This window comes from Callospermophilus lateralis, chromosome 2 (genome assembly GCF_048772815.1).
Source record: "Callospermophilus lateralis isolate mCalLat2 chromosome 2, mCalLat2.hap1, whole genome shotgun sequence".
NCBI classification, from domain to species: domain Eukaryota; kingdom Metazoa; phylum Chordata; class Mammalia; order Rodentia; family Sciuridae; genus Callospermophilus; species Callospermophilus lateralis.
Window position 1 is genome coordinate 149,990,946 of NC_135306.1, and position 144,179 is coordinate 150,135,124.

The following is a 144,179-nucleotide window of genomic DNA, read 5'->3' on the forward strand; positions in this document are numbered from 1 at the left end:
ATGATGACTTCCAAACTTATAGTTTCAATCCAGACCTACAGTTTGAACTAAGAATCAGCATTTCCAGTGTCCTACTTAATACCCTCAAAGGCACTCCAATTCAACATGTTCAAACTCAAAATTTTGCCCCCATTCAAATGCAGCCATTCAAAATAATAATGTAGATATTTTTTAGTATAAATATGTTCACCATAGATAAAGTGAAAAATAGAAGATTAGGCTGGGCATGGTGGCTCATGCCAGTAATCCCAGCCGCTCAGGAGGTGGAGGCAGGAGGATCACGAGTTCAAAGCCAGCCTCAGCAATTTAGCAAGGCGCTAAGCAACTCAGTGAGACCCAGTCTCTAATAAAATACAAAATAAGGACAGGGATGTGGCTCAGTGGTCAAGTGCCCCTGAGTTCCATCCCTGGTAGCCCCCCTCCCAAAAGAAGAAGGTTATAATAATGTTTCCATTATTATAATATACACACAGAATAAGGGAAAAAAATATAATATGTTGTGACAGACAGAAAAAGAGCAAGCAACCTGTTAAGATATTGCCAAGGGGCTGGGCTTGTGGTTCATTGGTAGATCGTTCGCCTAGCACATATTAGGCACTGGGTTCAATTCTCAGCACCACAAAATAATAAGTAAATTAAATAAAGTTATTGTGTCCATCTACAACTAAAAAAGTATTTTTTTAAAAAAGATATATGACAAAATATTACATAATAATCTTCTTTTTTAGTTTCTTCCTGAGTGTGGTGTGGGTGCGGATGTGTTTTCCATATTCACAAAAAGAAATGCTTTTTACTTTCTTTTTTTTTTTTTCATTAATGGCGATTGAACCCAGGTGTGCTTTACCACTGAATGTTATCCCCAGCCCTTTCTACATTTTGAGACAAGGTCTTGCTGAGTTGCTGATTTTGGCCTCAAACTTATGACCCTCCTGCCCCAGCCTCCTGAACAGCTGGAATTACAGTGCCCCCACACCTGGCTGCTTTTTATTTTTTTATTTTTATTTTTTTAATATATTTTTTTAATTTTTTAGTTTTTGGCAGACACAACATCTTTGTATGTGGTGCTGAGGATCGAACCCGGGCCGCATGCATGCCAGGTGAGCACGCTACCTCTTGAGCCACATCCCCAGCCCTGCTTTTTAATTTTATAATCATATATTCTTAGTTTTTAAAAATTCTCCTGATAGGATGCAATATAAAATTCAGAGTATCAGCTATGATGTTTTCTTTCTAAACTGTTGGAACTGAAGCTTTTAGATCTAACTTCCAGTTTGTAGGAAGGGGGCAGAAGAACATGTTATGCCATGCCATGAGAAAATAAATAGACAAATCAGAAGAAAGGATATTCTTTAAGATAAATAGTCAAGTCTCATCAAAAACATCACTGTTGGACTTGGCATGGTGGTACATGCCAATAATTCCAGTGACTCTGCAGGCTGAGGCAAGAGAAAGGCAAATTCAAGGCCAACCTGGGAAATTTAGCAATACCCTGTTCAAAATAAAAGAACTGGGGATGTAGCCCAGTGGTGGACTGCCCATGGGTTCAATCCCCAGAACTGTTTTAAAAAACAAAAAACAAACAAACAAACAAAAAAAACACTGCTGGGCTGGGTGTGTACCTTAGTGATAACCAGAACACCTGTCCATCAGGTGTAAGGCCCAAAATTCAATCCTCAGTATTAAAAAAAAAAAAAGAAAAAAAAAAAAAAATCCGGGCTGGGGATGTGGCTCAAGCGGTAGTGCGCTCTCCTGACATGCGTGTGGCCCAGGTTCGATCCTCAGCACCACATACAAAACAAAGATGTTGTGGTCGCCAATAACTAAAAAATAAATATTAAAAAAAAAAATTTTTTTTTTAATTTTAAAAATCACTATTATCAGAAAAGAAAAGTGGCAGAACTGTTCTAGATTAACAGTGACAAATGGCAAAATGCAAAGTGTGAAATTTCAATCAGAAAAGAAATTTGAAGGATAAATGAGAAAATGGATAGAATGCTAGATGATATTATGGCATTATTATTAACTTTTTTTGAGAGAGATAATGGCATTATGTTTCTTCAACAGAACACAGAGAATGTCCTATGCATGCTGAAACATTTAGGGATGAAATATCATATCTGATAAGGAAGGTTAACATGACAAAATATTGATAGCTAAATCTAAGTGGTGGGTATTGAAGTGCTCACTGTAGTATTCTTGAGAGAAAAAATATTTCTTTTTTTTTTCAATTTTTTTAGATGTTGATGGACCTTTATTTTATTCATTTATTTATATGTGGCACTGAGAATCCAACCCAATGCCTCATACATGCTAGGCAAGCATTCTACCACTGAGCCACAACCCCAGCCCCAAAATTATTTCCTATAAGACTGTAAGCTTCTAAATGGCAAGAAATAACTATATCCTTGTTTTTTATTATTTTTTTTGTTTTATTTTTTTTTTTTTTAGGGGTACTGAGGATCAAATCCAGGGACTTGCACACGCAAGGTAAGTATACTCCAAGTGAGTAACTACCATGCTACACACACATCCCCCCAGACCATATCTTCTTCTTCCTTTTTTTTTTTTTTTGTGTGTGTGTGTGCGTGTGTGTGTATGTGTGTATGGTTCTGGAGGTATTGAACCTATGGGTGCTCTACCACTGAGATACACCTCCAGTTCCATTTTTCTTTTTTAATTTTTTATTTTTGAAACAGGTTCTCACTAAGTTGCTGAGGCTGGTCTCAAACTTGTGATTCTTCTGCCTCAGCTTGCAGAGTCACAGAAGTATAGGGATGCACCACCATGCCCAACCCCAGCCCATATCTTCTTAATTTTGTATCCCTACCACCTAACAAACACCTTGGTACAATATATGTTTACTGAGAGAATGAATAAATAAAACCCGTATTTTGAGATACTGGGTTTTGGGTCCAGTAGCAGTGGTGGTTCCTCACATTTTGTTACTATCCTTTAAAATAATTAACATGGGCTGGGGTTGTGGCTCAGCAGTAGAGCACTCGCCTCACACATGTGAGACCCTGGGTTCGATCCTCAGCATCATATAAAAAAATAAATAAACAAAATAAAGATATTGTGCCCATGAATAACTAAAAAAAATAAAATAATTTACATATGTAAAGCCTCTTACACTGTCTTGCCTAGCAGGCACTGAGTCAGTTAGTTCCCTTCCTCACTTACACATATCTTTATCTCTAATACTATTCAGTCATATGACAGATAGCATTAGACTCTAACAATTGCTTTGACATTTGCCACATGCTACACAGTAAAAATGGAAAGTAATTGGATTGACACAGAGAATGAAATTAGCTGAGCTGGGAGCTGGGAATATGTCTGTGATAGAGTGCTTGCCTGGTATGCATGAGACCCTGAGTTCAATCAACAGCATGGCAAAAAAAAAAAAAAAAAAAAAAAAAAAAAGAAGAAGAAGAAAGAAAGAAAGAAAAGAAAAGAAATTAGTTGAATTGGGCTGGAAATGTAGTTTAAAATGGTAGAGCACTTGCCTAGCATGAGGTCCTGCCCTGGGTTTGATCTCTAGCACCACAAGAAAGACAAAAAAAGAAGTTAGTTGAATCAATCAGATTAAATGGACATTAGTTCTAGATAAAATATTGTAAGAAAAACCTTAGCTTGTGGGCCTCAAAGATAGGTCTGAAACAGTAACATTATTAACAGTAACAACAGAAGCTAACTTTTTTTGAACACTTAAAAAGCATAGCTGCTATTATTATTATGCATTTTATTTCACTGAATCTTCAAATAGTTCACTGCAGTTTTTTCTAGAGTTATCCCCATTTTTTTTTAAATGTGGAAACAAGCTATAGAGAAGTAGCCAAAGATCACAGAATTAGTATGTGGTACAGGTGGAATACAAACTTACTATAGCACACTCACTCTTAACCACTACTTCAGGTTTTCCTTCATGGTTCATTCTATGCAAGGGGTGGGACTTGGTCTCTGCTACTATTCTCAAATATGTGGTAGGCATCCTTCTAGGCAAAATTATTATAGAATGCTAGAATAGAAGGCCACTTAAAGTAGGCAGACCATACAAGGAAATAACCACTTACCTGCAGAATAAGTGGGATTCTCTCCCAAAGCTCTGAATCTAAAGAGAAGGAGAAAGTATGTTTAATTCAATTAGGTATCCACATTTATTTGTAAAGTTACCAAAACTTCTATGCTCCTCAGGATATGCCAATGCTAGATATTTCCTTATTCCCTCCTTCTACAAACATTATTACACTTCTATCATTATATGCCAAAGTGGCAGCTCCTAAGGATGCAAATATAAGTAAGATATCTCTGTGTACGTGGGAATGATGTATGGACATAAATGCAAATATAGTACTGATCCAGAACAGAAACATGGACAAGATTCAGTACAAGGACTAGAGATGTGGCTCACTGGTAGAGTGCTTGCCTAGTATGCACAAGACTCTGGACTCAATCCCTAGCACTGAAAAAAAAAAAAAAAAAAAAAAAAAGATCCAATAGGACACACAAAGCAAAGTATGGTCACTTCTACCAGGGAGGCAGAACTATTTGAATTGAGTTTTTAAAAATGAGGAACTAGGGCTGGGGATGTGGCTCAAGCGGTAGCGCGCTCGCCTGGCATGCGTGCGGCCCGGATTCGATCCTCAGCACCACATGCAAACAAAGATGTTGTGTCCGCCGATAACTAAAAAATAAATATTAAAAAATTCTCTCTCTCTCTCTCTCTCTCTCTCTCTTTAAAAAAAAAAAAAAATGAGGAACTATGTTTAATGGAGTGGCACAGGCCTGTAATCCCAGTGAGTCTAAGGCAGGAAGATCCCAAGTTCAAGGGGCAGCCATAGCAATTTAGCAAGTCTCTATTTCAAAAAAATGAAAGGGCTGGGGATGTAGCTCAGTGGTTAAGCACCCCTGGGTTCAATCCCCACTACCAAAAAGCCAAAATAAAACAAAAATAAGGAACTATGGGCTGGAGGAATAGTAGATCACTTGCCTACCATGCACAAGGCCCTAGATTTAATCCCCAGCACAGAAATAATTAAGTAAATAAAAAGGAACAGTTGTCACCGTGCACAGTGACGCATGCCTATAATCCCAGCAGCTCGGGAGGCTGAGGCAGGAAGATCGAAAGTTCAAAGCCAGCCTCAGCAAAAGGTGAGGCGCTAGCAACTCAGTGAGAACCTGTCTCTAAATAAAATATAAAATAGGGCTGGGGATGTGGCTCAGTGGTTGAGTACACCTGAGTTCAATCTCTGTTACCAACCCCCCCCCCAAAAAAAAAGAACTGTTGTCAATTATTTAGCATTGCAAGAAAAGCATTCTAGGCAAAAATATGAAAGGGTATGTTTGGGGAACAGCAAGCAGCAGGATATGAATGGAATTTAAGCAGTAGGGAAGGAGGCAGGGTGAAAAGATAAAATTGGAGAGGTATTCAGAGGCCAGGTTATGAAGAACTCCATATGCTATGCTAAGGAGTTTGGTCTTTACTCTCTATAGGCAATGGGATGCTCTTGCAGATTTTAAGCACAGGAATGATATCGAGCTTGAATTTGGAATGGGAAGCAGATGAGTGATAGAATAGGAAGAAGTAAGACTGAGTCAAAGAGAACAAGTGAGGTGGTTCTTGCCATAGTCCATTATTAGAACAGGCTCAGGGAGGGTGTGGTTGCATACACCTGTGATCCCAACTACTTGAGAGGCTGAGGCTAGAGGACAGCAAGCTTGAGAGCAGCTCAGGCAATTCAGCAATTTAGGGAAACCCTGTCTCAAAGTAAAAAAGGATGAGTGAGGATGTAGTACAGTGGTAATCCCCAGTACTGCAAAAAAAAAAAAAAAAAAGTAATGACAGCTGAAGCCAGACTATAGGAAAGAAAATAATTTGGCTGTGATTGGCTGACTAGGTAACTGGAGTATTTTAGTTCCGCCACCTCCGAGGAGTTTTTTTGTTTTTGTTTTTGTTTTTTGCTTGTTTGTCTGTCTTGTGGTGCTGGAGATTGAACCCAGGGTCTTGTGCATGGCATGGCAAGCACTCCACCAACTGAGCTATATCCCCAGCATCCCTTCTAGGAGTTTTAAAACTAAATTACGGTATAAATTGAAGAAAAGCAAATCTGTAACTGAATGCTGACTCAACCATTCCCAAACTGAGACCTTAGGAAAGTTGTTTAATATCACTGTAACTCAATTATCTTTTCTCCATAATATAAATAATAATAGTACAATCTCATGGGACTGAAAATTTATCTTAAGCTCTGAGTCAGTTTCCTCTATTGTGAAATGACAATATTTATATCTGTCCTGTTAGTGTTTTTGAGAAAGTTAGATGTAACATGTAAAGTGACCAGCATGGCCTTAGTAAGCGCTTATCAAATAGTAGCTGAATGACTAATGATGAAAAAACAGATTGAAACAGAAAAGAAATAAGAAAAAGGATTCGATAAAATGTGAGGACTCCTAAAAATCATCAAGTCTTGTGAATGTCCAGAAAGACAAGCAATCCATTGTTTTACATCCTGTGCCTACTACTCATAAGACACTTGATAATTATCTGCTGAATAAACTACCAAATGCAGTTCATGAGCATCTAGAGAAAAACAATGGGGAGGATGTACTCTATAAGCAGTTCAGTAAAACAACAATTTGGGTTGAACCCTAATTCTGACTCATATTAGCTATGTCATCTTAGAGCAAGAGATTGACTTCTCTGGACCTCAATTATTTATGTAAAAAATTCAGATACTATCACTCCTTTTACCAGGTGAACATTTAACAATATTTGTTAAATGTTCACTACCAGACTTCATTCCAGGTCTTAAGAATTAGGCAATAACAAAACTAATGAAGACTTTATCCCAATGATGTTTATATTCAGGGGAAGGGTACAGAGAGTTTTTAAAAAATTATATGTGTAGAATACATTAAAGAGTAATATCTGCCATTAAGAAAAATAAAGCAAGGTAAAGGGATAGAGACTGATAGAGGTATTTTACATACAGTGTAACAGAAGACTTCTCTAATGAGATGATGTTCAGGCACAAATCTAAATAAAGTCAGAGGGTGAGTCATATGGATATCAAAAGAAAGAATCTGCAAAAATCTGGGGTGGGAAAGTGCTTAGATCATCCAGGAATAGGAAGGCACCAGTGTGGCAAAGCTGAATAACTAGCATAAAATGAGGGAGCAGATTACATAAGGCCTTATGGGCAATGGTAAGGATTGTAGATTTTATTTTGAGTAAGAGGAGATACCACTGGAAAATTTTGAGCTGAAGAGTGGTAATTAAGCTAACTTGGTTTTGAAAGAATCACTCTGATTTTAGTGTGAAGGAGAGAAGTTAAAAGTAAACACAGGGAGATCAGTTAGAAAAAAGAGTGATGGTAGCAAAAGTGATGTGAAGATAAAGAGCTGCTCCCCAATGGTTTAGCAAAACAGAAAGCATTAGGCTAAAAACTGGAGGTCAGAAATGGCTTGATTTAGCTGGGCACCATGCCATATGCCTGTAAACCTAGGAATCTGAAGGCAGGAAAATTACAAGTCTGAAGCCAGCCTCAGCAATTCAGAAAACAAAACAAAACAAAACATTTTTATAAGTAGAGAGCCCCTGGGTTCAACACCACAAAAAAAAAAAAAAAAAAAAAGTCTTCAACAGGTTTTGTTGAAGAATTAGGTATAAAATAAGAGAAATAACAGTGACAAGGATTAGAATCAGATGACTGGAACTGCCTTTAACTGAGAATGGGGAAGAAGTAAGATGGTAGGGGATTAAAAATGCTTAGTAGTCATAGAAGCAGACATGAAGAAAGAAAAATGCTATGTGAACTATGAATGCTACTGTTAGCTATATTTGTTACTAATATCCTTACCTCAAGTGGGAAAAGCCTTGCTTAAAAATGGTGTTGTTCCGCAGGCACAGCACCTACAGCAAAACAGCCATGTTAGGACAATCAACCTTGCACAGGACTTCCAAGTACCTCTTTGCAAAGAGGCTGGAAACCCCCAGTACACAAACCAAAACATAGTATCCAAAATTTCTTACCTAGCAAAGAAGGTAGCCTACAGTTAATGCCAAACATGCAAGCAACCAAAGTAATCATCTTTCCTAAATGCTGAAAAACAAAAGTCCTCTCCCCTTTGCTTTCCCATCCTGTTTCCCCTCTCCAATTTGATCCATGTTTTTCTAATATCAACCAACACATATTATGCATCTACCATAATAAAGAGGGGCTTTTAAAAATCTTTAATTCTCAAACACTACAAGACAATTTTATAAATGAGGCAATTGAGGTCCAGAAAGATTATATTCCAAAAAAATTATGGTTGATAAAGAGGCTAAGAGGACTCTCATTCCAAAGGCTATGCCTCTATTACAGCACATTGTCTCTTTCAAAAATAATTATAATAATAACAATACTGAGAGGTGACAGTAGTAACAGCTTTCCTCCTTTATTTAAATCTCACTCTGGAGCCTGGAGAAATGGCTCAGTGGTAAAAAGCTTGCCTAGTATGCACAAAGGCCCTGACTTCCATCCCCATCATACACACACACACACACACACACACACACACACACAAAAAAAAAAAAAAAAAAAACCTCATCCTGCCCAGCTAGCACTCATTTGGAAGATCAGAAGTATCCTTTTTTGGTACTGGGGGATTGAACCTGAGACACTCTACCACTGAGCTACATCTCCCCAGCCCTTCCCCAGTTTTGTTTTGTTTTGTTTTATGCCAGTGATTCAACTCAAGGTTGCTTAACCACTAAGCCACATCCCCAGCACTTTTTATTTTATATTTTGAGACAGAGTCTCATTAGATTGTTTAGAGCCTCGCTAAATTGAAGTTGGCTTCAAACCTGCAATCCTCCTGCTCTCAAATTACTGGGATTACAGGCATGAGCCATCATGCCCAGCCCCTAGCCCTTTTTGTTCTTCACTTTGAGAGAGTCTCATTAAGTTGCTGGCCTCAAACTTGTGATCCTCCTGTTTCTTTCTTTCTTTTTTTTTTTTTTTTAAAGAGAGTGAGAGAGGGAGAGAGAGAAAGAGAGAATTTTAATATTTTATTTTTTAGTTTTCGGCGAACACAACATCTTTGTTTGTATGTGGTGCTGAGGATCAAACCCGGGCCGCACACGGGCCGCAGGCATGCCAGGCGAGCGCGCTACTGCTTGAGCCACATCCCCAGCCCATGATCCTCCTGTTTCAACCTCCTGAGCTATTGGGATTACAAGCATGTCCCACCACACCTGGATCAGTAGTATTTTTACTAAAGCAATATTTAACATATAGGAGGTCTCTTTGTGAACTAGATAAGAAATACTAAATGTCTATCCTTAAGGTCCCACTAGAAGAAATAATTCGTTCAACATGTAAGTGTGAAAAGCTCATTTTGCAAAACTGAAAAATCTGAGAAATTTTTTCTAGTCAAGTGGAACCTAAGGAAACATGATGACTACATATAATATTCTAGATGGGATCCTGGACCAGAAAAAGATAATTTTCAACTTAGGAAATCTGAATAAAGCAGACTTTAGTTAATAATAATATATCAATATTGGTTCATTAATCATTAAAAATGTATCCTACTAATGTAAAATATTAATAATAGAGGATATGCGTTATATATGAACTTTACCATTGCTGCAGCTTTTCTGTAATTAAAAACTATTCTAAAATAAAGTTTGTTTTTAAAAGGCTTTTATGTGTCAACTACTGTGCTAAGTTTTTCTTTCTTTCTTTCTTTTTTTTTTTTTTTTTTTTAGTTGTAGATGGACACAATGCCTTTATTTTATTTGTTTATTTTTATGTGGTGCTCAGGATGGAACCAGTGCCTCACATGTGCCAGGCAAGTGCTCTGCCACTGAGCTACAACCCCAACCCTACTGTGCTCAATTTTAAAGAGAATATAAAAACAAAATGTTAACAACATGAATGAACTTTGAAAACATATTAAATGAGAAGTGGGGCATAGTGGCACATGTCTGTAATCCCAGAGGGTAGAGAGACTGAGACAGGAAAAGTGCATGTTTGAGGCCAGCCTCAGCAACTTAGTGAGGCCCTCAGGAATTTAGTGAAACTCTGTCTCAAAATAAAAAATAAAAAGGACTGGGGATGTAGCTCAGTAGTAAAGCATCCCTAGGTTCAATCTCCAGTACCAAAAAGAAGAAAAAAACTAAACGAAAAGAACCAGTCACAAAGGACCAAATATTGTATAACTGCATTTCTATGAAACATCAGATGAGGCAAATTTATAAAGAAAAGTTGTATATAAACAATTGTCTATGGCTAGAGAGTATGGGAGCTGGGATGACAACTAAAGGGTAAAGGGTTTCTTTTTGGAGGGATGAAATGATACCCTTGTTTTAAAGAGTGAAGCAATACCACCTATTTTACGTGCAGTCAAAATAGGTGACATGCCCAGTTATCCCACTCCTCAGTTTATAACCAAAGGACTTAAAATCATACTATAGTGACATGGCCACATCAATGTTTATAACAGCTCAACTCACAATACCTAAACTATGGAACCAATCTAGATGCCCTTCAACAAATGAATGGATGAAGAAAATGTGGTATATATACACAAAGGAATATTACTCAGCTTTAAAGAAGAATGAAATTATGGCATATGCAGGTAAATGGATGGAGTTCGAGAATATCATTCTAAGTGAAATAAGCCAATCCCAAAAAATCGAAGACCAAATGTTTTCTCTGATAAGTGAATGCTGGTCCATATGATGGGCGGGTAGGAAAGAATGAAGGAACTTTGGTTGGGAGAGGGGAGTGAAGGGAGGGGAGTGGGTGTGGGGTGGGAAGGACAGTGGAATGAGATGGACATTATTACCCTATATATGTGTGTGTATGTGTGTGTGACTCTGCACCATGTACAGCTGGAGGAATGAGAAGTTGTGCTCCATTTGTGTACAATGTGTCAAAATGCATTCTACTGTCATCTATAACTAATTAGAACAAATTTTTTAAATTAAGAGGAAAAAAATAGATGTCATGAACAATGAGCACACGTGGCAGAATATCCAGGTGGAGATAGCAGAAGTTCTTAGTTTTTGCAGTGTTATATACATAGCTAAGGATCTGCTCAAAATCATGAACTTTCTTCCTAGACAAATGCCTATAGCATGGTTTTATAAAAAGTTCCCATATTACTTCAAGAAATTCACTGAAACTCTTAACTTCACCCAAGGATCTCTATGCTACACTAAGAGACACCCACAGGCAAGGGTCATCTCTCAGGCAATGGTGCACACTCAATCAAAGTTTGTTTTGGTAAAGAGATAATTAGAAAGTAGCAAATGAATAATAATCATGGCTACTATTTACTAAGCACCAATATCTATTTTGTTCCTGACTTAACTCTATCTCTGAATCATAATAACCTTAAAAGAAATATTACTGTCTCCATTTTCTAGTGGAGGAAAGTGAGATTAAGTAATTTACTCAAGTAATTTCCTATCAAACCTATGTAGGATTATCAGTTTCTCTGACTCCAAAGTCCATAATTTCTCTTCTATTTTATACCATCTCTCAAACAAATGAAGGGGTGATACTTAGGAAATCATAAGGGCAAAAGATCAGACTTAAGAAAAGTCTCTCCGTGAACGTGAGGCCATTAGAATTGGGAAGAACATGAACAGATAGAATGAAACGCAAAAAGCACAGATGATCCAAAAAAGCACAATTAAATGACAGACCAAAGACTTTTCAAGTGGGTGTGCAATATTTTTACCTCCTATTAACAAGCATAACCCCTGGAGAGCCCCTGGAGAGCGCAGGTGGCTGCCCCATTACAGGCCACACTTCAAAGTGACAACAGATAACTCAAAAGTCCCTTCAGGTCCAAAACCATGACAAACAGAATAGAAATCAGAGTGAACTGAATATATATTTTAAATGGGTCATTTTATACTGAAGAGGCACTGTATAGAAAGAGCCAGATGAGTCTGCTTTCTCCTCATTTTAACTGTTCAGATTTCTGAGTCTCTAGCTAAGGATATAATTATCTAAAAGCTAGACTTAAACAGTTGACAACTTTCTGAAAGACATTCAAATTGTGGTGTGAACTCTTCAGCTCTGGGAAATGTGCTTCCTTCCCTCTGCTATGCTGGCATTATTTATTAGGACAAAAGTAATCTATTTTGAGACTGAATCCACAAATACTCCCTCCCCACAATCAGCCGATGAAGAGCAGCTCTGGCTCAGCAAGTGGAAGAAGAGGTTTTGTGATGCCAGTGAATGAATGAACGAGGACACAGCTGCCACAGTGGGTTACAAAAATAGTTGTACCATGAGCTCTGCAGCCAGGAACCAAGAAAGGACTGCACAGCTACCAAAAAACCAAAGTCACAGGACAAAATCTATTGCATGTGGATATCTTCAAACACTAGAGCCTACAGGGTGTCATAAATACAGAGGTTCAGGGGTCCTCTGGGCAAGCAAATGAGAGATGTTTTATGAGTATTAACAGAATATATTTGTGTTTTTTTTTAAATATTTATTTCTTAGTTTTCGGCAGACACAACATCTTTGTTTGTATGTGGTACTGAGGATCGAACCCAGGCCACATGCTCCGATTGAGCCACATCCCCAGCCCCTATATTTGTGTTTTAATATGATTTTAAATGCCATCTATTGACGACATTCTTTGTCTAAGCACTTAATACATACTATTTAAATTAATCTTTATGCCAACCTTCTGATTGAGGTAACTAACAACTGCTTCTATTAAGGAGAAAAAAAATAAAGGTAAGTTGCCCAAAGTCATAGGGTTGGTAAGAGGTGCCAGGACTTTAAAACCAGATCTGCCTAAATCCAAAGTCCATGTCTTTCATTCTGCCACACTGCCTCCCAAAACAGTGACATCAACTCACACTAGTAAAATTCATATTAATAATAATAGCCTCAATAATCCTACCATTTGTTGAGGACCTGATGCCAAACATCCTCTTATTTAATCCTCACAACCATTCGGGGAAGTAGATATTTCTACCCTTATTTATAGAGACGAAATCAAAGCTCAGAAAGGCAAATTAATATACCTAATACACACAGCTGATAAATGATTGTGTTCTAGATGACCCAGCAATTGAGAGTCTTTCCTCTAGCAAGTTCTGGTATTTCATGAAGCTTTTATGTTCTTCCCTGACCTGAACAACATCTTGATCTGCATTCCAGTTTTTGCAATGGCAGCATCTTAGCCATCCTTGAAAACAACAGTCCCTGTCAGGGTTCATCAGAAGCTTCAAGTTGACCTGGGCCCACTGGTGCACACTTGTAATCCCAGCTACTTGGGAGGCTGAGCCAGAAGGATCACAAATTTGAGGTCAGCATGGGCAACTTAGTGAGACCCTGCCTCAAAAAAGAAAAAGGGTTATTGATGTAGCTCAGTGGTAGAGCAACCTCAATTCCCCAGTATGGTTAAAAATACACACACACTGGGCTGGGGATGTGGCTCAAGCTGTAGCTTGCTTGCCTGGCATGCGTGCGGCCCGGGTTCGATCCTCAGCACCACATACAAACAAAGATGTTGTGTCCGCTGAAAACTAAAAAATAAATATTGGAATTCTCTCTCTCTCTCTCTCTCTCTCTCTCTCTCTTTAAAAAAAAAAATACACACACACACACACACACACACACACAGAGAAAAAGCTTCAAGTTGAGCTGAGGTGAACACCTATAGTCCAAGCTACTTAGGAAGCTGAGGAAGGAGAATCACTTGAGACTAGGAGTTTGAGGCCGGCCTGAGTAACATCTCAAAACAAATAAAAAGATGGTACACACCTGTAATCCCAGGGTCTTAAGAGACTGAAGTAGGAGGATTGAAAGTTAGAGGCCAGCCTCATCAACTAAGCAAGGCCCTAAGCAATTTAGCAGGATCCTGTCTCAAAATAAAAAATAAGTAACTCCACATCATGTACAACCACAAAAATGAGAAGTTAGGGGCTGGGGTTGTGGCTCAGTGGTAGAGTGCTCGCCTAGCCTGTGTGAGGCTCTGGGTTTGGTCCTCAGCACCACATAAAAATAAATAAAATAAAGGTCTTGTGTACACCTACAACTAAAAAAATTTTAAAAACAAAGACCAGACTGAGAAGTTATACTCCATGTGAGCATTACAGTCAAAAATGCACTCTGCTATCATATATACCTAAAAAGAACAAAGTTTTAAAAATAGAATTAAATTATAAAATAAAAAGGGCCAGGCACAGTGGCATAAGCCTGTAATCCAAGCAGTTCAGGAGGCTGAGGCAAGAGGACTGCAAGATCAAAGCCAGCATCAGAACTTAGCAAGATCCCAAGCAACTCAGCGTGACCCTGTGTCTAAATAAAATATTTTTTAAAAGGACTGGGGATGTGGCTCAGTGGCTAAGCACTCATGAATTTGATCTCTAGTACCAAAACAACCCAATCACATGCAGAGAAAGAAAGAAATCCAGAAGCTTTAGGTTCTTTTCATAATCATGAGTTTCCACCACTACCTGTCTTACACAGAGGAACAAGGCTAGCCCCTCTGTCCATAATGATCCATCTACTACTGAAACCTATCTGGACCAGAACTGAAACATCTGCAGATGTCACATGTAGAAAACCCAAACCAACTTCCCCAATAACTTCCATAGTTTGAACCTACTTCCCCACTCTGGTATGACACAGAATAAGTTCAAAGCTTATTTTTCACAGGAGCACCTCAAGTATTTAGAGGCAATCATCACTGTTTCCAGCTTCTCTTTTCCTAAGTTCTTTCAAAATGGCTTTTATTTCTTGTTTTTCCTTTGGCTATACTTTTCTTGAACATGTTTATGTCAATGATCTAAGTCTGATGTTTTATATATTTTATTGCTACATAATAATTACACATAGTAGCAGGATTCATTAGGCAATATTCATACATACATATAACAATTTGATCAGTCTCATTCTCTAGCACCTTCTGTTTTCCTTTCCTTGTCCCTCCCTCATCAGTTTGCTCCACTCTATTGATCTCCCGCCTATCATTATTTTAGTGTGTTATAATTATATTATTGTGTTATATGTATGTATATGTGTGTGTGTGTGTGTAACTCATTATAGTATGTTCATACATGGGCATAACATAATTTGGTGGATTTCGTACTCCAATACTTCCCCATGTCCTTTCCTCCTCCCTCCCTCTTGATTCCCTTTCACTACTCTATTGGTCTACCTTCTATTTTTCAGAGATCCTTTGTTTTAGCTATTTATTTCCTTATGTGGTGCTGAGGATTGAACTCAGTGCCTCAAGCATTCGAGGCAAGTGCTCAACCACTGAGTTACAACCCCAACCCTATGAGATCCTTTTTAAGAAATTCTTTTCCCTTCCCACCCTCCCCTCTTCCACAAGAGAAAATATTTGACTCTTGAATTCCTGAGTCTGGCTTATCTCACTTATGATGTTCTCCAGTTCCATCCATATACTATTAAATGACATTTCATTCTTCTTAATAGCTAAATAAAAGTCCACTGTAGGGGCTGAAGTTGTGGCTCAGTGGTAGAGTACTCGCCTAGCATGCACAAGGCACTGGGTTCGATCCTCAGCACCACATAAATGTAAAATGAAGATATTGTGTCCACCTAAATCTAAGAAATAAATATTTTTTTAAAAAGTCCACTGTATATATATATATGCCACATTTTCTTTATCCATTCATCTGCTGATAAGCACCAAAACTAGTTCCATAATTTGACTACTATGAACTGCACTGCTATAAATACTGTTATACAAGTATCGCTACAATATGCTGATTTAGTGTTTTTGGATAAAACAAGGATAGCTAGGTCATATAATGGTTTCACGCTTAGTCTTTAAAGGAATCTTCATACTGCTTTCCAAAGTGGTTGTAATAATTTGCAATCCCACCAAAAAAAAAAAATGTGCCTTTCCCCCATATCCTCACCAGCAATTATTATTTGTATTCTTGATGACCACCATTCCAACTGACATGAGATGAGATGAGTATTCCTTTGGGTGTAGTTTTGATTTGCATTTCCCTGATTGCTAAGGATGTTGAACATTTTTTTCATATATTTGTTAGCTATTTGTATTTCTTCTTTCAAAACATGGAACTTTATTTATTTATAAGCAGTGCTGAGAATCAAACCCAGTGCTCACATATACTAGGCAAGCACTCTACCACTATCCCATTAGCTTTTTAATTTTATGACATCCCATTTATTGATTCCTGGTTTTATTTCTTGAGCTTTAGGTGTTTTATTAAGGAAGTCTACACCTGTGCCATTATGTTGAAGTGTTGACCCTATGTTTTTTTCTAGCATTTGCACAGTTTCTGTTCTAAATCCTAGGTCTTTGATTCATCAAAGCTTGTCTCTGCACAGACCCTTCTGGCAGTTAAGAACACAAGTTTTATAATCACACTGATTTGAGTTTCCTTATCTCTTGTGTCTGCCAGGATTATCTCATAAAATTGTGAAGACGAAATAAGATCATGCAATTGATAGCAGTTTATTAACTACAGAATATCAATATTCTTGCTTATATTATCCTTCACACCTTACAAAGTACCTACTCCTACTAACTTTATCCTCTAAAATTTTGACAACAATTCTATGTGGTAGGTATCATTATCTATATGCAATACATAGAAAACTGAAGCACAGCGAGGTTAAATAACCTGTCCAAGGTCATATAGCTAGCAAAAGATAGAACCCAGGTCAGATGTGAATCTCATGAGATTTTTCCATAAATGTAAAGGATGAACTAATACTTTAAGATAGCCCGAAGTAAGGATGGTCACAATGTTAAGGGACAGTTAGATAAGAATGGCTGTAACATAAGGATAAGAGAATAATTCTATAAAATGGGCCCACTGAGTCAGTCACTGTGGCATATGCCTGTAAACCCAGGGGCTCGGGAGGCTGAGACAGGAGGATCACAAGTTCAAAGGCAGCATCAGCAAAAGCAAGGCTCTAAGCAACTCAATGAGACCCTGTCTCTAAATAAAATACAAAATAGGGCTGGGGATGTGGCTCAGTGGTTGAGTGCCCCTGAGTTCAATTCCTGGTACCACCAATAAATAAATAAATAGGCCCACTGTTCTGACCCCAAAAGCAATCTGCCTGCAGCCCCACTTAATCTAAGTGGACGGGATGTGTCACATTCCTCAATAAACTGAGGCATGGACAAAGGTCAGAAAGTCAGCACAGGTGATAAAAGGATGGGGGGGTGAAAGAAGATGACATCTGTTTGTCAAAGAGAGAACAATGGGTTACTAACAGTTAACCTCAGTGCTCCAGCCTTTGGTCAAGGACATGGGGGAGAAAAAAAAGACAATAATTAAAGAGGGGGTTCTGTGATTTATTAGAAAATAAGTCTCATCCTGTCCCATGGGCTTTTTGTTTTGAAGGCCCCACTTCTTCTCTTCAGAGAAGTCTGTCTCTATCTCCCTTTCTCAAATAAAACTTGCTCTCTATGTTTGCCTTGGGTCTGGGGTGTTTATTCTTTAAAACTGGGGAACAAGAACCTGTACCCAAGATCAGTATCAATAACACCACACACAATCAGGTGTCAAAAGATAATACTAGCTAGGAGTTCAGAAAAAAATGGGCACTTGAGCCAGAATGGTCAGAAAGGTTTTATGGAAAAAAAGAAATGTGAGCTGGGTCTTGAAGAATGGAGATTCCAATAGGTGGTGCCAAGGAGGAGGATACTCAAAGAAAGAAGGAATCACAAGATTAAAAATCAGGAATTCAGGGTTGGGTCTGTAGCTCAGTGGCTGAGTGCTTGCCTAGCATTTGTGAAGCACTGGGTTCCATTCTCAGAACCGCATAAAAATAAACAAACAAAGGCCTTATGTCCATTTACAACTACAAAAACAATTTTTTTAAAAAAATCAGGGATTCAGCATTTGAAAAATAATGAAAACCAGGCAAAATGGTCCTCTCCTATTATCCCAGATACTTGAAAGACTAAGGCATGAGGCTCACTTGCAGCTGGAGCAAACCTTAGCAACACAGTGAAAATCCTTCTCAAGAAAGAAAAATAATTCTAAGAATAGCTGGTCAAGCAGAATGGAAGAGTAAAGTAAGTAACAAAGGAGTCTGGAAGGGATCAATTAGACTTGGAGGAGTCCTTGTATTTCTTAGATTATGGCCTTAAGGGCAGATTTCCTTAGGCTCTTTTGGAGGAAAGAATGGAAGGAAATAGTATTCCTTGAAAAATGATCAGGCAGGCATTCCACAGAATCAAGGCAAACACAGCAGAAGAGTAGTCACCAATGTGACCATCTGTAACAATGGAATTTTCAAACTTTCTGATTACCTTATATTAAAATTACATCAGATCTGGCCAAATTCTCACAAATTGGATGAGGTGAACAAGTGAGTCAGTTCATAAAGAATTGAGTAAGGGAGGGCCTCTAGAGAAACTCAAATCTAGAGACATTCAGGGGCAGCCCCTAGGTAACTACACATAGATCATGAACAGCAATGAGTATGCTGACTTGTGTATTATGGAGATACAGTCTCTACAACTTAATGCCTAAATTTTTAATGCAAATTTCAAAACAAACACATTAATCTAAGCAGCATGATACAACTGAAAGAGCCCACCCAATTGAAACCTTAAATCTGTTAAAAGAATGGGCAAAGCCAAGCCAGTGGTGAATGTGTTATTCCAGTTACTCTACAGCTACTCAGACGGCTGAGATAGGACTGCAAATTCGAAGGCAGGCTCAGCTACTTAGTGAAACCCTTTCTCAAAAATAAAGCAAAACAGGGCTGGGGATGTGGCTCAAGCAGTAGCGCGCTCGCCTAGCATGCGTGAGGCCTGGGTTGATCCTCAGCACCACATACAAAGAAAGATCTTGTGTCTGCCGAAAACTGAAAAATAAATATTGAAATTCTCTCTCAAAAAAAAAAAAAAAAAAAAAAAAAAAAAGCAAAACAGGGCTAGGGATGTAGCTCTGTGTTAAGAGTACCCTAGGTAGAATCCTCAACATGGAGGAAGGGGGAATGGAATGCAATTTTAAGAATGGAGTTTCAAACGATTCTGCAATAGCCACTTAAAGTTTTGAAACAAAAAGTGCAGTTTATCATTACTCTTCCCTTAATCACCAGGTAGCTTCACATCCCAACCAATTCAGCAAGACAAAAAAAAAAAAAAAAAAAAAAAAAAAAAAATTTCAGCAGAAGAATTCTGGAAGTTGACTAAATGCAAAACAAAATAAAATGACCTGCCCAAGATCAGAATATTTTTGGTAACCACATATCGGTGTCGGCTTTCTCTTTGGGGGCTCTTCCCTTCCCAGGCCCGGAGCGGCAAGTGTGGCAAGTGGAAGGGGCGTGGCGTAGGTCTGTGCAGCCCAGGGAGCCCAAGGCCGAGGAAGCAGAACATCCCCTTTGACTGCGAGCCCGCACAGACTGCTGGGAAGGGCCTATTTCTCCTCAGATCTCATACCCGGATGTCTGCAAGCCTCCATCCCCAGCTCTGCTCTCTCTACTCCTTTCCCCAGAGCCCTGCCTGGAAACTGTGTTACCTTCCCCAGGGTTCCGTTCATCTTTTGCTGCTGTGACCTCTAAAAGTGTAGACCGAAGATCCGCAGCCGCGACCCCTTTGCGTCTGAAAACGCTGACGGACCGGCCTTGAACAGGTCCGGTAACAATATCCCACCGAAATCACTCCACTACCGCAGCACCTTGGTTCCGGCAGCTTCCGAGACTCAACGTCGGGAAATGCCCCCAGACTCCACTCCTCGCTACAGCTTGTGTCACCTCCACTGCTGTTTTTCCAGGCAGAATCAGTTGTCATCTCTGTGTTAGCCGGGTGTTTTGCACACAGTTCTGGCATCTCCTCTGCTGAACTATATATTTATTATTTGTTACCATCTCTGCCCCACATTTGATCGAGTTCCTTAAGGACTCAGACCCCATCTGATTAATTCATTCCAGCATCTAGCACAAGTCGGGGAAATCTTGACTTCTGACCTCTATTTCAGAGCTGACTTACCCAATGTGAACCTGACATTCAATTGCCTTATAATTGGCAACTTTTATCGAGTGGCCACCATGTGCAATACTTTACTCAGTATATCACTTTATTCCTTACAACATTCCTATTAGGGAAATATCACTCCATCTTATAAAGATATCGATGCATCAAGAAGTTAAGGGAGCTGGGGCTGGGGTTGGGGTTGTGGCTTAGCGGTAGAGGGCTCGTCAAGCGCGTGCTAGGCCCTGGGTTTGATCCTCAGCACCACATTAAAAAATAAATAAATAAAGGGAGAGAGAGAGAGAGAGAGAGAGAGAGAGAGAGAGAGAGAGAGGTGGTGTTAAGGGACTTGTCTCGGGACAGTTGAGACAGAGCTGAGTTTCAAAATCGGTGTGGTTTTGTAAAGTGTTTTATCTCTGACACACCCCTTCTCACATGAGATAAAAATCACTTCACACGTTCACTTACTTAACCCTCAGTAAATCAACCATTTGTATAACACACTTTATGCCAGCCCTTCGGTAGAATCCTGGGAACACAAAAATGAGTATTAAATGGCCCCTGACCTTGAGTAGCACATAGAAATTAGTGGGGAAGCCAAGTCATAAACAAGCAAATTAATGCGCAATTAGGAATTCAAGTTACAGCAATATACACATAAACTCTGTGTACAAAGGGAGTGCATGACAGGTAAAGTCAGCATTATGTGAAATAACAAATATGCAAATTTGAAATACATTGTTTAACAATGAACGATTGTTGCTTTTGCTTAGCTTTTATTATTGTTATTGGCGAGGAAATGTGTAAAAGCAGATGAATATGAATGAGGTTTCAATGATAGGTTAATTTGGTTTATTGCCAAAATCCCTATCCTAATATTTTATCAATGCTTCCTATGATGAAATTCTAAGGAGCCACAGAAAGAAATTTATATAAATCTACTTCTCCCCAAAGGTAGCTCTTCTCCCCTCTGTGGCAGATCTGCTAGGAGACTATGATTGTTAATTGTATGTGTCAACCTGACTAATGGGGTGTGCCCAGGTAGTTGGTGAAACATCCTTCTGGGTGTTACTGTGATGTTATTTTGAGGTGAGACTAATTTTGGAGGGGTACCAGTGGTTGAACCTAGGGGTGCTTAACCCTTGAGCCAGGTCCCCAGACTTTTTATGTTTTATTTAGAGACAAGGTCTAGCTAAGGGCCTTGCTAAATTGCTGAGGCTGGCTTTGAACTTGAAGTCCTCCTGCCTCAGCCTCTCCATCTGCTGGAGTTTCATGCTTGTGCCACTGCACCCAGCTGAGGTTAACATTTAACTCAGTGGATTTAATAAAGCAGAATGCCCTTGGGGCTGGGATTGTGACTCAGCAGTAGAGCGCTCCCTAACACAGGCGAGACCTGGGTTCGATCCTCAGAACCCCATAAAAAAATAAAGGCATTGTGTTGTGTCCATTTACACCTATAAAATAAATTAAAAAAAAAAAAAACCAGACTGCCCTACCTAATGTGAGTGGGCCTTATCCACTCAGAGATCTAAACAGAATCTCAGCAACTTAGTAAGGTCCTATGCAACTTAGAGAGACCCTGTCTCAAAATAAAAAATAACTTTTTAAAGGCCCTCTGTTCCCCTCTATGATGGGCGGTTTCACATCCTCTGTGTTTTTGCTTTGCTAGCAAAAAAATAAAACTTCTTTTTCCTTTTTCTCAAAAAATAAAATACAAAGGTCTGGGGATGTGACTCAGTGATAAAGCATCCTTGGGTCCAATCCCCAGTACCAATAAAATAAAATTTAATTTAATTTAATTTTTAAAAAAACCTATCAAATGCTGTGTGTGTGATGGGGGGGTCAGATGGAGATCCTTCCAGGTGTGTGGTTTCATTTAATCCCCTCATTTCCTCTGTGGGGCTAAGGATCCTTAAACCCATTGCATAGATGAGAAACAGAGACAAGAAGAAGGTACCTAGTTAAAAAAGGTCATAATATGGAACTGGAGATGTAGCTCAATTGGTAGAGTCCTTGCCTCACATGCACAAGACCCTGGGTTCAAATCCCCAGTACCATCAAAAAAAAAAAAAAAGGTAGGCTATCCCATTTCAACTCCTGTGTTCCCCCTGCTCCATAGGATTGTGACTGTAGGCTTGCAAAAGGGACAGATGGACTAAGACAAAGAGTTGTTGTCCTTGTCCAGTTCAGATAAATACAATCTGAAAAAATACAAATCTATCTTCATGTTGTTCATATATTCTGAAGAGTAGGAAAAGGGAAAGGGAAAAAGAAGGAATAAAGGAAAGGTTCTTTGTATATATGTAAAAGGATTCCCAAGGCAACTAGAATATTTCAAAAGGTCAGAAAAATCTAGAACCCTAAATGGAGGTAAAATCAGAATCTATGGATAAAAAGATATCGTCAGTATCCATGAATCCATCGGAATGAACATTATTGTTGCTGATGTCGTGTTATGAAGGTATGTGAACTTACTCAACTTCTCACATTTTCCCAAATTAAATGTAACCAGAAATCCTTATATATCCATCATTCTTAGGCTACTGACTAATTTTATGTCTAGCCTCTAAAAACTAAGAATTTCTTTTATTTATTTATTTATCTTAGTTTTCAGCGGACACAACATCTTTGTTTGTATGTGGTGCTGAGGATAGAATCTGGGCCGTACACATGCCAGGCGAGCGTGCTAATTCTTGAGCCACATCCCCAGCGCCCCCTTTTTTTAATATATATATATATATATATATATATATATATATATAATTTTTTTAGATAAAAAGCTAAGAATTTCTCTTTTTTTTATATCTATTTATTTTAGTTCTCGGGGGACACAACATCTTTGTTTGTATGTGGTGCTGAGGATCGAACCCCGGCCGCCTGCATGCCAGGTGAGCGCGCTACCGCTTGAGCCACATCCCCAGCCCCAAGAATTTCTTGGGGAAAATAAAGACAGCTTGACAGGTCACTTTCCAGGTACGAGACTTCTGCTTTTTTACTTCATCCTTGAGCTATCAAGGACAAAAAAAATGGTGTGGGAGGACTAGGGTTGTAGCTCAGTGGTAGAATGCTTGCCTAGTACATGTGAAGCACTGAGTTTGATCCTCAGCACCACATAAAAATAGATAAATAAAATAAAGACATTGTGCCCTTCTACAACTAAAAATAAATAAATAAAAATGGTGTGGGATGTAGCTCAGTGGTAAAGTACCCTTGGGTTAAATGTTCAATCTCTAGTGTTAGAGTCTGTAAACAAGTCAGGATGGCGCCTGGCATTTTGCCAGAGAAATGTTAGAGTCTGTAAACAAGTCTGGATGGTGCCTGGCAAAATGCCAGAGGGAGTGGTTTGTAAAGTTACAAAAGGGAGCCAGTAAGTGTGGAGATTCCTTATTGGTTGACTGCTGTATCTAGTTTATGCTAATTAAGATAAGCTGTGTGGAATGTATAAATATCTCTCTGGTCCTACAATAAACGGCTACTACTCCTGCTGTATCAATCTGCACAAGTTGTTCGTCACCCCCGGGGTTATTTTGCTGCAGCCAGCCAGACTGCGGCACTCTAGTACCACAAAAAAAAGAAAAAGAAAGAAAGAAAGAAAGAAGAAAAAGGACAAATCCCTTTCTTTTTCTCCTCCATGCCATTTTTCATGCTGCCATCAGAGTGAAGTTTTGTTTTTGTTGTTTTGCTTTTGGTACCAAGGATTGAATCCAGAGCACTTAACCGCTGAGCCACATGCCTAGCCCTTTGTAAAATTTTTTGAAAATTTGAGACAGGGTTTTAGTAAGTTACTTACAGCCTCTCTAAGTTGGTGGGGCTGGCTTTTAACTTGATATAACTCTTGCCTCAGCCACCTTAGGTGCTGAGATTACAGGCATGTTCCATCATGCCCAGCCAGAATATTGTTTTCTTCTTTGGTACTGGAGTTTGAACCCAGGTCACATTATCACTATGCTATGTTACCAGTCCTTTAGATTTTTTGTTTTAAGACAGAGTCTTACTAAATTACTGAGGGTCTTGCTAAATCGCTGAGGCGAACCTTGAATTTGTGAACCTACTGCCTCAACCTCCTGAGTTGCTGGGATTGCAGATGTCTGCCACTGTGCCAGGCCAGAGTGATAGTTCTAAACACAAATATGATCTTTTTTTTTAATATTTATTTTTTAGTTTTCGGGGGACACAACTTTTGTTTGTATGTGGTGCTGAGAATCGAACCCGGGCCGCACGCATGCCAGGCGAGCGTGCTACCGCTTGAACCACATCCCCAGCCCCACAAATATGATCTTGATACTCATCTGCCTAAGGTTATTTAATGTCCCCACCCATGCCAAGTAGCAGTGCTATTCAACAGAACTTTCTGCAGACATGTAAAAAAATATCTGTTCTGTCCATAGGCAGCTACCAACCACAGTGGCTATTGAGCACTTGAAATTAAACTAATCTGACTTAGAGACTGGATTCTAAGTTAATGTAATTTTAATTAATTTAAGTATAAATCTAATGTGTCTCCCTTTAGTGGCTTATAGGATCAAGTCCAAACTCCTGAATATGCATACCTAGTCCTTTATTTTCTAGGTTCTATTTCATTTCCCACCCTTTCAACAGCCAAATAAAATCCTGTAATTCTGTAATCATAATGTAATCTATCACATCTCCCTGTTTTTGCACTCTCTGCTGAGATAATATTTCTTTACTCATTCATCTGGAAAATTCATATTCTGCTAGCAAGACACAGGTTAATAATACCTTCCTAAGCAACTTTTTCCAACCACTGTACGGGAATGGTGTGTTCTCTTTTCTATACTTCCACAATCTCTTTCTCCTGCCCCCAACACAGACTACTGTAACTATTTGCTTATTTATGTATCTTCTCCATTGGGTTATGAGCATTTTTAGAGAAATATTCTTTAATTTTCTTTGTATCCTCAGCATTTGACATAGATTAAAGGACATAATGAGGCTCTAACAAATGAATGAAATAATGAATATGTACATATTGAAAAGTTGCTAGATAAAACTATGGATTTTAGATTTTTCCCAGATCTTGCAAAAAAAAAAAAAAAAGTATGGAGATACCTGGCATTTCTGGATTTATTTTCACAAGCTAGACTTCTTTTAAAAGCTTTAGGGGTGGGGGGGGGAACCACCCTGCTCCAGTCCTCAGCCTAGCCACATCAAAGAAAACCTTAGGGAACAAAAGAAAAAAAGAGAGGCCCTTTATGTTTGATCTCAGGTTAAACTTCCTTTAAAGTAATCGTTCTATAGTCACCTATAATATAAAGTTTCCCAATGGTGTCAAAAAGCTCTAATTTATGGCTTAAGTGAAAATATATAAATTAAGCTAGCTCAAATTAAAAAGTATTTTATCTTCAGTAGGATTTTTCTGCTTCTATTTTTTTTTTGGGGGGGGGTTAATTTTGGTACAAAGGATATCATACTTAAAAGGAACAACAACATAAAAGGTCAGAGGCAAAAGAGGCTGGCAGCCTAGGAAAAGACAGAAAGATGGTGCTCACTCCCAGCCTCTTCTTAACCTATTTTCTGTTTGTACAGGTCTGGGCTGAGTGAGTAGTGATTACCTAACCCTGGAGAGGCACCTAAAGGATGATGAAAGTGATTGAAAAAAGTAATTCAAGTGGGTAGTGAAGTCATAGAAGCATCAGAATGAGGAGAGAGGGTGCAGTGAACCACTTACCAGGCAATGTATGCAATTCAGATAAGAATTTTTCTAGAAGCCCAAAACCTGTGTTCTGGTTGATCCAGGTCAGCTCAGGTCCAGCACAGTAATACTGGAAGAGTTCCTGCTACATAGAGTTCCTCCAGCATAGAGAAACCAGGATACCTGTAAACCTGAGATTCTATCCTCATCTACCCTCTCATTGTTACCTCATTTTATAATTGTTAACTAGAGACCCATATTCAGGCAAGTTCAACATTATTATAGAGCCCCTGAGCAGTAAGTCTCTCCTTCCTCAGGGCCACATGGAGAGGATCAAAAGGAATTAAGTTATTTCTATACATCAAATAAATAAGTGAATAAACCCACGGAAACTCCTTCCACTGGGCATGTGGTGCATGACTGTAGCCACAGCTACTTAGGAGGCTAAGTCAAGAGGATCCCTTGAGCTTGCAAGTTGAGGTCAGTCTAGGTAACATAGTGAGACCCTGCCTTTAAAAAAAAAAAAAAAAAATGTTGTGGATATATGGAGCTCAGTGATAGAGTACCCCAGGTTCAATACCCAATCCCAATATGACCAAAAACAAATCAAAACAAAACAAAACCTCTGCAGTTGAAGGTGAACCATATTTGGATACCTAGGAAATCTACCTGAGAAGGTTGGGTTAGAATTCTAACTTCTTTATTTTCTTCTTTCCTTCCTTCCTCTCTCTGACTTGGAACATAGCTATGAGGCAACACTCTAAACTTAAGGAATTCAGCTTTGAGAAGGTTCCTATACTTTCGTAATCCTACTTCAAAGAAAGCTTCCTCCTTTCTTCTGAGGTATTTTCTATTCCAAAATGTTATAATTCTTGAGTTTCTCAAGACTGTACTACTCTAGAATCCTAGTATCATAAAGACTAAAATCTTCTAATGCCTGTGGAACAACTTTCAAAGGGATGGTGAAGTTGTAGAATGGCCAGTTCTTAGCAGCTCTCCTTTCCTACCTGCCCCACCTCCAATCTGCTATCCACTCGGTTCAGTGTTTAAATGCTCAATTGGAAAATATAAAAATTATGGCACATTCATCCACGGAATACTTTATCCTATGGGTTTTAATTGAACCCACAGGCAGCTTTATCACTGAGCCACATCCCCAGCCCTTATTATTATTTTTATTTTTGAGGCAGGATTTAGCTAAATTGCTGAAGGTCTCGCTAAATTGCAAAGGCTGGCCTTGAATTTCCAATCCTCCTGCCTCAGCTTCCAGAATTGCTGGGATTACAGGCGGGCATCACTTTTAATGCACTCTATTAAAATGATAAAAAACAGTATTCAACCAATATTAGTTTGTCCCATTGTATTAAAAAAGATTCACAGAAAAATAATGACAGCAGTTAATCATGGTTTTCTTTTTCTTTATTTTCAACTGGTGGGTGACTAAATCATTACTCTTTTCATATCTTTTCAGTTTTCTAAAATATGCATGTATGTTTATAATCAGAAAAAAAAAATTAAGTTCAAACGTGTCAGGCCACACCTGGCGCCGCCAATTCAAAGAGATGAGTCATCTCAAAAGAGAGGGAAGAAACAACAAGGCCTGTAAAAGGAGGCTTGAAAAGGAGGGACAGACACAAGACTGATCAGCTCAGCCACAGTTCAGACCGGAAGCGCTGACGGCGGCACAACATTGAGCAAAACTCAGCAGCAAAAACTGAAGATAACGTGGCGACCGCAGACTGACAAGGCCAGCCAGGACCAGCTAACCCCGCCGCTCTCCAGCCAACCCGGCTAGCTCCACCCCTCACCGCTCCCCATTGGTCCGCTGAAAGTAGTTTGCGTACCAGGGCCCGCCTCCCGCCCTGCCAGTGAAGTGGTGCTCCTCCTCCATTAAGACTCGGGCGGCCATGCTGAGTGTGGTCTCCCTTTAACGGGTGCGGCTGTTTTCTTTCACGGTCTCCGCTGACTCGGTCCCTCGTATTTTGCCATAGTTTCACCTTAGTCACGGGACCTTGGGTCCCGAAGGAAACATCTGGTTTTCTACTAAAATGATCACCTGGGAGCTGAGGTTTGGGTGAAGTGCTCATGTCTCCAGCCCTGCCTCCAATTTCCTGGAGGCCTATGGGTTTTAGTTTCTTAGAGGTGACGTCATCACAAAAACCTTTCTGAGGTCCTAAAGCCCTATGTTAGAATCTCATAGCCCAAAGTCAGAGCTTCTTATAGACTGGGTGACCTGGTAATTCACTGTTCAAACTGGGACTGCTATGAGAGTGTGCTTGCAAAGTTCATCCATGTTGAAAATATCAATACTTTATTCTGTTTTATGGCTGAACAATATATCTTTGTATCCATCTATTGTGGACACTTAGGTTGTTTCTGTTGACTATTGTGAATAATACCATGAATATTTGTGTACAAACATTTGTTTGAAGGTTTCAGTTTCTCAAAATTCTTGCCAACGCTTTTTAAAATTTTTTATTTTGATATTTTAAAGCCATCCAAGGACTCTGATATGGTGTTTTACTGAGGTTTTGGTTTGCATTGCCCTAATGAATCATGATGTCAAGCCTTTTTTCATGTGTTTTTGGTCATTTGTTTATTTTCTTTTTTCTCCAAAATATTTTTTTAGTTGTAGATGGACACCATATCTTTTTTTTTATTTATTTTTATGTGGTGCTAAGGATCGAACCCAGTGCCTCACACCTGTGAGGCAGGCACTCTACCATTGAACTACAGCCCTGGGCCCCCATTTGTTTACTTTCTTTGGAGAAATGTCCATTTAAGGTCTTTGCCCATTTTCAGAATGGATGGTTTCTATTTTTGTAGTTGAGTTGTAGGAGTTCTACATGTACATCCTGGATATTACTTCTTTTTTAAAAAAATATTTATTTTTTAGTTGTAATTAGACACAACACCTTTATTTCACTAGTTTATTTTTGTATGCAGTGCGGAGGATCGAACCCAAGGTCTCGCTTGTCCGAGCTGAGCGCTCTACTGCTGAGCCACAACCCCAGCCCCTACTTCTTTTTTTAAGTATTTTTTTTAGTTGTAAATGGACCTTTATTATTTATTTACTTATTTATTTGCAGTGCTGAGAATTAAACCCAATCCCTCACACATGCTAGGCAAGTGCTCTACCACTGAGCCACAATCCCAGCCCCGGATATTACTTCTTTTCAGATATATGGTAAATATTCACATGTACGTGTGTGTATGTGTGTATATATATATTTATATTGGTTGTCTTTCCACTTTCTTTGTAGTGTCCTTGGATACACATTTTTTAAATTTAATGAAATATAATTTATCTACTTTATTTTAGTTATCTGTGCATTTGGTGTCATATTTAGGGAACCATTGCAAAATCCAAAGTCATGTAGTCCATCTTATTTTACAGGCATAGAAATTGAAACCTTCAGGGAAAAGGCCTAAGGTCTCAAGGTCACTGGAAGTTAATGACAGCTGGGACTAAGACCCAGATTTCTCTTCACAACCAATGCTAAAAAACAACTTTTGAAAAAAATAATTGAGTCAAGGTTTATTTGCAACAATAAAATGTTATAATAGAGTAAAAACCTTCAGAACAATTTTCCTCCCAGAATAAACAGAAAAGGTTTTATATTGTTCAAATTACTGTGACAGTGGAAAACTCTGATTGAATAATGTTTGCTCAGTAAATCAGCAAACAAACTAGATTGTGATCTTTGTTGTAGTTGTTGTATTCAGGGGGCTAGAGATTGAACCTAGGGTCTCGCCCATGCTGGGAAAAGGCAAGTGCTCTGTCACTGAGCTACATCCCCAACTTAAGTTGCTGAATTTTTTTATACCTTTATTATTATTTTGGGGGGTATTGGGGATTAAACTCAGGGGCTCTACGACCAGAGCCACACCCCCAGCTCTATTTTGTATTTTTTTTATTTTTTAGTTGTACACAATACCTTTATTTTATTTGTTTATTTCCTGAGGATGGAACCCAGGGCCTCTCACGTGCTAGATGAGCGCTCTACCACTGAGCCACAACCCCAGCCCATCTATTTTGTATTTTATTTAGAGACAGGGTCTCACTGAGTTGCTTAGTGCCCCACTTTTGCTGAGGCTGGCTTTGAATTTGTGATCCTCCTGCTTCAGCCTCCCAAACTGCTGGGATTATAGCCATGCGCCACCATGTCTGGCTTCTTTATTTTATTTATTTTTATGTGGTGCTGAGGATCAAACCCAGTGCCTCATACGTGCCAGGCAAATGCTCTACCACTGAGCCACAAACCCAGCCCTCAAGTTGTGGTATTTGATATCAAAATAAACAGAATCCTGGTTTACCTCAGGACACAAAAAGTTTATAGAATGACCCTTTCATTCTATAAATGGTTTGAGATACTAGGATTAAAAAAAAAAAAATCTTTCCTAGAATAGTTACCTGAAGGGTTCCCTGTCTGAAGCCAAAGAACCAATATGTCAGCTTCACTTGAAAAAAGTTTTTCAACATTATGCATTAATAGAAATGTCCTAACAAAATTTGGTTTTAAAAATTTTTGAAAAGATCATTAGGTCTATTAGAATTTTTATTCTTATTTTATCATTACTTTGAAAATAAATCATTAGGATTTTTTTTTTTTTTGAGATTTACATGTGCAATTATTTAGGGCCTGAACAAGACTAATCCTTTTCTCATGTCAAGGTGAATGTAATTAACAACAATGCTTCCCATGAAATTCATTAATGAACATTTAAAATAGCATTATTTTAGCTGCATAAAGTGGTAAATGCTTATAATCTCAGCAACTAGGAAGGCTGAGGCAGGAGGATTGTCTCAGAAATTTAGCGAGACCCTCAGCAACTTAGGAAGACGTGTCTGAAAGAATAAAAAGAATTCGGGATATAGCTCAGGGTTAAAGTGCCCTTGGGTTGTATCCCCAGTCCCATAAATACATACATACATACATAAAATCATTATTTTTCCTTCAACATTATAAAGTTGGGTATAGAGAGAAAATAACCAGAAGTTACAAGGACAGGAGGGAGGAATATAAGATCCTATACTAATGTGAATAGGTTGTAGTGATTCCCATATTCTAATAAGCTTTTAAAACTAGTACATGAGAGCTGGGCACAGTGGTGCACACTTATAATCCCAGCAGCTCAGGAGGCTGAGGCAGGAGGATTGTGAGTTCAAAGCCAACCTCAGCAGAAGTTTATATGCCTGAAAGCTGATTGGAAATGAAGAAGCCATGTAGATATTCTCCGAGCTCAGTAGTTCTGGAAAATGGAGTTTCCCCAGAGATCAAAGAGGGGGTCTTCATATGTCATGAATTGCTTCAACCCCCTGCCCACCTATTGTGAAACCTTCTATTAAGCAATTTGCTGTAACTCCTACTCTAAAATAAAAATAATATTTATCTACATCTAGCTATTGGATTCTCACTTCAAATGGAATATATGAAAAACTAAACTCATTATCTTCTTCTCTTTATAGATGTCCTGTGCCTCTTTAGGTACTTATATTTTTCATTCCTTCCCTTAGAATCAAATTCCTTAAATTAAAAAGAAAAATTCTTGCCTCCATTTCTTCATCTTGAATTTACTTCTAATCCAAATATGGTTTCTGTCCTAATTACACCATTGATATTTCTTAGACCCAGGCCACCAGTAACTCTTCAAAAAATAACACCTTTTTAAGGTATAATTTCTATGCCATAAAAATTACTCATGTTAGGTGTATAATTCAGTCATTTTTAGAAAATGTTCAGAATTGTGTGATCATCACCACAATCCAATCTTAGAACATTTCTATAACCACAAAAAGTTCCCTTGTGCTCATTTGCACATTATTCACCTTCTGATAGCAATTCAGTGAACGTTTTCAGTCTTTGGATTAGTTGCTCTGATGTGTTTAATGCTGCAGAGACCTTACCTTTCTTTCTCTTTTGGGAGGCAGGTACTGAGGACTGAACCTAGGGACATTTTACCATTGAGCTATATCCCCAGTTCTTATTATGTTTTTTAAATTTTGAGACAGGACCTCATTAAGTTATCCAGGCTGGCCTTGAACTTGCCATCCTCCTGCCTTTCAGTGCGCAGTCCTCATCTTTCTTTTTGAAAATTATCTTCCCATGTTGGCTTTCCTGTCAACATTCTTTCCCTTGATATTCCCCCTAACAGCCTGGAATTTCTTTACAGATTTTCTTCTCTTCCTGAGTTTAAAGATTGATGGGCATGGTAGTGTACATCTATAGTCCCAGCTACTCAGGAAACTGAGGTTGGTAATCACCTGAGCCCAGGAATTCAAGGTCAGCCTGGGCAACATGACAATCCCATCTTATAACAAAATAAAAACAAACAAACAAAAACCCACTTTGCTATTCTATAGGATTTTAGCCTGGCCTTCTTATCCTCCACTCTACTTAAGTGATAATGATCCATCTTCATTACCACAACAGACACTGCTAAGATGTTGACTCAAAATCTCTATCTCCAGCTCACACTTCTGTCCTGAACACCAGACTGATATGGTATAGTAATGCAAATATTTTTTACCAACAGTGGTTCATCTCTTGGACTTTAGCTATAATAAAATGTAGGTAAAGCCAGGTGCGGTGTGCATGCCTGTAATTCATTCTGGAGAAGAAAATTAAGATTCACCCAGATCTTACTAAGTTTTTAAAGTGGTGTTTTAAAGTGGTGGATGAAGTAGTAAATGTATGTATGATATCTGCAGTCTATTAACCATAATATACTCTTACAAAATCTAAGTTGGAAGCCAGGTACAGTGGCACACACCTATAATCCCAGTGGCTTGTGAGGCTGAGGCAGGAGGATCACAAGTTCAAAGACAGCCTCAGAAACTTAGCAAGGCCCTGAGCAACTCAGCAAGACCTTGTTTCTAAATAAAATACAAAATAGGGCTGGGGATATGGCTCAGTAGTTAAGCACCCCTGAGTTCAATCCCCGATACTCCTCCCCACCAAATCTAAATTGGAGTTGTAAAGTAGTTGTACCTCTATTACTCAGGTGATTTTTTTTTTCCAGTCCTGGGGATTGAACCCAGGGGCGTTCTACCATTTTGTTATAAGGAGGAAAAGACAGAAAGTGACATTGGCAGTCCAATACCAATGTTTTCTATAGTCAATTTTCAGTATGTTCTGTCCTAAAATATTTTGTTGTTCATTTATTCCTTCCACAAGGAATTTGACTACTGCATATCAGTAGTTCTCTGTTGGAAATACAAAGCAAAAAAAAAAAAAAACAGTTGTTCTGCACTTTTGAGGTTACATCAATCTACTGATAATACAAATGTGTAAAAAAAATTCATGGATATATGAAACAATTCTGGCCAATGAGACGTAACGGGGAGTATATTGAGGGATTCTAGGATTTTTTTTTTTCCACATATAAATAGAGATACATAGAGACATCTCCTTTTTCTGCACTTGATAGTATCAGTATGTATCAACTTTAACTATGGCAGCCAGCCATCTTATAATTTTTCAGGAAACAAGTGCCTGAACAAAGTCAATATTCTGATGAAGGCAGAGCAGAAAGACAGAAGAACCTGGTCTTTGTTGATATGTCTGGGTGGTAATTTACCAATCCTGAAGATGTCCTAGCTTGTGACTCCTTTTTTAATCTACCCTGTTGTTTAAACTAATTGAGGTTGGGGATTCTGTTCCTCCCAGATGAAAGTTTCTTTCTTTCTTTCTTTCTTTCTTTTTTTTTTTTTTTGATACCTGGGATTAAACCTAGGGACACTTAACCACTGAGCAACATCCCCAGCCATTTTTATTTTTTACTTAGAGATAGGGTCTGGGTAAGTTGCTTAGGGCTTCACTAATTTGCTGAGGCTGGCTTTGAACTCATGATCCTCCTGCCTCAAACACCTGAGCTGCTAGGGATTACAGGTGTGCACAACTGCACCTGGCTCAGATGAACTGTTTCTAATTGATAATGTTAGTAAATATATCACATAGCATATAAGCTGTGTCCCCACCATCACCACTAGTGGAATATCCAGTGGAAGACAGTGGAATAACCAGGCTCAGTGGTACATACCTGTAGTCCCAGCTACTCTGGAGGCTGAAGCAGGAGGATGGTAAGTTTGAGGTCAGACTGGGCAATGTAATGAGACCTTTTTTCTCCTTTGGTGTGTGTAGTAGGGCTGAAACCCAGGTCTTTGTGTATGTTAGGCATGTACTCTACCACTGAGCTATATACAGCCCAAAGACCCTGTCACAAACAAAACAAATAACAACAACAACAACAACAACAACAAAAAACTGTTGCATGTGCATAAATAGCACATATCAACCTTGCCATAATATCTGGTGTCTGTGTTGTACTAGGTGTAATATAGATGTTTTTGCAAGCCTCCTCAGTGAAGGCTATACACTGACCTTGATAGTCTCAGATGTGCCAGTGGAAATAGCAATTAGTATGTCAGGTGAAGTCAGGAAGACAGATAATAGGATCAGTGATAATAAAATCTTATTTTTTTCACACCAGAGTTTATTTGTCAGAGCTGACAAATAAAGGCCATCTCTCCATAGATAAAGAGAGACCATAAAATCTTATTTTTATGGATGAAAATAATGAGAATTTTCAACTGACTCTACCACCAGCAGCTGGCATTTTATATCCTAAGGGGAAAATCCCAATAGTAGTAATTTTCAAGTTGGTTGATAATACATTGTTTCTTTGCTGTTATCATAAATCTTTTATACAAATTTTAATATACCTATCTTTTCTCTTTCCCTTTTATCTACTCAAATTTTGCCAGTGTGCCAACAGACAACTGAGATTTCACCCTTGTCATAACTTCTCTAATCTCTTAGAGAGGACTTTGTTCCTTATTTAGCAATTGTTTGTGCAACATATTGTGAGATCTCTATTATTTTGAAATGTTCAAATATTTATTATTTAACTTTTCACATGGATTTCCTCTTCAACTAACTCCTTAAGGAAGGGATTAATGTTAAGGTATCACACACAAGCACCTCACCTATTGGATAATAAATTATTAGTTGATTAAATTGTCAAATGAACAAATAATTTTTTCACATTTTAACCGATGTATTACAGTTATACACAATGGTGGGATTTGTTGTTGTATATTCATACATGCACACAATATAACAATATAATTTGACCAGTATCATTCCCAGTATTTCCCCTACTCCCCACCCCCTGTCTCTTTCCTCTATTCTACTAATTTCCCTCTTCATGAGATTCCCCATCTTTCTTTTCCTTTTACCTCTCTAGCTTCCACATGAGGGAAAACATAACGACCCTTGACCTTTTGAGTTTGGCTTATTTCACTTAACATAATGTTCTCAAGTTCCATCCATTATGTTGAAAATGACATAATTTCATTTTTCTTCGTCACTGAATAAAACTCTACTATGTATATATACCACATTTTCCTTATTCATTCATCTATTGATGGACATTTAGTCTGGTTCTATAGTTTGGCTCTAAATTGTGCTGCTATAAACATGGGTGTGTATGTATCACTATAGTATGATGACTACAATTCTTTAATATAAATACCAAGAAGTGGTATAGTTGAGTCATGTGGTGGTTCCATTCATCCATACTCATTTTCATAGTGGTCATACTAATTTACAATCCCACCAACATTGTAAAAGTGTTCTCTTTTCTCCACATCCTCTTCAACATTTATTATTATTTGTATTCTTTTTTTTAATTTGGAGAATACTTTATTAGTTTCTGTAATCAAACCAGAGCGGGGATAGTAGAGGATAGGAAAGGCAGCAGAATACAACAGACTCCAGAATGGCAATATGTAAATCAATGGTTGTGCAACTGAAGTGATTCTGCAATCTGTATATGGGGTAAAAATGGGAGTTCATATCCCACTTGAATCAAAGTGTGAAATATGATATATCAAGAACTATGTAATGTTTTGAACAACCTACAATAAAAATTAATTAAAAAAAAAAAAAAGAACTTATATATTTAATACGGTGTGTTACCCCTGTACAAATGGGAAAAAATGAAGTTTAACGTTTCTAGACCAATGTGACGGTTAATTTCTATACAATGCCAGCTCAACATGGTAAACTGGGACACTTTTTCCAAAGTTGATTATTATTTGTATACCTGATGACTACCATTGTGTCTGGTGTGAGATGAAATTTTGATTTGCATTTCCTTAATTGCTAATGATGTTGAACATCTTTCACATATTTGTTAGTTATTTGTATTTCTTCTTTTGAGAAGTGTCTGTTTAATTCATATGCCTATTTATTAACTGGGTTATTAGATTTTTTTGGTGTAAAGTTTTGTGAGTTCTTTATATATTCTGGATATTAATTCTCTGTCAGAGTGTAGCTAGCAAAGATTTTCTCCCATTCTGTAGGTTCTCTCTTCAAATTCTTAATTGTTTCCTTTGTTGTGCAGAAGCCTTTTAATTTTATGCTATCCCATATATTAACGCTTGGCATTATTTCCTGAACTTTAGGGGTCCTATTGAGAAAGAAGTTGTCAGTGTCTATATGTTGGAGTGTTGATCCTACAGTTTCTTCTAGGAGTTGCATCATTTCTGGTCTAATATCTAGGTCTTTTTAAATTTTAATTTGTTATATATGACATCAGAATGCATTACAATTCACATTACATAAATAGAGCATAATTTTTCATATCTCTGATTGTACACAAAGCAGATCACATCCTTCTTGTCTTCATACATGTACTTAGGATAATGATGACCATTGCATTCCACTGTCTTTCCTACCTCTATATCCCTTCTCTTCCCCTCCCTCCCCTTTGCCCTATCTAGAGTTCATCTAATCCCCCATGCCCTCCCCCAACCACACTATGAATCAGCCTCCTTAAATCAGAGAAAATATTTGGCATTTGTTTTTTGGGGATTGGCTAACTTCACCTAGCATTATGTTCTCTAACTCTACCCATTTACCTGCAAGTGCCATGATTTTATTCTCTTTTATTGCTGAATAATATTCCTGTGTTGTGTGTGTGTGTGTGTGTGTGTATCACATTTTCTTTATCCATGTATCTTCTGAAGGGCATCTAGGTTGGTTTCACAGTTTAGCTGTTGTGAATTGTGCTGCTATAAACATTGATGTGGCTGTGTCCCTGTAGTAATTCCTAGTTCTTTGATCTTTCGAATTGATTTTGTGCAGGGTGAGATATAAGAGTGTAGTCTCATTCTTCTTCATATGGATAACCAGTGTTCCTAAGACCATTTGTTAAAATTGTTTAAATTTTATTAAAATTGCTTTTTCCAATGTATGTTTTTGGTGACTTTGTCAAAGATCGGATATCCGAATTTGTGTGATTTTTGTCTCTGTGTCTTGTATTTTGTACCATTGGTCTATGTGTCTGTTTTTATTCCAGTATCTTCTGAGTTTGGCTTATTTCACTTAACATAATGTTCTCAAGTTTCATCCATTTTCAGTTTTTGTTACTAGAGCTCTGTAGTATAATTTGATGTCAAATATTGTGATTCCTCCAGCATTACTTTCTTTGACTTGGAACTGCTTTGGCTATTCTCGGTCTTTTATTCTTCCAAATGAATTTTAGGACTATTTTCTTCCAGTTTTGTGAAGAATGTCATTGGCACTTTTTTATATTTATTTTTTAGTTGTAGTTGGACACAATACCTTTATTTATTTATCTTTTATGTGGTGCTGAGGATCATACCCAGGGCCTCCTACGTGCTAGGCGAGTGCTCTATGCTAAGCCATAACCCCAGCCCATGTCATTGGTATTTTGATGAGGATTGCATTAAATCTGTAGAATGCTTTTGGTAGTCTAATGGCTTTTCTTTGGTACTGGGGATTGAACTCAGGGATATTCAACCACTGGGCCACATCCCCAACCCCGCCTTTATTTTTATTATTTTAAAAATATTTTTAGCAGTAGATGGACACAATAACTTTATTTATTTATTTATTTTTATGAGGTGCTGAGGATCAAACCCAGGGCCTCCCATGTGCTAGGCAAGTGTTCTACCAGTGAGCCACAACCCCAGGCCCCAGGCCTTTTTAAATATTTTATTTAAAAACAGGGTCTCTTGGCTGGGGATGTGGCTTAAGCGGTAATGCGCTAGCTTGGCATGCGTGCCGCCCGGGTTTGATCCTCAGCACCCCATACAAACAAAGATGTTGTGTCCTCCACCGATAACTAAAAAATAAATATTAAAACAAAAATAAAAACAGGGTCTCACTGAGTTGCTAAGTGCCTCACTAAGTTGCTGAAACTGGCTTTGAACTCGTGATCTTCCTGCCTCAGCTTCCTAAACCATTGGGATTACAGACAGGCACCACCACACCTGGCTACCTAATGGCCATTTTAACAATGTTAATTCTACCTGTCCATGAACATCTTCTGGGGGCTTCAATTTCTTTTTTTAGTGTTGTATAGTTTTCATTGTAGAGGTCTTTCACCTCCTTGGTTAGCTTTATTTTTTAGGCTATTATAAATGGGAATGTTTTCCTAATTTCTTTGTCAGCAGATTCATTGTTGGCATATAGGAAAGCTACTGATTTCTGTTATGTTTATTTTGTAACTTTGTTGAATTTGTTTAGCTCTAGCAGTCTTTTGGTGGAGTTTTTTTTTTAATCTTCTAAGTATAGGATCATATATATATATATATATATATATATATATATATGATCTTTTATATATATCTTTTCTTTTTTAGTACTGGGTATTGAATCCAGATGCACACTACCACTGAGCTATATCTCTAATCTTTTGAGACAGGGTCTGGTTAAATTGCCCAGGCTCACCTCAGACTTGTAATTCTCTTGCCTTTGCCTCTGGAGTTGCTGGTATTACAGGCTTGCACCACCACACCCAGAATTCTTTGATATTTCCTCAATATTATCTTCCAACTCTTTCATTTTACATTATTTTTTAAATCTATGTATTTATTAATACTGGGGAATCAAACCCAAGGCTTGTGCATTCTAGGCAAGCACCCTACCACTAAGTTATATTACCCAGTATATGAACTGATTTTTATATTGAAGGACCTCAATATTCAGGATTTATAGGCCTTTCTCTGTAAGATTTTAGTTCATCTTAATGAAAAATCTGCTAGTCTCTTTCTGGGCATATGTGACTGGCTCTCAGTGTTATGGAAGGTGCTTGGGTGCTTAAGGAGAGATGATTAGTTCTCAGTCTCCCTATCCTTTGGCAGCAGCTCATTCTGGTAGTCTACTATACCTGGTTCACAGAGCCTACAGCTTCTTGTGGCCAGTTCCTCCACAGAGAGGGATAGGTTTAGAACTGCTGTTTATATAATCATTGATACAATTTCCTTGTTTTTGGCCTCTTGTTTTACCCCTGCCTTATGTTGTCCCTAGTGTTTCACACGCCTGAGCCTTTCTGTGTTCTGCTTGGTTAATTGGCTTGCTTCCTACTACATTCTCCTTTAGTAACACTCTGTGCTGTTTTTAGTTATCACAGCTCATTTTTTGTTTCTCAACATGTACATATATACAGTACTGGGGATTTAACCCAGGGGTGCTTAACCACTGAGCCACAACTCTAGTCCTTTTTATTTTTTATTTTGAGACAGGGTCTCACTAAGTTGCTTAGGGGCTTGCTAAGTTACTGAGGCTGGTTTTCAACTTGCAATAATCCTGCCTCAGCCTCCTGAGTTGAATATAAAGTATTTTGATTCTGGATTAGAGATGTCAAAACTGGAGTTTGCATTTTAACTTTTTTATTCTTCTTTTGTAGTGGTTTCAGAAAAGGAAGGAGACAGAAGTATCTTTATCATCCAAAACTAGAAGTTTGTTCAAGTCTTCCCCATGGCAATGTAACTTATCTCACTGGATAGTTTGAACTATGACTCCTATAATGATTTTGGTATCTTTTGTTTTTACATATATAAAGTCCTAGTCACTTTGTGCCATTCAAAAATTTGAAGAAATCAAATGTATGAAATATGATATGTCAAGAGCTTTGTAATGTTTTGAACAACCAATAAAAAAAAATTTGAAGAAATGTTCAGAAAGACTATTTTGGGTTTTTTGGCAGGTTGCGATTTGATTGTGTATTCTGTTGGTATTTCAGCACAAGCAGTGTTGGTCTCCCTTTTTTGTCCTAAGATGCTGTTTTTTTATAGAAACAGTCATAGAAGCAGTTCTCTTTTACTCTGAAAGTGATTATCTCTGAGTAGCAGGTGGAGTGATTCATTCTCCTATACATCTTAAAGGAAATTTTATTATTTGTGGGGGATAGCATGCAGGGAGAGGAGAGCTCTAGCAATATGTTAGGTATTACACATAACAAGCATAAAAAGAAGCAAATTCTTCCCCTACTGCAATTTCAAAGCCTGGAAGTAACACCCCACTTATCAGTCTCTGAGAAATCACATTATTCATAACAGGGACCATGATTCACATGAGTAGAGCAAAATGGAATTATCAAAAATAGATTTTGGAGATCAATCTGTAGCAAAAATATCTCTGACTTAGCTGTAAATTGGCTATAATTATAGGAAGGACCAAAATTCCACTTAAGTTCTACCACCTTCTCCTCCACTTTGACTAATAACCTTTATTGGTCTCTCACAGTATCATTATAGGTCAATGTATTTGGAAAGCAGGATTTTTTTTGGGGGGGTAAGCTTGGAGAACAAGTTGATTTTTTTTCCCTTTTTTATTTTTTATTTTTTTTATTTTTTTATTTTTTAGTTCTCAGCGGACACAACATCTTTGTTGGTATGTGGTGCTGAGGATCGAACCCGGGCCGCACGCATGCCAGGCGAGCTCGCTACCGCTTGAGCCACATCCCCAGCCCTTTTTTCCCTTCTTAAAAAAATGTTTATTCATTTTTCTTTAGGTGTAGTTGGACACAACGCCTTTATTTTATTTATTTATTTTTATGTGGTGCTGAGATCGAACCCAGGGCCTTGCATGTGCTAGGTGAGCACTCTACTGCTGAGCTACAACTCCAGCCCCTCCTTTTTTTTTTTTTTTTTTGGTACCAGGGAATTGAATTCTGGGGCACTCAATCACTGAGCCACATTCCCAACTCTATTTTATATTTTATTTAGAGACAAGGTCTCACTGAGTTGCTTAGCGCCTAGTTTTTGCTGAGGCTGGCTTTGAACTCGTGATCCTCCTGCCTCAACCTCCCCAGCCACTGGGATTACAGATGTGTGCCACCACACCCAGTGAGAACAGATTTTTAACATGAGATACTTTCCTGTTTTTATAGTCCTTACCAAAGGAGACTTACTTAGAATGTGAGGGCAATCTGGCTGTGATTGTCAGAGTTGATCAGGCTGATCTGTGTCTTCTTCCTCCCTTACCACTGCATTTATGTCCCTCCCAAAGCTGAGAGTTGGGTAGAAAAGATATTTGTATTATAAAGATAAACTTCCCTGACAGAGGGCCTTTCTTTGGTAAAGGGTATAAGAGTAGCTGCACTCTCCTGCTAGAACCTCCAAACTCTCAAAATGAAACTTAAACATACTTTGTATTAACTGTGCTCATTCAATTAATCACCTTGGGTTGTGCATTTTTCACTTTTTTGCTTCATATATTAACTATTATTTTTAGTAGCAATGATTAACCTGTAGAGTGGGCTAGAAGAGCATCACATTTGATGGAATTTGAATTCATGCCAGACTTATTATTTGTTTCAAATATGAACAATATGATTTCGGTCCTTTTACCTGGTCAGTTTTTCTCCTTTTATTGACTTTCTGCCTCTCTAAGAGCAATAAATCCTTTTTAAGGAATAGTAAATAAGAAAAACCAGCTCAAATTTGATAAGTACTACTGTATTCTATTACACACACATAATATTCAATGTCTAATGTTCAAGGAACTATGCAAGGTGGTTTTTTATTAGTTGTAGGTAGACACAATACCTTTATTTTATTTATATATATGTGATGTTGAGGATCAAACCCAGGACCTCACATGTATAGGCGAGTGCTCTACCAGTGAGCCGCAATCCCAGCCCTATGCAAGGGTTTTAAGGGATGAAAAGATTAGAATGCCTGCTGCTTTCAGCTATAACAATAACAGAGAAATACAAAGATATTTGTATTATAAAGACATTAGTAAATATAATAAATTTATTATTTTACTAAAGAGAAATCTAGTATAGGGTTGGCTCATTATGCCTTTTACTTCTTTGTTTCTCCATCATCAATGGGTTAGCATTTTTCTTTAGAATTATAATGTTCACAAGAACTATTTTAGCTCTATCATATCTTTATACAATCACATCAAATAGCAGAAAAATGGCAGTCTTTCCTCAACATACACCTTTTCACCAAGGAAGAAAATCTATCTCAGAAGCCTCTAGCATATTTCCTTCATTTCCCACTGGCTCAGATTGAGTTATGTGTCTATACCTTAACTTAAGGGAAACTGGAAAAAGCTCTCTCTGTGTGTGTGTATTTGTGTGTATCGTGTATTATTGGATAGGAAACTAATAATTTCTTCTACTAAGAATGAGATGAGATTTCAGTGCTCCTTCAGAAGCTTTGTGTCTCTCAGGGCAGAAGACAAGTTATACTTTTATTGCATTTCAGTGTAGTAGATTCCTAGACACACTTATGGTCATCAAATTAGAAATTCCCTTTAAACTGATCAAAGAAAACTGCTCTAGGTACTTTGAATTTGTAGCTGCCAAGGCTGTTCTTTCCCACTGTTCCCAGTTTTTTGTTATGAGATCCAGTCTGGGCACCTTTTCATAAATAATGTTTAGGAATCAAGTATCATTTTATATAACATGTTTTGGGGCAATATTCTTTTTCTTCAAAATGCTCTTACCTTTCCTTCTCTGAATGTCCAAATCTCATCCATCCTTTGAAGACAGTGAAATAATAATTCTCATTTATTTCACTTAAACAAAATCTGTTGCATGCTTACTATGTAGCAAGTACTTCGTTGTGCTCTTGAAGTTTCAGGAGTTGGGAGCTCCTATCTCAACAAGCCAAGAGCACTGGTCTCATGGAGGTTAATGGTAAGTAAGACGAACAATTAACAAGGACTCATTAAGTGATGGGAGAAGAATAGGGTACAATGGGAGAACAGGCAAGGATACTCACATTGTTGGTGGGAATGGGAGCAGAAAGGAAACCTTCTTGAAGATATCAGTGGGCTGAACGTTTGTGTACCTTATAAGTTGATATGTGGAAATTCTAATTGCCAATGTGATGGTATTAGGAGGTGGGCCTTAAGTGATTAGGTAATGAGGGTGGAGCCATAGTGAATGGGACAACTGCACTTATAAAAGAGATCCTAGAGAATTCCTGGCCCTCTTTCTGCCATATGAAGACACAATGAGAAGATGGTTGCCCATGAACCAGGAAACAACCCTCACCAGACACTGAATCTTCTAGCATCTTGACCTTAGACTTCCCAGTCTCCAGATCTGTGAAGAGCTTTGTTGTTTAAGTCATCCAGACTATGGTATTCTGCTGTTACAGCCCGAAGAAGCAAAGAAAACATCTTCTTCTTCTTCTTCTTTTTTTTTTTTTTTTCTGTTTTGGCACCAGAGATTGAACCCAGGGGCATTTAAGCACTGAGCCACATCCCCAGCCTTCTTTTATATTTTATTTAGAGACAGGGTCTCGCTGAGTTGCTTAGGTCCTTGCTAAGTTTCTGAGGCTGGTTTTGAATTTGCAATCCTCCATCCTCGGCCTCCTGAGCCAGGGAGATGGCTAAGACTTCTTTAGGTGGTAACTGAAGGAGTATGAATTGGTCTCTTTCAAATAATAAGGAAGAGCACCATCTGTCTACATGACTATAGAGACCAAAGCAGGAAGAAGGAATTAATTCAAAAAGCTCTGGAGAAAGTATAAGTATAGTTCCAATCTTTAGATGCTGCTTTAAAGGCTACTTCAGAAAACAGCTAAACCCTGTCTCAAGAAAGAAAAGGAAGTTGGATGTGGTGGTGATTTGGGCATCTGAGGCAGGAGGATTGCAAGTTCAAGGCCAACTTGGTCCATTTAGTGATACCCTGTCTCTAAAAAAAACTTAAAAAGACAACGGTAGAGTCATTTCCTGGCATGTGTGAGCTCCTGGTTTGATCCCTAGTACGGTAAAGGGGAAAAAAAAAAGCAAACTTTAAAAACTTCAAAATATTTGGGGTCTTCCATTGGGAAACAGCACCACCTGTCTAGGTGACTAGGGTACAAAGCAGCAGGGAGGAACTGATTCATAAAGCTCTGGAGGAAGTATAAAGTAATTATAGTTCCAATCCTGAAATTTTTCTTTAAAAGCTATAAGATCCTTGCTTAGCATCTTGGACTGCCATCTTAAGTGACTGCTGTCATTTTAAGGAAAACTTCTACTTTTCCTGCCCAAAGACATTTCTGTGAATGGGTCACCACTTCCTCATACCAACCTAACCCCTAACCACCAGGGCATTATTACCTGTCCAGCTCTGATTCCTGAGCCTCCCCGATAAAAGTCCCAGAATTCAAGCCTGTTTTGCCTCTCTTTCCTATAGATAGATAGCCTTTATTTGTTAGCTCTGATAAATAAACTCTCATATGTATCTCTGCCTGGTCTCTGTCTTTCATTTCTTACTTACCTGTCTCTCATTCCTCGCTTTCTTTTCAGAGAAAAAAAAAGAAAAATTAACTTTTTTTGTAAGAGCTTTTTAAAAATAGTTTCTTTGTATTGGAAGTTCTTTGTGTGTCAGGGTTCTAGGTTACTGTTGGGGACAGCACTGTCAAACATGAAAAGCTACTTGTAAATGAAATTTTTTTAAAAAATCAATGGCCATGTCATGCTTCAGGTTTTTACTATGTCACTTATAGATGCATGTTCCAAAATCATGAAAGCAGGAAGGGATTTTGATAATAAGAAGGTTTTAGGATATGGTTGTTGTCTTGATAAGCCAGAATAGTTGATATTTTTAAGAACTTCAGTTCTGGGCTGGGGTTATGGCTTAGTGGTAGAGTGCCTGCCTAGCATGTGTGAGGCAGTGGGTTCCATTCTCACCACATATAAATAAATGATTAAAATAAAGGCCCAGGGCTGGGGTCTTGGCTCAGTGGTAGAGCACTCGCCTAGCACATGTAAGGCCCTGGGTTCAATCCTCAGCACCACATAAAAATAAAGCTATTGTGTCCAACCACACCTAAAAAAACCTTAAATAAATAAATAAAGGTCCATCAACAATTAGAAGAAGAAGAAGAAGAAGAAGAAGAAGAACAACAACAACAACAACAACAACAACTTCAATTCCTCTCTTTAATTTATTCTAGGCCAATAATTCATCCCAGGGCTTGAGAAGGCACTTATTTGATCCTGTCATTCTGAGAGTTAATTAAATAATAACTATCAAATCATGAGGAAATGTATATATGTGTTTTATGAATGATAAAGATACTATACAGGAAAGTAAAGACTTTAAATATTAGGAAGCTTTTTTTTTTTTTTTTTTTGCTAAGACTGGCCTCCAACTTGGATCCTACTGCCTTAACCTTCACCTTCTGAGTCCTGGGATTATTACAGGCATGTACCATTTCATCCAGTTTGGGAAGCATTTTTTAAAAAAATCTTCTTTTAAATTTTTAAAATTATAGATGAACACAATATCTTTATTATGTTTACTTTTATTTATTTTTTATGTGGTACTGAGGATTGAACCCAGTGCATGTGTTTGAGGCAAGCGCTCTGCCACTGAGCCACAACATTAGCCTCTGGGAAGCATTTTTGATACCAGTTTGTTTTTGTTTTTTTTGGGAGGGGGTACTGGGATTGAACTCAGGGGCATTTGGCCACTGAGCCACATCTCCAGCCCTATTTGGTATTTTATTTAGAAACAAGGTCTCACTGAGTTGCTTAGCACCTCACTTTTGCTGAGATTGGCTTTGAATTTGTGATCCTCCTGCCTTAGCCTCTCAAGCTGCTGGGATTACAGGCTTATGCCACTATGCCTGGCTGATATCAGTTTTAATTTTTACTCATTTATTACTTTTTGCAGTACTGGGATGCTCTACCACTGAGCTAATATTCCTAGGCCTTTTAATTTTTTTTTTTTTTTTATTTTGAAACAGGGTCTTCCTGTTAAATTGCCATGGGTGGCCTCAAACTTGTGATCCTCCTGCCTCAGCCTTCTGAGTAACTGGGATTATAGGCATGAGACACCATGCCAGGTTTTGACATCAGTTTTTAAAAAGGTCTCTCTGAGTGCAGAGATTTCTTTTCTTGAATTTTATTCCACCTCCCTTGTGATGTGGCTGAAGTTGTATGATGGCAAATTCTCTAATTTGATAGTTCTTTTTTAAAAAAAATACACACATATTTCAGTTGTAGATGAACACAATATCTTTATTTTTATTTTATTTATTTTTATGTGGTGCCGAGATTGAACCCAGGGCTTTTGGGTAAAGCATGCAAAGTAAGTGCTTTACCACTGAGCTACAACTCCAGCCCATAATTTCATGATTCTTAACCTTGTGTTTTTTCCTTAATAGAATTTATTTAGAAACTTTTAAATTTATTAGCAGACTTTAGAGTAGTTTCAGATTTACAAAAAAATTACACAGGCAATACAGCAAGTTCCCATATACTCCTGCTTTCCTCTACTAACATATTACATTAATTTATTTTTTTTAAATTTTTTTTTTTTGAGAGAGAGAGAGAGAGAGACAGAGAGAGAGAAAGAGAAAGAGAATTTTTTTTGATATTTATCTTTTAGTCTTCGGCGGACACAACATCTTTGTATGTGCTGCTGAGGATCGAACCGGGGCGCACGCATGCCTGGTGAGCGCGCTACCGCTTGAGCCACACCCCCAACCCCACATTAATATATTTGTTACAACTAATGGATCAATATTAATGAAAGATTTCCTTTATTTTTTCTATTAGGCTCATTTTATGTTCCAGGATCCCATTTCACTGAAAAATTATATTCATGTTTAGTAGGAAGGATTGAACCCAGGACAGTTAACCACGGAGCCACACCCCAGTCCTTTTTATGTTTTATTTTGAGACAGGGTCTCACTAAGTTGCTTAGGGCCTTGAACTTGCAGTCCTCCTGCCGGAGCCTCCCTAGTCTCTGGGATTACAGGCATTCGTCACCACTCCTTACTGAAAAATTATATTTAATTGTTCTGCCAATTGTCATGTTAGAATCATGTTAATGTGTCATGTTAGTTGTTCACATTACACTTAATTGTCATGTCTCTTAAGGTTCCTCTTGGTTGGGCCATTCGCCTCCAGTTTTTTTGGATTATGAATCAGATTGAAAATCTGATAAAAGCTATGGATCCTCTCCACATAAAAATTCACATGCTTCAGAGTGTGTAACCAATGTGATTCTGCAATTTGTATTTGGGGAAAAAATGGGAATTCATAAATCGAGTCAAATGTATGAAAGATGATATATCATGAGTTCTGTAATGTTTTGAACAATCAATAAAAAAATAAAAAATAAAAAATAAAAAAATAAAAAATCCACATGCTTCAGATAGCTAATATAAGGGAGGTCCACCCATATTCAGAAGCACTCCTTTAGGAGGAAAGGATGATTTTTAAAATATTCCCTTACCCAGATTTGGGTTCTAGTTCAGGCTTTCCCTTGGATTTGTTCTGTGACCTTTTGCTTGTTGCATGAGCCTGTTTCACCAACTGTGATCTGATATCTAAACCCATTTCTAGCAAGGTAGAAGACAGGCATCACTAGAATCATCAACATCTGAGGAACAAGGGTATGTAACAGAGGACCAAGAAAAGTTAGGCTGGGGAAGTGGACGGGTTCATCAATAAGGTGGCTGCAGTTCAGGAGAGAAAACCTAGGTTCCATTTCATAGCTTTGTGGATTTTGCAAGTCATTTCCACCCTCTGGGCTTCAGTTTCCTCATCTCCAAAATGAACAGGCCCTGTTTCTGGTAGTTATGAAACTCCTGGGAACAACAGAGAATGATATCCAGTAAGATGCCGTGTGAAGAATTATGATGAGAAAGAAGATGGAGAAGGTAGGTGAAGGGTGATCTGAGGAAAGTGACGCTGAACTGACAGCTTAAGAAAAAGACACCTATTACACACCTTGTGGCTACCCAACTCCACCCATGCATCCTTGGGTCATTCCACCTCCTGGCCCCGCCTCCGCCCCACCTTTCTTCCTTTCCTCTCCCCTCCCCTCAGGGTGCAAAGCGCCACACTTCGCATGGCCGCCATAGTACCCCGCTTTTCACCGCTGGAGGGTCGCGCGCGCTCTCGCGCCGCCACCTCACTCCTGTCCGGGGCCGCCCTCGATCTTTTCTGATTGGATCCTAGAGTAAGTGATGTAAGAGCTCCATTTTTTTTTCCACCCACTCACTTACCCTGACTTGCCCCGCCTCTTTGCTTCTCCCGACGCCAGTCGAATTCCTGCCATCCGTAGCCTCTGCGGTGCGGGAGGAGCTGAAAAAGCCGCTACACCAGGAAGGCGCTGGCGGTGGCGCGCACGCATTCACGCACGCACGCCGACGGCCGGCTGGGCGACTGGCTCGCGCCCGGGCTCGCCCCGCGCCGCGCCAGAGGCTCGCGCACTCAGCAGGTTGGGCTGCGGCGGCGACAGCTGTGGGAGTCGGGGAGCTGCGTGTGAAAGGTCCCAGACGCGTCTGCGGTTCCGGCCCCGCCACCCTCAGCCTCTCCCACCCTAGTCTCGGTGCCGGGTGCTGAGGGAAGAGACGGCGCTATCCTCGGGAGCCCCGCACACACCCCTGGCTGCCTCCGACACCGCCCTCCTTCCCTTCGCTGCGGCTGGTCTCGCTCGGTGCTAGGCTACTCTGCGGGAAGGCGGCTTCGGCGGCGACGGCTGCGTGCTGTGGAGACTCCTGCTACCCTCAAGCCTTGCTCCTTCGCCTGGCCCTGCAGGGGCCGAGAGAGCTCGGCGCCCGCCCTTCCGCTCGCCTTCTCCGTCAGCCGGTTGGAGCAGCGTCGGTCCGGGAGGTCTCTGGGCTGAGGCGGCGGCAGCTCCTCCGGCTCCATCATGTCCGCGGGCGGAGACTTCGGGAATCCGCTGAGGAAATTCAAGCTGGTGTTCCTAGGAGAGCAGAGCGGTGAGTGCGCGGCTCCCCCCTCCTGGCAGCCGGCCGCTGCCTCCCCGCACCGCCCCCAGTGCGGCCCTTCTGTCCGCTGAGCTCCCTGCTGGCCTCGCATCGGCGCCGGGTTCCACCCCAGCCTGTCCCCCGTGCTCCCCGACTCCTCGCCAGCGAGTCGGTCAGATTTTACCCGGGTCCCCAGGCCCTTCGGTCCTGACTCGGCCCTGTCGCGTCGGTCGTCCTCGCTCCCCAGTCCTCACCCCGCCCAGCCCTGGCCTCCCGTCCATCCCTTTCTTCCACTGGTCCCGGTCGTCTCCCCTACCCTGGCCCTCTCACTCGAGCCCCACCCTTATTCTTTGCTCCTTCTCAGCTCTTCAGCTATGTGAGGCCCACTCCGAGAAGCCCCACTGCTTCGAACCGGCCCTCTTCAACCTTGGGCAAGGAGGGTGGGATCTGGGCGTTGTTTTCCCCAGAGGCTTGGCCCTAAGAAGTGCGAATCTCCTGGAAGGTGGGAAGTGATAGGAAAAAATTCTTGGATGGTTTTCACCTAGGTTGAGAATTAGTTTGAGTTGTAGAGGAAATATGTCTGAATTGGAGGCGACTTGAAAATGGGGTGAGAGGGGTGGTGTTAGCAGTAACGATTTTTGCCCCTTGGGTTGGGCTGTGGCTTGTTGAAAAAGCTCATTTTCTTCTCTTGACTTTCATCACTGAAAATTCATTTGGCAGTGTTGATGCTTTTTCTGTCTTTGCCAGATGCTATGTCATGATCATTTTACTTAAAATTTTTAGCATCTCACCTTTCCTTATTCTCATTTTAACATGAAACAGCGTTGGATTCTCCTCATGGTGGTGCAAATAGGAATTGCTGTGGAAATATTAAGTCATTTCTTCTTGAGCATTTTCCAATTTTATGTTTAAGATTTGTGTGAGAGAAGGCTTAGAATAACGAACGGCTTTGTTTTTGTAGGATTTTCTTTGAGTAATGTAGTAGAGTAGGGACAGATAATCATCTGGTTATCTAAATTAGATTTAAATATCTCTTGGGCTAAATGATTCTATGAAAGTATACCTAATATTTTGTAATATCTAATTGAGTGCAATTGTTATGTCATTTACCTGGTCAGGGTTTGCTGTTGCTTTACTTTATGTTAGAAGCAAGATTCCATTTTGTAATGGTTGTCTCTAAGATTACTTGTAGAAATAACTGTTTTATGCTATATTATACAAACTTCACAGTAATTCAGAAATTATTATCCTCCTTTGGTTTTCTTACATTTTTCATGACCATCTTTAAAATTCAGAAACTTGAGGTTATAGAAAACATTAGTTATTTGTTTTGACTAGAAGGTATATATAACTGATGTAAATTCAGAGTTTTGTTACTATCTTGAACTATTTGTATTAATTTGTATGGCATTACAGCAGGTTAATATTAGTTGCAAAACTGCCTCCAGTTGGACCTGGGGAATAAATTTTTTTCTTCTTTTTTTCCTTTTCTCAGTACTGTGCATTGAACCTTAGGAAAGTACACTACTATTGAGCTAAATCCCCAGTCTTTTTTTTTATTATTATTTATTTATTTTGAGACAGGATTCCCAGAGGAATCCTGACCTTGAACTTGGATCCTTCTGCCTCACCTTCCTGAGTTTCTGGGGTTACAGGCCTGTGCCCCGGTGCCTGGCTAATTTTCTTTTTTTTTTTTTGTCCATGCCTGGATTAATAGAATGGGAGGATACAGTCTTCTTTGCTTATGAGTTTTCTTTAAGTATAAAACTGTTTCCTTAGGTGAGTAATTTAGTAAAACCTATGGAGTTGATTTTGGTCCAGCTACAAGTATAATATATGGTGGCAATTATAATTACAATTATAGTTACAATGGCAATTTCAGGACAATCCCATACATAAAATATAGCTTATTGGTCATTATTGATAAATATTTTCCAACGTACTAATTGTGTACTCCAGGAATACTATTATCTACTATATGTTGTGATGCTGTGCTGTTTAATTTGCATGAAAACCCCATTAATCTGTCTAGGAAGTTTTTATAAATAGAGATGAATAGAGATCTTAATTTCCTAAGTATCTGCAGGTCTTTGAATTTTGTATTTGTGTTCCAAATCATATTGTAGTTTTATGGCTTCTCATTTCTTATTTCTTTAATCTATTAACTCTCTTCAGTCCCTTTTACCTGTTATTCCTGAACCTTGTTAAATTTAAAAGAAAAAACAAACTTTTTTTAAAAAAATATTAATTTAGTTGTAGATGAACACACAGTATGTATTTATTTTTATGTGGTGCTGAGGATCGAACCCAGTGCCTCACACATACGAGGCAAGCACTTTTACCACTGAGCTACAGCCCCGGCCCCAATTTTTTTTTTTTTTTAATTTTTTTTTTTTTTTAGTTGTTGATGGACCTTTATTTTATTTATTTGTATGTGGTGCTGAGAATTGAACCCAGTGTATCACACATGCTAGGCAAGCACACTTCCACTGAGCCACAACCCTGGCCCTTTTTTATTTTTTTATTTTTTAAGACTAGTTTTAGAGCTGGATGCAGTGGCACCAGCCTGTAATTCCAGCGGAATTACAGGCAGGAGCATTGAGAGTTCAAAGCCAGCCTTAGCAAAAGTGAGGCACTAAGCAACTCAGTGAGACCCTGTCTCTAAATAAATACTAAATAGAATTGGGGGTATGGCTCAGTGGTGAGTGCACCTGAGTTCAATCCCTGGTACCCTCCAAAAAAGAATAATTTTAGATTTTCAGAAAAATTGAGATAGTACAGAGGGTTCCTGTTTATCCCTACGCCCAGTTTCCCCTGTTATAAACATCTTACATTAGTATGGTACATTTATTACAGTTAATGGACTCATATTGATGTATTATTATTCGATAAACTCCATAATTTATTCAGATTTCCTTAGTTTTTACCTAATGTCCTTTTTCTGTTTTAGCTCTCCATTCAGGATACTACATTACATTAAGTTGTCATGTCTCCTCAGCTCCACTTGCGTAGTTTTTCTTCAGGATTGTGTTTGCATGCTTTTGCCTGTATGCAACTATGAGATTGATTATCTTTTGAGGTTACTATGTTGCTAAGTAATTCTATCCAATAGCTTTGACAAGATAGATTGATCCCTGTTTTCATGGTCAGTGTCTTATGCATTAGCAAAGGTCTGTAGAATCTATGTCATGTTGATGTAACTCTTCATGAATTATTTATTTTTAGGTCTGTTGGAATTCTGCAGTTCAGCTTTCAAAAACTGTAATCTGTGACAAAGACTTGTATATTTCCTTAATAGCATTTACCACATTTATAATTATCTTATCATCCTTCCCCACCTACTGGGAATTGAATCCCATGACTTTTTGCTTGCTATTGCTAGGCAAGGGCTTCACCACTGAATTACATCCCCAGTGCCCCCCAGCCCTGTGCTTTTTAAATTTTTTTTAAATATTGTTTTTAGTTGTTTTATTTATGTATATATATGTAGTGCTGAGAATCAAACCCAGAGCCTCACACATGCCAGGCAAGTGCACTACTACTGAGCCATAGCCACAACCCCCACTCCTGTGCTTTTTTAAAATTTTGAGATAGTCTTGATAAATTATCCAGACTGGCCTTGAATTTGTGATCCTCTTGCCTCAGCTTCTTGAGTAGCTGGAATTGCAGGCATGTGCCTCAGTGCACCTGATTGTTGCTGCCATAGCTGCTGTCACCGCTGCTGCATATTATTTTGTGGTTCTAAAAAGCAAGCCCAGGGCCTTGTGCATGCTAGGCAAGTGTTCTACCACTAAGCTACACCCCTCAGTTTAATTATCCTTTATATATATATTTTTTTATTTATTTATTTTTTAGTTATAGTTGAACGCAATATCTTTATTTTATTTATTTATTTTATGTGGTGCTGAGGATCAAACCCAGGGCCTAGAACATGCTAGGCAGGCACTCTACCGCTGAGCCATAACCCCAGCCCAATTATCCTCTTTTTTTATGTGTGTGTTTTTCTATTTCTCACAGCAGAATGCAGTCACATGAAAATAAAAACTGTCATCTTTTTTGTTAATGTATCCCCATTGCTTAGCATGATACCAGGTTCATACTAACTGCTCAGAGATATTTAGTGAATGAATGAATGATGGTTGACTCTAATAGTAATCAAAGCTAGTGACCTATATATACTATGGTGAAATCTATTTTTTATTTAATAGTTTAACAATAATATTTTGTGTTTATATTATTTGTTTGTATATAGGATGTTCTAGATGCTGGGGGATGAGATAGGGAAACCAGTAATTTAAAGGCTTACCCACTTCACTTAAAAAAAAAAAAAAAGACTAATCTTCATTTTGCATATATTTTTAGTTGAGCAAAATTAGTCTTGCTTTATTAAAGCTGTTAAATTATTTGCTATTAGACTCTCTTGTAATTTCTCTAGTAAACATGGTTTAACAAAAGAATGTTGAAATAAGTAATTCTTGAAGTTTCCTTCAGGTATCTCTTTTGTTCCTACTTCTGACTCTTGTCTTTTTTTTTTTTTCCAGTTTTTTAGTTGTAGAGGTATACAATATCTTTATTTTAATTCATTTTTTTATGTGGTGCTGAGAATTTAATTCAGTGCCTCACACGTGCTAGGTAAGTGCTCTTCCTTACCCTCTGACTCTTGTCTTGAACTACAGAGGTCATTAGAAAGGTCAATAAGTGGTCTGTAATAGGTTTTATTATATAGACAAGTGTTATTGATTATTAATTTGAGAATGTAATATCAGGGAGAAGTGCATACCTAATACTGCTTCTTTTTTATACTTTATATTTTCTTTTAATTTACATCAACTCTTTTAAATTGCAGTATGCTAGGTAGGGAAAAGTGTCTGTCCTAGACCAGTAGTACTGAGCAGTTTATATATATAAATATTATATATATATATTTTAGTTGCTGGTGGATATTTATGTGTGTATGTATGTATGTGTGGTGCTGAGGATTAAACCCAGTGCCTCATACATGCCAGGCAAGCACTCTACCACTGAGCTACAACCCAGCCCTGAATAGTTTATATTATTATTCACACTATCTTATATTAGGTATTATATATTTTTTTCCTGATAAATTCCCTGTATGTTTCTTATGAGTAGGCTCTATCAAACCACTTAACTAGTAGTTTTCAATAAATATTTGTTAAATTATTTTAAATACTAAGTATTTCTCATGTGCCAGGCTCTCTCAGAAAAACTTTACATTTATTGACCAATCTTCATGGTAACTATATGATAAGTACTATTATTATCTTTATTTTATTAATGAAGAAACTAAAACATAAAGAGATATTGAGTAATTTACCAAAGGTCAATGGCCAGTGCTAACATATGAAACCCAGATTTGTGCTCTTAAACATTAACTCCACTGTTTAGTTTTAAGGCTTTAAAACAAGATATGGAGAACATTCCTCTTGAGTGTCTTTACTTGCAATATGAATCTGTAAGAAGGTGGAAATGGCTCGATACTATCTAATTCACTAGTTCTGAAAGTGTGGTCCACTGATGTCCTACTGATCTCTCAAGATCCTTCAGGGGCTCCACAAATCTCCTGGGGGAGAAGTCCAAACTGTTTTCATAATATTAAGATATTATGTGATTTTTTTTCCACTTTTATTCCCTTACGAGTGTGTATTCGAGTTTCCAAGAACCTACTTGATGTGTGTGATCTTAAAACAGACTGAAAGCAGAAGCATCTATGAACATCTAGCTGTCTTGTATTGTCAGACATTAAAGAGCTCTGCAAATATATAAAAAACTTCACTCTCTTACTAAATTTTTGTTTGCAAAATACCTCTTTTTCATTAAAAAATTTATTGTTAATGTGATAGATTTATTACTTTGAATGTATTAAGCATTTGAAAATTTTCCTAGTTAATTCTCAATATAGTAGATATTGACATATATTTATATTATAAACTGAATTCTTTAAGGGTTTAGAGAAGAAAAAGTTTTAAGAACACTTATCTACATAATACAATAATATAAACTGTATTACTTACACTCATACTTTTTCCCTGTTATTATATTACAATTCAAAAGAGTTGATCTAAAAAAAGCAATAAAAAGTTAAAAAAAAATACTAGTTGTGCACTTCTTCCTGCCATTATATTTCTAAATTAATAATTTATAACATATATATATTAAGATCTGTGAACTATTCAGTGATATTCCTGAAAGGACAATAATGTCCTTTTTCTATTCCACGATCTTTTTTTTTTTTTTTTTTTTTTTTTTTTAAAGAGAGTGGAGAGAGAGAGAGAATTTTTTAATATTTATTTTTTAGTTTTTCTGTAGGCACAACATCTTTGTTTGTATGTGGTGCTGAGAATTGAACCCGGGCCGCACGCATGCCAGGCGAGCGCGCTACCGCTTGAACCACATCCCCAGCCCCTATTCCACGATCTTATCTAGAGTATACTACATTAAATTTAGTTAGTAGATCTCCTTGGGCCCTTGTCTGTGACAGTTAAACTGGACTACTTTAATTTATTGCATTCTATTTTAAAAATTTGCAAGAAAACAAATTTTATTATTTATTTTTACAGCCTGGGTGTTGAACCAGAGACACTCTACCACTGAACTACATCTACAGCATCTCCCCCTTTTTTAAATTATAATTTTGAGACAAGGTCTTGCCAAGTTGCCAAAGCTAACCTAAGAACTTGGGATTCTCCAGCCTCGGCTCCTGAGTCTTGGGATTATGGGCGTGAACCATGATACCCGGCTAAATTTTATTTATTTATGAGGTCTTACTATTTTTCCTAGGCTGGTCTCAGACTTTTTGATGGGGGATACTTTGACCACTGAGTTACATCCCATCCCCAGCCCTATTTTATATTTTTATTTAGAGACAGGATTTCACCGAGTTGCTTAATTGCCTCATCATTGCTGAAGCTGGCTTTGAATTTACGATCTTCCTGACTCAGCCTCCCGAGCTGCTTACTGTCAAACTTGATGGGCTCAAGTAATCATCTTGAGCTTAAAAATTATTAAATTTAGCTGAGCTGTGCGCATACCTATAGTTTCAGGCTATAGTAACTCTTAGTGGGCAAAAGTGATACTCTGCCCTCAGCTTCCTTAAGGGTTGGAACTATAGGTATGTGCTACCATATTCAGCTAAATTTAATAATTTTTAGCATCAAGCTTCCTTGTTCAGAAATTCTTAAATCTATTCTTATTTTGTCTGGTTGAGCTTTTCTTATTTGGGAGGCATTATACTGTGATAAGATGGCTTTTAAGACAAAGCTTTGCTTGTATTTTTGATCCCCATTATTTTTTTTAAAGAGAATTTTTAAATATTTATTTTATTTTTTTAGTTTTCGGCATACACAACTTCTTTGTTTATATGTGGTGCTGAGGCTCGAACCTGGGTCGCATGCTTGCCAGGCGAGCGCGCTACTGCTTGAGCCACATCCTCAGCCCATTGATCCCCATTATTTTTAACATGTTTTTCAACAATTAAAAAAATCCTTCAGAGCTAACTCCTTTTGCCTTTTTTTTTTTTTTTTAATATTTATTTTTTGGCGGACACAACATCTTTGTTTGTATGTGGTGCTGAGGATCGAACCCGTACCACATGCATGCCAGGCGAGTGCGCTACCACTTGAGCCACATCCCAACCCACTCCTTTTGCTTTCTAATGTGACATTACTAATCTCATAGTATTTTCTTTATCTTCTGAATATAAATATTTTGTTTGGGTCAGATCAGTGTTTAATCTTTACATTACTATAATTAGGGAAATGATAGTCATAATTTAACCATGTAGCATACTGATAACTTGTACTTGTAAATTTTTGTTTTCCTTTGCCTTGCTTTTTTCCTATGTTTAGTTCATATGCTTATTGCTGATTATTCCTAAATTCTTTACCAACAGTTTAAGGCCTCTTTCACTATGTAAGAATGCATTAGGTTTTTATTCAGTTTGATCTTCTTGGGATGTTTTTCTAGAACTTCTGACTTATTTTAATCTATATTAGTTATCCTTCATGACTGGCATACAATTGTTAATCTGGGATTTGTCTTTACCATCAGTCTGAGGTTTCTCTTTATTTCTTTTTTTGGGATGGTTGGGAATTTCCTAGATTACACGTTTCCTTCATTGTTTTATTTCCTTGTTATATTGAACATACTCACCAGTACCTAATAAAGGAAAATGGGAGGAAAAATTTCTTGAGACCCTATGTGTCTGAAAATGTATTCATATAACTCACAGAAGTTTGAAGACATTTGTTACCATTCTGACCCTGCTCTTTTGACTTTTGACACTGTGTATCTATTTTCATTTTCTGTCTGGGTACTAGTTTTAAATTCTTTCAAACTAAGGACTCATGTTCCTTAGTTTTTTGTTGTTGTTGTTGTTTGTTTGTTTTGTTTTAACAAAGTTTTTTTAAAAAAAAGAATTTTTTAGTTGTTGATGGACCTGTATTTTATTTATGTATGTGTTGCTGAGAATTGAACCCTGTGCCTTATGCATACTAAGCTAACACTCTACCACTGAGCTACAACCTGTCCCTTAGTTTTAAGAAAATTTTTTGACTTACTAATAGCTATCTTCTCCATTTTTAGATCTCTCTGGAATTCTTATTAAACTTCCTGGATTGGTCTTGTGATTTTGTATTATCTTACCTGTTTTCTTTTTCTTTTGGTGGTGCTGGGGATTGAACCCAGGGCCTTGTGCATGGGAGGCAAGTACTCTACCAAATGAGCTATATCCCCAGGCCCTTTACCTGTTTTCTATTTATTTTTCTATTTAGTTCTAACAAAATTTTTCCAACTCTTCTTCTATTGTTTTATTTCCACTATCATGTTAAAGAGCTTTTCGCTTTCAGAAGCATCTTTTGATTCCAGTATTTTCTGTCATTTTTAGGATATTATATATGGCTTTTTTCTGCATGCTCAGTTTTTTACAAATTGATTTTCACCTGTTTTAGTTTTTCTGTTTCCTGTTTGATGTGGTTCTCAAAAAACTATTGATTCTTAGCTATTCTATTTAAAAGTTAAATACTAAAAAATTTATTTTAGCCTTCATGTGTGTCTATGGGACTTCACTGTAGGACAATTTGTATTCTTTTTTTGGAGGTGGAGGAATCTCTAATTTTTTTTTTTTTTTTTTAATGTTAGGTTTTTAAGTCTTTTGCTGACCACATATCCTGAAGAATTACTCAATGTCCTATTGGAGAGAATGATCCTGGTATATTCTCTCTGAATGGAGAGAGGGTTTGAAGTTATAAGGGAATGGATTTAGTCCCCCCCACTTTCTTTTCTTTTCTTTTTTTGGGGGGGGGCGGTGGGTGGTGGTGATAGTGGTGTGGTGAACACTAAGCACACCCCAGGCTCTATTCTCATTGTTTTTAGTTCTGTTTGTACTCTGTATTTTTAGCCTCATTTGTACTCTTAATCGTACCTTGTTTTCTCTAGTCCAGAAATCCTTTTTTCCTTTCTCAACAGGAAAGTTCTGATTTTCTGATGAAGTAGAGCAGGAACCTGATTGTTTGGAATAGAGAAAGGGATGTAAGAGAGTCAGTCTACCTGTTAAACAGACCGATCTTCCCTTTCATTATTAGGGCCACTTTCACCCTTATTTCTGTGTGTACTTGGTGCCAGCAGTTCTCTGGCACAAATTAGAATGTTTCTCAGCTTCCCCACTATCAGTTTTAAATTGATCTTTATGTAGTTTGTTGGGCAATTCCACTTCTCCATTTGCTTTTGAGCTTCTATTTTGGATGAATTAGCTTTTTTTGAAAACCAACACTTACATGTAAATATTTAGAATTAGATGTTTCAGAGTTTCTATTCTTTTTTTTAAAAGCACATTTAAAAAAATTAAAACCACCTGTTTACACTCATGCTCATAGTAGCCAAAAGATGGAGGTAATCAAGTGTCCATCTGTAGATGAATGGATAAACAAAATGTGATTAGAGAGGCTGGGAATGCATTTCAGTAATAGAGTGCTTGCCTATTAGAAAAAAAAGTGATATATACACATGATAGGATATATTTAGCCCTAAAAAGATAGGAAATTCTGACACATGCTAGAATATGGATGGACCTTGTGGATGTTATGCTGGGTAAAATAAACCAGTCACGGAAGGATAAATACTACATGATATTTATGGTTAATAAGTACGTCGAAATCACTGTTATCTTGTTCTGCCATTATGAGGTTGCACAAAACTTTGTCCAGATACACCACATAGACTTCTCTTTTGAGATGAAGTCTAAAACTCTTCTGTGTAAGTTTTTCATCACCCACTTTTTACCCTCCTTACTGTTATTCACCCATCTTTTCTTATTACTATAATAATTGAGCCTTTTTGGCAGGAGGTTGTGATACCAGGGATCAAGGGAACCCAGGACCTCAAGAATGCTAAGCAAGGGCTCTACCATTGAACTACCTCCACAGCTTAGTATGTTTTATAAATCATCCTTTAAGGTATGTGCTATATAGAAGACTGCTTTTTAAATCTTCCATTTTTTAAAAAATCATCCATTCCTAAGAATCATGTAATCTTAGCAGTTAATTATCTATTTAACTGATACTCATTGTACACTAGGTTCATTATAATGGGTGATATGGTTGTTAACAAATAGTTTCAGTCTCTGTCCTCTTGTATATAATTGATAACCGGGAGCTTTATAGCAGATTTAAATTTTTTATATTACTCTGTACCTTCCAACCTCTGTCTTTGAACTTCCCCTTCAATTCAGCCTTCTACATTGATATCAGAGTGAACTTTATAAAAATGAAAATTATAGAAACTTTTTTTTACCTTCAAAACAAAAATGTCATGGCTGGGTGTGGTGGTGCATGCCTCTAATCTTAGCTACTCAGAAGCCTGAGCCAGGAGGATAAGTTCGAGGCCAAACTCAGCAATTTAGACCTTGTTTCAAAATAAATAAAAAGGACAGGGGATGTACCTCAATGGTAGAGCACTTGCCTTGCATGTGTGAGGCCCTGAATTCAATATCCAGTATTGCAAGCAACAACAAAAAATGAAAAATAGAATATACAATAAAATAAAAAATTAACAACTAACTAAGGGGGAGAAAGATTTGATATCCCAAATATCTCATATGACTCTATAATCAATAGCTCATGTTGAGGAAAATGGTTTCTCAGAAAAGGCCATTGGGTTTATCAAGAAACTAAGTGATTTTTCTCCCTGGGTACTGGGGATTGAACACAGGGGCAGTCTACCACTAAGCTACATTAACATGCCTTCTTCTTTTTCTTTTGAGACAGGGTCTTGGTAATTTGCCCAGGCTAGCCTCAAACTTGATATCCTTCTGCCTCAGACTCCTAAGTTGCTGGAATTATAGCTTAGATGTGCATTACCCGGCCTTGTCTAATGAGTAATTTTTAGAAAATTTTGGAGAGTCAAGGATTCAGAAGTAGGCAGTGGGAATAAATGGCATATTAAGAAATTAATTTACTCATGTATAACTAATTAGAACAAATTTTAAAAAATAATTTGCAGTTTAACCAAGTACTGTGATTTGGAGTCCTTAAGATAGTTTAAGATTTCAAACTTATTATAAACCCCCACTATAATTCTTCCTAAGCAGTGTCAGTAGTTACCAAATATATAAAACCCCCACCCTGGGCTGGGGATGTGGCTCAAGCGGTAGTGCACTCACCTGGCATGCTCAGGGCACTGGGTTCGATCCTCAGCACCACATAAAAATAAAATAGAGATGTTGTGTCCATTGAAAACTAAAAAATAATTATTAAAAAATTCTCTCTCTCTCTCTCTCTCTCTCTCTCTTTCCTCTCTCTCTCTCTTAAAAAAAAATAAAAATAAAACCTCCAAACTTGTGCCAAAGTGAGTTATTTGACACATATCCCACATATTTTTTCAGTATTTTGATATGGTTGCTAAAAGATTAAAGATCTTATTTAGCTATTCTTTCTTTTTAATATTTGTTGATTGAAGATTAAAGATCTTATTTAGCTATTCTTTTTTTAATATTTGTTGATTGACATTTATTTGTTTGTTTATTTATTTATATGTGGTGCTGAGACTCGAACCCAGTGCCTCACGCATGAAGGCAAATGCGCTACTGCTGAGCCATAACCCTAGCCCACTTATTTAGCTATTCTTGTGTATATATGTAATTACAGAAATCTTTATTTGGCAGTAATCTCTTTTATGTGTTTTTGGGTTATAATATTTCAGGTTCTCTAGATTATCAACTGGACGAATGGAACTTTCTGAGTTGGCAAAAATGTCCAGTATCTGTGCTTTCTAATGTGGTATGGCTAGGGAATTGACTTTTAAATTTTATTTAACTTTTAACTTCAGTAGTTTCATGTGACTACTTAACACTGTTTTTAGTCTTAATCTTTCTCTTAAAACTGAAGAATATTTCAGAAATGCATATATGTGCACTTTAAATTATTTACATGGTCATGGTGAATTAAGTGGAATATAATAAAGAAATAAGGAATGTGGTATCTCAGATTTAGACAGGTTTTAGGCTTGCTCTAGTCTAAAGATATTGTGATCTGCTGGGTGCGGTGACTCATGCCTATAATTCCAGCAGCTTAAGAGGCTGAGGCAGGAGGATCACAAGTTCAAAGTCAGCCTCAGCAAAAGTTAGATGTTAAGCAACTCAGTGAGAGCCTTTCTCTAAATAAAATAGAAAATAGGGTTGGTAATGTGGCTCACTGGTTAAGTGACCCTGGATTTAATCCCTGGTACAATTAAAAAAAAAAAAAAAAGAAAGAAAGAAAACATTGTGATCTGTAGTATTTAATGATACAACAACAACAAAAAAATCTAGTCTTAAACCTTTTAGATCTCTGTTTTTTTTTTTTTTTTTTTTTTGTCTAGCATAATGCCCATATAGGCAACCATAAAATATTGAATTTATCCAGTCATTTGAATTTAAAATATTGAATTTGTCCTATTTATCCTATAGGTACGTGTCTTTTCCTGAAGAAGGTGAGGGAAGTATCATCACAGTATTGTTTTTTTTTTTTTTTTTTTTTTTTAAAGGTAAAAGACTAGATGATTCCTGAAGTTAATGATAGGGTATTATTCTTTATTTGTAAACCTTTTATGTTTATCAAATTATTTAATATGGAGCATTTCTTTCCTTTGGCCTATGAAACATTTAAAATTTATTGTGATCTAAGTGGGTAAATCCTGGAGTAGTAGTTAGGAAAACTAAATGACACTTGAATGTGGAGCTGAGGTTGTGGCTCAGCTGTGGAGAACTTGCCTAGCACATGCGAGGCCCTGGGTTCAATCTTTAGCATCACATAAAAATAAATAAATAAAATAAAGATATTGTGTCCAACTACAACTAAAAAATAAATATAAAAAACACTTGAGTGATATTTACCTATTTATTTATATGTACATACATACGTACATACATACATACATACATACATACTAGGAATTGAGCACAGGGGGCTAACCACTGAGCAATATCCCCATCTCATTTTTATTTAAAATTTTTTTTTTTTAGTTGTTGATGGACCCTTATTTTATTCATTTATCTATATATGGTGCCGAGAATCGAATCCGGTGCTTCACATATGCAAGGCAAGCATTACACCACTGAGCCACAAATCCTAGCCTCTTATTTTTTGAGACAGGGCCTCGATAAGTTGCTGAGGCTGACTTTGAATTTGTGATCCTCTTACCTCAGCCTCCCAAGCTGCTGGCATTACAAATATGTGTTACCATGCCTGGCTTACCCATTTATTTTAAAAAGATGTAACTGAGAAGAACTAGATGGAAAAGGTGCATAAGACAAGGTATGGGGAAGGTAGAGGAGGTTTCCATGCCCACTCCAATCCTCAGTGTGTTCAGCAACTCAGAAGCTCTCTAGATCTTGTCTGTAGATTTTATGGAAGCTTCTATGCTAAGGCATAAATCATTGACTGTTGGTGATTAGCATAAACTTCAGCCTCTGTAACCTTCCCTAGAGGTGGGGCTGAAAGTTCTAATTCTATAATTATATGGGTTGGTTCTTCCAATTCTGTAACCATATAATGACATGGGTTGGTTCTTCTGGCTACCAGACTCCCATCCTTTAAGGATTTCCAAAAGTCATCTCATAAACAGGTATGATTAAAAGGGGTTTGTTGGGGCTGGGGATGTGGCTCGAGTGGTAGCGCGCTCGCCTGGCATGCGTGCGGCCCGGGTTCGATTCTCAGCACCACGTACAAAGAAAGATGTTGTGTCCGCCGATAACTAAAAAATAAATGTCAAAAAATTCTCTCTGTCTCTGTCTCTCTCTCTCTCTCTCTCCTCTCTCACTCTCTCTTTAAAAAAAAAAAGGGGGGGGGGGTTTGTTATGAATATTAAAAGATGGAAGGAGCTGGACATGGTAGCGCATGCCTGTGATCCCAGTGACTCCAGAGGCCAAGACAGGAGGATTACAAGTTCAAAGCCAGTCTCAGCAATTTAGTGAGGCCCTTTCTCAAACAAAACAAAACAAAACAAAAAAACCTGATAGTCCTTTTCACTTTTACAACTTATATAAACAGGGAAATGACTAGAACTTTAATAGCTATGTGTCAGAAACTGTGGGATAGTCCCAAATATGTATTTTTTCTTTCCTATGCAATGCATTTTATTTACTGACCTCTCTGAAACAAGCCAAAATTCTTATGGCTAATGGAACTTTCCATGCTAAAATGTTCAACAGGACAAATTTCTATCAAAAAGAAAATTAATGTAGTGCTTTCACTTCACTCTTGAGGAATCAACATATGAACATTACATTTAGATGGTAAAATCAAATTAAAAATATAGGCTAGCCGGTCGCAGTGGAGCATGTCTGTAATTCCAGCAGCTTGGGAGGCTGAGGTAGGAGGATTGCAAGTTCAAAGCCAGCCCCAGAGAAATGAATTACAGTAGAGGGGGTAGAGAGAGAAGAGGGGAGGGGGGCGGGGGATAGTAGAGGATAGGAAAGGCAGCAGAATACAACAGACACTAGTATGGCAATATGTAAATCAATGGATGTGTAACTGATGTGATTCTGCAATCTGTATATGGGGTAAAAATGGGAGTTCATATCCCACTTGAATCAAAGTATGAAATATGATATATCAAGAACTATGTAATGTTTTGAACTAACAACAATAAAAATTAATAAAAAAAACAACCTCATAGACATAATTAGAATAATGTTTGTACAAATATCTGCACACCCTGTGTCCCATTCAAGTTGACACACAAATTTAACTATCACACTATTTTAGTGTACAATTACTTTTTAAAATAAAACACGTATAAAGAAAAAAAAAAACAAAGCCAGCCCCAGCAAAAGTGATATGCTAAACAACTCCGAGAGATCCTGCCTCTAAATAAAATACAAAATAGGGGCTAAAGATGTGGCTCAGTGGTCAAGTGCTCCTGAGTTCAATCCCCAGTACCCCTCAAATAATGTAGGATAAATATGAAATCATGTCATATTTCTGTTTCCTAGAAAAGAAAACAACAGTTGTGGCAGTCACCTTACTTAACACCTTGGTTAAGTAAGAAAAGAAAATGGGCAGGGGTGTCATAGAGGTATACAAAGATTAAACAGTTCAAATTATCCTTAGCCCTTCTGAGAAATATGGGAAATATATAGCAAATATTCTGTAATATGGTGATTTCGGTCATTATAGTTATCATTTTGTCCAAATATATATTTCTTATATCATAATATCACATTTCTGAATTCATATGTTGAAGATATAATCTTTAGTACCTCAGAATGTGGGTGTGTTGGAGACATAGTTATGATGAGTTCGTACTGGGGTATGATTCTAATACAGTATGGTTGGTGTCCTTATAAAAAAAAGGAAATTTAGGCATAAATGTATGGAGAATGCCACATGAAAATAGAGAGCAGATTTCTGCTTCTGTATACCAAGGAATGCCAAGTATTGCCAACAAACCACCAGAAGTTAGGGAAGAACATTGGAACAGATTTCTTCACAGCTTTCAGAAGGAGCCAAGTCTGTTGATACCTTAATTTCAGATTTCTAGTTGCTAGAACTGTGGAACAATAAATTTCTGTTGTTTACATCACTTGTGGTGGTACTTCAAGGCATTTTGTTACAGCTTCCCTAACAAGCTAATACAGTGCTTAATATCCCTTTGCAAACAAATATAAAACTCGAAATAGCAACTCTTTTTTTTTTTTTTGGAGAGCGAATTTTTTTAATATTTATTTTTTAGTTTTCGGCGGACACAACATCTTTGTTTGTATGTGGTGCTGAGGATCAAACCCGGACCGCACGCATGCCAGGAGAAGCGTGCTACCGCTTGAGCCACATCCCCAGCCCTCAAAATAGCAACTCTTAACAAGTGTAATGATTAATGTTTATGTGTATTTCCTATGAGACTACTAAGTTTTTTTTTTAATATATATCTTTTTTAGTTTTCGATGGACATTTATTTATTTACTTATTTATATGGTGCTGAGACTCAAACCCAGTGCCTCACAAATGGTAGGCAAGTGCTCTACCATTGAGTCTTAACCCCAGACCCCAATTTTTTAAAATAGTTGGACTACCTTTATTGTTTTGAGCAAATCCATTTTTAAAAATTTTTAGTTGTTGATAGATCTTTATTTATTTTTATGTGGTGCTGAGAATCAAACCCAGTGTCTCACACATGCCAGGCAGTTGCACTACCACTCAGCCCCAGCCCTAGCCCCAGCCCTAGCCCCAAGCAAATCCATTTTTTTAGTTGTGGATGGACACAATACCTTTATTTTATTCATTTTTTATTTTTATGTGGTGCTGAGGATCCACCCCAGTGCCTCACACATACTAGGCAAGTGCTCTACCACTGAGCCATGACTCCAGCCCCTTCAAATTCATTTTTTTTTGAGATAGTTTCCAGATATTGGTATGTTTGTTTTCACATGTAATAATAATCAGCTAACATTTAATTACTTATTACATATCATGCCTTGTGTAAATGCTTTATGGTTTTAATTCATTTGATTCTTAAAACCAACACTCTGAGAGCCAGGCACAGTGGTACATGCAGAAGAATTACAAGTTTGAGGCCAGCCTTGGCAACTTAGTTAAGACCCTATCTTAAAATAAAAAAGTCTGGTGATGTAGCTCAGCTCTAGAGTGTTTGCCTAGCACACCTTGCCCTGAGTTCAAACCCCAATACCGGCAGGGGCAATATTGGATTGGATTATAACTGATGGAATTAAAATATTCATTTATGGATCCATACTATTATAAATAAATAAGAGAACAGAGAATGTTTTTTCTTATTAAAAAATCTCAATTAGAATAATACAGTAATAATTGTAGCATGTGAGATCATTTTGATGAGAGTTAAAAATTAGTGGGCAGATTTTTGAGAATGAACATTTTGCATAGTCTCAAAGTATCTTCCCCAGTCTGAAGAAGAGGGGGCCTTAAGCTGAAATAGTGAAGTCAAGTTATATGTGTGGAAGAATTTCCTGATTGAAGATAACAGATTGTGGAAATATTAGAGTGAGTCATAAAATCACCTGGAGAATATTTTTTCCCAAGTAAAGAAGTGGTGGTTTGTTTGTTTTAAGACATTTTTAATTGTAGATGGACATAATAACTTTATTTTTGTATGTAGTGCTGAGGATTGAGTTCAGGGCCTCACCGAGGCAAGCACTCAACCACTGAGTCACAATCGCAGCCCAAAGAAGTGGGTTTGGAAAAAGCTAAATGTGTTCAGATGAAACCTGGAATATACCTACAACTCTTAACGATTCCTATTTTGTGTTCTGTAGCATAATATTTGTTGATTAAATGTTCTGTTCCCTAGTTTTAGTTTTCCTTCCTTGTCTTGATATAAGCCTCCACCATTGACTCCAGATGTGTTTGTCTCTTGAGCTATTATATCCCCAGACCTTTTTATTTATTTTGACACAGCCTCACTAAATTGCTGAGATTGGTCTTGAAGTTGAGATCTTCCCGCCTTAGCATCCTAAACATCTGGGATTTTAGGCCTGAATCACTTCACCTAGCATGAACTTCCTTCAGGTTTCTTTCAGTCTCTATTATATAAATCTATTATATGGTATTGGTGGGAGGCCAGATAGGGAGAAAAATGGTAGAATGAATGCTATATAATGTGTTTGCCTAGAAGTAGTAGAGGAAAATATAAAAATAAAAAATGAATAGCCATACTACCCATGATAAGATTAATTAGTCTCTGATTGAAATGATCAATTAAATTTTAGGGCTGAGAGTGGAGCTCAGTGTTAATGTGCTAGCTTGATATATTTGAGGCCCTAAATCCCCAGAACTACAAAAAAGAAAAAATTAAAAATTAAAAAATCTAGATCTCATTTTTGGCATAGTATGTTCCATCACCTGGGTTCAGTTCCCAGAACTGCCAATGAATGAATGAGTGAAATTTCTTTATCTAGGAGAATACAATTAATGCACTATTAAAGATTTTGAGAATAAGCTTAGCTAAAGAGCTTTGAATGAATACAGAGGACATGCAAATTAGGTTTTAAATTTAGATGTTGCTAATCTTGCTGGGAAAAGGAGCTATTTTAACTTTGGAGTCTGATATAAATGGACAGGAATTTGTGAAAAGATGCTGAAGTGTATCCTTGAGTGGACAGTATGAAGAGTAGAATGTAACTCCCTTTTTCTGGAATTTTGGGGGTAACTTCATTATAAGTAGGAAGCATTGGCTGGAATGCTGAGCAAGTGAGAGACAGATCCTGATCTACTATTTGGGGGTTCTCCTTTTTTTAATATTAATTTTTAGTTGTCGATGAACCTCTATTTTAATTAATTTATTTATTTATATGTGGTTCCAAGAATCAAACCCAGTGCTCCACACATGCTAGGCACGCTCTCCACCACTGAGCCACAATCCCAGCCCTGGGCAGGGGAGTGGGGTTTCTCCTTTTTGAAAACAAGAAATTAAACAAGGGATTGGGATTGTGGCTCAGCGGTAGAGCACTCGCCTAGCACGATTGGGGCCCAGGTTTGATCCTCAGCACCACATAAAAATAAAGGCACTGGGTTGTTCATCTACACCTAAAAAAATAAATATTAAAAAAGAAATTAAACAAACAAAAGCCAACCTGCCTTGAACTAAAATACAGAAAAGTTTATTCTCTCAAAATGATATATTCCTATTTTTTAATGTTTTTTGCCAATTTAAAATTCCATGAGACTTGTGACTTTCATTTACTAGTTGTGAAATTTTTTGGGGGGGGTGGGAATACTGGGAATTGAACTAAGGGGCATTCAACCACCAAACCACATCCCCAGCCACCCCACCCAGCTCTAGCTGTGAATTTTTGAAAACTGGTGTTGTTTAATATTTGTTCTACTAGAATTGGAGGGAGAATATTGTCAAGCTTTGTGTTTCTTCCTTGGATTTAAATTTTTTTCATTATTTCATTATTGTGATATCCAGAAATATTTTTCAAGTTTGAAAGTTATTGGGTTAAAATATGCCATCAGGTGAAAAGTTAATGTGCACATAAAAGAGATTCAGTCTTTGAGAAACAAAAAGTTAAACAAAAATTTTTAACACAGATGGTATTGCTTCATCCTCTCCTACAAAGCATGTGTTCAAAAGATGTACATGTTTTCCCTAAGCACACCAACCTGCTTGCTTGATTTTTGTCACTCAGTAGCAATTTTTTCATGAACAGAAAATGTTAAATGTTAATGAAAATAAATTTATCAGTCTTTTCTGTATGATTAGAGATTTTTGTGTCCTAATTAAGAAGTTTCACAGTGTGTGGTAGTGTACACCTGTAATCCTGGCAGCTCAGCAAGCTGAGGCAGGAGAATCACAAGTTCAATGCCAGCCTCAGCAACTTAGGGAGACCTTGTCTCTAAGTAAAATATAAATAAAAAGGCTGGCACAGACACAACACTATAGCAGCAGCTTCCCCAGCCTGATGCGATGGCACAAGCCTGTAATTCCAGTGACAGGGGAGACTGAGGCAGGAGGATTGCAAGTTCAAGGCCATCCTCAACAATTTAGCAAGACCCTGTCTTAAAAGGTAAAAAGGATTAAAGATGTGGATCAGTGGTTAAAGCACAACTGGGTTCAATCCTGGATACAAAACAAAAACAAAAAGCTTCTTCATACATGAGTAATGAATTAGTCTTTTCTCCCTCTCTCTGTCTCTGTGTATATAGATATAGTGTGCATGTGTGTGTGTGTTTTCTCCCCCACATCTCCCTACATAATACATAATAGGGTTTCCACTCAGGGGTCCTTTATCCCTACCCTTTGTTTATTTTTTGTTTTCCACGTAAACCTTTTGTTTTCGTGATTTTTAAATCACATTTACAGATAAAGGAAAATTCTAGGTCCAAATAGATAACAATGAAGGTACTACTGCTAGAAGGAATGCATGCCCCACACCTAAATAGCAAGGGACACCATGCATATCACCATGTAGACTAGGTAATTAGAACAATGAAAAGAACAGGAGACTTGGTATAGTCCATGCAGTACTTTCTGACCCCTCCCCTTCATGCTGCAGAACCAAATAAAAACTGTAGTACCTCAGATGAACCATAATTGGGTCCTGATCACACTGAATGAACCACCTCCCATTGCTAATATTAGGCCAACGGTGTTAGTTACAGAAAGATATCCATTAACAAATATAAATATCAAAACAACAACAGTTTTGCTTCTTATAAGTACAGCAGTGGATTAATTTCACCTCCCAAGGGCTTAGTCCAAAAACTTCCTATTGGCATTTGCACCAAACGAGGCTCCCCATATTTCAGGCATCATCTGCTGGGCTGTGAGATCCAGCTGGCTTTCCAGGGTGTTGGAACCCTTTATTTTACCATCCCCATTGTAGATCTTAACTCTTAACTCCACTAGCTATTTCCTCAGGCAGGGTATAGGCCTCCTGATCGATCAACATCCTTCTTGGTGACAATTTTGTGTAACCTTTACCAGAGGAAAACCTTGTTTCCTGCAGTGAGCAGTCATTAGGGGCTCCAACAACTGGTATGGAGCTTGGAGGACCAGCTGATCCAGCAGCACTTGATACCTGGTTGTATCTTTTACCACCTTGCTGACTCTCTATTTTGCTTCATTCAGTAAGTCAATGATAAGGTCACCTCTTGCTCTAAGGACTGGGCTTTGCTTGATTCATCAAATTGGACATCTAAATTTTCTTCTGCTGCTCAATTTGTTTTTCTTCCTTCTCATAGTATTTCATAATATCCAGGTTTTGGGTTTTCACAAGATGGCTTTTCTCAATGTTGAATTCTTCTTCTGCCTTCACGTCTGTTTCTTCTGCTTTCTCATTGGCTTCTTGTTCAGTGAAAGCCATCATGTGCTTTATTGGTAGTGGAATGGTAGTTTAATTCCACTGGGACTTACCTGATTCTGCATGTCAGCATCACTGAGAGCCATGGCAAAAGCAACGCTAGGCCAGTGGGCAACGGAAAAATTAATCTAGTGCTCTTTTATTTTTTGAGAGAGGGTCTTGCTAAGTTGCCCAGACTGTCTTTGAACTTATGATCCTTCTGCCTCAGCCTCAATAACAGCTGAGATTATAGGCATGTGCCATGTTTGGAATTTATTATAAATTTTATAATGGTTTTTAAATTTGTTTTGCTTTGCCTTTCACATTTAGGTTATAATCCACAGAAATTAGTTTTATGTGTACTGTGAAGTAGATGTCAGATTTTTTGCCTTCTTTTAACTTTCATTTTTTTATTAGAATTATATATATATATATATATATATATTTTGCATGTGTGTGTGTGTGTGTGTGTGTGTGTGTGTGTGTTATAGCCCAGTATGGATACATAATTATCCCTACATTATATATTTTTTGTTTGTTTTGGAGCTATAATTTTGAACCTGGGAACATGCTCTAAATCTGAGCTATACTACCAGCTACCACATAATATTTTGATTGATTGATTGATTGTGGTGCTGGGGATTGTATGCTAGGCAAGAGCTGTACCACTGTAGCCCCACGTATTAAGATAACCTTTTCCCCCTTGCTCTAACATGTCACTTTGTAATAATTGTGTATAAATTTATTGGTCTGGTTCTGGAATTCTATTGTCATTTAGTTTGTCTACCCTTTCAGCAGTACCAGACTATCTTACTCATTATAACTATATACAAGTTGCTGATTTCCCAGAGAGCAACCTCCTAACTTATTCATTTATTCAAAAGTAAATCTTAGCCTTTTGCCCCTATGGGGAAGATTTTTAAATTAAGGTTTTGTTTCAGTCAGCTTTTGCGCTGCTATGATTAAAAGGACCAGACCAGAATAGAGGAGGAAATTTATTTCGCATCTTGCAGTTTCAGAGGTCTCCAATCCGTAGACAGCATGCTCCATTCCTTGGGACTCAAGGCAAGGCAGGACATAGGACATTATGGCAGAAAAGTGTGGCAGAGGGAACCAGCTTACATGATCAGGAAGTAGGGAGGGAGGTCTCCACTTGCCAGATGCAAACATGCCCAAAACCACCCCTCAATATCCATCTCCACCAGCTACACCTTACCACTCAGTTAATCCCAATCAGGGGATTAATTCAATGATTGGGTTAAAACTCTAGAACCCAATCATTTTCCCCCTGAATCTATGTACATTGTCTCACACGTGAGCTTTTGGTGGACACCTTATAGGTCTTGTTGGTCCTTCTCCTTGTGTATTTGTCTCCTGCTTCCTTAATTTCTTGTTTCTTAGGGTCTATTTTGTTGATCTTTCTTAATTTTTTGAAAGATATACATAGCTCATTATTTTTTTTGCTTTTTGCACCCTAATACATGCTATATATGTGTGAGTATAATTATATAAAATTTCCCTTTAATGCTGTCATTAAATTTGAGATTTTATGAATATGTTTTGTCTACATGTAAATAATGTGTATTTTGCATTTGTTAGGTATAAATTCTGCATATGATTACTCAGGGTTATTTTGGGGGGAGTACCAGGGATTGAACCCAGGGGCACTCGACCACTGAGCCATATCCCTAGCCCTATTTTGTATTTTATTTAGACACAGGGTCTCACGGAGTTGCTTAGCACCTTGCCATTGCTAAGGCTGGCTTTGAACTCACAATCCTCCTGCCTCAGCTTCCTGAGCTGCTGGGATTACAGGTGTGTGCCATTGGGCCCAGTTGATGACTCAGTTTTGTTAATCTTGTAGTTTAGATCTGTGTCCTTATTGAACTTTTGTCTGTTCTGTTACTGAAAGAAAAATGTTAAAATCTCTCACTGTGAGGGGCTGGGGTTGTGCCTCAGTGGTGGAGCGTCCACCTAGCATGTGTGAGGACCTGGGTTTGATCCTCAGCATCACATAAAGATAAATAAAGGTATTATGTCCATCTACAACTAAAAAATGTTAAAAAACAAGACCAAAAAACCCTCTCACTGTGATTGTGGCTCTATATGATTACATTTATATTCTTTTCATTTTTATTTTATGTGCTATTAAGATTTTAATGTTTGGCATACATCTTTTAAAATGTTACATTTTCATGGTGATGTGTGTGTGTGTGTGTGTGTGTGTGTGTGTGTGTGTGTTTATGTGTGTGTGTGTGTATCTACCAGGGATTGAACCCAACAGTGCTTAACCACTGGGTTAAGTCTTTTAACCACATGCTGGTTTATATTTTATTCAGAGACAGGGTCTTGACAAGTTGCTTAGGGCCTTGCTAAATTACTGAGGCTGGCTTTGAACTCTCAATCCTCCTGTCTCAGTCTCTGAGCCACTGAGATTACAGGTGTGTGCCACCATGCCTGGCTTGTGAATTGAATCTTTGACCATCATCTCAGGTGTTCCTCTTTATTTCTAGTAATTCTTTTTGCTCTAAAGTTTTCTTTAATTTTTTTACAAATTTTTTTTAGTTGTAGATGAACACAATACCTTTATTTAATTTATTTATATGTGGTGCTGAGGATCAAACCCAGGGCCTCACATGTGTTAGGGCAAGCACTCTACCACTGAGCCACAACCCCAGCCCTTACTTTAATTATTGTTTGTTTTGCTTTTACTCATTTTTTTTTTTTTTTTTTTTTGAGATAGGATCTCAATAGGTTGCCCAGGCTGGTCTCAACCTGGGCTCAAGGATATGACGGTGCACTGTAACCCCATGGATTGCCAGGGTTGACTGAACTGATCTGGTGGGCCAGGAGGGTGTCCCCTTCCTCTCTCGGTACTCCAGGTTCTACCCTCCCAAAGCTACATACTTGATGAAAAAGGTCTTCTCCAGTAGAGGAGAACCATTCTCAGGTAGCTAGGCTTTCCTATTAGAATCTCCAACCAAGCTTTCAAAAGTGGCCTCAGGTAATCCTCCTGCCTCAGCCTTCTGAGTTGGATATCTGGGACTTCAGGAATGCTACTGCATCTGGCTTTACTTTTTTTTTTTTTTTTGGTATCAGATTGAACCCAGAGGTGCTTAATCACTGATCCACATCTCCAGCTCTCTTTATTTTTTGAGACAGGGTTTTGCTAAATTGCTTAGGGCCTAATTAAGTTGCTGAGGTTGGCTTTGAACTCAGGACCTTCCTGCCTTAGCCTCCTGAGGCCCTGAGATTACAGGCATGTACCGCTGTTGTGCCCACTGGCTTTACTTTGATAATAATATAATACCATCTTTTGGTTGTGTTTTCTCTCTTTATTTTCAGCCTCTTTATATTCTTAGATTTCAGATGTCTTAATAAGTAGCATATAGTTTAGTCATTAGTTAGACTTTGTGCTTGTCCAATCAGATAAACTTTTAAAAATTGAAACATCAGTACATTTACATTTAATATAATTATCAATAAACTGGGTACAGTGGGGCATGCCTATAATCCCAGCACCTCCAGAGGCTGAGTCCTTGCTCTCAAGTTCAGGGCCAGACTGAACAGCTTAGGGGGCTTCTGTCTCAAAAATATAAGAAAAAGAAAAAGGGGTTGGGATGTGGCTCAGTGGTAGAATGCCCTTGGGTTCAACCCTCACCCAGTTGGGGGTGGATTATGAAATGATTTTCAAAAGACTACAAATTCAAATAACACAAGAAAGGGAAAAATTGTCTAGGAAAAAAAAAAAAGCACATTAAGAAGATGGTGGATTTGTGTGTGTGTGTGTGTGTTTGTTGTTTGTTTGTTTTTGTAATACTGGAAATTGAACCCACAGGTCTTTGACTAAGCTACATCCCTAGCTCTTTTTTTTTTTTGGTGCTAGAGATGGAACACAAGAGTGCCTAACCACTGAGCCACATCCCCAGCCCTTGACTCATCTTTTATCCTTATGATACATTGTTTTTTGGGGGGAGAGGGGTTTACTAGAATTTGAACTAAGGGGCACTCAACCACTGAGCCACATCCCTATCCCTGTTTTGTATTTTATTTAGAGAAACAGGTCTCACTGAGTTGCTTAGCCACCTCACCATTGCTGAGGCTGGCTTTGAATTCACAATCCTCTTGCCTCAGCCTCCTGAGCTGCTGGGATTACAGACATGGACCACAGTACCGGCTACATTCTTCTTCTTCTTTTTTTTTTTTTAATATTTATTTTTTGAGTTGTAGTTGGACACAATACCTTTTAAAATTTATTTTTACATGGTGCTGAGGACTGAACCCAGGGCCTCGCACATGCTAGGTAAGTGTTCTACCACTGAGTCACAACCCAGCCCCCTTCCCACACTGTTAATGTATAACTTGTGCTATCTGAAATACTTTTCAAGACTTGAGGCTGAATATAATTTTGAAAGACAATTTAATTTTTTCTTTTCTTCAGGCATAACCATATGTGATAACAAATTTATAAGCTCATAATGTAACCAGGAAAGATAAGTTCCACAAAATTTCATTATATGAGAAAAGGCTCAGGCTCCAAAGTACATAGTACATTTGGAGAATAAGTAATAGCCTTCCATGATTGGCAATGGTGTTAATGTTTGTCAAGGGTGGGAGATGAGACTAGAGGCTCGGCTCAAGTTTGATTGTAAAAGTGTTTAAATACCTGCTAAAGACTTGACTTTATCTTATGGATGCTGGGGAGCCCTGGAATGTTTTATAAATTGAGAAAAGGTTAACCCGTCAGTCCATAGGTTAGGCACAGCACAGTGCTTCCTTCTCTTGTTCTTTTGTATGTATGCATGTTTATTTCTTTCAGTGGATTGTAAACTCATTTTAGATACAGACCTTATTTGTTTTTGCATTTTCATCTCTCAACTTCCTTATTTACTAGCAATTAATAGTTTTGGAATGAAGTAAGAAATAAATACTAGTCATGTAAGCATTATAATATTTATTTACTTTTTATCTTTGGTAAAAATATCTAGTGGATGTTAATATATTTGCATCTTTCTTGTTTTCAACTTTAATGTGAGTAAAAATTTTTTTTAATTTAGGGTTTTTTTAGATCAATTTTAGGTTCACAGCAAAATTGAGAGAAAAGCACCATGATTTCATATACACTCCTTGCCTATGCAAATACTTAGTCTTACCCTTTTTCAGTATCCACCATTAGAGTGGTAGATTTATTTAAAATGATGAATCTACATAATTATTACCTAGAGTCCATCATTTATATTAGGTTTCACTTGAGGTTTGGTGAACATTCTGTGAATTTGAACAAATGTATAATGATATGTATCCATCATTGTTGTCTCATACAGAGAGTTTTCACACTTTTAAAAAACACAAAGTTTTGCAAAAAAAAAAAAAGAGAGAGAGAGCGCTCATGTATAATGGTATAATTTGGTATGAACATACTTTATATAGAGAGTACAAAAATTTTGCTGTGAATGGATAATTATGAATGTAATTATGAATGTAATGCACTCTACTATTGTCATATATGTAAGAAATAAATTAAAAAAAAAAAAGTTTTAAAATCTTCTGTCCTCTCCCTGTTTATCCCTACTTCTAGCCCCTGGCCAGCTAATATTTTTACTGTTTCCTTAGTTTTGCCTTCTCCAGAATGTCCTATAGTAGTTGGAATCTTACAGTCTTTTTAGATTGGCCTCTTACATTTAGAATCATACATTTATAGTTCCTACATGTCTCATGGTTTTATAGTTTATTCCTTTTTAGTACTGAATAAATTCCATTACTGGGTATACTTCAGTTTGTTTATCCACTTACCTACGGAAGGACATTTTAATTGCTTATAATTTTTGGCAGTTATGACTAAAGCAGTAACATCTTTGCGCCACTTTTTTTGTTTTTTCTTTTTTCCTGTGGTGTTGGGAATTGAAACACAAGTGTTCTCTACCTCTGAGCAATATCTCCAGTCCCCCATATGCATGCTTTATGTGTAGGTAGGTTTTTAGCTCTTTGAGTATTACCACTTTTATCATCCTGAAACTCAGAGAATCTAATAAATATTGTAAAGAAATAAAACACCTTTACTAAAAGGAACTTTGGAGTCATAGATTCGATGTTATTTAATTCAACAAATATGTGTAACCAAACTCATTCTCTTCATTTAAATATATGATTGTGTAAATGTGGTTTTTGTTTCATAACTTTAGGAGAAACAAAATCTTTATTCAGTGTAGGTCTAGAAAAAGGCTGCTATGTTACTAAACTTCAGTGTTATGGACTGGATTAGCAACATTAAAATAGTCTAGCTTGGTTTAATTGATTTTCTGTTTTGCTATAGAATTGCATCACCTAGGGGAGACATCCTTGGATATGATAGTGCAGTGAAGTTGGCTTGCAGCTGAGTTTTTCTACTGTGATCCCCAGGTACTTTTCTCAGCTGTCTTTGTTATCATGATGGAACAGTGACTATAAATAATGTTTTTTGCTTAGCTGTGTTCTTAAAATCATAGCATATTATTTAAGCTGTGATTCTGATAGTGCATTAATATTTTATAGCAGTGTCTGTGATTTAAAAAATAAGTAGAAAATTATAAATATCTAATTGGTCAGATTCAGTACTATTTGGCCTGTGTAACTGACCAAGAATTGTGAAGTGGGTCATAATTTGTCATTTATGGGTTGCAGGATAATTGAAGCTTCTTCATTTGTACAAACACCAGTCTTACATTCTTTGAATCCTGGTATTCTTTACAAATCCTCTGTAGTTTTTTGGTTTTACTTTTTATTTTTTGCTATTAAGAGGTGTTTTTTTTTTTTTTTTCAAAAGCTGAGGGCTTTTAATTGAACAGAAGATACAATTTTTGATGAAAGTGATCCAAGTGTTCAATGCATGAATTTAATTTTCTTGCATACGGCAAGGTAGGTGAGCCACAAAATTCTCACACACCATAATATAACAAAGAAACAATGCTGTCAGAGAATTATCTTCAGGTGAAGAAGTTTAAATAGAGTAAGAAATACACTAAACATACCCACAAAAAGCCTAAAACTCAGGTTGTGACAAAGGGACCTACAACTGAAACAAATAAAATTTGAGATTAAAAAAAAAAAAAAAAGGGATTCAGTAATCTTTACAAATAATCTTAAGAGCAGAAGACATTTCTGCATCAGATTGTTAATGACTAAAACACCCGAAAACTTTCAACAGCATTTTAGTGTAACCATACAGATTTCCATGAAATATTATTATTTTTGCTTATTTCCTTTTTCTTTCTCAGACTCAGCTATCTGATTAAATATATTGAGTAAGTTTTGAGGTAATTTTTTTTAACTCTGCTTTCTGGTTGCTCTTTGCTATTTAGTCCATCTTCTTCTGGAATTTCTGTTTTGTTATCTTCCCCAGAATTGTCCTCTCTGTCATATTCTTGATTTGTATTTACTCTTTGCTCATGTCTACTGAAATCACGTCATCCAGAATAAGTGTATTTTTTGTGTTTTTCAACTGACTTCCAAGAGTAGTCTGAACTTGCTGGTGAAGTGGAATACCTCATAGAACCTGGCTCCCACCTTCTATAGTGCTCTTTTCTTCCTTCTATGTCTTTTTCAAATCTCCTGTGACCATACATTTTTATCTTGTCCTCTGAATTCCTATAGAAGGAATCTGAGGAATTTCTTCTACTGGAAAAATGTCTTTCTGATTTATATGGCTTTTCAGTTTTGCTACTACTTGCCTGGGTTTTATAGCTATTGTGAAAATCTCTTGGATCTTCAGACCTACTTCTAAAATCATCTGGTATTTCAGCTGAAGAGGAAGAAAGAGGGCACTTATCTTTCTCTTTTACCTGTGTCTTTTGATATTGAAACCTGTCTTGCTTTTCCAGTAGTTTTTCCACTTCTTATTTTTGGTTAAGAAAAGATGGAACTGGATAGCACTCCTCTTTCCTGTTCTGATCTATCTGACTTGAGGATGCCCTAGATGAATGCCTTTTGGAACTGCAAGAAGACTCTGACTGGTTCCTCTTTCGTTTCTTATGCCTTCTGTGATCAGAAGAGAAAGAAGATGAGGAAGAAACTGATTCATCAGCAGAAGAAACACTTGAAGAGGAGGATGATTTTCTTCTTCATTAGCCTTTTCTCCTCTTTTAAGAGCTTACACAACTTTTCTGCACTTGTTTCTATTTTCTTCTTTTCTTCCTTTTCAACTTGTTTTTCTCTGCATATATTTATGAAGTTTCGACAGAGCATCCTCTGCATCTTTAAAAGTCTCATCCAAAGCCAAAGCTTTCTTATAGTAACTTTCAGCATTTAAAAACTTTTCTTCTTCTTCTAGTTGCCCTCTTTTTTCTACAAGTGTTTGGCAGAGGTATTTTCTTGCATTTCTGTGAGTTGGACAGTTTTCCAATGCAAGCTCAAAGTCTTCTATTGCTTTGTTCAGACTTCCTTTTGTTGCATATAATGCTCCACGAGCTACCAAAGCTTCCACATTTTGCTTATCTATTTCCAGAGCTTTATTGTATTCATTCATAGCATCCACATGGCGTCCAACCTTAAAATAAAAAATATGGAACGCTTCACGAATTTGCATGTCATCCTTGCGCAGGGGCCATGCTAATCTTCTCTGTATCCTTCCAATTTTATTGTATGTGCTACCAAAGCGAGCACCTATTAAGAGGTTTTTAACAAAAATTGTGGTAAAAGCCAGGCATGGTTGTGCATGCCTGTAATCCAAGGGACTAGGGAGGCTGATGTAGGAGGATCACAACTTGACCAACCTGGACAAGTTATTGACACCCTATCTTAAAATAAGATATAAAGGGGTAGGGACATGGGTCAATGGTAGAGCACTTACCTAGCGTGCATGAGGCCCTGAGTTTGATCCCCAGCTCTGCAAAAAAGAAAATTAAAAAATTGTGCTATATAACTTGTAACAAAAGTTACAATTTTAGGCATTTTTAGGCTTATAGTTCAATGATATTAAGTACATTCACAGCTGGGTATGGTGACACACACCTGTAATCCCAGCAGCTCAGGAGACTGAGACAGGAGGATCACAGACAGGTTCAAAGCTATCTTCAGCAATTTAATGACACGGTAAGCAACCTAGTGACCTTGTCTCAAAAAACTAAAAAGGACTAGTGATATGGCTCAGCAGTTAAGCTCTGTTGGGCTCAATCCTTGGTACCAAAAAAGTATATTGACATTATTTATACCACCATCACCACTATTCATCATCCATATAAATTTTGTGTGTGTGTGCACGTGCAAGCACACATGTGCGAATGTTTTGGGGCAATACTGGTAATTGAACCCAGGGCCTTGTGCATTCTAAGATACATCCCCAGCCCTTTTCTTTTAAATTTCAAGAAAGGGTATTGCTAAGTTGTCCAGACTGGCCTTTGAATTGCAGTCTTCCTTCCTCAGCCTCCAGTAGATGGAATTATAGTTGTATAATACAATACCTGGCCCCATAAGTTCTCGTTCTCTCTCTCTCTCTCTCTCTCTGATACTAGGGATTGAACCCAGGGGCACTTAACCACTAAGCCATATCCCCAGCCCTTTTTAATTTTTAGGCAGGACTTGGCTAAGTTGCTGAGGTTGTCTTTGAACTTGGAAACTTCCTGCCTCAGTCTCCTAAGTTGCTGTGATTATGGGTGTACACCACCACGCCCAGCTCCCATAAGTTCTTTAACAGCTTTATTGAGATAAAATTATATAATTCAACTACTTGAAGTGTATGGTTCAATGGTATATGATATATATATATATATAATATATGTGCCATTTACTGTATATTATTATATATTATAGTATATATTATATTTACAAAGTGGTGCAACCTCAAAAAGAATCCCTGACTCCTTTAGCTATCACTCACTATTTCCCCCTCCCCAGATGTAAGCAATCACTAATCTATTTTATTTGCCGGTTTTAAATGTGTAATAAATGGAATTACATATGATCTTTTTTTTGGAATATTTTTTTTTAGTTGTACTTGGACACAATACCTTTATTTTTATGTGGTGCTGAGGATCAAACCCAGCGCCTCCAACATGCTAGGCAAGCACTCTACCACTGAGCCATACCCCAGCCCCCATATGATCTTCTTTGACTTGTCTTTTAATGTGGTGTTTTCAAGGTACTTTCTTTTGGTAGCAGGTATCAGTACCTCGTTCCTTTTCATGACTGAGTAATATTCCATTGCATGGATAATCACTTTTTGTTTATACATTCATCAATTGATGGACATTTGGTTTGTTTCCACTTTTTAGCTATTTTGAATAGTGCATACTTTGTTAAAATTTCATTATCATGCAGTTCAGATTATTTTTAGTAATCTGTGACTTTGTAAATCCAGGGGTTACAAATAATACTTCTTGGGTTGCGGGGTACAGTGCCAGAGCAGAGGGTTCCATTCCCAGCACCATAAAAAAAAAAAGAAAGAAAGGAAAGAAATAGCTGGCACAATGTCTGATTATCACAGTGTATCCCATTATTACATATAATGTACCAATAAAAATTTTTAAAGGAAAATAAAATAAATAGCAGGCATAGGTGTTATAATGCTGTAATCCAGCTACTTTGGAGTCTGAGGCAGGAGGATAACAAGTTCAAAGTTCATTCTGGGCAGCCTAGCCAGATCTTGTCTCAAAACTAATACAAAATTAAAAAGGGCCAAGGATGTAGTTCCTTGTGCAAGGTCTTAGGTTCAATCTCCAGTGTTTAAAAAAAGAAAAGGGAAGGAAAGAAAGGAGGAATTATGGCTCAGCAGCAGAGCACCTTGCACATGTGAGGCGCTGGGTTCGATCCTCAACACCACATAAAAATAAAAAATAAAATAAAGGTGTTGTTTTATCTACAACTAAAAAAAAGAAAGGAACAAAGGAGCCAGTGAGGGTGTTATCATTATTTCCAAGCATTTCAGGACTTTCTAGATTATGTTTAGTTATACATTTCTTGTTTAGTTTCACTGAAGGCAGAGAACATATTCTTCATGATTTCAAAACCTTGAAGTTTATTAAACCTGCTTTATGGACTATACTTGTTTTGTTTTTTATTTTGGCAGTGCTAGGTTTTGAACCCAGAGCCTTTAAGCATGCTAAGCCACTCCACTACTGATTTATACCCCCACCTGCTAGCACTTGTTTTCAGTTAAGAGATACCTTTGTTTTGAATTATCTTCAATTTTCCAGTGAAATCTTAGATTGAGAAAGGGGACTATCTTCTAAAATATTAATGGCTTACTGCATTCACTGAGCATGGCCAATCATATTAAGCACTTTCTGGTATTAAGCAATCAAGATAGGAAATGTTATCCTTATTTTATAAAATTGGGAAGATTAAGCTGTACAAGTTACATAGCTAGTAAAGTTGATAGGTAGAATAGACAAATCCATAGAGAGGAAAGTAGATTAGTGGTTACCAAGGTCTGGGGAATGGGAGAAATGGGAAAATGGGAAATTAAATGGTTGTAGGAGTTTTTTTTTTTGTTTGTTTTTTTTTTTTTTGAGTGATGAAAATGTTCTGGACTTGTTAGTAATGGTGGTTGCACAACTGTCTGAATATACTGAAAATGATTGAATTTTTTGCCTTAAAAGGGCAAATTTTGTGGTATGGGAAAAGTAGGACTAGAATTCAAATCCAGAAGCTGTCTCCTCAAATATTGCCTGTTTACTCGGTAAGAAATTGGGATAGGTTTAATATTTGAAGTAAAAAACTGAAAAGAGTATCTTAAACTATCTTAACTGTATCTTAAAGTAATATCCTGCATATGGTTCATTACAAATTAGCTTTTCTTACTTGAATTTGAAGAATTCTGTTAATCTTAGGTAGAGTTACAGATTTAAATTTGTTATGTTCTAAAAATAAGTTTTCTGATACAGGGAAAGTCATGAAGTTTGTTAATTTTTCTGACTAATGTCTCCTTCAGATCTCATCTATAAAGTCATTATTCTCTGGGAAGTTTTTTCTTACCATCCAGTCTCATTATAGAAACTGTTCCCTTCCCATAACATAACTTCTGTACTTTTTATAATACCACAATAATTATTTCTGTCTTGCACACTTAACCTTGACAGGACTAAGTTTTAATTGCTTTTATATTCATTCAGTCCCTGGCTTTTAGTATGTGCTTGTTCAAATGAAGAAATATGTGAGTAGGTTCAGTTTTGCATTATATTTGCTCTGGACTACACATATTTCAAAGATACAGCCCTGTCATTTGGATTAGGTTTCACACCTGAATTGTTTGCTAGTGTTTGTTGTATACTAAGATGAAATAGGAATCCTATTGAGATCGTTGGAATGCAAGTTCTTATGTAGCAGTGCAAGAGGGTATAATTAGTATGTTAAAAAAAACATGGTTCAGTTTCAGAAACAGTATTATAAATGCTGAAATTAGGCTAGCATGTCGGTTTTATTTCACTGAAGAGGCATTGTGAATATTATTGTAAAATTTTATAGATTATTTACAAAAAGTCATCCCTTGATCTCTTCTTGTTTGGTTCCAGGACCCCTTGGATAACTAAATGCATGGATACTCAAGTCCTTTATATAAAATAGCTTAGTAAAACCTTGTGTATATCCTCCTGTATGCTTTTTTTCTTGCCGTGTACTTTAAGTCATTACTTATGATATTTATCATTACTTGTAATACCTAATATAACATAAATGCTGTGTAAATAGCTATACTGTATTTTGGGGGGAATAGTGACCCCCCAAAAAAAATCAAGTCTGTACATGTTTAGTACAGATTTTTTTTTTTTTTTTTTTTTTTTTGGTACCAGGGATTGAACTCAGGGATGCTTCACCACTGAACCACATCCCTGGCCTGCCCTTCCTCCCTCCCTTCCTCCCCCCCTCCCTCCCCTCTCTTGAGTTGCTTAGGGCCTCACTAAATTACTGAGGCTGATTTGGAACTCGTTACAATCCTCTTGGTCAGCCTCCCCAGCCACATGGATTACAGGCATGTGCCTGGCCAAACATGAATTTTTTTAAAGAATATTATCAATCCACACTTGGTTGAATGCTCAGATGCATGACAAACAACATACGTTTTAGAATGGCATGTTTGAACATTGCATTGCACTCTTGTAAACCAAACTAGACTATTTAGTTGTCTTGGGTGAAAGTACAGCTTTTTGTATATGGAACTGCTGCTTCTTTATGAAGGACTTAATTAGATAGACAGTAGTGTTGTGTTGGTAATGATTAATCAACCAAGACTAATGTAATGGTGTAATGATGACAAATGATACATATTTTAAATATTTATTTATTTTGTGGTGCTAGAGATCAAACCCAGAGCCTTGTGCATGTTAAGCATATACTTTACCACTGAGCTGTAGCCCCAACCTTGAACTTCTTATTTTAGTTAAAACACAAATGAGTATACATTCAGTAATTAATGTAGGAACAAGGTTTTTCCTTCTTCATGGGTCAATAATTGCTTTTTAGTTTGTTAATTGCATGAATCTTAACAGTTTTAGTAGTTTTTTTTGGGGGGGGGTGCTTTGCTTCATGCATGCTAGGCACTCTGAGCTACATCTGCAGTCCCCTCTTCTGACAAAAAGTAATTTACATGACCTAACAGTGTACAATATCATTTATAATTCATGGTTTTTGCTACTGTTAGTAAGATTTCCTTCCTTCCTTTATTCATTCTGTTGTGTTTTTTGGGGGGGATGTGGGTACTGGGGATTGAATTCAGAGGCACTTGACCAGAGGCACATCCCCAGCCCTATTGTGTATTTTATTAGAAATAGTCTCACTGAGTTGCTTAGTGCCTCGCTTTTGCTGAGACTGGCTTTGAACTTGCCATCCTTCTGCCTCAGCCTCCCGAGCCTTGGACCACTTCGCCTGGCTGTTGATTCTTTGTACCAGAACAATGCTTATCTTCTTATTTTGTGTAAGGTACAATTTTTATGTAAATCAGGTATCAACAAAAACCCCTGCATCAGCTAAGGATAACAAGTTCAGGAACCTTAAAAATTAGATTGGTTGTGATATTAGATTTATTTTGAAACCCAAATAGCTCCATATGTGTAGCTTCAAAATGAAACAATTCTAATAATGCTCTTGTGGTGTTGCAACTCTAATGTTTGCCTTTGTCTATTCAAAATTTCCTCTTATACAAGCACTACATTGAATTAGGATCCACTGTAATCCAGCATGACCTTATTTTAACTTGATTACAGTGTAAATTGAAACAGGCAAGAATTTATATCCATGTAAGGTCTGGGTGAATGTGAATTTTGGGAGTATGGTATTCAGCTCAGTTCAGTAGCCTCTTAGGGAGAAGGGAAAAGTTGGGATGTTTATGTGTTTTGTTGATCTGATTTAAGGTGGCTACTTTAATATGAGAATTGGAGCCCGGCACTATGGTGCATAACTGTAATCCCAGTGACTCAGGAGGCTGAGACAGGAAGTTCTCAAGTTCAAGGCCAGCCTCAGCAATTTAGAGAGGCCCTAAGCAACTGGGTGAGATTCTGTCTCAGAATAAATAATAAACTGGGTGCTGTGGTACATGCCTGTAATCCCAGTGACTCCGGAGGCTGGGGCAGGAAGATTGCAATTCAAACCCAACCTCAGCAATTAATGAGACCCTATCTAATAAAATAAAAGGCTGAGGGTGTGGCTTGGTGGTTAAGCACCCCTGGATTAAATCCCTAGTATTAAAATAAATAAATAAGTATATAGGTAGGTAGGTGGTAGATAGATAAATAAATAAATTTGGGATAATAGCTCAGTGATAAATTGGCCCTAGGTTAAATCCCCAGTACCCTCCCATCCCCTGCAAAAAAGGAAAAAAAGAAAGAAGAAACTTGATTAGGATTGGGTAAAGATTTGTTATAATAGCTGGATTTGTGAGTATAATAACAAATCTAGTGTTTTGAGGCAAGGTTGAATGAATCTTGGAGAGTAAAAGGAATAGTTTGTCCTTTCCCTCCCTCCACCCCTTCTTTGTCTTTCAGATTGAACCTAGAGGCTCTACTACTCAAATACATCCCCAACCCTTTTTTAAATTTTTTATTTTGAAACAGTGTCTTGGTAAGTTGCTGAGGATTTTGCAGAGTTCTCCAGGCTGACTTTGAACATGGCTATTCTCCTGCCTCAGTCTTACAAGTCGCTGGAATTACAGGTGTGCAACACCACCCCTGACTGGAGAAGTCTTAAATATATGACTTGTTGGAAATTTAACATATTTATATACCCCCGTAACTGCCACTCAAATAAAAATATAAATCATTTCCAGCATTCAGAAGACTCCCTGACCCTCTTTGCCAGTTAGAAACCCCTTTCTATTCTGACTAAAATTTGCCAGGTTTGAATTTATGTAACTGGAATTATTTCAATTTATGTTCTTTGAGTTCTCTTTCCTTTCATTCTATGTAGTGTCTGAAATTTATCCATGTAGTTTTATATATTAGTAGGATATGACTTTTGCCTGTGTGAATTTTATGGTGATGCCACAATTTATACATTCTGTTATTGGTAGGTATTTGGTTTGCTTCTGGCTTTTTGCCATTAATGAATAAACCTAATGTGGCTCAGTGCAGAGCGCTTGCCTAGCACATGTGAGGCACTGAGTTCAAACCTCAGCACCACATAAAAATAAACAGATAAAGTAAAGGTATTGTGTCCATCTACAACTAAAAAAAACACTTTTTTTATTTAAAAAAAGTCTTCTTTATGGTTTTTGCTTCAAATACCATAAACTGCCTCTTTTCTTACTGAGCTTTAAATTTTTTTTAAAAAAATAAATGTTTTGTTTATTTGTTATTTGCTGTTATGCTAGAACTGTTTTCAGAGGCATTAAATGTTTAATTTGTTATAATATCAACAATTTTTTTTACTAGTTTCACTGGGAGTGTGTATTTGTAGCACCTTACACTGTCAGGCTGAAACTATTTCCCATTTGGAGCTTGCCTTTTCAGTACTTTAATATCACATTGTCTTATTTACTGTAGGTTAATGATAAATCTTAAAATTTAGTAGTATAAGTTGCCCAGTTTTGTTCTGTAAATTTGCCTTGGCTATTCTAATTTACTTTTTCCTCTCCAAGTAAATTTTTTTTTTTGATGCAGGGTACCAAGGATGGAACCCAGGGATGCTTAGCCACTGAGCCATGTCCTCAGCCCTTTTTATATTTTATTTTAAGACAGAGTTTTGCTAAGTTGCTGAGGTTGACTTTGAACTCACTATCTTCCTGTCTCAGTCTCCTAGGTTGTGCCACCGCCACTAGAAATATAATTGATTTTTGTATACTGGCCACCTATACTGAGAATACTTTTTCCCCTCAGGTTTTTTGTTTGTTTTTAAGTTGTAGATGAACATAATACCTTTATTTGTTTATTTTTATGTAGTGCTGAAGATCAACCCAAGTGCCTCACACGTGCTAGGCAGGCACTTTACCACTGAGCCACAACCCCAGCACCTCCCTATCAGGTTTTCATAGGGCATATGAAAAGAGGGAAAGGTAGAGGCCAGAATCTGGCTCTAAAAATTAGCTTAAAATCAAAAGTTTAAGTAACTTTTCATACTAAAATGTAATGTAATTTATGTAATACATACTAAAATGGAAATGAGTTGTTATGGATTTTATCCTCTCCAAAAGTATTTATATTTTGGGAAGCATTAGAGACTTATTTATCCAATGCCTTTCTAATTGATAGAATTTCTTGCATTTATTTAATACTTAGTCTGTGCCAAGATAGAAGAATAATTTGGTATGTTTTTGCTCTTGGAAATCATGCTCATTACTAAGGAAATTTCCAACTTTCCACTATTTTTGGCCTAGTGGTCCTTTCCTAAAAATACCAATACAGAATAGAATTGTGAATCTTTGTGATTTCTCTCTGTAAGTAGTGAGATCAGATTTTTTTTAAATTATTTTTTTGTAGTTGTAGATGCACAAAATACCTTTATTTTATTTATTTGTTTTATGCAGTATTAATGATCGAACCCAGTGTCCCTCCCACACAGGCTAGACAGGCATTCTGCCACTAAACTACAACCTCAGCCCGAGATCAGACTCTTCATTTTCCTTAACTCTTAACTAAACACTCTTTCCTGTCACTGCTGTTATACTGGGAATGGAACCCAGGACCTCTTATATGCTAAGCAAGCATTGAGTTACATCCTCAGCCCTTTTCATTTATGTATGTATGTATGTATGTTGAGATAGTGTCTCACTAAATTGTCCAGGCTGACCTCAAATTTGTGATCCTCCTGCCACAGCCTCTGAGTAGCTGGGATTATAGGAAGGTACTACTAATGTGCTTTTTTTTTTTTTTTTTAATTTGTTCCTTTTAGTTATACATGACAGTAGAATGTTTGGCATATTATGCATACATGAGTATGGCTTATTCTAATTAGGATCCTATTCTTGTGGTCATACATGAGGTGGAGTTACCCTGGTAGTGCATTCAAATACAAGACTAGGAATGTTATGTCCCATTAATTCTACTGTCCTTCCTATTTCCCTCCCCACTCTCTTCCCTTCATTTCCCTTTGTCTAATCCAGTGGACTTCTATTCTTTCCTTCTCTACCCTCCCTTGTTGTGGGTTAGCATTCACATATCAGTAAGAACATTTGGCCTTTGGTTTTTTTGTAATTAGCTTATTTCACTTAACTTGATATTCTCCAGTACCATCCATTTACCCACAAAAGCCATAATTTCATTCTTCTTTATGGCTGAGTAATATTTCATTGTGAATGTATGCCATATTTTCTGTATCCATTCATCCATTTAAGGACACCTATAGTTCCATATAGTTTGGCTATTGTGAATTGAGCTGCTATAAACATTGTTATGGCTGTGACTGTAGTGATTTTGAGTCTTTTGGGTATAGACAGAGGAGTGGGACAACTTGGTCAAATGGTGGTTCCATTCCAAGTTTTTTTAAGGAATCTCGATACTGCTTTCCATAGCAGTTGCACCAATTTGCAGTCCCATCAGTGATGTATGAGTGTACCTTTTCCCCCACATCCTCACCAACATTTATTGTTACTTATATACTTGATAATTGCCATTCTGACTAGAGTGAGATGGAAACTCCGTGTAGTTTTAATTTGCATTTCTCTAATTCTAGAGATGTTGAACATTTTTTCATATATTATTTGACCATTTGTATTTCTTCTGTGAAGTGCCTGTTCAGTTCCTTTGCTCATTTATTGATCCGGTTATTTGTTTTTTGGGTGTTAAATTTTTTGGGTTCTCTGTATAACCTGGAGATTAATACTCTAAGATGCAGGTGATAAAGATTTTTTTCCTGTTCTGTAGGCTCTCTGTTCACATTCTTGATTGTTTCCTTTGCAGTGAAGAAGCTTTTTAGTTTGATTCCATCCACTTATTCTTTTTTTATATATATTTTATTAGTTGTTGATGGACCTTTATTTATTTATATGTGGTGCTGAGGATCAAACCCCAGTGCCTCACACATTGTAGGCAAGCGCTCTACACTGAGCCACAACCCCAGCTCCCCCATTTATTGATTCTTGATTGTACTTCTTGTGCCATAGGAGTCTTGTTGAGGAAGTTGGTTCCTAAGCTGATATGATGTGGGGTTGGGCCTACTTTTTCTTCCAGTAAGTACAGGGTCTCTGGTCTAATGCCTAAGTCCTTGATCTACTTTGAGTTAATTTTTATGCAGGATAAGAGATAGGGGTTGTTTTATTCTACTACTTATGGATTTCCAGTTTTCCCAGCACCATTTGTTGAATAGGCTATCTTTGTTCCAATATATGTTTATGGCTCCTTCCTCTAGTATGAGGTAACTGTATTTATATGGGTGTGTCTTTGTGTCTTCTATTCTGTTCCAACAAGAGATTGTTGTTTAACAACAATATTGGCAAACTTAGGGGATAGTTGGTTTTTAATTAGGGTTAGTAGAACCATTACAGATATTCTCCATAGAATTAAATTGCAGTTCTTCATAGAATTGCCTGAGAACACAATGTGTTAACTAAGCAAATATGTTTTTCTTTTCAGTTGGAAAAACATCCTTGATCACCAGATTCATGTATGACAGTTTTGACAACACTTATCAGGTAATTTGTTTTTATCAATTTATGATAGTTTTCTATTCTGTGTTAGAAGTAACATTCAAGATATTTTTTAGGGCTGGGGATGTGGCTCAAGTGGTAGCGCACTCGCCTGGCATGTGTGCGGCCCGGGTTTGATTCTCAGCACCACGTACAAACAAAGATGTTGTGTCCGCCGATAACTAAAAAATAAATATTAAAAAATTCTCTCTCTCTCTCTTTAAAAAAAAAAGATATTTTTAAAATTTTACTTGTAATATTTACATGTATTCATCAATGTAGAAGCACTTTCTGTAATGTGTAAAATACTATATAAATACTGTACACACACACACACACACACACACACATATATATATATGATCATATATATGCTTTTTCTCATAGTTCTCAACCTTATTCAATTTGTCTCCTCCTAAAGTTTATTGGAAGATCATTTCTATACCATCAGGGAGGGAATTAGAAGTGATAGTGGATGTTTTCTTATAGAGAATTAATCCAAGTCTAGGAATTCTATAACATTTTCTATACTTGAAATCGAATAAATGAGTTAATGAAATTAAAAATCATTAACATAAGAAATTTGAGAAATTCATAGGTGGAATTAAACGGTATACTCCTTAATAAATGTCAAAAATGAAATTATAATAGAAATTAGAAAATACTTTGAGATAAATAAAAAGATAAAACACAATATATCAAAGCTAATGGAAGACAGCTTAAAAGCAGTACTATACAGAAAAGATTAAACTAATAACTTAATCTTCCATCTTAAAAAGCTAGAAAAAGAAAAGCCAAGTAAGCTGAAGGAAGAAGTTACTTTAAAATTTAGGTTTTATTATTCAGGTATGGTGAACCCAGTAACTAGATCAGGAAATGATTGACAGAAGGCAGGGCTAACCTTAAATGGGAAAAGTTAGGTTTTTTGGTTTTTGGTGTTTTTTTCTTTCTTTTTTGCAGTACTGAGGATTGAACCCAGGGCCTTGCACATGTTAGGCTAGGCCAAGTGCTCTGCCACTGAGCTATATCTCTAGCTTGGAAGGGTCAGTTATTAGAGTTTTAATGTTTCATTATAGAGAAAAGATTAATGGTTGAGGAGATAGATAAGCTAATTATCTTGCTATCATCATTATACAATGTAAACATATATCAGAACATCATTTTGTACCCCATAGACTTGGTACAATTTTTATTACTTTTAAAGTACATACATACTCAACAAACTAGAAATAGACGGGAACTTTCTCAGAATGGTAAACAGAGTCATTATATTTAAGGATGAGAGACGGAATGCTTTCTCCTCTTTTTGGTACCAGGGATTAAATCCATGGGCGCATACCCACTGAACCACATCCCCAGCCCTTTCTATTTTTTATTTCTAGATAGGGTCTTTCCAAGTTTCTAGGGAGTCTCACTAAATTGCTGAGATTGACCTTGGAGTTGCAAAGTCCCTGGGGTTATAGGCAACTGTACCCAACTCAAAACTTTATTCTTTTGTGATTATTATCATTTACCATTTAAAGTCTTTGAAGACTTTAAGTGTTGTCTCATTGTTTTCTTCTTCATTCTAATCCATCACCATTTGAGGCATTAGTAATTGTTCACATAGAAATCTGTTAACCTCCTGTACTTTCATTTTTATTTTCCTTTCTGTGTTTTCATTTCCATGATCAACCAAAATCATTGATTTTTATGTTATGGTTAGTAGAACCATTACAGATATTCTCCATAGAATTTTCTTCTTAGACTGTCAACTTCTATCCTAATTTTTTTGTTCAAGTACTCTTATTATAATTACATAAAATTTTCTGCCAGCAATTTAGATAAAAACCTCAGATCCTCTAATTCTTTCATAATATTTGTAAACATCAAGTTCTGTTTCCTTCTACCTTCTACTTTCCTACTTTTCTACCTTAAATTCCATGGGAAACATTGTTAAATGTCTAGACTCCTCTTTTTGAATATGTTGCTAGTATCAGCTGGGTTATATAAATTCTACTGAGTTTAATAATTATTTTATATTTATTCTATACTCCTCACACCTGATCTTTATATCACTATAACCACTATTCTCTGGCCCTTACTTTGAAGACCATGTTTGTTAGGGAAATAGAAGTTAGTGAACAGGAAAACTCTTACTTTTTTCCTTACATCAGCTCTAGATATGTAATTATACCAATTCTTTCATTCTAATATGGGAAAGGTCTTCTTCCCATTGAAACGAAAGCCAGACCCAGCCAGGATATGGTGGCACACACCTATAGTCCCAAGAGCTTAGGAGGCTAAAGCAGGAGGTTCAAAAGTTCAAAGTCAGCCTCAGCAATTTAGCAAGGCCCTAAGCAACTTAGTGAGATCCTGTCTCAAAATTAAAAAAAAAAAAAAAAAGCCAAATCCACAGGCACTGTTTTATATCCTGGGTACCAGCAATGAACAAATAGACCAAGCCTTGCTCTCAGAGAACTTATAGTGGGGAAAAATTGTACAAGTTAGCAATCAAATCATTCATCTAGTTAAAAGTGCTATGAAAGAACTTCCTTAAAGGGCTGGATTTGTAGTTCAGTGGTAGAGTACTTGCCTCGCATATGTGAGGCACTGGGTTCAATCTTCAGCACCACATAAAAATAAGTAAATAAATAAAATGAAAGTATTGTGTCTATCTATAACTACAAAAAAAAAAAAAAAGTACTGCCTTAAAGAAAGAATGGTCACAGTATGGTAATGACTTTGATCTATATAATGCCCAGCCCCAATTTGCTATTTTTCGAGGAGGAAGAGGGTACCCTTTTTGACTGTTACATATCATGAAATTTATTGGTAGTCAGTTTTAAACTGTTGCCTGTTAACATCAGTGCATGTCCTTTTGTTTGTTTGTTTGTTTCAATTAGATTGATTATTAAACCCTCTGGTATGATATTAATTAGAAGCAGAAGAAGAAGACATCCATGTCTTGTTTCTATGCAGTGCTTCTATTTCTTTTCAGCAGAAGGCCCACAAATGCCAGGCTCAGGGACTAAAGAAGTGTTGAGCTTATTGGGCCAGATATGAAGAATTCCTGAGGGTATAAGCTTGAATCTGTGAGAGCAGAACCAAAAATCACAACATAAAAAATTTGAACTAAGCCTTAAGAATTGGGAGCAATGACTGTAGAGTTTTCTGGATGTATTAAACGTGCTTTAATTATACCCAAATTCTCTGAGAAATTAAGGAGACCTTTTAAGCATACCAAAAGTGCCATTGATGGAGTGAGGTTATGTGGAATTTGACAGGTAAGGAAAGATTTTGATTCTTTGTGTTAAAGTTGCTAAGGAAGCCCAATGTTATGTACTTTGGCACTAAGAGGAGAGGCTAATTTATGATTATTCACTATGATTTTTTTCATAAGAAGTACAGTACTAGATCCAAAGATATAAATCTATCAAAGAAAATTTGTGTGACATATAACACTCTACATTCTTACTTAGAAAAATTGGCTTTAAATTTTATCAGGTATTTCTTGTTTGTGTGTGTTTATATGTATGTTACGGGGTTCTAAACCCAGGGATGCTCTACCACTGAACTAAATCCCTAGCCCTTTTTCTTTTTCATTTTGAGACAAAGTCTCATTAAGTTAGGAGGTGCCCAGGTTGGCCTTGAACTTGCAATCCTCCTGCCTCAGCCTCCTGAGTAGTTGAGATTACATGTATACACCACTGCACCCAGCTCAAGTATTCTTGAAGATCAAGAATTGACCATATGTATGTGGAAGTGATTCTCTTAAGTAGCTCTTATTTTTCACAGTTTTTTTTCTTTTTCCAATTGCAAACCATAGACTTATCTAACAGTTTCAAGTTTTAGTTTGAACCATATTGTTACAATTTGTATAATTTAAAAATAATAAAACATTGGCAATTTTTATATAGTTCAATTTAATATAAGCTCAGGAAAGATTTCCACAATTGGAGTAAATTCATTTTTTAAAAAATATTTATTCTTATTTGTTATACATGATGGCAAATGCAATTCATTTCATATTACACATATAGAGCACAATTTTTCAAGTCACTGTTGTATACAAAGTATTTTCACACCATTCATGTTTTTATACATGTACTGATATCTAACTCATTCCACCATCATTCCTGCCCCCTTCCCCCCTCCCATCCCCTCCCTCCCCTTTGCCCTATCTAAAGTTTCTCCATTCCTTCTATGCTCCCCCACCATTGCCATTATGAGTCAGTATCCTCATATCAAAGAAAACATTCGGCCTTTAGTGTTTTGGAATTGGCTTGCTTCACTTAGCAATATATTCTCCAACTCCATCCATTTACCTGCCAATGCCATGATTTTATTCTCTTAGGAGTAAAATCATTCTTGAGCAAGATAATGTTGCTCAGAATAACTTTTGAAATTATTTTAGATTTAGAGGACTTATTATTCCAAAGGATATTAGAGATTACCAATAAATATAAGCACAAGATGGCATAGACAAATCAGTAAGTTTTAGGCACATAAGGAACATTTTCAGAAAGATGGTGGTAATTGAATATACCCTTAACCCTTTAAAGTTAAAGCTCTAAGCCAGGTGCAGTGGCACACACCTGTAATCCCAGCGGCTGGGGAGGCTGAGACGGGAGTATCTATTCAAAGCCAGCCTCAGCAATTTAGCAAGTCCCTAAATAACTCAGTAAGACTCATCTCTAAATAAAATACAAAAAAGGGCTAGGGATGTGGCTTAGTGGTTAAGTGTTCCTGAGTTCAATACCGGTACAAAAAAAAAAAAAAAAAAAACCTCTAGATTGTTCTACACAAAATTCTAGTGTCCTTCCAAAAGAAATAAATAAAATCCCGACTGGTTGAACCACTTTTCTTCCTTTCTTCTCCTATAATCAAACCCAGCTTGTGTATACTAGACATTCATTGAGATATACCTGTAGCCCATGAACCACTTTTCTGATTCAGTGTTTGATTTTATGTTTTTAAATATGCTTTAATTTTTAATAACTGGTTTAGAAAATTCACAGTCTACCTGGTTTCTGTTCTGCATAATACAACACAAAGATATTTAGGGGGAAAGTAGATAAGGCACACACATGTACATAAAAAATACATAAGCACATTTACAATTGGGATGATTAATCTTCTGTAGTAGAATTTGCATCGGTATACTTTTTCTGGGTCTTTTGCCACCTTCCCCCCTCCCACTCTCTTTTTTTACCTCCCAAATTTAATTTTGGATTCTTCTTAAACTTATCTACTTTTTCCCTTCATTGTTCTAGTCTTTGCCTTTTTCCTACTCTTTCACTGTTTCTCCTCCACCCCCCCCCCTCCTTGATGGGCAAAGTAGCAGCCAGATAACAGAGTATTTCATTATTTGGATCAAAAAAGGAAGCTGATAATCATTGTGTAGTATGAGGAAAAAGTTTTCCTTGCCTAATTTTCTTTTTCTTTTTTTAAAATATTTATTTTAGTGGTAGATGGACACAATATATTTTGTGTGTGTGTGTCTGAGCTACAACCCCAGCCCTGCCTAATTTTCTTTTATATTGGAAAAACTATCTCTTTTAAAAATCATATTTCTGGGTCTCTGGAAATCTGTGGCATTAGGACAGTTGACAAGCCATTATATAGAAAATTCAGGCAGAACAGCAATTCTCATCAGCAATATTGTATAAAATTACTAGTGGAACAAATAGCACCAACCTGCCTGGGGAATATTCAGAATAATCTTCAAACTAGGGTTCAAATACAGGTGTTTGAATATTCAAATATAAATATGCAAACTAAAATTCTTTGGTCTTGTTATCTGTAAAATGAGAGAAACAAGGATGAGAATAAGTTACCTTGCAGGAATGTTTGATGATTAGAAATGATCATATAAAGAGCCTAAAGTAATTCCTAACAAAGATAAGTGCTTAATATGTGGAAGCCATTATTACTGAAAATTTTATTTCTTCTTACTTGGCTATAGTGTATCTATTTGTTGTTTCTTCTACAATCATAAATCTCATTTGCACCTTAACTGCTGGCCACACCATTATTTGTTAACTTTGTCTTGTTTTGTTTTATAGGCAACAATTGGCATTGACTTTTTATCAAAAACCATGTACTTGGAGGATCGAACAGTGAGTAATGCTTTCATTGTGCAGTTTTCTCCAACATACCAGGTTAGAAAACTCAGATAAACTATAATCAGTTACTGTCACCATCAGAAGTACTTAGCAGTTACCAAAGTTGGTGTATAGGCCTTGAGAAAAACTGTTATTACCACGAGTTGTTCTTCACAATCTGACTTCTTATACCCAATTGAAGATCCAAAGAGGAAGAGAATGTCAAGTGTTTTGTAAAACTCTAATATCCCTAGCCCTGTTAAACAAAATTTGTTGTCTTGATTTGGAAAAATGACAACAGAGAGCTTTAAGAGAGAAAATAATTTTCACGAAGAAATCAGAGTTGTTGAAGACCTTTGGAATATCATTTGAGACATTCAGAAATCTATGATTTAAATATTATGCTTTTGTGAACTTCCAAGATTTTCTTTGTCATAATAGGATATGTACCAAAGTGACTAAATAGGAAGAAATAATGTATATTTGCACTTGCATATTTATCTTCCATTCTTTTTTGAGTTTTCCCTTTTAAATACAATGTAAATTCTGTATTCTAGCTTACTCTTCCTTGAAATGATTCCTGTCACCTAAATAATAAATAAGTTAGATACAATATTGCAAGACCTGCATCCCCCAAAAACTATTTTATCTCCAGTGTTATTTCTTATTAGTGTGAATTTTTTCTTTTGGATGTTTTCTTTTGTCTTCATATATAATTACCATTTCTTAAACCTTGAAAGCTGGGAAACTGCTTTACACTGGTAAGAAAACTTGATGCTTATTTTCACACTTTTCATCTTATAATGTAGATGTGAGAAAGTAAAGAAATTTTTATGTAGGGTTGCAGAAAGATATTTCTCCTTTTTGATGCATTATCTATAATGTTCTGGGGAGAAAGAAGTACAGTAGTGAAAGACCCAATATCAGAGCTGGAGATGTGGCTCAGTGGTAGAGTGCTTACCTAACATGCAGAAGGCCCTGGGTACAGTCGCCAGCACTGCAAAATAAAAATCAAAGCAAAACAAAAAACCATGCTTGTAATCCCAGCTACTCCACAGGCTGAGGCCGGAAGAGCACAAATTCAAGGCCAGCCTAGGCAGCTTAATGAGACCCTGCCTGAAAACAAAATAAAAAGGATTAGGGATATAGCTTAGGGGGTGAAGTGCTGGTTTAGCCCAGGGTTCAATCCCAATACTGGAGGTGGGGAGACAAAAAAAAAATCCATTGTTCTAGACCCAGTGGGAAAGATGTTTTAGCTTCAGAGAGGCTTTCAAAAAGCTTAATTCCTTTACTTTTGTTAGCTTGAGCTGCTCATTGACATTTACCTTCATTTTATCTTTTATGTTCAGTATTTGAACATCAGTAGTCTACTCTTTGTCATCTGGAAGACAGGGATTTTAAAAGATTATAAGGAGGGAAAGAAGTGAATTCATATTTCTGGTTCTGTGTCATCTTTCTCAGTGGCATTTTTCAGTCATGTACCTTCACAGCGAGCAAATTTTTCATATTATATTTTTTTATAAAGGGAGTTTTATGTTAATTTTCATCCTTACTTCCTTGCAACCTCTTGCATGAGTCTTCTTTCTACCTTTCATCCTCCCCCTTTACAAAAAACATTATTTCTTTTTTTTCTTTTCGTTTTTTTCCCCAAGTATTAGTTTTTTTTGTTTTTGTTTTTTTATTTATTTTTTCCCATCCCACAGATCAGGCTGCAGCTGTGGGATACTGCGGGTCAGGAACGTTTCCGTAGCCTCATTCCCAGTTACATCCGTGATTCTGCTGCAGCTGTAGTAGTTTACGATATCACAAGTAGGTATATTGCAACGGGTTGACCTTTCTTATTTTTCTTGCTTGTTTGACTGATTTTGTTGTTAGGTACGATTGCAATTATGGGACACAGCAGGTCAAGAGCGGTTCAGGAGCTTGATTCCTAGCTACATTCGTGACTCCACTGTGGCAGTTGTTGTTTATGATATCACAAGTGAGTGGGGGGAATTATGCATTTCTGATCTTCTTCAACCTCTAGCTTATCTGCATGCATGTTCTTGTCTTGTGCTTGTTTTCCTTACTGGCATGTAAAAATAAGTTTTGTCATAGCAAACTTTATCACAGACCAGCCAGGTCAGAAATACTTGCTTTGGTGTTTTACCAATATGCTTCATTTCTACTGTGCCAATTTTTTCACCCCAGAATTGTCTTTCAGGTCCAATTATGAATCTTTTTAAAATATTTTCTTAATATCCTATTGTCTCTAAGCCATGCCATAATTATAGTGGAATTATAGTCTCCTTTTTCATTTAATTTGATCTCAGATTTCTCTAATATAAAAATATTCTGCATCTAAGCCTCTTGCAAAGTTTTCCAAATCTTACCAGGCTCTGTTGAGGCTATTAAAAGCTTCTGCTAGCCAGCTTTTCTCTGCTTCCTCCTTCCAGCCATTCTTTCTTTAGTGAGGAAGACAGAGAAAACATAAAGTACACTTCTCTATTGATGATTTTTGTTTGAGCCATATCTAGATTCTTTGACATACTTTGCTGCTAACAAATTACACTTAGGTTTCTATTCAAGAAAAATGTTTAAATGGGAAATGAAACAAGTAATGTTCTTTTTCTTTTCCCCAAAGACTGAGCAATGCCTTTGACTTTTGAAGTGACTAAATTTTCCATGGCGCATTGGAGACTAACAGGGAAATGCTCTGTGATTGAAATTGTCTTTGTAAATTGATTTATCTATATACATAAGGCAATGTTTAATCATTCCACATAGTGGTCCATACTTTATGAAAAAACCAAGATTATATAGCATCTTGGACTTCTTTAAATTATTTTTATTGATTTGAGCTGGTAATAATATTACTAAATATCTTTGTATATTTGCTCAGACATCATAGCTACTAAATAGTAATTGCAATGGCAAGATTAGAACTTAGAAGATTGCATCCAGGGATTTTTTTTTTTCCTTTTTCTTTTTCTTTCTTTCTTTTTTTTTTTTTGGATATATGCAATCTTTATTCTCTTGTAGCTTTACTTTGGGTTGCTATTTGTTTTTTTTGGTTTTTTTTAAAGTATGTTTATTGTTATACATTGACCAGTTTTGTAGCTTTGACATGTTTGTGCTCACTTTAACCAAAGCAAATGAAACTTGGTATATTTTTCTTTAAAAATTCCATAGATATGTTAAAATATTAGTAAATTGTTTTCTTTAGCCACTGTGAAAAAGATTTTGAAATACTCTATTTAGAACCTATTACTAGCACCATCCCCAAAAAAGAAAAAATCTAATACTGGAAAAGATGAATTCTTTTAGAAGTGATTCTGGTGCATGAAACTAATAAACTTCAGGATAAAGTGATCACAGGCTGAATAAGCAACACAAACACAGTGGTGTTGAAAGCTATTTGAAGGCTTTACAAATTTTTCTGGATGTGTTGGGACTTACTGGCTGACATACTTTTGGAAATGCTTTCTTTGTCATATTTGGTATGTGTAAGTGATCAAAAAAAGCATTGTGGCAATATAACACCATATTATCTGCCATAGCTGTCCTTACATTTTAAAAAGTTTTAAATTTTTTTCCAATTATATACTACATTGTGCTCATTTGATTATTATTTTTAAAAAAGTTTAACTTACTATATAAAAGGATTTTATTATTCAGATTTGTTTAGATGATTGACAGATGTAATCAGATAAAATGGAGTTATGTTGTAGGCACATTAAAAGTGGGTTCATAATGTGCCATCCCTCTTCCAACTTGCAGGGTATTTGAGGGAGTGCTGTCTGTCACTTAAGGAGCATTTCAGTAACCCTAATCTCTCTGTCCACCCTCCTATACCAGATGTTAACTCATTCCAGCAAACTACAAAATGGATTGATGATGTCAGAACAGAAAGAGGAAGTGATGTTATCATCATGCTAGTAGGAAATAAAACAGATCTTGCTGACAAGAGGTATGAAGTGGGTTTTTTTTTGTGTGTGTGTGTGGAATATCTTTTTTTGTGTTTAGCTATTGTTACTTTTCTTCATTAAAAAGTTGTTTTGAAAGGAGGTATGTTTAATCCTCAGTTTAAGCTTTTCTTTAGTATGAGAATCTGAAATATTTAATATGTAAACACTAAACTCAGTACTTATGGGAAAATGAGTTATTTTGTGGAAGCCCATGTAAAAAAATCTCTTGTATAAGATTGTTTAAACATGAAGCCTGTACATATTTTTTATTTTTAAAGTCTCTCATAAGAGGAAACAGTGTTTTGTTAGAGAACAAACCATTTTTTAAAACATCTTTTAAAAATTATGATTAAATATACACACTTTATAATCTCATTTGTTAAATTCAGTGGTATAGGCTTTTTTGTGTATGTGATTTTATTTTATTTTAAAAATTTTTTTAATTGCATGATTGAGCCAGACTGTGTAGTTGAACTGAATATCTTAATTGTGGAAGTCAAAAGTGCAAAGCCATATTGAAGCCATAGGATACAAAGTATATTTACATATACTTTGTATAACTTTGTATAGCCATAGGATACAAAGTTTCAAAAAAAGTCTTTCTTAATTTAATTCTTTATTTTTGCAGTACTGGGGATTGAACCCAAGGGTGCTCAACCACTGAGCTTCATCCCCAGCCATTTATTTTATTTATTTATTTATCTTTGATGGACACAGTATTTTAATATGGTGTTGAGGATTGAACCCAGTGCCTCACACATGCTAGGTAAGCATTCTTTCACTGAGCCACAGTGTCAGGTGCTGCCCCCACCCCCCTTTATTTATTTTTGAGACAAGGTCTCACTAAGTTGTTGAGGCTGACCTCAGGTTGGATCTTCTGCCTTAGCCTCTTTAGCCTTTGGGATTACAGGTATGTGCCACTGCACCAGACTAAAATCTCTTAATTTAAAAGTAAATTCAAATGTGACTTCATCTTTTGTAATCAAATTTTTTGTACATGAATTGCTTATGATGCAAATTTGGCTTTTTTAATGTATTCAGTATGAAAAGTTGAAGATTATATTGTTAAATTTACTCAAGTTCCTAAGTATCTTTATTGTTATATAGAAAGATATAGGACGATTGTACGTGTGCATTGTTTTTCCTTTATAGTCAGAGTCATCTATGGAGGATGCTTTTAAAAGTGTCTGTTCTTTTTTTTTGCCTTTTTTTTTTTTTTTTTTTGGTAGTACTAAGGATTGAACCCCGGGGAGCTCTATTACTGAGCCATATCCCCAGCTCTTTTTATTTTTTGAGACAGGGTCTCACTAAGTTGCTGAGACTAGCCTCAAGCTTTGTATCTTCCTGCCTCAGCCTCCCAAGTTGCTGGGATAACAGGTCTGCGCCACCACACCTGGCTATTACTTAATATTTCAATTGAGTGCACAAATGCTAGAAATTTTAATAATTTCCTTTAATGTAATATTTGTCAACAGCTTTGGGGTTACCAGCTTTCTTAGTAATTTTTGCCAGAGTATCACCTCTCACCTTTTAATTTTTCCAAGAATAGAGCTTGTTCATTATACTAAAATGACTTCCATATGAGTGAAAGATTCCACTGTTTAGCAGAAATCACTAAAAGAAAATGTTTTGGTCAATGTTTAGTAGAGAGGGTGGCCTTATATAAGCATGACATGAAATTCTGAAGCCATAAAGGAAAAGATTGTTCAGTTTGAATACATAAGGGTCATATTCATTTATAAGGTTGACAATAATTCAGAACATTGATAATATACAGTGTTGTCAAAAGTTTGAATAAGCAAAAACTCTCATACACTAAAAAGTAGCTGTTAGTGGGAGGGCCAGTTTGACAATATTATAATTTAAAATACTCACTGACTCAAATCTACCTCTAGTATTCCTTAGAGAAGCCCACAAAACACTCAAAGATGACCATGTAAGAATTTTATTGCAACATTACTATAATGCTAAAAATTTTAAACAGTTCAAATGTCTGTCATGAGCAGATAGGATATATAATTTTGGGAAGTATTGAAAATACTTAGTAACCATTAGAAAGAAAGACAGATTTATTAATAATCTACCATATATCTAACACATGAAGTTTAAAAAAGCACTTGATCAGTATATCTAATATGACATCTTTCTGTTTAAAAAGATGGTAGAGATATTTATTTGCTTAAAACAATTTTAGATAAGAATACATGAAAACTAACCATAGTTACCTTTGGGAAGGAAGCGAGATTATGGTGGATTTTATTATTGATTAATCTTTTGTAGTACTGGAGATTGAACCCAGGAGCACTCTACCACTGACCTCCCCAGCCTGTCCTTCCTCCCTTCCCTCCTTTCTTTCTTCTGTGATTGAACCAGGGGCACTTTACTACTGCACTAAGTCCCCAGCTCTTTTTATTTTTTTTATTTTGAGACAAGGTAAGATGCTTAAAGCCTTACTAAATTTCTGAGACTGGCCTCCTCATGCCTCAGCCTCCTGAGCTGCTGGCCTTTTCCTTTTTAATTTGAGATGGAGATGTAGCTCAGTGGCAAAGCACTTCCCTAGCATTCCTGAGTTCTTGGATCCCCAGTACCACAAAAAATAAATGAAGAACATGACTGTGCATGGTGGCTCAGGCCTATAATCTCAGTTACTCAGGAGTCTGTAGGTATAATAGTCAAATAAATAGTTATGAGGAAGAGAGGGTTGATGTATAATGCCAGGAATAGTGGCTTATGCCTGTAATAAGTGATTGTGGAAGCCAAGGCAGAAGGATTGCAGGTTTGAGGACAGCCTCAGCAATTTAGCAAGACTCCATCTCAAAAAGTAAAAAGGACAGGGGAAAAGCACAGTAATAAGGCACCCCCAGGTTCAACCCCCAGAAACGAAAGACAAATATGGTATATAATATACAATTACATAATAAGAATATACTTATAGGGCTGGGGATGTGGCTCAAGCGGTAGTGCGCTCTCCTGGCGTGCCTGCGGCCCGGGTTCGATCCTCAGCACCACATACAAACAAACAAAGATGTTGTGTCTGCCAAGAACTAAAAAATAAATATTAAAAAATTCTCTTTCTCTCTCTCTCTCTCTCTCTCTCTCTCTCTCTCTCTCCCACTGTCTCTAAAAAATATATATATATACTTATGATTTAAATAATATATTATTTGCTATATATTATTATTACATGCATATATCTGTATATATAAGCTCTAGATAGTGATTTCAACTTATTTTAATGCATTTGTGTCAATTTTTTTTTAAATATCCACAGATTAAAAACTTAGGACTTAATGGGTTAAGGGAGAGAAGTAAACCATTAAAAAAAAAAAAATCGGGGCTGGGATTGTGGCTCAGTGGTAGAGCACTCGTCTAGCATGTGCGAGGTCGTGGGTTTGATCCTCAGCATCACATTAAAATAAATAAATAAAATAAAGATATTGCATTTAACTACAACTAAAAAATATTTTTTTTAAAATAGGTTATTAAGTTTTGGTTTTGTGGGGTTTGGGAGGATTTGTTTTGTTTTGTGGTTCTGGGTATCAAACCCAGGGCCTTTACCTCTGTCATTGAGTCACATTCCCAGCCTGTAAGTTTTTGTTTGTTTATTTGTTTATTTGTTTTGGTACTGGGGATTGAACTCAGAGACACTCAACCACTGAGCCACATCCCCAGCCCTACTTGTATTTTATTTAAAGACAGGGTCTCACTGAGTTGCTTAGTAATCTTGCTATTGCTGAGGCTGACTTTGAACTCTCAATCCTCCTGCCTCAATCTGCTGGGATTACAGGCATGAACCCCATGCTGGATAAGTTTGTTTGTTTGTTTTTACTTTATTTGTTTAGTTTTTATGTGGTGCTGAGGATGGAACCCAGTGCCTCAGGCTCCACCACTAAGCCACAACCCCAGCCACCGCCCCCCACCCCCAAGCTTTCAATTGTAAAAAAATTACAGAATGAGGGCTGGGTTTGTGGCTCAGTGGTAGAGTACTTTGTCTAGCACTCGTGAGGCACTATTATTTATTTAAAAATAAATAAATAAATACATCTACAACTGAGTCCATCTACAACTGAAAACAACAATAACAAATACATACACACACATTCAGAGGATGAGCCAGGTGGTGTACTCCTTTTAATTTGAGATGGAGATGTAGCTCAGTGGCAAAGCACTTCCCTAGCATTCCTGAGTTCCTGGATCCCCAGTACCTGTAATCCCAGCTGCTCAGAAGGCCAAGCAAAAGAATCTCAAATTTGAAGCCAGCCTGGGCATCTTAGTGAATTTTTTTAAAGTTTGTATTATTATTTTTAAAAATTTTTTTAGTTGTAGTTGTCAATATCTTTATTTTATTTATTTATTTATTTAAAAATTTTTTCTTAAATGGACAGAATGCCTTTATTTTATTTATTTATTTTTATGTGGTGCTGAGGATGGAACCTAGGGCCTTACACATGCTAGGCGAGAGCTCTACCACTGAGCCACAACCCCAGCCCCAAGTTTGTATTATTTTTAAAATAGTTTAAAAATAATTTTTTTTTTTTAATGTCTGGGGATATAGCTCAGTGGTAGAGCATCTCTGGGTTCATTCCCAGTTTCCCAGTACAACCAAAACAAAAGAAAAATGTTACCAGACAAGTAAAAGCAAATCTGTAAAAAAAAAAAAAAAAAAAAAATTTAAGCCGGGTGTGATCACAGATCCATATAATCCCAGCAACTGGGGAGGCTAAGGCAGGAGGATTGCAAGTTCAAGGCCAGCCTGGGAATTTAGCAAGACCCCTATCTCAAAATAAAATTTAATAGTTGTGGTTGTAGCTCAGTGGTGGAGCACTTGCCTCGCATGTGTGAGGCACTGGGTACGATCCTCAGCACCACATAAAAACAAATAAAATAAAGAATGTTTGAAGCATGATGTTCCCTTTTAAAAAAAAAATAAATAAGGGGTTGGGGCTGTAACTCAGTGGTAGAGCACCTGCCTCGAACATGTGAGGCACTGAGTTTGATCCTCAGCACCACATAAAAATAAATAAATTATGTCCATCTACAACTAAAAAATATTTTACAAGAATAGTTTTAAAAATAAATAAATAAAATTTAAAAGAGATTAGGGATTGTAGCTGAGAGATAAACTGTTCTGGGGTTAAATTTCCAGTACAAAAAAGAAAATAAGTGTGTGTTTATACCTTTTTATTGATTAAACAGGGTACACAACTGTAATCCCATCTGTTCTCGAGGCTGAGGCAAGAGAATGAGAGTTCAAAGCCACCCTCACAATCTAACAAGGCACTAAGCAACTCAGTGAGACCCTGTCTCTAAATAAAATACAAAATTGGGCTGGGGATGTGGCTCAGTGGTTGAGTGCTGAATTCAATCCCCACTACCAAAAAAAAAAAAAAAAAAAAGTTAAATATAACACATACACACACAAATGTACAAAGTTTAAGTGTAGTGGATATTTTTCCCTCCTTTAGTTTTTGGTATTGGGGTTGAGCCTAGGAATGCTTTACCACTGAGCTACATTCCCAGTCCTTTTTTTGAGACAGGGTCTTGCTGAGTTGCTTAGGGTTTCACTTAAGTTACTGAGGCTCACCTCAAACTTTGATCCTCCTGATTCTGCCTCTAGAGTCCCTGGGATTATAGGAATGAGCCAATGCACCCAGCCCACAAATTTTTAGATTAATATTGCCTGTATAACCATCATCTATATGTAGAAAAGTTATTTTCAAAACTCTGTTTATAATCTTTAATAATGTCGTATTTCAAAAGTAAGAATTTATCTTTTTTCTACAGGCAAGTTTCAATTGAGGAAGGAGAGAGGAAAGCCAAAGAACTGAATGTTATGTTCATTGAAACCAGTGCAAAAGCAGGATACAATGTAAAGCAGGTACATGTCCATTGAGTATTAAAAAACATGAAATAATTGCATGAGTGTTCTGTTCTATAGTATACAGTTTTCATCCAGTTAGTAACAAGGCCTCATGAATTAGCAACATTTCAGATAGTGAAAAAAGTAAAAATGAAGCTTGGGAAATGGGAAAGTACAAACTTTTCAGATTATACACAGGACAACTCTTTTTTTGATTGCAAAGTTGTAAACTTACCATACTCTTACTATATTCCTACCTGAAAGTAAGCTTTCCTAGTTTCAGAGGTGGCAAGATTGTGATAAATGAAAGTAATTATTCATTGTCAGTTTTGCATGTGGTAAAAGTACATTTTGGTGAATTTGTTCTTAATAAACTGCTGGTGTTTAAACTGTGTTAACAACAGGAATGTTTCAATGGAAGAGAGCAAGAAAATATAGAAATCTCACATTACAAAAGTTTTTTTTTTTTTTTTTTTAACTACAAGTGATAAAGTAAAATCCTTTCAATTAGGATGAGCGTCATGGGGAAAAAAAATCTCTATATTGTTTTCATTTTTGCACAGTATTTTCCATTCCCTCCTTGTCTTGTACTATTACGATGTCAGATACATCTCCTCTGACATTTCCTACCCTACCTCCTGGCTAGGCTAATAATTTTGTGTTTTCACAGACCCCTTGCTCCTGTGAAATCACTATTATGGAATCTTAGCACAATGTATTGAAAATCAGTCTCTTTCTTTATCTCTCCCCATCCCCTTCAAAATTACATAGTCCCAGAACTTAGCAATGTGTGCGGAAGTATAGGAAATGATAAGTAGTTGAACCTGTAGAAGTCATGGGCAATTTAAGATTTTGAGTGGGGCTGGGGATGTGGCTCAAGTGGTAGCGCGCTCGCCTGGCATGCGTGCGGCCCGGGTTCGAGCCTCAGCACCACATACAAACAAAAATGTTGTGTCCGCCGATGACTAAAAAATAAATATTAAAGAAAATTTTCTGTCTCTCTCTCTCTCTCCCACTCTCTTTAAAAAAAAAAAAAAAAAGATTTTGAGTAATAGAAGTTACTACAATATTATAATGAGCCAGTGTTCCAGGAAAAAGCAGTAGGTAACTTCATCTGAATTTCTCTATTAAAAACATTTTGATAAGGTTTTGAACTAGTAGCTTTTATGTCATGCTACAGATTATCTTTTTTTTGGGTTAATGTTTTGAAGTTCTAGGATCATCAGCAAATATAGAACACTACTAATAACTAGGATCTTCATGATGTTTAATCACTCCCAAATTAACAGCTTTATTTAAGTATAAGTTGTATATCCTAATCCAAAGTGCTCCCAAAACCTGAAGTGTTTTGATCACCTACCAGATTTCCTAAGTGGAAAATTCTACACCTGACCTTACAGGTACATTCAAATTATTGCAATAAATTATCTTCAGTCTGTGTGTATAGGAAACATGAATGAATTTTAGATTTGACTTGAGCCCCATACCCAAGATGCCTTATTATATATATACAAATATTCCAAAATCTGAAATCCAGTCCCAAGTATTTCAAAAAGAGATGACATATGATTTATATAATTATATGTAACATTTATATACTGTGTTTATATGCCATAAATTTTGCTTAGTTTAAATGTACAGGTCAATTATTTTAGTAAATCTATGGCATTGTACAACTATTGCCACAATCTGACTTTAGAATATTTTCATCACCAAGCGCATGATTTTTTTCTGAAAGCCTGATCAATATAGACAGATATAACTATATTGTGATAATGAAGAGAGATTTATTTTATAGAAGTATTGTCCTGAATTCAAAACCGTTTATTACTTTATTCTTCTTATTTATATGGTATGTGTGAACATCTGGTTTTGCTGAAGTTCCTGATTCTATTGGGACTTGATATCACCATTCTTTTAAATATACATATAATGAAAATTACTTCTAAATTTTTGGAACAGATCTACCTTTATTTATTTATTTACTTATTTTAGCTTCCATCTTTTTTTAATATTTATTTTTTAGTTGTAGTTGGACACAATATCTTTATTTCATTTTTATGTGGTGCTGAGAATCAAATCCAGGCCCTCGTACATGCTAGGCAAGAGCTTTACCACTAAGACCCCAGCCCAGCTTCCATCTTAACTCACAAAAACCATTACCTGTTTTCACTTTATACGGATAGGATTTTATTTCAGTATTTGGAGACCATGCTTTGTTAACTTATATAATTCAGTCAAGGTAGAAAAATCCTGGAACCCCCAAATGAGAGAATGAAATAAAAAAGAAACTAAAATCTTGATAATAGACATTTAAGGGGCTGTGGCAGCACCCATCTGTAATCCCATGAACTCAGGAGGCAGAGGCAGGAGGATCATAAGTTTGAGACTGACCTCAGCAATTTAGGGAGACCTTACCTCAAAATAAAAAACAAAGGGATGGGGAAGTAGTTCAATGGTAGAGTGCCTCTGGGTTCAATCCCCATTACTGAAAAAAAGCACATTTAAGTAATAGGTTAAAATCTTTTCCCTTGCAACTAGCAGTGATTAATCATGTAAAATTTATTTCTGTCAAGAGAAAATGATTTGTTAATTTGTCATATTAACTAAGAAATACATTGCCTTTTTTTCCCCCTCCCCTTTTATTTTTTTGGTACTGGGGATTGAACCAGGGGACTTAACCACTGAGCCATATCCCTAGACCCCCCCCACCCCCGCCCTTTTAAATAAATAAATATATAAAATTTAGAGACAGGGTCTCCTTGAGTTGCTTAGGGCCTCAATAAATTGTTGAAACGAGCTTTGAACTCATGATCCTCCTGCGTTACTTAGCCTCTCAAGCCGCTGGGATTACAGGCATGTACCACCATACCCAATTGCATTATTTTGAGGGGTAGGCAGGGGCTACCAGGGATTGAATTCAGGGGCACTCAACCACTGAGCCACATCCCCAGCTTTATTTTGTATTTTATTTAGAGACAGGGTCTCACTGAGTTGCTTAGCATCTTGTTTTTGCTGAGGCTGGGTTTGAATTCGCAATCCTCCTGTCTCAGCCTCCTGAGCCCCTGAGATTACAGGCCTGCACCACTGCGCCCAGCCTTACTGCATTATTTTTGATGGTTCCCTGTATGTTGTATTTTTTATAACATGCCACCTCTTTTCTTTTTTTTTTTTTTTAATAATTTTTTAGTTGTAGATAGACTCAACATCTTTATTTTTATTTATTTATTTATTTATTTATTTATTTTTATGTGGTGCCGAGGATTGAATCCTTGGCCTCACACAGGGGAGGCAAGTGCTCTACACTGAGCCACAACCCAGCCCCATAACATGCCACCTCTTTTCATTCATTCTCATCTCTCCTGAAATCAGAAATGTTCCCAATATACATTTTGGATAGATGGCCAAATTTGAATATTAGTATATAGAATGAATTTCTGAAATACAAAAATAAATCTAAAACTTTATCCTAAAAACATAATCAGAATTTGATATAGTGCCATATTGTCAGTTATAGTACTTTTTTTAACTACCTATTTTTATAGGTAATTTTGCTTCTTATGTTCTATAAAATATGTTTTCCACCACACTCTATATTATTTATCATAAAATCAACGGATACTGGAGATATTCCTGATGCATGAAATTTTGAACTGACAAAAGTTGGTATTCTTTTTTTTTTTTTTTTGATACTCTACTTTTCACTTAATGCTAATATATCATAACTTAAAAAACATTAGAATTATCTAATTTTGTACTAATTAATTTTTTAATTTAATATTTTTGGGGGCTGGGATGTGGCTCAAGCGGTAGTGCACTCGCCTGGCATGCGTGCAGCCCGGGTTCGATCCTCAGCACCACATACAAACAACGATGTTGTGTCCACCAAAAAATAAAAAATATATATATATATTAAAATTCTCTCTCTCTCTCTCTCTCTCTCTCTAACAAAATAATAATAATATTTTTTGTGTGTGTGTATGGTACTAGGGATTGAACAAGGGACAGGGAGCACTATACCACTGAGCACTGAGCTACATCTTAGCCCATTTTTTAAATTTTTATTTTGAGACAGAGTTTCCAAGATTGAATTTACTATTTATCCCCCTGTCTCACCCTCCCAAATCTCTGGGATTATAGAGGCATGCACCACTGTGCCCGGCCTAATTAAATTTTTATTATCACCTTTTGGGTTAAGAAAGGCATAATCTTCCTAAAGGTATCTATTATATTGTGTCAATCTATTCATTTAGCTTTTGTAAGTTTTTACTTTTGTTTATAATATTAGCAGCTTTCAGAGTCATTATTTATTAAAGTATATTTTTATATCTAAAATGTTTACCTATATTTGGAACTCCAAATAGACTCACTACCTTATATAATGGTTAAATTGATTTGATATGTAATTTGTAACACTACATGATCTTTGATTTTGCCCAATTTCTGGCATATCAGAAATGATGTTAAGGTAAGCATTCTACAGTTTGGAATCTGATAGTTGGTTTGGGAAAAGTATTGAGGCAGATGCCTAATTTGGTACCTACTAAAATCCCCCTAAGCCTTATAGAACCAAAACAATTAGTCTTTTCCTTTCTTCCCTATTTCTGCCCTATTGAACTGTTGTCTAACAGATAAAATCTTTAGTTTGCTCTTTTTGTATACTTCTTTGCTGCAAACATTTTACACAGATCCAGTTCCTCATCTCTAGCTTTTCATTCATTCTGTTTCTTCTCATTTTTAGCAACATTTATGGAGTACTTAACTCATTGAGTTTTTCAGCCAAGAGATATTTTTGGGGGGTGGGTACTGAGGATTTAATCTAGGGGCGCTGTAATTGAGTCATATTCCCAACTCTCTTTTTATTTTTTAAATTTATTATTTATTTATTTTATTTTTTTAGTTGTAGTTGGACACAATACCTTTATTTTATTTATTCATCTTATGTGGTGCTGAGGATCGAACCCAGGGTCTTGCACATGCTAGGTGAGCACTCCACCGCTGAGCCACAACCCCAGCCCCTCTTTTTTTATTTTTTATTTTGAGAAGGGTCTCACTAAGTTGCTTAGGACCTTGCTAAGTTGCTGAGGCTTGCCTCAAACTTGGGATCCTCCTGCCTCAAGCTCCCAAGTCAGTGGGATTACAGGCATGCGCTATGATGCCTGATGAGCCAGGTAAAATTTTAAAACTGCATTTAAATCCCAGCTCAGATGTTACCTCCTAAGAAATTCTCATGCTCCTAAGGAGGGCTTCCTTCCTTTGTTTTTTTTAAACTAAGGATTGAACCCAGGGGTGCTTAAGCACTTGGCCACATCCCTAGCCCTTTTTATTTTTATTTGAGACAGGTCTCACTAAATTGCTTAGGGCATCAGTAAGTTGCTAAGACTGGCCTTGAACTCTCCATCCTTCTGCCTCAGCCTCCCAAGTCATTGGGATTATAGGCTTGTGCTGAGGAGGGCCTTCTTAAATATATATTCTCATATCATTTCCTACTTCTTCTGTTTGTAGTGACTCATTACATTGTGACATAAGGAATTGTTTGAATCTGTGCTTTGCCACATTGCAAACTGATGAATTAAAAAAATTTCTTGAGCTGGGCGCTGTGGCACATATCTGCAGTCCAGCTACTTGGGAGGCTTAGGCAGAAGAATCACAAGCTTGAGACTAGCCTGAGCCACTTAGTGAGCCCTATCTTAATATTAAAAAAAAAAAAAAAAACTGAGAATGTAACTCAGTGGTACAGTGCTTGTCTAGCATGTGTTCAATCCCTGTACTACCAAAAAAGAAAAAAATTATATCCCTTAAAGAGTTTCAGTGCCATAAGTTAGGCACATGGTACAAGGGAGTTACATCCTATAGAAATTCTATACTACATGCCTAACTAAAAGAGAAATAATTGAAATGATCAGGTGGTTTCTTATGACATTCTGCTTGTTCAAAGTGTATGCCTAAGATTAAGTACAACATAAGAATTATGAATCTATTGTTCCTTTAGTCAGTATCTGTTCCCAGGTACTTCTCAAACATTTCTCCAGGATTGGGTGTTTTCCTATTGAAGATAACTTTTTGTAATACTTTACCTCAAACACAACCCAACCACTTCCTCTGGGCTTATTCACATGATCTAAGAAAGGCCAGCTGTGTTGGCCTGTGTTGTGTGAGAAGTCTTATGTTGATCTCTAAAATAGTACTTTTCTAAGTAATTATCAAAGCTAATTTTGACTAACCTCACTTTCACTACGTATAATACACTGTCTTTAGAACCTAACCCTTTGTGAAAGAGAAAAATTTCACTATATTGTCTTACTAAGATGAATGAGAAATTTCACTATACTGTTTTACTAGATGAACAGACTATCCTTTGAGTTTCTGAGTACCATATTTCTATGACTCAAATGATATTTTTGCTGCCTATTGCACAGCTGTTTGTTCTTGTTTTGTCTCACCTGTTGGAAAACAGAAATTGTGTCTTTGTTCATGGTTGGTATTTAGCATGTTTTTCATATGATATTCATTTATAGGATGAATAGACACTTTAATATGCCTTAATGATGCTTAAGTCTAAGTGAGGAATAACCCAAAAGCCATAGCCTTTCACTCATTACCCCCCTGGTCATCCATCTTACTACCACCTCTCTCCTACAGCTCTTCCGACGTGTAGCAGCGGCTTTACCTGGAATGGAAAGCACACAGGACAGAAGCAGAGAAGACAGTATCCTTTTTTTTTTTTTCTCCGAAATTTTTATTGTTGATTCTAGTCTTCAGATTTTTCCTTTGCTGGCTAAGGAATATTGTGCCATTTCCTTTTACAGCTAGGGATTTATGACTCAGATAGACAAAAACTCAAGAGGTCTTCTACACAAATGAGGTCTACTATATAAAGTATCATTTGCAATGGCTGCTCACTATAATTATTCAGTGAGAGTGTAGGTTTTTTATTTGCTTTTTAATAGGTAGGAAACTTTTAGAATCCCAATCTCCTGCTTCTTTTGAGTCCCATTGGCTCAGGACTTTTTCCCCATAAGCTATCATTTTCTTTTCCTACCTTTTCTAAGATTCAAACTCTGTTCTAGCATAGGCAATAAATAACTCAGAATGCAATTTTATCATAGACTCTACTTTCAGAAACAAAACATAATGAAGCACATCTAATAATCAGTTATTTCCAAGGATTTTTGATTTTTTTAAAAAAAATTTCTGTAGCTATAGATGGACAGAATGCCTTTATTTTATTTTTATGTAGTGCTGAGGATCAAACCCAGTGCCTCACACGTACTAGGCAAGCACTCTACCACTAAGCTACAGCCCTACCCCCAAGGATTTTGAATTTTAATGTTTCATTGTTTTATGTTTTATATTTACCTTTAATATTTTTCCATATGTAGACATTTTTATTAAACCATAGAGTTCATAAAATTTTGTGTTCAACCCTTTTCACTTCTAAATATTTCATGTTTTTTCAAGCCACTTTTATTTTCATGGTATAATGTATTCTACTGAGTTGAAGTGGCATTACTTATTAAATTTCCCGTTATGTGAACTCTTGTATACTATTGTTTATTATAAATGATTCTATAGGGAATATCATCTTTGTATTTTCTTACTCCTGTAGAATATTATCCTTAGGATAGATTACCTTGAATCGAGCTTGTATTTCATTCTGACTCTTATTGCATGTAATAGACAGAAGCAAGTTTTTTCCATATGATTACTGTGTATGGTGGGGTAGCTATATAGAATATAGCAACTGTGTAGGCTCTGAAGTCAAATCGGGCTATAAAGGGCTTGCCAAAGATGTCAGAGTAAACAAGAATTAGAACTGTGCTTTTCTGTTTATGGCTCCTTAAATTTTGTTTCAGTGATTGACATTAAACTGGAAAAGCCTCAGGAGCAACCAGTTAGTGAAGGAGGCTGTTCCTGCTAATCCTTCATGGCATTTCAACCCTTCTCCAGAAGCTCACTGCTTTGGCTCCCGTACTCTTTCATTGACTGCAGTGTGAAAATTGGCTTGAACCTTTTCCCTTCAGTAATAACGTATTGCAATTCATCATTGCTGCCTGTCTCGTGGAGATGATCTATTAGCTTCACAAGCACAAAAAAGTCAGTGTCTTCATTATTTATATTTTACAAAAAGCCAAAAGATTCTAGCATATTCCAGTGATAACCTTAAAGATCAGATACATTTTCTTAACATTTTTCTTTTTTTAATGTTATGATAATGTACTTTAAAATGATGGAAATCTCAACAATATGAGCATGGCTTGGTTAAGGAGCAGTATGTTCTCAGCAGCATTTACCTACCTACTTGATCTTTCCCTGCTTTTCTCACCTCTCTCTTATCTGCATTCCCTATTCTCACCCTCCCACAAAGCAAACAGGAGGTGGAAATGCAGCAAACCCATTGGAATTATCTTTCAGTTTTATAGATAGCCACTTGCTCTAGGCCAAGATGTCCAAAATTATTCTTGAGCACTGATATAAGTTACTTAGACCTTCTTTGAGGTCAAAACTTAGCCATCATGGTGGGCAATGCTTAAATGAGGAAAGGATTCTGGTGTATCCTCAAAGTGAGTCCTAATGAACATACTGAGTACTTACGAGCATAAAATTTATTTTTGACCAAGACAAATGACCCTTTCACATGTACTGGGAGAAAAAAAATAACCAAATGCTTCAAAACAGGTTTTTAATGTTTAATTATTCATGATAAAATCAGTTCCAATTAACTCTTTCTCCCAAGGTTTTTTAAATTGTTGAGATAGCTATTGTTTGTTTTAAAACAAAAAACTCCACCTCACCCTTTTGAGCAATAGATTTTGCTTGTATTTTCTTTCTTTTAAAAAATGCTATGCAGGCAAGGCATTGTGAAAATCAAATTCCTTTAAGAAACAGTGGAAGAATTTAAATTTGATTACTTGATCAAAACTATAACAAATAGAAATAATGATATCTAAAGCTTACCCACAAAAGAACCCTCACAAAATAGCAAATACCCTACTCTGAACATTTGAAGTCAAAATTAAAATGGAAATAATTTTCTTGTAAGCCCCTAGAGGCAGATAAGAACATTGAAAAGGGAAAGGAGAGAATGGAAATAAAAGTCAATATTATGCAGATTTATGCCTTATTTTTTAGCATTTTTTTAAATGTTGGGTCTTTCAAGCTGGTTTTGCTTTTTATTAGATCTGTATAGTTTGGTTAATTAAGTAGTGATTTAGTTTTATATTTAAGCTACAATTAATCTTTTTCTTTGGTGATATTTATTTCTTGGCCTTTTTTTTTTTTTTAACTTTGAATTTTTAGATGTTTTGGTGAATCTTTTTAGAGCTTCATCACCATGGCAATATGCATTTCCCTTAAAACACTGCAAACAAATATACTAGGAGTGCACCCTTTTAATCTTTACTAGTTATTGTGAGATTGCTGTGTAAGTTAATAAACACATATGTAAATACATTGTTTGCAGGGAGAAAATTTCTGAGTTAAAGCTCAGGAAAAGCCTGCTGAATTTATGTTGTAAGCATTACTTAACACAGTATAAAGATGAAAAGACAACAAAAATAACTTCATACTTCCTCGTCTTCTCATTGCTACAAAACCCTTAACTCAGAAAACCTTGCTCCCCCTCTATTCCTCTTCCTCCTTCACTTTTCACTTATTGTCACCTTGTAATATTCAGAGAGCACTTGGATTATGGATCTGAATAGAGAAATGTTTTCAGGTAATCATTAGCCCACATACCTGTAACTTATACTCAAAGATGAGATGAGAGTTGTAAAGTGCTTTTATAATACAATATTATTGTTAAAAGCAAGGATTGACTCTTTTTGTTTTATTTTGACATGGCATGTCCTAAAATAAATATCAATTCAATATGGCAGATGGATCATATTCTTTATTTGAAAGAAGTTGTGATTTCTGAAAAGTCTTCCTACACTGTTGCATTTGATTCTTTTTATGTATCTTTAAGAAAGTAACCAGTATGCTGCTTTTAATATTGGTCTTTTTGTTTGGCTTGGGGTTCTTTAACTGAAGCAGTGAAGTGTGTTCATAGTTTAGGCTTTTTTTTTTTAATAAACACAATTTTGCTGCCAAATATATATAAATAAAACACTAAAGAAAACAATTGTTGACTTGGTTTCCCATTCCTGCCAAGGTGTTGAATTAGCATATGCTTTTAGAACTATAAGAGGAACATGGAAATCAGAAAAATAACAAGAAAAAATGTGAAAAACCATTGGGGAGTCCGAAGACTTTTCAATTGTTGGAGGAGTGGGAGAGTGGCTGCCACTTGAAAGATGGCTCTGGTAAAGTCAGTAATAGGATTATAGTTATGTACCCCATAATGACATTTCAACCAATGATGAATCACATATACAGTGGTGGTTCCATAAGATTTTAACAGCCAAAAAAAATTCCTTTTGGCTGCTGATATTGTTACTGATACCCTAGGCCAAAGGCCCTGCTGGAGTTCTGATAGACTGGATTCAGTTGCGTTCCCATATCAGAAATAAGAACAATATAAAAAGGAAAAATGAATTTAATCACAGTTTGGCCAACTAGGAAAGTAGCCAGTCTGCCTCTAGTAATCCTGCCAGATTGTTACAATTTATAGGACATATAAAAGTCCAGCACATACAATTATGTACAATACATAAAATGACTTAGTTTCTGGTTTATTATACTATACTGTGGGATACCACCGTAAAGCTACTTGAGTGGTCTTTTACTCGGTACTGAGCCATGGGGGTCTTGGGAAGGATCCTGGCATTCCCATGTGTAGACTGCCCAAGATGTGAGATCTCTGCCCTTGCTCTACTAGTGGGATTCTGATTGGATGTAACCCATTGGAAACTGGACAGCCCACCTCCTACCATGGTAAAAGAACATTCCATGAACAACCTTGATGCTTCTCCCATATAAATAAAACAAACGCAGGCTCTTGTGCTCTCTTTCCAGTGTGGATGCTTGACCCCTAAGATTGAAAAACTGTCTCATCCCTGCTTTCTAAAATTACTTCCTGGGTCCTGTGGTTTCTTCATTTTTTTTCTCTTTCTTAGTTTTATTTCACAGCAAGCCCATTATACACAGAGGAAACCCAAATTCCACCGCCTGCAGGGGACATGCATGAGACTATACCTTTAACATTATTTTTAGAGCATACTTATAAGAAAAAAGTTACTGTGAAACAGTATGCCACACTGCACCAGCTGGCCTCATAGCTTGTTTAGTACATCTCTTGATTGACTCTTGTGCTTGATTTAATCTTCTGCTGTTTTGTTCATCCTGGCCCCAGGAGCAATAAGCTAATAGACATGGACTCCATGTAGCCTAGGTTTGTAGTAGGCTGTACCATCTAGGTTTGTGTGAGTACAAATGTTCCCACCATGGTGAAATTGTGTCCTTTTGTTAGTGAGGACTGACTTTATTAGGAAAAATAGTTTTTTTATCCTCAAACCCAGGGCCTCACAGGTGCTAGGCAAGCGTTCTACTGCTGACCCACAACCCACCCCCACCAGGAAAAATAGTTCTGCTTTTGCCTCTTCTGAACTACACCTTTGCTTTGGGTCAGGGATTGGCAACTTTAGCCCTACCACCTAATCTAACTTGTTGATTTTTTGTTATTTGTTTTCTCAGTATTGGGGATTGAACTCAGGTGTGCTTTATCACTATGCTACATCTTCAGCCACTTTCATTTTTTACTTTGAGACAAAAGTCTCTCTAAGTTCCCCAGGCCAACCTTGAGTTTGTGATGTTCTACCTCAGCCTCCTAAGTAGTTGGGTGATAAGCAAGTGCCACTATACCCAGCTCTGCTACCTGTTTAAGTATTATTGGAACTCAGCCATACTTTCACAGTACAAGGTTAAAATTGAATAGTTGCAATAGAGTTCACGGCTCAAAAAACCAATAGGATTTATTATCGGGCCCTTTTCAGAAAAAAGGAAAACCCCTTCCTTGGTTCAACCACAGCTGATCTTCTTACTATACAAATAAAGGCCACAGATTAGAATACTGCAAGTGTCCCCAGGAGTAATAGTAAGGTAGAGGTGCTGTTGAGTGAGGAATTGATGAAAATAAAAGTAAAGCCCTGGAATAAGATGTGTCCCATGGGGATAACACTGGGAGTGATTACATGGAATCTTAGGGGTCTTAGAACTCTTCACTCCAAAGATTCACATCCTCAACTTGAGAGTCCATCTTTGACCCTTACCTTGTATACCTCTTCAGATTAGTAGCTTATACACCAAGGGGAATTTTAGTTTTGGAGAGGGAAGAGAGGACCAGGAATTGAACTCAGGACTGTACCACTGGGCTACATCCCCAGCCCTTTTTATTTTTATTTTATGACAGGGTCTCACTGAGTTACCTGGGCTGACCTCATACTTGAGATCCTCCTTAGCCTCTCAAGTAGTTGGTTACAGGTATGTGCCATCATGTCCTGCATTTGTTTCTCTCTCCTTCCCTCCCATCTTTACTTTTTTTTTCTTTGTTACATATATCTCCGACCTAATCTTTGATTTCCTTCATTCTGGGAGCTTTGGATTTAGTTTTTTGTTTTTTCCTTGGGACATACAATTACAGTTATTGATTTGAGATTTGTGTCAGTAGGGGGTACTAGGGATTAAACCCAGGGCCTCCTGCATTTATACTCAATATTGAGCTATATTGTAGCCTGAGATCTTTCTTTTTTTTTCAATTGTTGTCAGACACAATACCTTTATTTTAATTATTTATTTTTATGTGGTGCTGAGGATGGAACCCAGCACCTCCCACATGCTAGGCGAGCGCTCTATTGCTGAGCTACAGCCCCAGTCCCAGAGATCTTTCTTTTTTGACATATTCATTTACAATTGTAAAACTTCTAATATTGCTTTAGTCTTCCTGATACATTGGCCATTTGTCTTTATAAATGTCTAGTTTATTTCTAGTAATTGTCTTGAAGTTTGGTTTTGTCTGATGCTAAAATAGCTGTTTCAGCTTTCTTATACTTACAAACAGTAAGTATAAGAAACATGGTATATCTTTTTCCATCCTTCTACTGTTTTGTTTTGTTTTAAAGACAGGGTCTTAATATGTTGCCTATACTAACCCCAAACCCAAGCAGTCTTCTTACCTCAGCCTCCCAAGTAGCTTAGACTGTGGGCATGTGCCACTGTGCCTGGGCTCTTCCAGTTTTAGCTTATTATTGTATTTTATTTATTTATTTTGTGGTACTGGGATTGAATCCAGGGGCACTTTCAAGTATTTTTGGTATTGGTTCCAGGTATTGAACCCAGGGGTGCTTAACCACTAAACCACATTCCTAGCCTTTTTTATGTGTTTGAGACAGTCTCACTAAGTTGCTTAGGGCCTGGTTTTGTTTTTAGATTAATCTCTTTAATTATATTTTCAATGGTTCCTCTTAAGAATCCCAGGGTGGACAGGCATGGTGGCACACGCCTGTAATGCCTGCAGCTCAAGCTGGAGGCAGAAGGATTGCAAGTTCAAAGCCAGCCTCAGCAGTTTAGCAAGGTGCTAAGCAACTCAGTGAGACCCTGTCTCTAATAAGTACAAAATAGGGCTAGGGATGTGGCTCAGTGGTCAAGTGCCCCTGACTGAGTTCAATCCCTGCACCTGTCCCCACAAAAAAAAAAAAAAAAAAAAAAAAATCCAGTGTGCATCTTTGACTTATCAGCAGATACATTAGTCTTATACTATTTTACATAAGGTACAGGTAATTTAACAGAGTATAATTCTATCTTCCTACCCTCCTTCCTGTCTTCTCTGCCATTTTTTGAGATTTATCCATAATTTGGTGCATATATATTCTCATTTTTAAATATTCTATTTTGTGACTATTGCAATAAATCCATTCTTCTAGACTAGGTTGCATAGGGTGTTTTATCACTGAACCACATTCTCAGTCCTTTTTTCATGTTGTGACAGGGTCTCACTAAATTGCTGAGGCTGTCCTTGAATTTTTGATCCTCCTATCTCAACCTTCCAAGTTTTTTGTGTTACAGGCATGTTCCAGTGTTCCTGGCTTAATTCAGAACTTTAAAAAAAAATTATTTTGATGACCATATAAAATGATATGTAGGCCAGATGTGGTCCATAGGTCACCTCCAGATTATATTGTGTTATCTTCAAGGATTAATGTATGCCTTTTTCTGTGTGAATAATTAATTTGAAAATCATGTACTAGACAGCTGGAAGAATTAAACATTCATATTGCAGGTCTATTAATGAATAGATTTAGAAGCAAACTGTATGTGTGATGTCTTTCTGCACTTTTAGGGGGATTGAACCCAGGGGCACTGTACACATCCCCAGCCCCCCTTTTTTTTAATTATTTTTTAATAGTTGTAGATAGCATGCTTTTATTTGTTTAGTTTTTTATGCAGTGCTAAGGATAGAACCTAGTGCCTCAGACATGCTAGGCAAGCACTCTGCCATTGAGCTACAGCCCCAGCCCCCCAACCCCTTTTTTTTTTATATTTATTTTTCTGTTTTAGGTGGACACAATATCTTTATTTTACATTTATGTGGTGCTGAGGATCGAACCCAGGGCCTTGCATATTCAAGGCGAGCACTCTACCCCTGAGCCCCAACCCCAGCCACCCCCCAGCCCTTTTTATATTCTATTTTGAGACAGGGTCTCGCTAAGTTGCTTAGGACCTTACTAAGTTGCTGCGGCTGGCTTTGAAATAACAATCCTCCGGCCTTGGCCTACCAGCCCTCTGTGATTACAAGAGTGCGCCACCACTGTGCCTTACTTCTTTTTTGCACTTTTACTATTCTGTTAGGGGGAATGAGTGGAAAACACTGTAGCCAAAGTGTAGAGATGTTTTTGGGAAAAGCCAGGAGAGAGGATAAGGGAATAAGGTGAGGAGATAGGGACTTTGCAGGTAGACCAAAAACCTGTCTCCTTATGGAGGAGACAAACTAATATAATTTTTATTTTTTCATTTTCTTGTTTTCCCTTTGGTTACCCAACAAGTTCAGTAAACTCTGATGGATGCATGTCTTCATGATGGGGTTGGCAATGACATGGACAATGAAAAGCTAGAGCAGCAAGGGAAAGCTAGTCCACACTGATCCCCTCTTGGTACCCAGGTGGAGAGAATAAACAATACTTAAAGAAATCTTGACAAGTGAGGACGAGTAAATCCAAGCAGACTAAGGTGTTGGGGGAAAAACAACTGGCCAGTGGATAAATTCTAGGTCTGGCAGAGCTGGGGTTGTGGCTCAGTGGTAGAGCATTTGCCTAGCATTTGTGAGGCACTGGGTTTGATTCTCAGCACCGCATAAATATAAATATAAATAAATACAATAAAGGCCCATCAACAATCAAAAAAAAGTTCTAGGGCTGGGAAGCATTTTGGTCTGAGGCCCAGAAATGAAGCTAAAACCCAACTCTTAGCAGTTCTCTGGAGGCAGGTTTCAGGTTCAGCTGAGGAAGGACATCTGTACTACCCCATAAGGGAAAGGGAAAGAAAGGTTCCTGTGGGTGGCATAAAGCAGTAGAACAGTCCTAGCAAGCCAAATAGGCATTTAGTGTCCTTTCCAGCAAGTGTTCTCAGTAGTTCTGACATGGAGCCATATACTTGGTTCTGGAGAAGTGCTCAACTGTCTAGATGCTCAGAGAGAACAGACCCTGTCTACAAAATCCTCTCAAGCAGGGGGCTAGTTGAGCTACCCCAGTGAACATCATGACCTGAACAACCAGACAGCTCTTGGATAGATTGTTTTATCTGAGTTTAGATTGTTATCTATGGGGATTAATGTTTTTCTCTATGTAATCTTTGTGACCATGTTCTTCCCTTGCCTCACATATTTTGAGGTTCTCTGTGATCCTAGGAGTCTAGTTCAAGCTCCTTCCCCAGCATTGAAGACCCCTGATCTGATCTGCTGCCCTTAGTTCCCTCTACAGTCAAATCACACTGTATATGTGGCTACATCCAGTGAAATCCCAGCATTGACTGATTGAGTGTTGCTTTGGTGTGTTTCCTCTTCTTCTAACAATTCTCATCAGACCATAGTTGGGAAAGCATTTTTCATTTAATCCAATTTAAGACAATTACTTCCTCAACCTTCTACCTCTTTGTGAACTACAACCTAAGGGCTACCATTTGCCACAGCCCCAATGATACCTTGTTTCATAGCCACAGCTCATATCTGACACAGACATAGTTCCTTGAGTGTAAGGCTCAAGTCTCATTCATCTTCTAGTTCTCAGCTTCTAGCGATTTGCTAAAGGAAAAGATGTTTGGTAAGTGGCCCTGGTCTCCTCAGAGACTTTGTAGTGCAAAAACAATGTAGTGTGGTGGGATAAGGTCAAGTGACCTGCATTTAAATCCAGATTCTGACACAGCATGCATGACTTGGGCAATTTACTTTCCCCCACTGCATCTGTTCCTTTGTAGGTAAAACAGATATTAACAAGTGGCCCATGGAGATGCTGTGAAGACCTAGGAGATAAAGAATGGGAAGCTCTGGGCAGTGAATTTGAGTGGTACCAGCTCTGAATAACAGACTCAAGTGCCCTGCCCTGCAGCTCCCTGACGCATTCATGGGAAAGAATCTGGATTGCTTAGGCATTTCCTACATACTGATTCCTAAAAAAGCCCTGAGACTGAGTCTCAGAGAGAAGGTACAGAGGAAAGGGGCATTCTCAGAGGCAGCCTCAGAGATGTCCCTGCAGGGGCATGCGACATACCCTCTAGTGAGATGGCTTAGTGGAGATGCTGCTGAAAGACTTGAAAGGGCAATGGGCATCTGTTAGAAAATTAAGGCTGAGGTTCTAGAGCATGAGTTGAGTCTGATACACTGCTGGAGCCCCAGAACACAGTGCAGGTCTACCTTGGGCCTCTGAAGAAGTGCTTGCATTTATGCTTTTGCCTGTACCCATACAACTTCCTGGACTATGCCCTATGCTGGTGAGCTTGCCCATAGGGTTCTTTGCAACCTGGCCCCACCCACCAATCCTTCTCACCATGCAACCTGCTGTGACAAGAGACTGATTCTTACACTCAGTAAAGGCCTTTGCTCATGCTGATACTTCTTTTTCTGTATAAAGACTCTTTCTGCTCAGATGGCCAAACTCCTACTCCTCCTTCCAGGTTCAAACTGAAGTTCCACTTCCCATCCCAAAGTTTTCCCCAGTTCCCTGGCAGACTCCAGTACCTCTTCTTCAGAGTTTCCATAGCACCTTGTTCCTCTCTTGCCTCAGTGAATCATACTGTTTATATGTCTCCCCTCTAAATTGGTTCTCAGGAAATATGACTGAGATGGATACCTATATTTTTGTCAGCCAGCTCTCCTGATCCTACATTTGGCAGTGTCCTAAATTTCTTTCAGGACACTGTCCCATCCCTGCGTAAGCCCTGGTTTTTTGATTTGTTGTTGTTGAGGGGATGGGGTGTTTATTTTGTTTGTTTGTTTAGTACTTCAAATTAAACCTAGAACCTCGCACATCCTCAACAAGTACTGTACCACTGAGCTACATCTCCAGCCCTTTTTATTTTGAGACAGGGTCTTACCAATTTGTCCAGGATGGCCTTGAACTTGAGATCCTCCTCCCTCAGCCTTCTGAGTAGCTATTTCTGGGCCTAACTATCCCTTATTGTTTTAGACTACCATTTTTCAGACCACTATGATTGATTCAGGGGTGGCTATAGGGCCAAATTTGGACTGATATGTCATCACGCTCAGGACTTTCTTCACACTGTTAGAAGAGAAACTTAGCCAGGCGTGATGGCACAGGCCTGTAACCCAGCTTAAGAGGATGAGACAGGAGGACATCAAGTTAATGAGACCCTGTCTCAAAAAATAAAATGGGCTGAAAATGTAACTCAGTGGTGGTGCCCCCCACCTCACCCAAAAAAGAAGACAAATTCTTTTGACTGGTTTTGAACCCAGGAACATCAAAGTCAGGAGCTGCTGGACTCCAGACTACTGCAGCCTTCAAATGAGCCAGCCCAGTGGATGTAAAGATAGAAACAATGCAAAGTTGAAGTGACACTATTTGAGCCCCTGGTATTTGACTTCTCTGTTATGTGTCCCCATGTTTTTCCTTCTTTGACTTGAATCAGTTTGAACAGGAAGTTTCTGTCACTTCCACTTTAAGAGGCCTGATATATGATGGTTGTTTTCTTCCCTGGTCAACTCATTTCTATAAAAAACAATTCATTAGCCAGGCATGATGACACATGCTTGTAATCCCAGCTACTTGGGAGGCTGAGACAGGAGATGACAAGTTTGAGGCCAGTCTGGGTAACTTAGTGAGACCCTGTCTGAAAAAAATAAAGGGCTGGGGATGTAGCTCTGGGTTCAGTCCCTAGTACCAGAAGAAAAAAAAATGATTCAACTCTAGAAGGAAGGTTCCCACTGGAAAAGACAAAACAGCACAGGTCTCTCAGACTAGCAGGCAGGGCCTGCTGTGGATCATGCATCAGCAGAGATAACAGAGACCCTGGCACAGCCTCTCCTCTTGAGTCCTCAGGGATGGCCAACTTCAACCTACCACTGTGGGTAGGGGAAGCAATGTTCAGAAAGGTCAAGTGACTTGCCCCAATTGTTTAGCTAAGATAATGTCACCAGTTCCACATGACCTCAGAATCCAAACTCTTCTCATTATTAAGAGAAGGCACTGGTAGATGCTGGGCCACAGAGATGTCCCAGGAAAACCGGGCCTCCTGGGAGAACAAAGCAAATCAAGCCAGAGCCAGTTCTAAAGCCAACCACATCTTTATTAGTCTCTGCAGCTGAGCCAATGGAGCCCCCCCGTCTACAGGGGACATTAGTGAGCTACTCTGGCTACCGGGTATGGATGCTAGCTAGCATTTCTACTGGCAATTGGGACTGGGTGGAGGAAGACTGGAAGGGACCAAATGGGCAGACTGCTGGGCCACCTTCAGGCAGGCACATGGGGAGCTTCCCAGAATGGTATAAAGGTGTGTCAGTCCCAGAGGGAAACACTGCTATCTCCCCAGAGTGAAAGATCAGACAAAGCCTGAGATGGGAACAGTCACATAATGGACAGAGCTCCTGGGATCAGAAAGGCATTTCCTAATGGAGGCAACTTTCTAAGGCTGGAGCTCCCAAACAGAGCTCACCTGACCCCCAACCGGGAGCCCCCAGGTTCAGTTCAATTGTTGTCATGGGGAACAGGGAACCCAGGAAGATGGTACTAGGAAGGATGGAGCTGAACTCAGAGTATTTGGGGTAAGGATATGTCAGTACTAACAATACAGGCAAAATATTCATCATAGGTGCAATCCTGAAATTTCACTCCATAAAAAGGTCACATCTCCCATTTACCTAGCAACAGCCTAGAGGCCCATCATGATCTGACCCAGCCCAACTGATCTCCCCTTCGGACATGCCATGACATTCAGGGCTCTAAACTAGTCAACAACAGCACTCCCAATCCACCCGCTTTGCTCCCTGCCCCTACACTTGTCAAAAGACACAACTGCAGTTTTTAGCACAACGTGTTTGTTTACTCCTGTTTTCCCACTAGGCCTGGAGCTGCCCCTAAAGAGAGCAGAGCGTGCAACACGCGTTCTCTTTCCAGCACCTGAAGAACTTGAAGCCAAATGAAAGTTATATTTACTGTCTTCGTGTGGTTAGATGAAATATAGGTGTCTATAAGGGATTTCTGGGGAGTCTAGCAGTAGAACCACGTTTGTGCTGAAGATGGGTAAGGAGTGGGAGGGATGGTCCAAGCCCAAAAAGGGCTAAAGGAGAGGATAGGGCTCATTTGGCTTGGAGGGTAGAGGGCGGGGTCCAGGAGGAAAAGGGGTTTAGCGGTCTAAGCGCAGGGTCCAGCGCTCCAGTCCCATCACTCAGAACCAGCAGGGCGACCACATAAGTGAGCCCAGTGCGGCGCCGGTGGCGGCTCCGGCAAGCATGCCCATGGCCAGCGGGGCGCCAGCACTGTAGCAGGGATCCTCCCGCACTATTACGTGCGTCACGCCGGGGCCTGCGGAGACAGCCGGTGAGTATCAGCGACTTAGGAGAAACCAGTCATCTTCATTCCCTTTCTGCGTGACTCCAGCCCAACCCAATATTAAGGCACTGAATCCATACTCCCCAGTCGGAAAAACTGAGGCCTTGACGAGGTAAGGGATCCACACTACCACCACGGACGTTCGGTAACTTTGGGGCCTGGGCGGGGCGGACCTCTAAACACACCACACTGCACCTATGGGGGACTGCGGTTCCCAAGTTAGCCACCAGGCGTCGCTACGAGCTCAGGAAAGATTGCTGGGAAACCAAACTGAGTAAGTGCGAGCCTGGAGGCTTCTCTGGAGCAAATCGAGCACTATTTTTAGCTCTCGAGCTGCTAGGAGTTTGCGGAGTTCCTGCCTGAGAAAATACTTAAACACTAAAAGGGTGAGGCTGGTCCTGACTGCCAATGACTCGTGGACGGGACCTGGCATTGGACTGAGAGGCAGGCTGCGGATAGAGGGACCGTGAAGGGGCTGGGCTTAAAGGGTGAGGGAAAGCTTACCTGCATAGGGCGGCCCGTAGTAGCTGCGGACATACGTGGCCTCATGCGCGTTGGGGGGCACCACCTCGTAGTAGTCCTGGTATGGGCTGTAGACGCGCACCTAGAGAGTCCAACCCGGTCAACTGCCCAGGAACTCCCTGGTCTGGATTTGGTCCCCAGTCCCCCTGGCTCCCTAAGTTTAGAAATGGGCCCCCAGGCACCAGCGAGCTCCTGGAAAGGTCCCACTTCTCCACAAAGTCCATGGTCTTTTTTGTTTCTGGTTGGTTTGTTACTGGGGATTGAACTCAAGGGCACTCGACCAGAGCCACACCCCCACCCCTCTTCTGTATTTTATTTAGAGATAGGGTCTCCCTGAGTTGCTTAGCCCCTCGCCTTTGCTGAGGTTGGCTTTGAACTCCTGATCCTCCTGCCTCAGCCTCCCAAACTACTGGGATTACAGGCGTGGGCCACCACGCAGGGCCTCCATAGTCTTTTGTATTCTAAAAATTCAGCCCTTAGATCCAGCTCCCAATGATGATGCCTTTTCTCACTCTGGTCTCCTACCTTACTAGAGAAAATTTTCTATGACTCCCAACTTCCCTTCACAGGTAGCAAAGGTAGACTTTACTAATTAATAAGTGTATAATATCTCACTTAAAACCCAATTGATTTCTCCCCTAGTCATAGGGTGGGAATATGGCCAAGTCCCAGGCTGAAAATAAAGAGGGGTTAGGGAGAAAAAGAGGAAAAGGAAGGGTAGGAATGAGAGGTAACCAAAGTAACTGTTATCGAGCATCTACTGTGTACCAGGCCCTGGGAGAGGTATTCACCTGTGCTACCACCTCTAATCCTTAAGATGAGTATTATTATCTCTCTACCACACAGACCTGGGGACCCAGGTTCAGAGAATGATCAGTGTTCTCTGCAGAATGTACTCATTGCCCGCCCCCATCCCCCAGGCTCAAAAGCCACCCACTTCAGAAACTCCTCCTAGTCTCAAAAAAAAGCCTTTCTTCCTGAATTCACTGTGGACCTTGCTTGTGCTTCTCATTATCATTTCTCTTGGCCTTTTCTACCTGCACTCCAAATGTGAGCTGCCTGTGAGCAAGAACTCATTAATTTTGCTAGACCAGCAGGGTCTAGCACGTGTCAGGAACCAAGAAATAAATGCTGGGTTAAATGGAAGTTCCCAGTCCAAGAGGGAGCAGACCTGAGGAAGGGGTAGGGTCCCCTTCTCCCCTTCTCTTCTGGATCATTCATCTTAACCCCCTCTCATCCTATACTTTTATCTCATGGGGCTTCACACCTGAATGGTACCACTCCCTTTAGAAGTCAAAGTGTCTCAAACTCCATTAACTTGGAGTGACTGCAGCATTTCACCATGCACCACACCTGTTCCTCTCCCAACAAATGTCTTTCTCTAAGAATGCCATCAACACACACACAAAGAATTTAGGTTGGCACCCTTGTCTTCACACACTTGTCTTGCTTGTCTCATGATTTGATCTTCTAAAGATGTTCTTCTGTCCATCCTCTTGGCCAATGTCAAGAGAATAAGCCATTAGCACACTGATTTCAAGTCTCTATGCCATTTCCCTCTAATAAGGATGACTTCTCACCTTTTCTCATTCAACTACCTAATTTGTGTTTCAGATTCAACTCAGGTATTGTTCTCCTTGAACTTCAATTTCTGTTGTGGTCTCATCTAGACAACCCATGTAGCTCTTGGACTTCCCTTTCTCTCAGTTGATCAATGATAAAGCCTTGTTTGTATCCTTATGTTGGTCTCTCTCTCAAGACTTGGAGACCCCTCAGGTTCCAATCAGTAATATGGTAAGTGCCTAATAAATGTTTAATGACCTTAGCACAAGTGAATCAAATACAGATGGGAAGGGCTGGGGTTGTGGCTCAGTGGTAGAGCGCTCGCCTCTCATGTGCAAGACCCTGGGTTCGATCCTCAGCACCACATAAAAATAAGTAAGTGAAATAAAGGTATTATGTCCATCTACAACTAAAAAAAAAATATATATATATATATATATATATATATATATATATATATTCAAAAAAATATACAGATGGGAACTAAGGTCACCCAACTCTGAAACTCTGAGTTGAGATTTAAGTTAGGGAGAACAAATGGTGCCTGGGCAATGCAGGGGGCTCAGACAAGCATGTGTAGGTCCTCAGGCTCAATTAACTGCTGGTTGTGTTCCCTCCCCAAGGGCTTTCTGGATGAGGTAGCCAGGATCTGGGCTTCATGCCCAAAAGGGGCTGGCGGGACTTAAGCACTCAGATCCAATTTTACTGTTTGAGAAACTGAAATCCAAAGTTTCCACTTGCTTTGCAGTTGTGGTGAGCCAGTGGCCTTGTGAGGCCTTGACGGGGGTGGAAAACACCACCTCATGTCCCTCTGGGGCACCTGTTTCTACCCTCCAGGTCTGGGAGGCCCAGAAGTAAACTCATGTAGATCACCTGGCAATAGGCAACCTGAAGGCTTATTCTCTGATTCTCCCCCTCTTCTGGAGGCCCCACCACTTACATAGGAAGGGAAGAGTTGGTCTGTCAGGGGCCACACACAAATAACTTCCTTTTCTCCAATAAACTTATACTAAGGTTTACAGTCTTTTAAATCCTATTTTTTTAGGCATTGCCACTTTAAACAAACTTATACCCTAGGCCATGCATGGAGAATACCTCAGAATGAAAAGCTAGAGTCAGGTGCAGTAGTACACACCTGCAATCCCAGCTACCCAGGAGGCTGAGATAAGAGAATGGCAAGTTGGAGTCCAGACTGAGCAACTTAGCAAGACCCTTTCTCAAAATAAAATGAAAAGGGCTATAGATGTTATTCAGTGGTAGGGTACTTGCCTAGCATGCATGATCCCCTGGGTTCAAACACCTGGAACCCCCCCAAAAAGGGAAGGGGGCTAGGAGTCCCAGGCATGTCATTGATGAATTGAGTAATGCTGGTCTAAGTAACCCTCAGAACTTCAGCTTCCTCATCTGCAAACAGTCTTTACCACACTGCCAACTCCCAAGGAACTGTGAGAATCCAGCAGAGCCACATCTATTAGGCAACCACGTGGCCCGAGCTCTTCTAGGCTCAGAAGTCATGCACGTCAGGATCCCCAGGAACAATCTATGTGATATATGTTTGTGCTTTGCTGTGGATTGACCCATGCATGCTAGGTGAGCACATTAGCCCAGAAATCTATGGTTTAAAAAATTCAGTGGTAAAGTGCTTGCCTAGCATGCCTAAGGCCCTGGGTTGATCCCCAGCACTGCAAAAAATAAAATTAAATCTATAAATACTACAGATTTCCTATGCCCACCCCAGATCTATGAAATTAGAGCATCCAGAGGTAACATTTTAATATCTGTTGTTGTAAGTCTCTAAGCAATTCTAATACACAGCCTCACTGAGCACCACTGAGCAAGAAGAGTTTATAGTCAACTATAAGACTACAGACACTCTACTCAAGCCCCACTGCCACCTGTCCCATCCTGGCTGGACCTGTATTGAGCATTGGGGACAGAAGCGGTTCAAGCCCAAGTCCTGATTCCAAGAAACATTCAGGGAGAGGAGAGGCAGACCCAGACTAAACTATAATAGGTGGTAATAATGCCATACTGAGGCCTGGCCCTGCCCTTCCCTCCTCCCTTCCTTCCTTCCTTCTTTCCTCCTTCCTTCCTTCCTTCTTTCATTCACTTGTCCCATGAGCATACTCTGAGACCTATTTCTGCTAGACCCTCATGTACTAGGAATGTTCAGAATAAACTGTCCACATCACTGAGCACATCTCACTGAGGAGGTGGCAGCACCTGAGGTGGGCCTTTAAGGATGAGCACCAGTTTGTAGGTGAATGAGAAAACTAGGCGTCTGGTGGCAGAGAGAATGACATTTGTGGTGTGGGAAAAGGAGAAAGCAGGAGTGGCTGGGGCAGAGGGCACAGCAGAGCACAGGGATGAGGGGAGGTAGCAGGTGAGACTAGCTACATTCTACAGGCCTTAAAAACCAGGCCGTGGTGGGTATCCAGTGAGTGTGTGTGAGAGGGAAGAGCAGTGACTGGGACTGTTTTGGAGAGGCTCATCCTGGTGTCCAGAGTGGAGGCAGGGAGGGCTAGCCAGCACTTACCCAGATTCGCCTCTCAACCTTACAGGGATTCCACGATCGGGTCACACACCTGACCTTGGGGCAAACCCGGCGGCTCCTGAGTGGGACGGGGGCTCCAGCTGGGGCCTGCTCAAGCCACAGAAACCCAAGAAGGGGGAGGGACATAGGTGTCAGAGGCCCTCTATGCCTGGAGAGACTGAGCTCTTAGCAGGCCCTACCAGTACTCTTTGCCAACTGGGCTGGGGCAATGGGGTGTCCTCTTCCTTTTCAGCCCAAGGTAAGGAGGAGAGACACAGAGAGGGATGATGACCGCAGACTCTTTCTAGCCCGCCTTCACCTCTCGAATGCAGCTGGGACTCCCAGTCTCCAGGCAGGAGAGGGCAGCTCAGCTCTCAAATGTCCTCAGCTCTCATCTACCTGGCCCCCTTCACCACCACCACCCCCGCCTGGCCCCTGGCTGTTTCTGTCCCCAGGTTCTGTGTTCCCTGGTACATCCAGGTCAGGGACTCCTCCTGGAGTCTTCCTCCAGAATGGGGCATGAACCTGAAGCATATGGAGGTCACACCTGCATAAGCACAAGGACAGAAAAAGCCCACAGACATGAATGCACACAAACAAAGCAGACACAGGTACAAAATCATTGACACAAACACACACCTACTCTAAGCCGGGGCCCAGAGATGTGTGTGTGTGGAGCAGAATGAAGGATCAAGGGTGGGGCACAGAGAAGTGGTCAGCAGAGCAGCAGAAGGGTGGACAGATAGAGAAGGGCCAAGGCAGCTTCATAGAGTCAGAGTGCAGAACGGTCAATCCTCACCTTCCATGGAACTGAGTACCCCTACTCGAGGGCTTTGGACCTCAGAGCCCTGTGGGCCCGACCTGGGTTCCCCCTCCCTGCAGACCACTGTTCCAGCCTCCTTACTCCTGGCTTCCTCCAATCCTGGAAGCCTGAGTCTGTCCCCCAAAGTCTAACAGCCCTCTCTACATAATGTCCCTTATTGTTTCCATAACCCTTAAGAATAAGTCCAGTTTGAGGTCCTTTGTGACGGGGCCTCAGAGGTAATCTCTCCCATGTCATTCCCTCCATGCTAAGCCACCCAACAGGCCAGACTCTGGGTCCTCTGCCACATGCCTGTGCACACACTCGCACACATCCCTACTTCTACTCTGGCAGCTCCTTCTGCAGATGACAGCCTCCTCTCAAAACACAGGCTCATCACTGAATTAAGACCTAGACTTTGGACATGACACTTTTTTGTCTCTGGACCTCAGCTTCCCTATATGTAAAATGCAACTGATGATATCAACACCCAGGCTCTCCCCACCCCTCTTCCAGGTCTGTGGGAGGATGAATTGACATAACTGGGTGCTCAGCACAATGCCTGGCCCCCGAGGGGGTTTCTACATGCATCCCAGGCTCCTTTGCTCTTTCCCAGTAGACTTTCTCTCTAGATGACAGTAGGCTCCATTATGCCACAAATAGAAGGAGCAAGCATAGATTCTGGAATCTGACAGGCAGGAATAGAGGTCATGCTGGGCCTTGGCAGCTCTTTAAACTCACGTCTCCATCAGTCACTAAGCTCTTTTGACTGCATTCCTAAATATGTCCTGTAATCATCAGCCTGTCTCTGCCAGCGAGGTCTCCATCCAGAACTGTTGCCTGAACACTGTCCTGGCCTCCAAGCTGGTCCCTAGGCACCCACACTACAATTCATTCCCTAACTACCAGCCAGACTCTCATTAAAAATCCAAGTCTGTCCAGGTGCCTTGGTGCATGCCTGTAATCCCAGCAGTTTAGAAGTCAATTTAGCAAGGCCCTAAGCAATTCAGCAATCTTCTTCCTTCTTCCTTCTTCCTTCTTCCTTCTTCCTTCCTCCTTCCTCCTTCCTCCTTCCTCCTTCCTCCTTCCTCCTTCCTCCTCCTCCTTCCTCCTTCCTCCTCCTCCTCCTTCTTCTTCTTTTGATATATACATATTTTTTAGTTGTAGATGGTCACAATACCTTTATTATTTTCATGTAATGCTGAGGATTGAACCCAGTGCCTCTCAAGTGCTAGCAAGCGCTCTACCACTGAGCCAAAACCCCAGCCCCAGCAATTTTATTCTTTGAGAATAAAAAAAAGGGAGCCAGGTGTGGTGCACACACCTGTAATCCCAGCAGCTCAGGAGGGTGAGGCAGGAGACTCTCGAGTTCAAAGTCAGCCTCAGCAAAAGCGAGGTGCTAGGCTGGGGCTGTAGCTCAGTGGCAGAGCACTTGCTTTGCATGTGTGAGGCACTGGTTTTGATCCGTAGCACTGCATAAAAATAAATAAGTAAAATAAAGGCATGCTATCCATCTACCAAAAAAAAAAAAAAAGGTGCTAAGCAACTCAGTGAGACCCTGTTTCTAAAATAAAATATAAAATAGGGCTGAGGATGTGGCTTAGTAGTCAGGGGCTCCTGAGTTCAATCCCTGGTATAAAATAATAATAATAATAATAATAATAATAAAAAGGCTTGGGGATGTGGCTCAGTGGCAAATTGCCCCTTGGTTAAATTCCCAGTAATTAAAAAAAAAAAAAATCCAAGTCTGGCCAGGCATGGTAGTGTACACCTGAAATCCCAGCCACTCAGGAGGCTAGGGCAGGAAGATCACAAGTTCAAGGCCAACCTCAGCAACTCAGTGAGACCCTGTCTCAAAAAATAAAATGAGCTGGATATGTAATTCTGATCTACTCATGCCATCCCTTTGTTTACAAATTTTCAATGGCTTCCTGATGCTCTTAGCAGAAACCAGCATCCTTAACACTGCCCACAAAGCCTGGTCCTGCCAACTATCCTTTCTAACTGCCCCCCTCCTGAGCTCCAGTCACCTCAGCCATTTTTCCTTCTGTTGGTCTACCTATAATAATGATATCAATCTTAACCCCTCTCAAGCCCTTGCACAGCCATCTACCATGGATGGATCAACTGTCTGATTTTTAAGCCTTATCTGAATTCCCACCTGGATCAGGCCACCAAAGAGTCGAGAGCAGTTACCACTACTGCAATGGAATTATTAACTAATCAGTTGTTTCACATCTGAGTCCTCACTAGGCTGAGTCCAGGAGGACAGGGCCCACATCCCCTCAGTTCATTTCTGATCCCTGGCACTTGTCACAGCACCTAGAACATAGTAGAAACTCAGTGAATATTTATTGTACAGAATGAATGAAACTATATCTGCAGAAACAATAATCCCAGGTAGCAAGGTTGACCTCACAGGACTATTGTATTTGGAATTAGACCTACATCACACCTGGAACATAATAGTTGCTCGATAAAAGTTCCTTTCCCCTAGCTCACAATGCCACCCCCTCCTCCAAGTCTTCACGGAGGCTTCTTTTTTTTTTTTTTTTTTTTTTTTAGAGCACCCTTGGTCTTCATGGAGGCTTCTCTACCTCTCTCCTCTGAGTTACCAGCTGGCTGTCCTTCCTCTTTTTCCATGTGGGACTCAGGGAATCTGAGTCTGCCCAGGCATAGGAGCACTAGATTGAGAACTGCTGACAGGCGGAGACCGAGTCTGAATCACCCATGATTCTATGGCACATGGGGCTGGGAAGAAGGGAGAGAAAATGGGGCTCACCGGAGTGGAGTTCGCCTCCAGCAGTGCCGTCTTCCATGCTCTGCAAAGCAAACCCCCAAGACCATGAGGTGATAGTTTGAAAGAAGGGGGTTCAGACCTTCACACTTTAGACTTTTCCTCTCTAACTCACTCTCTAACCCCAGTCTCATGAAAAGGAGTCAGATTCGCTTGACTCCTTCAGGTAGACAAGAGTGATCCTCCCCTGCCCCTGTCACATGGATGGACCCTTAGTTAGGCTAATTCATTCTTAGAACACAGTCCCCTCCCCTCTAGAAGTTCCAGTTTTTCCATAGATATAGTGGACAATTGGGCTTAGGGGGGTCTCTTAAGGGACTTACGATTCTGACATGCCCAGGCGGGTGCTCTAGCTGCGGCCCACCTCCACATAGCAATCCTACAAACACAGCTCTCCAGAGCTCTGACCCTTGGGAATGCCCAGTGGACACCAGACAATTGGGCCTTTGTTGGTTGCCATGGCACCTGGCTGGGGTGGACAAGGCGGCTCTATGCTGTGTGCCTGGAGCTCAGCTTCCCCCACTCCCACACACCCATCTCTTTACTCTCCCCCAAGCACAAAGGCTAACCCCCTCAGCCCGAGGGGAGGAAGGCAAGGAATGTGAGGGAACAGATGGTACCCAAGGACACCTCCAGGCTCAGTGTGGATATGCATCTGACATTGGGGTTCCCTTGCCTGGCACACAGGCGGGTTTGGGTCTACCCTTCAGATCTCAGTCCCCATGTCAGGGCATCTGCTCAGAAAGGAGTAGGAGGCAGGGTCCTTTTTCAGGTGCCATTGGCTTTGTTTGCTCTTTTATATCCCCCCAATTGAAGACTCCCCTCAGAAGCTGATACATACATTCTGAATGCCCGGGGACCATGCACCTGAGGCAGGTGTGCACACCTCTGCCTCCACACTTTGAGCTCATAGATCATGTGAAGAGCCCACTGCTTACCATACCAACCATCATCATCTGTCTCCCTGCTGCCCAGCCTCCATGACACCACCTTACTGGTCTCAGACCCTCTTCCTACTGTTGGGGAACTGGAAGGCCCAAGAAGAAGGGGGTGTCTGATTTCATTCCCTAAGATCTATCGCATCCTTTCCCAAGAGCTACTCACACAGCATCATCCCTAGTCTCTGCGCACAGGTGCAGGCGGGAGCCCTCCCGCAGGTTCACGGTCAGCAGGCCATCTCGGCTCCGGCCCTCTGGGGGCTGTATATCTGGAAGCAGACATACACTGGTGGACTTTCCACAGGTATAGGTCCCAGATCCCCCCAGAAACTGGGAACAAGAACAACTGATTGGTCTTTTCTACCCTCCTCTGATCCCCACACTTTCTGAGGATTCTGCTGTACCCTTTCAGCCAACCCACATTACCAGCTTCCTTAAGAACATCTTCCAGTTTTCTGTTATAATTGTGGCCTAAACCTTGGTTGAAGAATTTAAAGATTAGCCAAATTAGTGTGACTCTTAGCCACTCACTTACTCTGAGTCTCCTTATTTCATCTAGTTCATGTCTGACTTGTCTCTGCAACTGGCACAGAGTAGGAACTTGACAAAGCAGTAATTTCTTACTTCACATCTAACTGAAGTGGGGTTGACAAAGGCCCAGAAGCAGTGTCAGTGGGAGCCTTCTGAAAGCTGCAAAGAGGCTTCCAGTTGCTGGTGTTCTCAGAAACAGTGGAAGGACTCTCCCCTGGACACAATGCCATAGAGGAAGGGCTTCTGCTCACCATGACACTCTTGGCCGATCTTTATGTCACGGACATTGAACTGGATGAGCACACGGTCTTCCTCGTCCTGCGCTGTCTCATCATGGTAGTAGCCCAGCGTCCCGTCCAGCCATAGTGCAAACCAGTTTCGCTTCCAGCGGCGGAGGATGGAGCCTGCGTGATATACCAGACCCACCCAGCGAACTAATCCCAGAGCCTGCTGGGGGCAAGAGCCCCAGATGGGCTCCTAGAATCCCCTCAGTCCTAGCCCTCAGTATGTTAACCTCTTAACCCCTTTCTTGTATATCCACCTCTAAAATGGGCACAGGGTCCCTTTCTGTCTTGTTCAACACCTTTCTCTCACTGGCCCATACCTTACCAACATCTCCTTACCCTAAGCCTCTCTCTTATCTCCTATCTTGGCTTGTATGATAGTCATCTGTGTCATATCTGCCTCTTCTACCAGACTGGGGAGGCCACAGCTACCCATACAGATCGTAGAACTAGCAGAACCTGTGTTTAGTGTTTGCCAAAATGAATGGGCAGGGGACATGGGGTGTGGGGGTCTTGGTCCCAGGGGTTCCCAGGATAGCTCTTGTTCAGATCAAAAATCCAGTCAGAGACAGGTCTGAAAGCCTGAAACCACTATAGCTTCAGACATTTTGCAACTGGAATCGTAACAGGAAAGAGCAGACATAAGATGGCTTCTCAGAGCTTTGTGGATTTCAAAGCAGAGATATTTTCCTTTTGTTCTGGGACTTATTTGTGTTCCAGCCTTGGATTGGGCTGCTGAGGACACACAGAGGGTCAAACTCAGTCTGTGTCCTGAGGAGCTCACACTCTAGGGCCAGTATGGGGTGGAGGACTGGGAGATCCACAAGTAAAGACAGTTACATTAAAACTCACGGCAGGAACCAGGAAGGGGGCCTCTGAGCCAGGCTGACGCAGTGGCAAGAGTGAGGGTTAGAGGAAAAGTCAGAGAAGGCTCATCAAAGAAAGGGACACCTGGCTGGGTGTTGATGATTAATTAAAAGTCTGCCAGGCAGTCAGGAATAGGAGGACACTGGGCAGGGAGAAAAGCATAGACAAGGGAGGAGAGGAGAACTGATTTTCCTGTTGCTGGCCTAACACTGCTTCCCTCACCCCTGCCCGGGAACCAGAAGAGGGATAGAGAAGGGTCTGGCTCAGGATCACTCACTCTGTCTCCACAGCCAGCCGCCCCTCACCAGGGCCATTTCTTCAAAGGGACTTTCCAGGATGGAGTCAGGCGGGACCTGTCAGAGGAACCCAGGCACACAGTCCTCATCAGATCCAGACTCCCTGAAGAACCTCCAGTTCTCCCTGGGGAACCACCCAGGGAACTTTTAAAGCAGTAAACAAACAAGAGCCAGGCAGCCTCCATCTCCTCCCCATTCTCTACTCCAGCCAGAGAATGAGAGCTCTGTCCTCTGTCCTCGTGGGGTCATCAGGGCTACCATCAGCTATGATGTGGTGGGGCAGGAGTGGGGGGTAGGGATCAGGAGCCTGGATTCCAGTCTCAACTCCAAATCCTTTGTCAAGTCCCTTGTCCTTGACCTTCCAGGTCAGATTCAATTTCTATGAAACTGTGTCCCAAGGCAGGTAGAAGTGTGTCTATGAAGCAGGTAGGCGCTGGAGGGAGGAACTCCTAAAACTCAAACAATATTAGAAAATGGGATTCTGAAATGCTAGCAGCACAGAATATCAGAGTCATGAGGGAATTTCACAGTAAGAAAAGCCTCCCTCCCAGCTGAACCCCACTGGAGCCACTCACAAAGTGCATAAAATAATACTTTAACAGCAGCTATGACTAATGGAGTCCTATGGGCTAGGTGTACTTCTCTGCTTTCACCTATCATCTCATTTAAGCCTCTTAGCCATCCTTGCTATAATTCCCACTTTAGAGATGAGGAAACTGGGTCCAGTCACTTGCACAGATCCTGTTGATTAGCAGTAAGCACTGAAGCCGGGATCCACACTCAGCAGTCCTGGCTTTTCATCATTAAACCGAGTAGGAGTTTTGAAAACATGCAATGTTCAGGTTAGGCCCCATGACAATTAATCATCAGTTGTGGAAGAAGCAAGAACTGCTGGTCTCTAAAGATTCCGAAGTGATTCCACAGCACAGCAAAGTTTGGGAGTCGCTGTGGGCGACTACCTCACTTTGTCCCCATTGTAACTTTGTTAGGAGTAAAAGAAGTTTTACTCCTTTCGGATGGACAGAGGGGCAGCAAATGACTTAATCCACGTATATGAAAAAACTAGGATTAGAAACCAGGTGCCCTCTATTCCTAATGGTGAGTTATTTGTGAGCAGGTGTGTCTACCCCGCCCCCACCTGCTCACACCTGTTTCTGCGTAACAAGGGCTGGCATACCTGGGGTGGAAGACCTGGCCAGGTCTCTTTTTCTCTCCCTCCCCTCCAAGCTGACAGATCAAGAGGCCAGGTGCAGACTCCCTCTCCAGCCCCCCTTGATGCACCCACCTGTCTACACCTGCTGTGGATGCTGCTGCCAAAACCAGCGCTACTTGATGCAGCTGCCACCCAACCCGCTGCGCCTGCGCCTTTTGCGCCTAGAGAGCCTGGGGCATTTCACTGCCAGGCTTCGCCCCGGGCCTAGAGGCCCTGGGGCCCCGCCCTGCAGACCCGCCCCACCCCCAGGGAGGGGGCGTGGCTCGAAGAGGTGATGACCGAAGCATGCTGGGACTTGTAGTTTGCAACCCTGCAGAAGGGCAGGAGATGCTCACATGAGTGGTAGTCCTTTAATGACCCGGGTCTTCTTCTTCTTCTTTTTTTTTTTCTCTCTTTCTTTTTTTAAAGAAAGGGTCGCGCTCTGTCGCCCAGTCTGGTCGCCAATAATTCCCTTGCTTCCACCTCCCAAGTACCTAGGTGTACGCCAACGCGTTCAGTTTATTTTACTAAAACGTTTGCTCACTCATTAATTGTGTATATTTTCTTCAGTGCTGGGGATGGAACCCAGGGCACGCAACATGCTAGGCACGCGCTGTACCACTGAGTTGTAACCTCAGCCTTTACAACAAATATCCCCCCTCTTTTTTTTTTTTACTGGGGATTAAACTCAGGAGCTAGGAGAACTCTACAAATGAGCTACATCCTTGGCCCTTTTTTATTTTGAGACACGATATCACAAAGTTGCTGAGGCTGGCCTCAAACTTGTGATCCTCCTGCCTTAGCCTCCCGAGTCACTGGGATTACAGGTGTGTGCAACACAACTATGCCCAGCTAAAATAATTTTTCTTAAGAATTTCGCTCCGGGGCTGGGGGTTGTGGCTCAACTATAGAGCTCTCGCCTGGCACTTGCGAGGCTCTGGGTTTGACCCTCAGCACCACATAAAAGTAAATAAATAAAAATAAAGGTATTGTGTCCAACTACAACTAAAATTTTTTAAAAAATTTAAAAAATTTTTAAAAAGAATTTGACTCCAGCTGGGTTCCTGGCGCACACCTGTAATCCCAGCGATTCGGGAAGCTGAGGCAGGATGGATGGAAAATACAAGGCCAGCCTGGACGACTTAGTGAGACACTTTCCCAATATAAAACAAAAGGAGCTGGGAAGCGCTCAGTGCTTGTTACCATGCGGGAGGCCTGGGTTCATTCAATCCCCAATCCCGTCCCCATCATCACACACAGACACAATTCTGTGCATGAACACCGGATGTGTGAGTACAAGGCTATTAAAAAGGATGGCTGTGCCAATTGTATCCTGTGAGCACCCAAGAACAAGGTCATTAAAAAGTTCTGCAGGGGCCAGGCGCCGTGGCGCATGCCTATAATCCTAGCAGCTCCGGAAACTGAAGCAGGAGGATCACAAGTTCAAAGCCAGGCTCAGCAATTTAGCCAGACCCTGTCTCTAAATAAAATAGAAACAAGAGCTAGGGTGTGGCTCAGTGGTTAAGCACCCCTGTATTCAATCCCCGGTACAAAAAAAAAAAATTCCACAGAGCAAGACCCGCAGTGGTGTGCACCTATATGATCCCAACAATTTGGGAGTCTGAGGCAGGAGAACCACATGAGCCTAGGAGTTCCCAGGCAGGAAGGAAGGAAAGAAAGAAAGAAAGAAAGAAAGAAAGAAAGAAAGAAAGAAAGAAAAAAGAAAAAGAAATGTTATTAGAAACATTGCAGAGGGCTGTGGCTGTGGCTAGTGGTAGAGCCCTTGCCTCGCCCACCTGAGGCACTGGGTTTGATCCTCAGCACCACATAAAAATAAATAAAATAAAAGTATTGTGTCCATCTACAACTAAACATATATAAAAGAAAGAAAGAAAGAAAAAGAAAAGAAAGAAAGAAACATTGCAGAAGCTGCAGCCTCACTTGTCAGAGTCATTCCAGAAGCTAGTCTTTGGCACCTGTGGCTTCCCAAGCTGCCTGTGAAGCTCCATCACTGGATGAATGTGCCATTCACAGCAAGGGAGGGAGGCAGGAATTGACTTCCTTAGTCTCACAGGATTGAACACCCCACCCTAATTTAGACCTGCAGGTGCTGCCCCATCACCTTCACCAAAGCCCACATAAAGAGCTGAGTTTTTAAGTATACTTTTTTTTTTTTTTTTTGGGAGAGAGAGAGAGAGAGAGAATCTATTTATCATTTTTTTAGTTTTCGGTGGACACAACATCTCCGTTTGTATGTGGTGCTGAGGATCGAACCCGGGCCGCACACATGCCAGGCGAGCATGCTACCTCTTGAGCCACATCCCCAGCCCTTAAGTATACTTTTTAAAAATCAATTTTAAAAAATCTGTTAACTAATTTTCTTAAAAAAAAAAAAAGTAAAGTTTCTAGGAGAAACCAGACTCCAGTTTTGCATGGTTTTTGTTTGTTTGTTTGTTTTTGTTTTTGGTTCTGGGGATTGAATCCAGGAATGATTAACCACTGAGCCATAACCCCAACCCTTTTTATTTTTTATTCTGAGACTGGGTCTTGCTGAGTTGCTTAGGGCCTCACTAAGTTGCTGATGCTGGCTGTGATCCTCCTGCCTTAGCCTCCAGAGCCACTGGAATTACAGACATTTGCCACCGCCTGGCTTGCATGGTTTTTGAAGCTTGGTTTTTAGGAAGTACGGCACTGGGCTCCAGGGCAGCCTCTGACATGCCTTTGCCCTCCACTCCTAGTTTATTGTCTCCTGGGGAGACTAAGTGTAAACACACAGTTAAAACAAAGAATGTGATTTAACAAGGAGAAAGAAGAGTCAGTCTTTGACCAAGAGATTGGGGAAGGCATCCCAGTGGAGGTTGAAAGGTCTCAGTGGATGGGTAGTAGCTTTACAGGCTAAACAAGAGTCCATATGAGCTCTGGTCAAAAAGTTCAAGGGTGGCCAGGCACTGTGGCACACACCTGTCACCCCAGCAACTCAGGAGGCTGAGGCAGTAGGATTACAAGTTCAAAGTCAGCCTCAGCCATTTAGTCAAGGCCCTAAGAACTTAGCAAGACCCTGTCTCAAAAAATAAAAAGGGATAGGGATGTGTCTCAGTGGTTAAGTACCCCTGGGTTCGATCCCCAGTACCCTCACCCCCCCCCCAAAAAAAAAGTTCAATTGTGCATTATTTTTAGAAAATAGAAGACAGGGTGGGGGAGCATGGAGAGCAGCAGATGATAAAGCTGCAGAGTTTGCTAGATTATAACATAAAGGCTTTAGATGACAGGCTAAGAGCTTGGATATTATGGCACAGTAGTAACTGCACCTTGGGAAAGCGTTTCAAGGGTTTAGGTGGTATGACAAATGGGTTGCATTTGGGAAAAGTTCATCTAGAGCACAGTCAAAATGGATTAGAAATCTGAGAATGGTTGCACATGTCTGTAGGTCCACCTATTATGGAGACTGGGGCAGAAGGATGGTTTGAGCTCACAAGTTTAAGATCAGCCAGGGCTATATAGCAAGATCCCAATTCAAAAAATAGAAAGAGAACAAAAAAGATTGGAGGGTTAGAGGGGCCCAGCTCCCAAGTGGGGAAGAAGAGTGTTTCTTTGTCTCCTAGGTCTGCCTAGGTCTGCCCCATCCAGGATCATTTCCTTGAATTGCCCGACTTCAAATCCCCACATAGAAGCAGACAAGGCATACCTTCCAGAGATCAGGGATTGCCAGGGTCTGAAAGGCTCCTGGTCCATCCCCTATTTAGGAAGGGTCCACCCCACCCCTGGCTCTCATATTCAAGAAAACTTTCCTTACCGGAGTTGCAGGGCTCATGGTTCCCAGGCAGTCAGAGAAGCGTTTCCCAGCAGCTTCTGCACGGGGGCATTTCCCTGAGCGCCTTAGAGATAAGGGGATCAAGAAGGTGCTACCAAGAGGGGCCTGAAGGGGGAGGAAAGGAGGAAGCACACAGATTTAGGGAAAGTCATCTTTCTCTAGTCCTCTCCCCAACCTTCCCGACTGATCTCGGGCTCTGACCCTTAGTGCCTGAACAAGTCATCGGTGATTCGAGATGGTCTTAGCCCTGGGTCGCCAAGGTACAGGGGAAGGAGGATATGGGGGGAGGGGGGAAGGAGAGCGGCTGGGCCAGTCCTCCACCATCAGTGGGGGATGGGACTAAGTCTTCATTCTGCTGCTTGACAGAACCGCGCCCATCACCCAGTCCTGGATGCTCAGCTTGGCTCCTTAAGCCTCCCTCTTTCCCTCCTGAGTCTCTAATCTTGACCTCGATCCACCCCAGCGCTTCAGCCCTTCGTGCAGTGCGTGCCATGCTGGGAGATTCGCTGTGGTGGATCCTATTAGCCACGGAGCTGATCCCCTCTTAGCAGTCCAGGAACCAGACCTCCCAAACCATGCTGTTTTCCATACCTGTGCCTTTAACTCACTTTCTGATCCTTGGACTGTTCCATCCCAACCTTTGCCTGGCTAAATTTTCCACTCCCATAGCACAGATGGGAGAAGAAGAAGAGGCTAGAAGAGAGCAAAGGAAAGGAGGGAGGAAAACTGGCCTCAGGAATCCTATCGGTTCCTTTCCTCTTCCTGCTCCCATCCCAGATGGACAACTGGGCAACTGGGCGTCCTTCATAGAGGGAATAGGGTGGCGATCTGTGAAAACATCTTCTAGATTGCATTCTCCAGATTTAGCAGCCAGATGAAAAGAGAAGATTCTTCAAAAGCAGTGAGAAAGACTGAGACCCTCCTAAATGTGAGGCTAACACAAGAAAAAGAGCCAAGGAAGTTGAGCAGATTAAAACCACAAACTCCTGACACCAGTTCCAAATCTAAACACAGCCAGTCCTGGCCACTGTCTCTAAAATGTTGCCAATGTCCTCTGTGAGAAACTAATAAGAAGCCTGGACTCTTCAGAAGCCGGTGGGGATGTCTATACACATTGTAACATCTTGCAAATAATCCCTGCTACCTGAAGTCATGTTTATCACTGTTGGATTGGTTTTTGGTTCTTGACTTTTTTTGGGGGGGTGGGTGGAGAGGCTGATGGGGCAGTGTTACAGGGCTGGGGCCTTCTGGGACACTGAGGCAGTGTGAAGACACCCCCTTCAAACCCCAATTCTTTCTATCAAGTCAGAAAGTTTTCAGATGTGTCCTTCAGAGTAACAGGCATGAGTTTATTGAAGGGGAATAAGAAAAAGGAAAAGGGGGCTGGGGTTGTGGCTCAGAGGTAGCGCGCTCACCTAGCTGGCATGGGGCACCGGGTTCAATCCTAGCACCACATAAATGTAAAATAAAGATATTGTGTCCACCTAAAGCTAAAAAATAAACATTAAAAAATAAAATAAAGATGTAATGTCCACCTAATACTTAAAAATAAATATTAAAAAAGAAAGAAAGAAAAAGGAAAGGGGACACTCCCAAGGAAGAGAGTGGGTCCTGTCAGAGTGGAGGGGGACAGTGTACCTCTCCTGCACTCCAGACTTACCAGGAATCCCAGAGAAGTTTCCAGAGAGTCCGGCCCAGGTCCACCTCTTGACTTCTGATTGACATTAGACTTTCAAGTCCCCACTGACATGACAATTCTAGGTCACTTTGGCATATGCTGACCAATTCTAATTGGGATCTTAACCATAAATTCTTATAGACTTTGTGGATAAGAGGAATTATTCTTATCTCCCGGAGTGTTTCAGGATTTGGTCTGTGAGAAGGGTTTTTTTGGTGTGTGTGTGTGTGTGTGTGTGTGTTTAGTCTGTGAGGTTACCTTTGAGGGTAACTTGGATTCCTCTTATCAACATTATTTCTGACCTGTGTTTCTCCTGTAGGTAACAGGTAGCTTGCTGAGGAATGTGACATATCCTGTCTACGTAAGCTAGGCAGGGCTACAGGGTAAATTGTTTTTTGGAAAAGAAAGCACGTGCGGGTCAATACAGTGGGCCAATACAGTGGGCCCATTTTATAGAATTAGACCTTTAACCTTATGTTCCCACCATTTGTATCTGTCTGTCTCCTATTAGGGGGGTTGTTTTTGGTACTAGAGATTGAACCTGGGGGTGCTTTATCACTTTTTATATTAATTTTGAGACAGGGTTTCACTAAGTAGCTGAGGGTCTTGCTAAATTGCTGAGGTTGGCCTTGAATTTGTGATACTTTTGCCTCAGCCCCAAATTGCTGAGATTATGGAGTTGCACTACCATGCCAGCTACTGGGCCATTTTTAACCTCACTGTGTAGATAGTGAAAAGGGTGGATGTACCAATGATGTTATAGGGTGGCTCTGTCACCCACTCTGGGAGGAAAGAGTCTGGGTCATAACACTTGATGCTCCAGAAATATTCTGAGTCAAATTGGTTGGAAAACAAGTTCTATTCAAAGCAATCTTTGAAGGAAGGTGGAAGAAATTGAATTGTTTCAAAAGTTCCATCTCCCAAATCCCTAAAAATTAGCAGAACTTTTAAAGAAGAGGAAAGAGAGAAAAGCATGTGAAACATAGGCAGAGTCAGTCTGTGTTAGACAGCCTGAGTGGGCAATCCCGTCTTCTTTGGCTATCAGAGTCGGGGGTCACTGCCCTTTACCTTCCTTCTCTCAGCAGGAGAAATGTGCTCCCAATTTTGGGGTGTATGGTCCCCAAATTCAGTCTGTTTCAACCCACCACCTAGAGTCCCAGCTCCATCAATCCTGGCTGTGGGACTTCTTTGAAGAAAAAGTCTGCTTGTGGAATATACTGCAGCCTCAGGCCTTAAACGACGGAAGGGGAGGAAGAAGAAGGAGAAGGAGAAGAGAGGAAGAGGGAGAAAAAGAGGAGGAGGAGGAGGAGAAGAAGAAGAAGAAAGAATGAGAGGGGGAGGGGGAAGGGGAGAAAAAAGCGAAGGGAGAAGAGGGCTATAGTCAGTTATTTAAACATGAACCTAGCTGTTGCTATAAAGACATTTTGTTGATATGTGTAATCTGTATGAACAAGCAGTTGAATTAAAGTAAATTATACCTGATAATTTGGGTGAGCCTCATCCAATCAGTTGAAGGGTCTGAATTGCAAAACTGAGGAT

At 38.8% G+C, this 144,179-nt stretch overlaps 3 protein-coding genes, 1 non-coding gene and 2 pseudogenes across 7 annotated transcripts in view; 1 reads left to right on the forward strand and 5 right to left on the reverse strand.

The window, feature by feature from the left end:
* The window catches only part of Mrpl48 (mitochondrial ribosomal protein L48), a 56,464-nt gene extending 36,838 nt beyond the window's left edge, over nucleotides 1-19,626 (reverse strand). The window contains exons 1-3 of one of the 2 annotated variants that reach the window (XM_076843990.2): nucleotides 19,514-19,626; nucleotides 7,860-7,912; nucleotides 4,074-4,111 (exon numbers count right to left, since the gene is read on the reverse strand). In XM_076843990.2, the coding sequence (XP_076700105.1) occupies nucleotides 4,074-4,111; nucleotides 7,860-7,912; nucleotides 19,514-19,534 (112 nt within the window). In that variant the 5' untranslated portion in view covers nucleotides 19,535-19,626. Of the gene's footprint in view, nucleotides 1-3,506; nucleotides 3,529-4,073; nucleotides 4,112-7,859; nucleotides 7,913-19,513 lie in introns of those variants that run through there. The other variant, XM_076843991.1, reaches the window with a different exon arrangement.
* Nucleotides 19,627-47,942: 28,316 nt separating this feature from the next.
* Nucleotides 47,943-114,903, forward strand: Rab6a (RAB6A, member RAS oncogene family). 2 transcript variants are annotated; one of them, XM_076846661.2, is made up of 8 exons: nucleotides 47,943-48,629; nucleotides 88,890-88,948; nucleotides 94,990-95,043; nucleotides 96,732-96,837; nucleotides 98,866-98,977; nucleotides 104,760-104,853; nucleotides 111,478-111,544; nucleotides 112,692-114,903. In XM_076846661.2, exons 1-8 carry the CDS (start codon nucleotides 48,560-48,562, stop codon nucleotides 112,754-112,756), a joined length of 627 nt encoding a protein of 208 aa, XP_076702776.1. In that variant the 5' UTR covers nucleotides 47,943-48,559; the 3' UTR covers nucleotides 112,757-114,903. The 2 variants fall into 2 exon arrangements, with proteins under 2 accessions (XP_076702776.1, XP_076702775.1); XM_076846660.2 differs by lacking the exon at nucleotides 96,732-96,837 and adding an exon at nucleotides 96,904-97,009 and having other exon boundaries at nucleotides 47,945-48,629; nucleotides 112,692-114,712.
* LOC143391304 (V-type proton ATPase subunit E 1-like) lies at nucleotides 69,336-70,031 on the reverse strand (annotated as a pseudogene).
* LOC143392110 (tetratricopeptide repeat protein 14 pseudogene) lies at nucleotides 77,146-78,484 on the reverse strand (annotated as a pseudogene).
* LOC143393330 (U6 spliceosomal RNA) lies at nucleotides 78,455-78,561 on the reverse strand. Its single transcript, XR_013090616.2, has one exon. It is a non-coding gene; the product is annotated as a U6 spliceosomal RNA (small nuclear RNA).
* An 8,678-nt stretch (nucleotides 114,904-123,581) lies between the features above and the next one.
* On the reverse strand, nucleotides 123,582-137,375 carry Plekhb1 (pleckstrin homology domain containing B1). Of its 2 annotated transcripts, XM_076843992.2 has the most exons (8): nucleotides 137,245-137,375; nucleotides 135,941-136,016; nucleotides 134,764-134,916; nucleotides 134,148-134,250; nucleotides 133,029-133,068; nucleotides 129,448-129,552; nucleotides 125,331-125,430; nucleotides 123,582-124,799 (listed from the first exon to the last, which is right to left on the reverse strand). In XM_076843992.2, exons 2-8 carry the CDS (start codon nucleotides 135,975-135,977, stop codon nucleotides 124,663-124,665), a joined length of 675 nt encoding a protein of 224 aa, XP_076700107.1. In that variant the 5' UTR covers nucleotides 135,978-136,016; nucleotides 137,245-137,375; the 3' UTR covers nucleotides 123,582-124,662. The 2 variants fall into 2 exon arrangements, with proteins under 2 accessions (XP_076700107.1, XP_076700108.1); XM_076843993.2 differs by lacking the exon at nucleotides 129,448-129,552.
* Between the last annotated feature and the right edge of the window lie 6,804 nt (nucleotides 137,376-144,179).

What these genes read in the sequence shown, in the direction of transcription:
- Plekhb1 (XM_076843992.2), bottom strand. Translation starts at nt 135,977, where the DNA reads ATGGCCCTGGTGAGGGGCGGCTGGCTGTGGAGACAGA. An exon ending in GATCGGCCAAGAGTGTCATG is followed by an intron (nt 134,251 to 134,763) that starts GTGAGCAGAAGC and finishes GTCTGCTTCCAG; the next exon opens with ATATACAGCCCCCAGAGGGC. An exon ending in AGGTTGAGAGGCGAATCTGG is followed by an intron (nt 125,431 to 129,447) that starts GTAAGTGCTGGC and finishes TGGACTCTCTAG; the next exon opens with GTGCGCGTCTACAGCCCATA.
- Rab6a (XM_076846661.2), top strand. Translation starts at nt 48,560, where the DNA reads ATGTCCGCGGGCGGAGACTTCGGGAATCCGCTGAGGAAATTCAAGCTG. An exon ending in GTTTTGACAACACTTATCAG is followed by an intron (nt 88,949 to 94,989) that starts GTAATTTGTTTT and finishes TTTGTTTTATAG; the next exon opens with GCAACAATTGGCATTGACTT. An exon ending in ACAGATCTTGCTGACAAGAG is followed by an intron (nt 98,978 to 104,759) that starts GTATGAAGTGGG and finishes TTTTTTCTACAG; the next exon opens with GCAAGTTTCAATTGAGGAAG.